The sequence below is a fragment of the Gymnodraco acuticeps genome, unplaced genomic scaffold, assembly GCF_902827175.1.
Source record: "Gymnodraco acuticeps unplaced genomic scaffold, fGymAcu1.1, whole genome shotgun sequence".
Lineage (NCBI taxonomy): Eukaryota > Metazoa > Chordata > Actinopteri > Perciformes > Bathydraconidae > Gymnodraco > Gymnodraco acuticeps.
In genome coordinates, this window is record NW_022991603.1 from 1,009,582 (window position 1) to 1,131,968 (window position 122,387).

General features: G+C 41.5%; 3 protein-coding genes across 5 annotated transcripts in view; 2 read left to right on the forward strand and 1 right to left on the reverse strand.

The window, feature by feature from the left end:
- man1a2 (mannosidase, alpha, class 1A, member 2) overlaps nt 1-24,466 on the forward strand; it is a 139,158-nt gene extending 114,692 nt beyond the window's left edge. Inside the window, exons 11-14 of the mRNA XM_034198005.1 lie at nt 815-1,034; nt 2,892-3,064; nt 16,075-16,190; nt 19,766-24,466. Of these exons, the coding sequence (XP_034053896.1) occupies nt 815-1,034; nt 2,892-3,064; nt 16,075-16,190; nt 19,766-19,901 (645 nt within the window). The 3' untranslated portion in view covers nt 19,902-24,466. The remainder of the gene's footprint in view (nt 1-814; nt 1,035-2,891; nt 3,065-16,074; nt 16,191-19,765) is intronic.
- Nucleotides 24,467-62,636: 38,170 nt separating this feature from the next.
- Nucleotides 62,637-69,133, forward strand: tent5c (terminal nucleotidyltransferase 5C). Its single transcript, XM_034198010.1, has 2 exons — nt 62,637-62,768; nt 64,161-69,133. Exon 2 carries the CDS (start codon nt 64,183-64,185, stop codon nt 65,332-65,334), a length of 1,152 nt encoding a protein of 383 aa, XP_034053901.1. The 5' UTR covers nt 62,637-62,768; nt 64,161-64,182; the 3' UTR covers nt 65,335-69,133.
- A 15,715-nt stretch (nt 69,134-84,848) lies between these two features.
- LOC117533977 (ganglioside-induced differentiation-associated protein 2-like) lies at nt 84,849-120,929 on the reverse strand. 3 transcript variants are annotated; one of them, XR_004567138.1, is made up of 12 exons: nt 120,701-120,921; nt 119,564-119,652; nt 116,535-116,611; nt 114,733-114,893; nt 110,802-110,952; nt 110,540-110,616; nt 108,977-109,053; nt 108,458-108,597; nt 98,634-98,688; nt 93,574-93,717; nt 87,085-87,232; nt 84,849-87,050 (listed from the first exon to the last, which is right to left on the reverse strand). XR_004567138.1 is itself a non-coding variant. In XM_034198007.1 (11 exons), exons 3-11 carry the CDS (start codon nt 116,582-116,584, stop codon nt 87,191-87,193), a joined length of 894 nt encoding a protein of 297 aa, XP_034053898.1. In that variant the 5' UTR covers nt 116,585-116,611; nt 119,564-119,652; nt 120,701-120,929; the 3' UTR covers nt 84,849-87,190. The 3 variants fall into 3 exon arrangements, 2 of the variants coding, with proteins under 2 accessions (XP_034053898.1, XP_034053897.1); XM_034198007.1 differs by having other exon boundaries at nt 84,849-87,232; nt 110,802-110,949; nt 120,701-120,929; XM_034198006.1 differs by having other exon boundaries at nt 84,849-87,232.
- Nucleotides 120,930-122,387: the final 1,458 nt, after the last annotated feature.

Here is a 122,387-nt window from a genome sequence, read left to right on the forward strand (position 1 = left end):
TCCGATAGATCGGCCGCCGGTCATTATCGGCCGATATTCACTCTTAATAGTTTGATCGGTGCTCTCTATAAAGGCCGATCAGGAGAGCTGGATCTGATCGATATGGACATAAACGCGAGTGAAGTGTAACCGGACCCGAGAGAGAGATCAGATCAGCTGCTGAGTCTGACCGAGACACGCAGCTCTGCATGATCACCTGAAGCCCCGCCTCTGTTTAGCTGCATGAGAAACTGACGGGCTGTCAGGAGAGAGAGGGAGGGAGAGGGGAAAAGAGATGATCCGTTTCTCCCGTGTTATTATTCAAAGTTAATGTAAACTTTTGAATAATGTACGTTATCTACTACAAGTAGTTTGTTTGAATGTAATAATTATGTTGTTTGTTGTTGGTGGAATAATTTATTGAAAAATGAATCTGAATTTTTCGATCTGTTACGATTATAGACTGAAGCAATATAAAAATGAGCCCCGTGAACTGAGTTTTAAACTGAAGCATATCTGCTCATAGTCCGGTAATTACCTGCTAACGGAAACTCTGCTACATAACTCTTATTATTATTATTGAAATATGACCGGTAATTTTCAAATGTGTCCGGTAAAATAAATTCTGCCCGGACATTTGACCGGCGAGAAAAAATCCTAGCGGAAACCCTGGTTTATACATATTTGTATTCTGGATGGTGGGAAACGGTATTTCTATCTCTCTGTCTGTACACACAAACTGAAAGATTGACAATAAAGTTGACTTTGACTAAAATCCACACTCTAACTGCATAACTCTCCTTCTATCTCGTTCACATACACTCTTTTCCTGTAGGCTATCGAGCGGCACCTGATACGCAAATCCAACGGCGGTCTGACGTTTATCGGCGAGTGGAAGAACGGCCACCTGGAGAGGAAGATGGGGCACCTGGCGTGCTTCGCCGGCGGCATGTTTGCTTTGGGCGCCGACGGCTCGCCTGACGATAAAGCCGGACACTACCTGCAGCTCGGAGCCGAGATCGCTCACACCTGCCACGAGTCCTACGACCGGACAGGTGAGGAGGAACACACACGTACTCTTAATATGAATAAAACTGCCATGTCAGCAAAGTAAAGATTTGTGTCTAGAGCAGTGTTTCTCAAACTCTTTCATACCAAGGACCACTTAACTAATAAAATAACACTCGCGCACCACCTAACTCCACAAATATCCAAAAACACATAGTTTTTCTAGAACAGATTACAAATCGCCTGAAAATGGTACAAACAGGTGGCAACATGTGTGACAAAGGTGTTGATCTGGGCTATATCATGCAATCGATCTGAAACTTAAGCTCGCTCCATTGCGGAGATATTCCTGCGAGAGTGCGGAAAACTTAAATGTATTTTACCAATATACTCACGGACCACTAGGGGGCGCCAGTGGTCCGCGGACCACACTTTGAGATGCACTGGTCAAGAGCAGTGTTTCTCAAACTTTTTCATACCAAGAACCACTTAACCAATAAAAAAACACTCGCGGACCACCTAACTCCACAAATATCCAAAAACACATCGTTTTTCTAGAACAGATTACAAATCGCCTGAAACTGGTGCAAAGAAGTGGCAACATGTGTGACGAAGGTGTTGCGCTGGGCTATACTGTATGATGCATTTGAAAGTAAAACTTAAGCTCGCTCCATTGCGGAAATATTCGCGCGAGAGTGCGGAAAACTTAAATTAATTAATTCATTTCAAATGTGAAATTTTACCAATATACTCACGGACCACTATGGGGCACTCACGGACCACCAGTGGTCCGCGGACCACACTTTGAGAAGCACTGGTCTAGAGGGATAGATTGGTGCAGGGATGACGCATTATTGTAGGTGGCCCTAAAGTTAGCATCAAGGGCTCCTTCGACGTAAAGCCAATTGGATTTCTTCATTGAGTTTGGATTATTGCAGATAATATACGTGTCAAATGCACTTATATGATACTTGAGTGTTTTGTTCAGCAGAATAATCTCCACATATTAAAACCAGTTTTAAGTGGTTTAAACATTCACAACTAGGGTATTTACTAATGTGTTCATGTCGTGGAACAAACAGTGAGAATCGCGTCAGCTTGTATAAAAAATTGACCTTATTTCAGACACCTAACCATAAAGTAATTCTTATAAATGTTGACTTTGTAACAAGGGAAGCCTTAAGTAGTAAAATGCTTACTCATTTCTGGGTTTAAGACTCATTCCTGCTTCACTCTATACAGGATGTCAGAAATAACCTTTAATAATAACCAGGAGAATTAATGACAGTGTTTTTTCTTCAGCTTAAGCCGTTATTATTACCAGACAAGACTTTCCTTTTCACTTGATTTATTTAGTCTAATAAAACAACACAAAAGTGATCAATAGAGCAGCTGCAGCGATATCTAGGATCACAAACAATGAAACTACCTAAAGCACGATACATCCCTACTGCTGTTATTTTTTCAGTGTAGGTAGATTAGTCAAGATTTTTTAAGAAGATATTGGATGTTTTCCTGATAATCCTCTCAAAGACCTTCCTGTCATCACCTTCTTCTCAGTAATTGTTCACAGCCGTAATGCCCATCACACTTCATTGCCAGAAAAGTCTTTGCTTGTAAAAATATGGAAATCCAGTAAACCCAATGGGTGGGAGGAGGCAATTACCTTATTACACAAACACACACACACACACACACACACACACACACACACACACACACACACAGAGGCACTAATTCATATCAGAAAAAGATAATGTTTATCTCCTCTCCCTCAATTTCCTTCTTAATTTCTCCTATATTTTTGTTCCTTCTGTTCTTTGCTTCTTTCCTTGTTTCAATTCTTGTTTGCCTCTCCTTATCAACGTCAATTCCCTTTACTCTTTTCCTTTTCTCCCCTCTAGTGTTGAAGCTGGGCCCGGAGGCCTTTAAGTTCGACAGCGGCCTGGAGGCGGTGGCCGTGCGGCAGAATGAGAAATACTACATCCTGCGGCCGGAGGTCATCGAGACGTACTGGTACATGTGGAGGTTCACCCACGATCCCAAATATCGCCAGTGGGGCTGGGAGGCAGCGCAGGTAAACAACAAACAAGTGTTTCAAATCTAGAGCTACTAAGTCGTGATTTAGCTCGACATTTTAACATCTGAATGTATATATTAAATTCCATAAGCGTTTCGTGTGGCTTTGCACAATGTGACTTAGCAGGAAGGATCTGCTGAGACATCTGTTGGATTTGCTTTGCAGAACAAAACAAGAATAGTTTTAAGACTCCCAGAAGAAAAGGAGCTTAAGCTCTCAGAGGCGTTGGTATTGTTAAATGGAGTACAGCCAGGAAAACGGGAAAGTCTGATGGAGACGTTCACAACACGAATCATAAGCTCTGCTCGAATGCACTGCTCTCAAAAACACGGCATCACAGAGAGAGCAACATTTAGTTCAGGGAGAAGGTGCTTAATGATGGTACAAAATCAACCTGAAGTGAGCAATGAATCACAGCAGGGTGCATGAGTCCTGCTAAATGGCAGCTTTAATACAAAGAAATCAAGGCAGTTTAAATGTCTTACATCTCACTATAAAAACCTGAAATCTTGCCCTGTATTATATCTAGTCAGAATATGTCTTGCTTGCTATAAGACATAATAACTTCAGAAGTAACAAAGCAGTGAGATATCAGGTCTTGTTTTTAGACAATGCATCGTCTTGGTGAGTCAAATAATCTGATTTTCAGCTGTATCTCAGATTACATTTATTTCTTTTTTCATTTCTTATTGGAAAATCTTACTTGGCAGATTATTGTACTTATTTCAAGTGAAAACTTATTTTTAAATAGTTTTTGGAGCAGCATTTTTTTCCAGTGCTTTAATTGAACCGTGTTGTCAAATAAAATGTGATGATTCCTAAATCCACTTTCTCCAGCTCCAGTTAATCAACAGCACGTTCTTACTTATCAAAAGCAGCTTCCACAGGGCTGCCAACTTTTCAATTCAGTTTGGAGTGAGATAGTCAAACTACTTCAGAGTCAACAAGGTCAGGATCATCCTGAGCAGGATTACATAGAAAATGGAAGACATGTATTCACTTGATATATGAGAGTTTGAAAGCGAGGACATTTTAATGTGTTACAACATCATTTCAACTGACTTTCCCCCGCAACGTGCAGTTAACTCCTTTATTTATACATATTTCAAAAGGGCAAGGAAACATTTAGAGCAGCCTCCTCGTAAATCTAATAAGGAAACGGTTTTATCAAATCAGGACGACTCTGCTGAAGTTTTATTTGGTATATAACATTTGATAAATGATGGCCTCTCTTTTTCTTCGTTCTTTTTGGCCACTCCAGCTACCGGTACCTTAACAGAATGAATAGAAGGGCCTCAGATCAAAGCATTGGCTTGCTCACTTTAACAGTATTTGACAGTGTTTTTATTACTCTCTGCTTCTCTGTGTCCTTTAACTCTGCACTTCCTCATTATGCGCTGTAATGTTATAACTTATAAAGTCTCTGTGTTTGGTGTGAGCGCTTGTGAAATGTATGTATGGCTGCCAAAGCCCTGCATTCAGTAAACATATCATTCTTAACATGAGGTCCGAAAGCAGAGTGTGTGTGTGTGCTGATGACTAACAGAAGATGAAGTAATGAGTAAAGCTTTGGCTGATCTTGGAGGCACTTAGACATATGAGAACATCCACTTTGCTTTGTGGCATGAACTAATGTATTAAAAGCAAAGTCACAGATGAAATTAAATATTATCAGAAGGCAGCACAGGTCCCTGCTCTCAGACTTCTGTGAGAAACATTACACCCTTACTTTAACCCTCCTGTTGTCTTCGGGTCAAATCTGACCGATGTACTACTTTCATCAATCATAACTTTTTTTGTTTTACATTTGATTGCATTCAGGCTTTATGATATGCTTCACAGTAGACATTTGAACATATACAATTGCTGATCACCACTTTCATTAATTTTGGATGATTTAGTCAACTTTGTAACACCCATGGTGTTCCCGGTCAAAAATGACTGCCATAAAGAAAAGGAATTAGTAACCATCCGGATCAGATAAAACACACACACACACACACACACACACACACAGAACAATTATGGCGCATTTCCACTGCAGCGGGTAGCCCCGTTTAAGCGTCCTTAACCGTCCTCAAGCGGCCAGGCCAGTTTTTGGTGGCCTTTCCATATAGCGTAGCACCGGCTAGCAGGTACTTTTTCCCTCTTTTTCCGGCCCCATAAAATCGTGGTTCTATCAGGCCAGGGCTGAACTAGTGACGTCAACACTCTCGACTGCTGATTGGTCAGAGAGAATCGTCACAAGATCGCGCGCGAGATCATCCCTAGCATCGCATATATATCTAGAAGCAAGCTTGCAGCATTTTTATACACAACATTTTTAAATGAATCGCTTCCACATCGCTTCCACATCCTCCATCGTTGTGTGTGTTTTGTGAGTTGTGTCGCATTGAAGATGACGCCACTGCAGTTTTACCTAGCGTCACTCCGCCCAAAAAGCCGATCGCCCGGCCTACACTGCGTTGCTACGCCAGTTTCTAAACTGTAATGGAAATGCGCCACGGCCTCGGACGGCCAGCGAGGCAGCCGAGGCCTGAGCGAGGATGCTTAGGGACGCTTAAACGGGGCTACCCCGCTGCAGTGGAAATGTGCCATTAGACACATTTCCCGCTCTTATGTGCCCCTCCCCCCACATGAATCACACCTGGCTCACGCAATACATGTTCAGTGTCTATTCTTTGTATATTTACTGCAGATGTTCATGTATACCAGTAGTCTGATACAATATGTACAGTTCGAAAGGGTGTTAAATGAAATTTGGTGATGATTAATGGTTTTTGTGTTAATGTAATAGCAGTTAAAACAGGACCGGTCAAATTTGACCGTGAACACCAAAGTAAGGGGGGGGGGGGGGAACGAAGACAATAGGAGGGTTAATATCTTCGTAGATGTCAAATAGTTACCCTTTCTTTATGTAATGCCTGTGGCTTGAGATTGGTAAAATTCCAAGCTCTTAAATATATGTATTTTTGGAACCGTTTTTTGTTCACTGGAAAGTGAAGGTATTTAAACACTCATGCACAGTTTTTTCAGACTTTGCATGAGTGCTCGCTCCATTTGTCTCTGAACCAGCATCTTAGTTCAAAGGTTTTCCACCATGAACAAATTATTAAATGAAAAATAAGGCTGAATGATTACTTATTCTGCCCCTGCTGAAATGTAGAAGTGAATTCTAGCTTGGCAGATAGCTAACAGTGGCCGTTTCTCAATCTCGAGGATACTGGCTTCCAAGCCAATATTTCAAGGATGCTACGTCATCGAGTGCCACCGAAGGACTGTTCCAATCTCCAGCATACTTGGAATTCCAAGGCCGCGTCCTTGGTTTGGGGGACATTTCAAGGCTGCACATGGGTAGACTTCGCGTCCTTAAAATCCCCACAATGCTTTGCATACGGACCAATTCCAAAAACCCTTGCGGAGAATGGCTGAACCGACGCAGCACACATTTAAATGTAAGTATGTAGTGGCGTAGAACACGTGTTGGTAAATATGTTACATTTGTTATCAGCAAAAATGTGTTCCGTGAAAGTAAAGCAAGTTCATAATTAGATAGACATCGTGAGCTATTTATTTTCGGTACAGTTTATGTTGAAACCGTGGCACACTTGTTAGCCTGTTCCATTCTTCTTCGTTTTCCGAAGCCGTGGCTTGGAAGCATACTTGCTTCGTTTCTGAAGGAAGTGACTTGGAAGTACGCTACTACCAAGCCAGTATCCTCGCGATTGAGAAACACCCAGTGTCTTCAGTGAACACCCAGATTTATAACTTGCAGCAAAGCATGTTGTAAAAAACCTTCTTCTTGTGTCCGTGTTGGAAACAGGTGAAAGTGAGCAGGTGTTATTAGTTAAGTATTCTTCTCCTTTGTGCATTAATAAGAACACCTCTGTGAAAGTAGAACAGAAATGAGATCCTCTCTATCCTCTCCCTCCTGACAGAGGATCAAAGAGCTCATCTTCCATACAGCATCGACGTGTCTCCACCGGCCTGCTCTTCAGATATTATATTTTATTCTTCTCACCCACTCTACTCTTATTTTTCTCCTGCCAATCTTCTTGTCACCTATTTTCTTCCATGTTGAAGCGTGAAACCATCTCCCTTTGTTTTCCTGAGTGGGAGTAAGTGCGCTCACACATTTCCAAAGTGTGTTCATGACGTGTGTTTGCACTGAGCGTGAGTGACACTAAGGAGAGCTGCTGCTGAAGGGCTCGTCTTTGCCTCTCTTGCATTATTTAATATCGCTTCTATACATGCATAGTAATATGGATGAAAGACCCTATATGTTGTTTTGATCGGTTTAGCATATTTAACATTCAGAAGTGTCAAAGTTTAAGAAAAGTTGTGCTGCTAACGTAGAGAAAATGATTGACAAAGTGGTTTTTCATCAATTGTAGGTGAAAAGTCAAAGAAAAATCAACCCCTTTAGTTTGCTGCAGATATGAGATGCTGCCAGTTGTAATTTAATTGTTGTTAAATAAGTAAAATACAGAACAAATAATACTTTTACTAAATGTTGCTATGCATCATTTCAGATTGACCTGCTTTACAGCTTGCTTTTTGCTGAATATAGATAATAATAATAATACATTTTATTTTTAGGCGCCTTTCATGACACCCAAGGACACCGTACGATTTGTTAAAAAAAAAAACGCTAATAGGCAACAGAACATGATAAAAACACAAACAGGAAATCATGGAGGAGACAGTCAAGTGGACACAAAAGAAACATATAATGGGGAGCACTACAGTGAGTAAGCAGATTTGAACAGGTGGGTTTTTAATTGGGATTTGAATATGGTGATTCTGTGTGACTGTCGGATGTGCGGGGGGAGGGAGTTCCAGAGTCTGGGAGCAGTGCAGCTAAAAGCCCGAGCACCCATGGTGACGAGGCGTGGGGTGGGGACGGTCAGCAGACCAGCAGAGGAGGAGCGGAGTGAGCGAGAGGGGGTGTACTCCTGAAGAAGGTCAGCCAGATAGGGGGGGGCCAGGTTATGTAGGGCTTTGTAAGTGAGCAGTAGGTTTTTGATACGGGATTGAACAGGGAGCCAGTGGAGTTGGATGAGGATGGGGGAGATGTGTTCGGAGGCCTTGGTGCCGGTGATGATCCGGGCTGCGGAGTTCTGTATGATTTGTAGTTTATTGATGAGCTTGGTGGGAATGCCTGAGAGGATGGCGTTACAGTAGTCGATGCGGGACGTGACAAATGCATAGATGTGCTAGCATTAGCTCACACTGGCACTGATTTTCTTCCCAGCATGAAGGTCACTTCTTGCTGTAATTTAAAAATCCTGTGCCGTAGGGGTGTAACGGTATCCGTATTCGTCCCGACTTTTTTTTGCTTTTCCTTGTTGTACCGAACCGTGACCCCCAAACCGAGGTCTGAACCGAACCGTGACTTCTGTGAACCGTTACACCCCTATGTGCCGTTATTGTTTTGGTAATCCACCATTTTGTGTTTTCAGGACTTTCAGCATTAAAGGGTCGTTACTTGTCATTAAACAACACAGGGTTGCACAACCAAACCGTTTCTAGCTAAATCCAGAGAGAAAATGACAAAACAAAAACAGGATGTGCACTGGGAAGATAAAGTGTCAAGCATATTGAACATACAAATATGACTGTTGTACAGTTACTGATAGAAAACCACATGTTTAACCATTTCATAATAGAAAGATACCAGTTTGCGCACACTACACCCTGAAAGCCTGCCTAGTCTGAGTATTACCTTCGGATTTGGGCCATCTTAGACACTCCTTTCATACCTATGCTTTCTGTTTTGTTTCCCTCTCTCTTTTTCTCCATCCATCTATAAAAAATGTTTTCCTTTTCTGTTCTGTATGTCTCTTCATGTTTCTTTCACACACACATACGCACTCTGTATCTTTCTCACACACAATCTGAGGCTCTACATGCTCACACGAGGCTCAGCATCCTCCTCTTCCATTGGTCTCTATATCCGCAACACACACACACTCTCCTCACAAACACCTGCGATGCCCCAAAGCTCACCCTTCCCCCCAACGCCTACACACACTCTCACACACTCTCTGTACTCCAGCTGCATCCATCTGCTACACTAAACCTGGTTTTGTCACGCTTCCTCTTTTCACTGCAGCCATTACCTCTGGTTGGCCTTTTCTACCTGTGTACAGTATGTTTGTGCACATGTCATGTGTGTGTTTATTGTTGGTGCATGCATGTTAGTGTGTGAAGGTGAAACCTAGCTGCTATGATGTAATGTGAGAGGAGTCCTCAACTAGAAGCTGCAGACACACTGCCCCTCACCCCTCCTGCAGTAGCCTTTTTTATTCAGATAATTAAATTAGTGTGTGTGTGTGTGTGTGTGTGTGGGTGTGTGTGTGTGTGTGTGTGTGTGTGTGTGTGTGTGTGTGTGGTGTGTGTGTGTGTGTGTGTGTGTGTGTGTGTGTGTGTGTGTGTGTGTGTGTGTGTGTGTGTGTGTGTGTGTGTGTGTGTGTGTGTGTGTGTGTGTGTGTGTGTGTGTGTGTGTGTGTGTGTGTGTGTGTGTGTGTGTGTGTGTGTGTGTGACACTGAGAGACAAGGACAGAGATCATTCTTTCAATCTCATTACACGTTAGTAGTGAAAGTCAATAAGGTATAAGCAGGAGTGTAATGCTGCCAACATTGTTACGGTGGCACCAATTTCACTGTAACAAGTCCTCATTGCAAATCAATAGAGCACACAGGTAATGGGGAACAGTCGGTTTCACCAGCTGGAACATCGCTGCCTTTTCGATGAGCCTTAGCTGAATCGTGTGTGTGTGGAGGGGAGGGGAGGGGAGAGAGGAGGGGAGGGGAGAAGCTCCTGCTCACAGATTAGACTTGTTTTCACCACTTTTACTCCACTCAGGGCAAAATAGGGCTCAACATGTCGTCGATAGGGCATCAGGAGCTCGGTGGTGCACAGCGCTGTTATATGTGGGGACATTTTCTCATTTATGTTCTTGCCCACTGATATGTCACACTTTTGGGGAAATAAACAGCACAGTTACTGAAGTGTGATCTGATTTATAACCTGGAAAAAACGGTTTGGTTATCTGAAGTGACAGAAAATCAGCACACTCAGCTTCGATGAGTAGGTGGGTGCTAAATCCTGAAAAATACAAATCATCAGCACCACAGTTATCACATGTATTAATCTTGTATTTGAAGTGCGGATATTAGAATGAAAAATCAACAGAAATAAATAAGGAAATATAGATATTTTTTGAATATGTAATATATTTTAGGAATCAATATCTCGAGTGATTACAATGGATGATTACATTTGTTTGCCTTTTGCCAATATTGTGCTCGCTGCAATTTAAATATTGCTCTAGTTCATCTATATTACAATTTCTACAACATGCAGAAGACTTGCTATCATCCTGTTGGTTATTCTTAATGTTTTTATGAGTTGCAGTGAAGAAACAGCGAGCATTAAACCGTTGAAATGAACGAGGCTCTGCTGTTATCTGACTGGCTGGCTTTCCTCCATGTTTGCTGTTTTTGTTGTCGTCAAAACATCTGTTACATCTGTCGCATGGAGGATCGGAGATAAAGCCTGGAAAGCCACAGTGAATAAAGCAGAGAGGGGATTTAGAGCCCAATTCAAAGCACCTAAAGTGGCTTACATGTGTCCCGGAGAGACCGGTCACCATGTGTCTTTTTGTTGGGATTTAAAGACAATCCAAAACAACATCTGACATCTAAATAAATCTGATTCAATCTGACTGTGGCTTAAAGTCCACTAATACACAGATTACATGTTGTTTTCTCAGCTAGTAAAAACTAAAGACATGTTTAGAAATCAAATCTCTGAGTGCAAGTACTGAGACAATGACATGCAGTTTAGCATCTAACCCAGGGGTGTCAAACTCAATGTCATCGCGGGCCACATTAGAATTATGGTTGCACTCAAAGGGCCGGTGGTAACTTTAAGACTATATAAATATACATAGATAAATATACATAATATATATAAAATAATGTATTATTTAACAATATTTCTTCTGCATTGGATTATTATCGGATAGGGTAATAACTTCATAATTACGCCTGAAAGCATAAGTCTAGTAAGTAATTGCAAGTCTCTTCAGTGCGCATCTCACAAAATGAGATGCATTGTGGGACATGTAGTTTATGGGCAACGTGCTCCTGTAAAGCGGCATGTGACCTTACAATAAACGTATTATATTATTTGCAAGCTCTTGTGGGCCACATCAAATGAAGTGGCGGGCCGGATTTGGCCCCCGGTCCTTGAGTTTGACTCACCTGATCTAACCTGAGCAGCGGTAAAATGTATATTGACATTTGTAAAAGAATAAATAGTGAGATATGAACGTGATATGCAGAAACGTAAATATGACATTATGGAGTAAGTGTATATGTATATAATAGGGTAGATATGAATATGGTGTAACTCTTTCAGAATCAAAATATTTGTTAGTTTACCCTGGTTTAAATTGAGTTTCATGACAGATCCTAAATAAATAATATATGTGTATAAACCTAAGAATTTAATATAAAATTGTGCAATAATAAAAAATACAATTAAAAGAAATTAAGATATTTATGTAGACAAAAGAGATTCAAGGAAAATGTCCATTTACAGGTAAAGTAAAATAGGGAAAAAGTATTTATTAAAAACTTAAAGGTCCCCTATTATACATCAATATATTACAGGTCTCAGATATATACAGAACCTGTCTCTGATTGGATGAAACACCAAACAGATCATTGCAGCATTACCCATAATCCCCTCTGTTTCAGCCCTGTTTCCAAAGTGCTGATTCTCTGTCTGTTACTTTAGATGAAAATAAGGAGCCCCTCCCCACGCCCCTCTGAGAGACATTTGGTTACAAAGAACTCAATGGTGCTCTAGGAGGAGATTCAGGTGATAAGGGGGGGGGGGGGGGGTTACCTTGGTTCCTGATTGGCTAATGGTTACACAAGACAAAACATCGTAATGACATCATAAAGTGGCCAAAATCTGATCAGCTCATTTTCAGACAGGTTTTTATAGAAATGGATCAAAAAGAGAGAGAATATTTGTTCCTGAAACTTTCAGAGTCTCTTTCCACAGAGGGGACACATGTTGATGTAGAAGAGACATGAAGAAGAGGGGACACATGTTGATATAGAAGAGACATGAAGAAGAGGGGACACATGTTGATGTAGAAGAGACATGAAGAAGAGGGGACACATGTTGATGTAGAAGAGACATGAAGAAGAGGAGACACATGTTGATGTAGAAGAGACATGAAGAAGAGGGGACACGTGTTGATGTAGAAGAGACATGAAGAAGAGGGGACACATGTTGATGTAGAAGAGACATGAAGAAGAGGGGACACATGTTGATGTAGAAGAGACATGAAGAAGAGGGGACACATGTTGATGTAGAAGAGACATGAAGAAGAGGGGACACATGTTGATGTAGAAGAGACATGAAGAAGAGGGGACACATGTTGATGTAGAAGAGACATGAAGAAGAGGGGACACATGTTGATGTAGAAGAGACATGAAGAAGAGGGGACACATGTTGATGTAGAAGAGACATGAAGAAGAGGGGACACATGTTGATGTAGAAGAGACATGAAGAAGAGGGGACACATGTTGATGTAGAATAGACATGAAGAAGAGGGGACAAATTTGATGTGAAGAGACATGAGAGAGGGGACACCATGTTGATGTAGAAGAGACATGAAAAGAGGGGACACATGTTGATGTAGAAGAGACATGAAGAAGAGGGGACACATGGTTGATGTAGAAGAGACATGCAAGAAGAGGGGACACATGTTGATGTAGAAGAGACATGAAGAAGAGGGGACACATGTTGATGTAGAAGAGGGGACACATGTTATTAGAAGAGACGAAGAAGAGGGGACACATGTTGATGTAGAAGAGACATGAAGAAGAGGGGACACATGTTGATGTAGAAGAGACATGAAGAAGAGGGGACCACATGTTGATGTAGAAGAGACATGAAGAAGAGGGGACACATGTTGATGTAGAAGAGACATGAAGAAGAGGGGACACATGTTGATGTAGAAGAGACATGAAGAAGAGGGGGACACATGTTGATGTAGAAGAGACATGAAGAAGAGGGGACACATGTTGATGTAGAAGAGACCTGAAGAAGAGGGGGACACATGTTGATGTAGAAGAGACATGAAGAAGAGGGGGACACATGTTGATGTAGGAAGAGACATGAAGAAGAGGGGACACATGTTGATGTAGAAGGACGAAGAGCCATGAAGAAAGAGGGGACACATGTTGATGTAGAAGAGACATGAAGAAGAGGGGACACATGTTGATGTAGAAGAGACATGAAGAAGAGGGGACACATGTTGATGTAGAAGAGACATGAAGAAGAGGGGACACATGTTGATGTAGAAGAGACATGAAGAGAGGGACACATGTTGATGTAGAAGAGACATGAAGAAGGAGGGGACACATGTTTGATGTGGAAAGAGACATGAGAAGGAGGGACACCATGTATGATAGTAGAAGAGACATGAAGAAGAGGAAGAGGGGACACTGTTGATGTAGAAGAGACATGAAGAAGAGGGGACACATGTTGATGTAGAAGAGACATGAAGAAGAGGGGACAACATGTTGATGTAAGAAGAGACATGAAAGAAGAGGGGACACATGTTGATGTAGAAGAGACATGAAGAAGAGGGGACACATGTTGATGTAGAAGAGACATGAAGAGGCGATGTAGAAGAGACATGAAGAGAGGGGACACATGTTGATGTAGAAGGAGACATGAAGAGAGGGGACACATGTTGATGTGGAAGAGACATGAAAGAAGAGGGGGACACATGTTGATGTAGAAGAGACATAAGAAAGAGGGGACACATGTTGATTAGAAGAGACATTGAAGGAAGAGGGGACACATGTTGATGTAGAAGAGACATGAAGAAGAGGGGACCACATGTTGATGTAGAAGAGACATGAAGAAGAGGGACACATGTTTGATGTGAAGAGACATGAAGAAGTGGGGACCACATGTTGATGTGGAAGAGACATGAAGCAAGATGGGGACACATGTTGATGTAGAAGAGACATGAAGAAGAGGGGACACATGTTGATGTGGAAGAGACATGAAGAAGAGGGGACACATGTTGATGTGGAAGAGACATGAAGAAGAGGGGACACATGTTGATGTGGAAGAGACATGAAGAAGAGGGGACACATGTTGATGTAGAAGAGACATGAAGAAGAGGGGACACATGTTGATGTAGAAGAGGACATGAAGAAGAGGGGACACATGTTTGATGTGGAAGAGACATGAAGAAGAGGGGAACATGTTGATGTGGAAGAGACATGAAGAAGAGGGGACACATGTTGATGTAGAAGAGACATGAAGAAGAGGGGACACATGTTGATGTAGAAGAGACATGAAGAAGAGGGGACACATGTTGATGTGGAAGAGACATGAAGAAGAGGATTTTGCATAATAGGTGACCTTTAAGAAACAAGAAAATAAAAAGTTAAATGTCTAAAAAATAAAAAGTTAAATAGAATAGGATACAAAATATATTTTAACAAGTTCAAGTAATAAATGTCCAATAAAAGATCAAATGAAAAATATTAACAAATATTAACATAAATTGGAGAACAATTTAATAAAATAAATGTATACAAATATTAAATAATCTTTAATAAGTTAAAGCAAAAATGTCCAATAAACAAGCATTAAATTAAATAGGATAAATATTCCTTTTAACATAAGAAGGTACAAATATAAACATAGCTCGGGTAAATACAGTATGGACCGTAATAAAAGGAGATTGTGAAATGACCCCAAATTAAACTTCTACTCACTCAGATGCAGCATTACTTCATGATTCGTGTTGAAGATTGAAAAAATGACCTTTTATAGAGTAACATGTATATAGACATTGTTATTGATTGGGATAAACCCCTTGAGATGCACCATCTCGTTTTCAAGGGGGTCCCGACAACAGCAACAACTTACAGACATACATAAACAAAAAGACAAAATGCAAAACATGACACACAAGACAAACCACATAGTCTGTGAAGTGAAATTCAAGCAATGCATACAATCATTACAATTTGAGACAGTCGATCAAATCAGTTTCATCAATATCAGTTATAACCAGTACAGACCAGTTGAAGGTGAGATGATAACGCATGTTTAAATAAACCCAATGATGCAAGAGATCTAATAGCAGCAGGTAAAGTATTCCAGTCAGTTGGGGCTTTGAACATGAACGCTCTTCTGCCAATACATTTCTTTGCAGAGGGGACAGAGAAATAAATCTGAACAGAATGTCTAACTTGATGAATTGGTGAGTAGGGTACAAAATACTGCTTTAAATAAGGGGGATAGTTAAGATACATGCATTTAGATATCAGCTGAAGCCAATGCGTGTGTCTTCTTACATTTAAAGAAGGCCATTTAAGTTGGTTATACATTGTGCAGTGATGTGTACGAAAAGGACAACCAAGAACAAATCTGCATAGTCTGTTGTAGGCTATGTTGAGTGGAGCAAGATCTGATGTATGTGCATTTTGGTAGACAACATCACAATAGTCCATAATCGGAAGAATAAGTTGAGAAGCAATTCTCAACATTTCACATGTAAATGCAGGGTTGTGATAATCTTCTTTTCCTCCAGCTGTTTCCTGTATGGCTCCCCAGGACTCGCTCTAATCTGTCACAAGCAAAGAAATTGATTAAAGCATGCATTAGTAAGCTTATTAAACATTCTCTCTTTACCCCCTCCCTTCCACACCGTCTCTCCCCCTTTCCTTTCACTTCTCCTTATTTGTCTTTATCCATGTAATCATTTGTTTTACCTTCATTTCTCTCCTTTTATGTATTTCTGTTTATTTCTACATCACTATTCTTCTTCTTCCTCTTTCTTCATTCCCTTTCTCTCCATATGTGTTGCCTTTATTCCTATCTTCCTTCTTCCTCCCCTTTCCTTCTTCATCTCCTCTTCCCTCCTTCCCTCCCTCCTTGTCTCCTCCAGGCCATTGATAAGTACTGCAGGGTGAGTGGAGGTTTCTCCGGGGTGAAGGACGTCTACTCCTCCAACCCGACCTACGACGACGTGCAGCAGAGCTTCTTCCTGGCCGAGACGCTAAAGTAAGAGTAAAGCAAACTCTTAATAACACTTAATGATTCATTAACCTGATCTATGAATCATCTGTACTTGTTATAATTAATTAATCACTTTTGTTTGGTGGAGAATGCAATGATTTAGTGCTGACTGAAAGGGCCTGTCAGCTAAATAAGTGATTGCTTCATTACTTGCTAATTTTCTTTATTTAAATAAAAAATCTAATAGGCTGAATTGTTTTGCAAAGATAAAAGCAGCAGCATGTCACTCATAGATGTTCAACAAAAAATATGTTTTACTTAAAGACAGACCCAAAACCCCGGTTTATTTGAAAGGTTTTAAAGTGATAATGATAACTGATGATACCAGAGTGCGTTTTAAAACTAACCCACCACTCGTTTAGCAGCTGCTTTATCAGAAACTCAACAGAAGAGCAGTCGATGCATCTCTTTACAGCACAGCCAAATATATTTAAGATGTTTTAGCAAAGATATAATAATAATCCATAGTATTTATGTTTGCGCTTTTCCTAGTGCTCAAAGTGCTTTACATGCAGGGTTCTTACGGTCATTAAAAACCTGGAAAAGTCATGGAAATTCAAAATGCCAATTCCAGGTCCTGGAAAAGTTCTGGAAAACAATATTTTTCCCAAATGTTTGGAAAAGTCATGGAAATGTAACTAAAGTTGCATCAAATATAATTTATATTTTATCTAATTGCCAAAATAGTAATACTATAATGATAATCAATACTGTATCGTAATGGAACGTAAAATGGCGTTTAACTGACGAGGTGTTTTGCTGGTGAGAGATTTGAGTGGCTTCAGCCTGTCGGAGCTAGTAAGCCTACTATTTGATTTGTTTTAGATAGGCACAACATGTTTCATATGCAGACCTGTTCCATGTTAAAATAAACCATTTTCAGTGGTACGCTGAGAAAGAGTTATTTCTTTGGTCATGGAAAATTAGGTAAAGGTGGTGAAAAAGTGTATGAACCCTGTACATTACATATTACATATATTAGACATGTAATAGACTGAATACTGTGGACAACAGCCACAGGAGCACTTTAGGGTGAAGTGTCTTGTTGACATCCGCACTCTTAAAACCGATATCAGTTAAGAATTTGTGTTTACCTCAAAGTTAGAGGTTTTAGTTTTGTCTAATCTCAATGTGGCTGCTCCTTCTTATTCCATTACTGCTGTTCCTACAATATATTTAAAAAAGGCTGAATATGTGCTTACCACAGGGCTAGTAAAAGCATTATGTTATGGTCAATACAATTGTTGCATATCAGCATTACTCGAACAGGAGTTAACCCACTGGTATCTGCTGTTATTTCTATTCCATGTATTGCTTTGTTGTTTTAAGTGCTGACGAATGGCTACTCTGATGCATCATTATCAGCATCCCTGATGGAGAGGAGCTCTAAAAGCAGACCCTTCAATGTGGCTCTGCCTCCCCCTACTGGTGGATCTTTGAGTGTTGGTTCATTCAGGACAGACATCAGCTGTTACTAGTTACTTTACAGATTAGGAGTATTAGCTAAAACTAAATATAATCAACTAATAAATAAACATCTAATAATTGGTAAAGAAAGCCAGCAGCAGGATAGCTCATTGTAATTACCTCCATCTTTCCAGCTGAGATGAACACAATAATGCATCATTGATTATAATCCTGTAGTTGCATATATGTTATTCTGAAATGGGCCATAAAGCATACTTTTACTTTTGTTACTATAAGTATATTTTGATGCCAATACTTTTGAACTTTTACTTAAAACGATTTTGAATGCAAGACTTGTACTTGTCACAGAGTATTTGTTCACTTTGGTATTGCTACCATGAGTACTTCTTCCACCACTGGTTGTTACTGTCAATCAATTTGTGTGGCAAAGATGATCATAAAACAGAGCAAACTGGGCTGCTCCGTAAGTCTCCGTTTGCTACTAATCAGCCCTTTAAACCTAAACTCTGAAACAAAAATCACCAAACACCAGGAGAATATGTCTTCTGTGTATAAGTCGTTAAAGGTCGCCCGCCACACTGGCTGCTAACTCCCTGAGATGATGACATTTGGATGCTTCGATGTTCTGCAGCCTTTGGAGTCTTTCTGCTCTCAGTCTTTGTCCACTGGCTGCCGGCCAATCACATCAAAGCTCTACAGCAGCAGGCTCCTCCTGATTGGCTGCCAGCCACACTGATCTGCACAAAGATGTAGCATCCAGACACCTGTCGAGTGAAACTTAATTACTTCAGCACTGTGTGTGTTTGTCAGATGACTTTGAATGTTAATCAGGTTTCCTAAATAATTCAAATTAAGGATAAGAAACCTCATATCTACAGTATATGAATATAACTGCGAAATATTTCAATTTGCAGAAACATCAAATCCCGCCTTTTGTCACAATAGTCCAGACATAAGAATGGTACTGTATGGGCATTCAAATTAGATGCAAATGTAAAGATTATGATGCGGATATATTAACGTTTTGTGTAGCTTCTAGGTCCATATGGCGACGAACAACATGTCACACAGTGTAAAAGAGGATCCATGGACTACAACTGCGATCTTAATGAGATCAAGAGCCACCACCCAACCTTTTACACTAAATTGTAACACTATAAATCTGTAGCTGAAATTCTTGTCGCACACAAATCTACTTGGTAAAAAGTTTTGTTTTGAGTGAAAATACCCCATCAAATGTACATATTCCCTCAGTTAAAGTTGTGTACCGTCCAACACCTTCTAAAAGTCCCTTCAGCTTTAATTAAAAAAACATTTTTAAAGGGAAATACCCAGATAGAGCAGTGTGACCAATCGGACACAAACTGCTTTCAAACCACATGTCTGAAAAAGGAAATAAATATTAAAGAAATAAAGTAAACCAATAGAAGTAGAATATAGAAGCAATTTCAGATTAAAACTACCCGAGCTTTAACAGCAATAACTAAATACACCATTCATATTAATACATATTTAGCTACAAAGTCAGGATTATGTGCTGCTTGTACTTAAACCAACATTGTTTGCTCTACTTTAAAGGTCACATATTATGCAAAATCCATGTGTCCCCTCTGTGGAAAGAGACTCTGAAAGTTTCAGGAACAAAGATTCTCTCTTTTTGTCCTGATCCATTTCTATAAAACCTGTCTGAAAATGAGCTGATCAGATTCTGGCCACTTTATGATGTCATAACGATGTTTTGGCTTGTGTAACCATTAGCCAATCAGCAACCAAGGTAGACCCCCCCCCACCTTATCACCTGAATCTCCTCCTAGAGCACCATTGTGTTCTTTCTAACCAGATATCTCTCAGAGGGGCGTGGGGAGGGGCTCCTTATTTTCATCTAAAGTAACAGACAGAGAATCAGCACTTTTGAAACAGGGCTGAAACAGAGGGGGTTATGGGTAATGCTGCAATGATCTGTTTGGTGTTTGGAGCCAAACACTTCAGAGACATGTTTTGTATATATCTGAGACCTGTTATATATTGATGAGAAACAGTATAATAGGGGACCTTTAACAAATCTGCAGTGATTTAATTTCCTTTTTCTTCTACTTCCTCCCCTTCCTAACCCCCCCCCCCCCCCCCCTCAGGTATCTGTACCTGCTGTTCTCCAGCGACGACCTGATGCCCTTTGACAGTTGGGTTTTCAACACGGAGGCTCACCCGCTGCCTGTGCTCCACCTGGGGAACATCACCCTGCCTGGCAGCGAGCCGTCTCAGCAGTAAACAGGAAGTGCTGTTCTCCTCCACAGCAGCAGGGGGCGCCACCTGTCTGAACGACAAACAACCCACCAACACTGGACAAAGTTACATTCGGCTCCACAGACTCTCTACTGCTTCTGGACTGCAGACATCAACCAGAGGAATGATGGAGAGCCTCCCGAGGGGACGTAGAGACCCTCTCTCTTCTTCTATGTTTTACTCTTTGACTCTCTCTGTCTTCTCTGAAAGACGGCGTTTTTTGCTGCTCAGCCTCGCGACTGGCTTGAACTGACTCTGAACGACCGAGCTATAATTAAGGCTCGATTTGTTTGTTTTTTTGTTATTATTTGTAGTGAACAAACTCTACTCCCATACAGACTCAAGCTGAGGCATTATGGGTTTTCTGTGAAGGATTACAGTCAGTTTGACACTGTACTGATGGAAGTGGGTGTTTGTTTTTCTTCCAGACTGACTGACTTGAGGACTTTACAGGGTCTGTTGATGTGTTTTTTAGTTTGGACTCATGGGGACACAGGGTTGAATGAAAGCCCTTCGCTTCTCCCTGAACCCTCCTCTTACTCCACTTCCTGTTTAAACTTAATCTGATGGACTTTGACATGGAACTATTCGCAGCTCGTCACATCATCAGTGCGAGGGCGGGTTGTGTCTCCTCCTCCTCCTCCTCCTCTTCCTCCTTTTACTCCTCTAACCCTCCTTTTTTCAGAACAGTGGACCATTGTACATGAACAGTAACTCCACCTGGACAGCAGCAGCTTCTCCATCTTCTCTCTACACACCTCGACATCTTTCCAGTTCCTCTCCCAGATATAAACGTCACCGAGTGCTGCTACATTTCTTCATTTTCCGCCACCTTTCTCTGATCATCTGATTCATAGTTCCTGTCCATTTATCGCCTCAATTTGTTCTCTTGTTTCTCGCCTTCTCATAACACATTTTTGAGTGTCTGTGTGTGTGTGTGGGTAAGATAACCTCTGCTGTAAATCATTGATTCGTGCACTTTGTATGGGAAGACTATGAAGAAGAGGGGAAATAGAAGTGTAGCACTGAAAGAGCTGAATATAGGCTCCCTGCTGATCTCCCAGCATGCAACAGTCGCTCCGTATATCACGTAAATTGTATGAACTATACCGTTCTCAACCACTTATTTTTTACATTCCTGCTTTAATTGTCTCTTCGTTTCTCAATCCTTCTCTTCTCTTGTCCATTGTAACCTTCATTCTCCTTAACTAAAACAAAACATATAAACTCTTGAAGATTTGTTTCTGACGTTTTCCAGAAAAGAGGTAAGGCTCATTTTAAAACATTCATTTAACAATGTCCAAGTTTTTGGATAATCTCTAAATCACAGTTTGAGCTTTTGAGAAATATATATCACCTGTTAAATGTACATTATAAAGCTGCAAGCATGTCCCCTTTGGGTTTAATGTTCAGTAAACAATCATGACGAATAACTACTGTACAGATTCAAGTCACCTTTTTTCGTCCCCATTATCATATCTTCAAAAAAAAGTTAAAATCTTCACATCTGGCTCGCTTATCTCTCCCGACACATAACTCTCTCTGTTTCGTCTGAAACTGTGCGAGGGATTTACTGCTTTGCTCAGATAATAGATAATACAGTCTGTTACTAAATATTACATTCGAGAACAACCAAAACAACTCTGGAAGAGAGTGACAGATCTGTTGAATGCTGATTTTCAATGTGTGCATAAAGCAGTTATACGCCTCTTTAAAAACACACAGGTGAATTTCATGCTAAGAAACAACTAGGGCTGTACCCGAATATCTGATTATTCGTTCGTTGGAGTACTATTCGGGTTTCAATTTCGTTATTCGGATATTCGTTTTTGTTTTTTTTATTTATTGAAAACTCCAATATCAACGTAAGAGCTCTTCGGGGGGTGCTAACACTTAACCATAAACTTTATAGTTTACTTTCTCCGTCTTTATATGTAGATATGACTTTTCTCCGTTAATTTCCGTCACGTTGTTTCCATAGCAACAATAATTTCCTGTCAACAGCGCTAACTCTCCTTCAAAATAAAAGCATGTCCATACAAAATAGGAATCCAAGCCAAATTACACTTAAGACATATACAACTGCAACGAAAGTAACAAACACAATGCGATATCCTTTTCAATTTCAAAGAACACAAATTGGGTTACATTAACAAATAACTATAACACAACAATACTGTAGAATAACAAAATGAATGCCGTGAATACACCGAAATACATGTGTTGAAGCGCAGGGACCGAATATTCGCTGCTGATTACTACCGCATATCCGGAGCCCGAAAAATGGTATTCGGGACAGCCCTAGAAACAACACTGACTGAAAACCTAAAGTGCTGCTGCAGAAAACCAAACAATCGTATAACTGTTCATATAATATATATGGAAAATGTTGCAATTTCAAAATTAAAGAAAGACCATTTCAACCTCTATAATCTGCGACTCAAGTGGAAATATTTTGCACAAGACTTATTTTTCAAGATAAGAAATATGATGTTTTAATGAAGGCTATATTTCTTACAATGTGACAGCAGCAGCTGCTATAACCATGGCAACAATTATATCTGAACCACAAGAAATGCTACCAGGAGGAAGAGAAATGGCAGCAGAGAGGAGGAGATGGAGATGTTGAGTGACTCAGTATTCAGCTTAAATCATCCAATGTTGAAACATGTTCATTTTGAAGGTCAACATTTCAGTCAAACCTCCCAAATCTTCATCCTCCATCTACAAAATGCTCAAATTTTGTTTTTCGAATTAACGTTTTTTTTTTCTGATCCACTTGCCATGTTTGTTTTTACAAAGAGTGTGTGTGTGTGTGTGTGTGTGTGTGTGTGTGTGTGTGTGTGTGTGTGTGTGTGTGTGTGTGTGTGTGTGTGTGTGTGTGTGTGTGTGTGTGTGTGTGTGTGTGTGTGTGTGTGTGTGTGTGTGTGTGTGTGTGTGTGTGTGTGTGTGTGTGTGTGTGTGTGAGCTCATTAATACGGTTGTGTGACGTGAATCTGCAATGTGTCCAAACTCTACGTATCAACTGACTGGTTTAGAAACAGAGAAAGAAAGTAATGGGAATACGACTACTAAAGAAGAGTTTTGGGAAGTTTGATCCGAAGAGTAGGAATTGCACTAAACCAGGATGATTTTGTGTGTGTGTTATTGTGCGTCTGATTCTTTTCAAGCCTTATTTTCAAATGTGTGTCGCCTTGGCCAATACGGTGCTCTTTCTTTTCCTTTGCTTTGAGTTTTTTTTAATACATGATGTAGTGTAGATAGATGCAGAACTGTGATGGAGTAAAAACGAAGTTGACGCATCAAAGAAAAAAAGAAAACGATTTTAAATGTTGTTTACCGCAGAGTCACATGACTAAAGGTTCTCAAACTGCTGATTTACTTTCAGCTTTCTAAACTCCCCTCCTGACAAAGGTAGCTGTCAATAAAGTATAATTGTGTGAATGAAAACAATATGGTTACAACAAAGATGGAAAGGTTTAATTTGAGTGATTGATTAATAGCCAGCATTTTCCTATTTCCCTTTGCCTCTAAATGCTTCAAGAAGATTAACAAAGCGGTTGGTTTTAGTCTTTTCATGTGTTTGGATGATATAGATTTAAAACAGCAAATATAATACAAAATATCAACAAGTAACATAATCATCAACCATCTCTGTCCTGATTTGACAGGCAGGTCGAGGAAGACGTTACAGATATTTTAGGAGAATGTCTCAATATTAAAATGCTTTTAGGATTTAAGGCCAAGCAACTTTAACCAAACTTCTTGCCAACGTTCAAGACAATGTTACACTTACGGCCCGTCCACACTACAGCTTCAAAAAAAGCTTGGAGCTGGGCGTGTCTGAAGCTCGACCAACAACCAATCACATGAATCTCCCGCCCCTGACACACAAGCAGCGGTTTGATTGGCTAGAGCTTGTACTGGCATATGATTTGATTGGCTGACGCTTCCGCCGAAAGCTTCAGAAGCTTCAAAAGTTGAACATTGCTCAACTTTTGCAGCCTGCAACGTCAGGAAAGCTGCGCTCTGCTTCCCACAATGCAGTTCGGCAAAAAGTGACGTCACCCCATTCAAAGTGAATGGGCAGAAGCGTTGGAAACCACTTTTGAAGCTGTAGTCTGGACGGGCCGTTAGTTTATATGTAATTAATCCACTTCCACAACAACAGCAGTCACCCTTGTTATTTTATTTAACGTTTTATGGAACTTCATCGATCAGTGTACATACAGGATATTTCTCTGCACATTCAACATGTTCCTCCCCCCTGCTCCCTCCTCTCTCTCCGGTGGGGGTCCATTAATGCAGTACAGTCATGGCTCTCAGTATCCTCATCTTCATCACCTTCATCTGACGGGGTGGGGGGTAAAGCCCGGGCAGAAACCTGGGCACTCGCTGGGAGTGAAACGATGATTTTGAAAAATGTTGTGTTCTGTATTTGTATTTTTACTGAACTAAAAAAAAAACTATTAAAGTATCTGTACATATGTTTAAAACTGAGACACAAATTCAATAAAGATGTTATGAAAAGTGATCAGACACAAAGAGTACATTCTGTGTTTTTACTGTGAAACAAACTCTTATTTCCTCATATTTTCTCTTTACTATTCTATTCTTTAAGTTCCAGCCATGAGGTTCCCGGAGTATTGGTCCAACACTTTGTTCCAGTCTGAAATATTTCAACAAATATTGAAGAGTTTCTATGAAATATTGTGTAAAAACTCACGTGTAATAATCTGATGACTTTTCTTTTTATTCAGTTTTTGCTTTTATCTATTGATTCATTTTGTACTTTGTTCAAAACACCAAAACGTTTTTTATATAGAGTACAAAATGAGACTTAGCTTATGACTTTAAACCAAATGACCTTTCTTTTGTAAGTGAGGAAAAAAGCAGGTAAAAAACAGAGACAAAATAATACTTATACTATGAACAATACATTCAATTCATAGATGGTACTCAAAGACACTTTACATGCTAAAATGCATTAAAACAGCATTTCACACCAAGTGAAATTATGTAGAAGATAGATTACAGTTCATGTGAATAATAATCATGTTAAAGGAATATAGAAAATACTATGAAATGTACATTAAAGCTGTCTGCGAGACCGTATGACACAAAGGGGTTTTCAGTACAGCATGTTCTCAAAATATCAGTAAAATACTTCCCCTTCCTCCGGTTCATCATAAACCCAGAACTAATGAGTTTCCCATCAGCCTCAGCCCTCAGCTGTATGATGAAGATGATGGTGGATGGACAGAATAAAGAGTGAACACGTTAAACATCTGCTCATCATCAGTGTGTTGCTATGCTAACATTTAGCTCAGAGAAAACCCTCACAGCTGCTTCATCACTGTGTGTATTTCTGTATGAACTTGTCTCTTTTATTTTAAATCATAAGTTGTGTGATCGGCTGACAGCAGCAGCTCATCTCGATCAAATTAAATATATTTGACAATTAGAGCCTCTTCATTTAAAGGGGCCCTGCTATTCTCCTTTTCAGGTTCATATTTGTATTTAGTGTCTACTGTGACGTGTTTACATGCTTTAAAGGTCACCTATTATGCAAAATCCACTTCTCCATGTCTCTTCTACATCAACATGTGTCCCCCTCTTCTTCATGTCTCTTCTACATCAACATGTGTCCCCTCTTCTTCATGTCTCTTCTACATCAACATGTGTCCCCTCTTCTTCATGTCTCTTCTACATCAACATGTGTCCCCTCTTCTTCACGTCTCTTCTACATCAACATGTGTCCCCTCTTCTTCATGTCTCTTCTACATCAACACGTGTCCCCTCTTCTTCATGTCTCTTCTACATCAACCCGTGTCCCCTCTTCTTCATGTCTCTTCTACATCAACATGTGTCCCCTCTTCTTCATGTCTCTTCTACATCAACATGTGTCCCCTCTTCTTCATGTCTCTTCTACATCAACATGTGTCCCCTCTTCTTCATGTCTCTTCTACATCAACATGTGTCCCCTCTTCTTCATGTCTCTTCTACATCAACATGTGTCCCCTCTTCTTCACGTCTCTTCTACATCAACATGTGTCCCCTCTTCTCCATGTCTCTTCTACATCAACATGTGTCCCCTCTTCTTCATGTCTCTTCTACATCAACATGTGTCCCCTCTGTGGAAAGAGATTCTGAAAGTTTCAGGAACAAAGATTCTCTCTCTTTTTGTCCTGATCCATTTCTATAAAAACCTGTCTGAAAATGAGCTGATCAGATTTTGGCCACTTTATGATGTCATAACGATTTGTTGGCTTGTGTAACCATTAGCCAATCGGCAACCAAGGTAACCCCGCCCCCCCCCCCTTATCACCTGAATCTCCTCCTAGAGCACCATTGTGTTCTTGTTATCTCTCAGAGGGGCGTGGGGAGGGGCTCCATATTTTCATCTAAAGTAACAGACAGAGAATCAGCACTTTTGAAACAGGGCTGAAACAGAGGGGATTGTGGGTAATGCTGCCATGATCTGTTTGGTGTTTGGAGCCAAACACTTCAGAGACATGTTTTGTATATATCTGAGACTTATAATATATTGATGGATAACAAATAAGGGACCTTTAATGTTCAAACATATCTTTATTTGTCTCACACTGCCTGTGCTGCAGCACCTCTTTTCACCCTCTGTCTGAAACCAGAGTTTTCATGCTTTAATGTTCAGAAATGTTTTGGGTATTTTTCAGCAGTCATTTTTTTAATCAGGCCGTTTAAGTTGCTGCTTAGTGGCTCTTTTTTCATAGGTTTATTTTCATGTTAATGGCCTGCAAAGCTTTCTCTCACACAATGATGATACTTGATTGTTGAGTCTGAGTGTTAGTAAGGAGTTACCTTGGCTAAACAACGGCTCCTGAAAAAAAATACCTACATGCTAACCACGTAAACACCTTTATTAAACACTGCCACTCCCTTTATATGTTTAAACTTGTGTAAAAAACAACTGTGGTTACAACTGCGGTCAAATCGCTAAAGGATGCTGGCAGAGAGACACCCAACAATTTGAACAAAACACACACACAGAGACTTCCTTCAAGTCGGCAGCTTACACACTTAAAAGCATTATCAGACAGTATTTCTTCCACCGATCATCTCTATTCCAATACAGCAGTATCATTGTTTTTCCCTTACAGGAGGAACCAAATGTTTTATTTGACTTATTCTATCAGAGCCTTCGGCGAGGTCTAAACTGAGTTATTGCTCAAAACAATCTCCACAACATTATAAAAGTCAAAGCACAGAAGTACAAAAACATCTGTATTTTATGTCCGACAGACGATGGTCACGGTCTAGAAATCTTGTTGTTTTTATTTGGGAATGAGGCTTCAACACTTCCTTCTGATACATTAAAATAAGTCCCGGCTGATTTGATTGACATCTGTTTACAGTTGAGCCTAAAAAATAAAGAAGGCTGATTTATTAAAAACCTGATAGCTAATATTTAACTTGGACTCCAGTGACGGTCTTTAAACTTGTTGTGTGTTTGTTTTCTGTTTTGAGATTTATACTTCTGTGTTTTGAGTTGAGGTCACTTTTGGCTTTGGGTTTAGAAAAGTTTTTTCTTTTTGTGTGTTTTTCTGAGGCAGACAGAGGGAGAGTGAACATCTGCTTCCTGTTGCAAAGATCACTGTGTGTGGAAAGCTGTAATTAATTACACATCACATCACGTCAATGATAAGTTTAACATTTTATGCTTATGCACTACTGTAAATATTTCTCATTAGGTCAGTCTGTGAAGAGTTGTAATGTTTGTTTTTCAGTGTCAGCGCAGCAGGTTGAGTAGTAAAGGGGATAAAGATAACCAAAAATTACTTATAATTGACAATAATACATCTCAAAGAGGCCCTGCTATGCTTTTGGGGCTTTTCCCTTTCCTGTAGAGTGTTATAGAGGTTTATGTAAATAATCTACAAATGCAAAAAATCCCAAAGTTAAGCACAAGATACACATATGAACCTGAAAATGAACATATAAGAGCTCCTTAAAGTGTCTTAGAGCAGTGGTTCTCAACTGGTGGGTCGCGACCCAAAAGTGAGTCGCAGATGTGTGAGGGAAGAAAAAATATATATAATTTTTTTTTTTTTTTGTGGAAAAAACTTTTATTTTGAAGGCCCGATTTTCTAACGCTGTGCATGCAGTCGGCGTTGGACTGGAAGTAACGGAGACCATAAACGGTTTTGAAAACTTCTGTAACATCTTTGCTGATATTTTTTCGAGTCTTCTGGCCAATCAGAATCAAGATTGTTGCCGGAAGTCCCCACGGAGAATAACTTTGTTTAACTATTCTTTATACATCCATGTGTACAACTTCAGATCAAAATGAACACATAATGAAATATGACCCCCGGTTTGATGATTGACAGGTCACAGAACAATGGGGGCTGTCTACCCTTACCCACAATTTAAAGTAATTCACACAGACTATCTCCTCTTTGCTCTTCTCTCTGTGAGGAGCAGCAAGTTCAGCTGTCAGAACAAAGTGAAACACAAAACAATGGCATAAAATATTATTAATATGTCGGGTAGTAATAGATTTATTTATTTTCTTCTCAGAGTGTAGGCTACCAGAATGCGTAGTTTATATGTTAGTATTTCAAAAAATCTCCTGGGGGAGAATCCCCCCTCTGCGGTTGGGTTTTCAGCATGTGTGCCTTTTTATGTTACACAGTTCAGCTATGATTCCATCATTTCATTAAACCTTTTTTAAAGCATACTTTAGTTCTGTGAAGGGATATAAGGGATATATGCACTGTACTTCACTTTAATTCATATTGTATGCTGAAAAGCGTATATATATTACAGCACGATTTTTTGTTGAATAGATTTGAGTGGTTCAAAATGTTGGGTCGCGATCTATTGACTAAGGAAAAAGGTGGGTCCCGAGGCCTGACCAGTTGAGAACCACTGTCTTAGAGTAGGCCTACGTAGAAATTCGCTATATAGATTGAATCTATTATAAATAATGGTATTGTTATAATGAAAATACTATTTATATGGGTTTTGGGTTTCTGACTGAAACTGTGTTTGTGGGGTTTGAGTTAAAATGAGATTGTTGAAAGTTGTCAGAAAAAATACTTATTTAATGAATTCACAATAACAGCTGTCATGCACCCTTACGTTTTGTCTCTACAAGTATTTCATGCTGTTGACTTCATGCCACTGCTGCTGCAAAAGAATTATATAACGTAATGTAGCCTAGAAAGACAAAGTGCTGTATGTCCAACCCAGTCTCATGGCATTTCGTGTTCACCAACACAATTTTTAATCTATTGATTCGTGTTCACCAACACGATTTTCCCCTTTTTTTCGTGTTGCACAGCACGATTTTAAAAGCAATGTATATCTACTGGTAATGTGTTTCGTGCCTGCAGCACTTCTTTTTCTCCGGTCGGGTCGTGGAAGACCGGAAGCTGTGTGGTTCATAAAAACATGTTCTTACTCAATATCAAGCCACAATTATTGCTTTTATTTTAAATCGTATAATTTCGGACTTTTGTTTCCGTCTGTGAGGAAAATAAATGGGGCTCAGAGCCTCAGGATACTGAAATCTGTATTTTTAAATCTTTTTTTCCTTCTAATTTGTTATTCTTTTCAAAATAACACACTGTTATTTACTCACCAATAACACACAATTATCCTTGCTTTTATTTATTGGTTTAATTCCATAATCTCTGGCTTTTTTGGCGTCCGTCAGGAACTGAATTTCAAAATAAAAATAACCGAAAACAGACGTCGGCATTTCGAGCGATTACCCAAGATCCTCAGCTATGGTTTAAGCTCGCTTATTGGATGTTTTAGCCGCAATGCATGCTGGGATTTGGTGTTTATATGATGTGAAATCCGGAAAACATTTTAAAAGAATAAAATAATACTTAATTCCGAATGATCTTGCTTTTCTCTTTGAAAGTCATCACATAACGGCATTGTAATACACGGTTCGGCTGCATTACATATTACAGATCTGCCGTAGTTCTTTATTTATAGAGCCCTGATGAGAAGACCTTTGGAAAAACTGGAGAAATGCCGCCGAAACTGAATACTTGACGTGGATCATAAATATATCAACAATTAAACAACATCTTCAATTTCTCTTCACACAATACGTCTCCTTGCAGTATCAACACTAATTCGGCTGACTTTTACATTTGATCCAATTCAAAGATAGGTTACATTTACACCATAACGGTGCACAGCTGATATAAATGGACTTGTAGTTTTTAAAGATATTACTGATTTTCTTTGAATATAAGAATGTAAATACTGAGTCTGAAATAGTATAGCAATATGCTGTAAAATGATGTGAAAGCATGAATAAAACTACACATCTTCAGATGTTGTACGAAAACATAAGTGTCCTACACTAATAATACAAAGTCATTATGGCTGTGTGAACCTTGTGTGCACCGCCTAGTGGTTAAAGCACGTTATTGAATTATTGTTTTTATGTGTTATATTTGATAAAAAAAATATTAAGAGTAGGCCTACATACTTTCCTAGGGGGAAAGTAGAAGGTCTGTGATAGAAATATAGAATATAAAAAATCAAGAAGATACTATCAGTGATCTCTACAATAAAACAGTTTAGTGCAGGATGTACACATATATTAATAGGAGGAGGTGCAAAAGAGAAAAACGAATGAACCTTTATTTAAACATTAAATAATACTTTAGATTAAGGTCTTCTTTTAAATAAGAAAAACACTTTGGGGGTATCTATCTACAGATAAATATTAAGCCTGACAAAGTACTTAACATAATTGCTTTCCTGCAATGTTAACTATGTTGAAGCACTTATTTTAACTGATATTATACATATGAATTATACTCTTATGTATGTAGATAGTATAAGAATATGACAGTTTAATGGTGGAGGTACACACATATTGATAGATGTCTTGTAATGCACTGTTGAGGAACCTGTGACCTAAGATTTTCATTCATTGCATACACCGTAGTTGTGTATATGATTATGTCAATACACCTTTAAAAATCTTGAAAGGGATGTGCAAAATAGCCATTATATACAGTCTTTAATTAACTCTTAGTAGAGAATAACGAGTAATGAATATACTTTATTACTCGTTTCCATTAATGTCAATTAAAGATAAATGTTTAGTCTTCTCAAGCACCAACTATCAAATATCTCTCTTGACAATCACCTTACCTGAATTTTACTGTAACTAAAGTCTGATTTAAGGGTTGTTTATATTTCACATCATTAATCAGAATCTGCAAAGTAACTCAAATAAATGCAGTGGAGTAAAAATACCAGGTAACCTCTGAATTGTAGTGGAGTAGAATTACAAAGTAACAATGAGCTGCGTGGGTATACGCTGCGCATTATGGACACAAGTGATTTTCACCCATTTATTAATTATATGTTTTATATTTACCAATGTGTTTAATACTGGCAACTTCTAATTGTGGGAAAAACGAAAACGTTCAGTAGAGATGTCCCATAGAACATTTTGCGAAACACAATAGCCAGCGTGTAGTTCTGGGGGGGGGCGTTCGATTCCAGTTTTGGATAGTCTGGCATGGTTTCGTTCCATTTCAAACAGCTGTTTGACGCTCGTTGTAACCTGCCACTCCAACATCCAATCCCAGAGTTTGAAGATTAATCACGGGGACTGTAGTCCTAAACGATAGCTGGGGATTATGGGTAGTGTAGTGTCTTCGGCCATCCTAAACTCAGAAATGTTGAGAGGGGTCTGCCTGCAGACCTCCACTCTCAGGACAGTTCCGGTGCAGACCTCCACTCTCAGGACACCTCCACTCTCAGGACAGGAAGTGCACGCTAAGAATTCCAAAATAAAATCACCACTATCAGTACAGTGCCACTTTCCAAACAGGAAATGCACGCAAATACAAAATAAAATCGTACTGACACTTATTATCTATATATATCATAGATATATATAGATATATATTCATTTATATATAAATACGACATCTTGTATTTTAGTTACACCCGCTAGACAACAGTGGAAGGTTCGAGAAATAACTGTGTTTGCCGGGTGCACCGCGGCGGAGGTGGGGAGGTTCCAGCTGGGAACCTCCACCCCGCTGCGGGACCCGTGGGACCCCTGAACGGTGCGTCTTGGTCACGCTTCATATCGGCCGGCTCGGGAAGGAAGAGACACGCAGAGTGGGGGAAGTCCCCCACCCCAACGCAGCACACCCTCCCGGCCATCAGAGTCGAACCCGCAGTTCGGAGGAACCGACCGCCAGAGCACCGGCACTAGGCCGGGCCGGCGTGGAGGCCCTCTGACAGTGGGTCGCGTTTGCCATTCGATCAGTGAGAGGAGAGGAGAAAAATGCATAAAAAATTGTCAAAAAAGACTCGCTGTTTGATGGCTTGATAGCCCACTCCCCCTCCACACTCGTTGCTTTGGAACAGCCCTCAATATGGCGGACCCTCCGCGTGAACGCGCAAACGGAGGGGTAGGGTGTAGGGGGGGTTTGGGAATGGGCCTATGAGAGTTGCTCAATGGCGCATGATGACAAAATGGCCCAACTTTTGAGAGAGCGAAACGTCACAGATTACCCGGCATGCCTGAGAAGTACCCGTATGTGCACTCATAGAGCATGCGCAACTTTAACCACGCCGCCCAAAAGGCTCGTTCACATTAGCACGTGAATTTGCGTACACGTTACAGCACCGCGCGTTCATGACAGCATGGTACTGGATTTATATTAACGAGGCGGCAGTTAGCGGCTAGCTAGTAAATTATGCTAAATTACACATCAATCGTTATGTACTTTTATATTACGCTGACATCAGGATCTAGTGATATCCAAGCAACAGAGCTTCATTTAGCATGATACTTGTGTGGGTTGTACATGAAACCACTTGGTGATTATATAAAAATGTATATGTTGAACTTGAAGCCTGTTATGATCAATTGTGAGTTAAAACTTTATCTAAAAAGTAAAGCTGATGATGGATTACTGTGGTGGAGTTAAAATAACAATAGCCTATTTCTTTTTGAAATGTGATGGAGTAAAAGGATAGTAACTGTGATTATTCATGTTAAGTAGCCCACAAGTAACTAAAACAATTGCAAGTGCAATAAGAAGCTACAGGAACGTTAATCTACGTCGGTAATATTAACTTTATTTAATACAAGATTTACGGTACAAGATTTACATCATACAGCCCAGTATAATATTTTACAAATGATGAATTACAGCAAACGTGCAATATATCCATTATTACAGCTCCGTGGGATGGCAGTAAGGCGATATGGTCCGTTGTTATTGTGCATCCATGGGTAAAGAGAAACTCATGTAGTGCTGAACACGTAACATGAACGTGCCGGGCGGCGCGGTCCCGTGGGTTAGATGCACGTTCATAATGCAGAGGGAAATAACTCTCAGAATAACGTTATTAGCACATTTTTACAACTTGAGGAACGAATTTTTTTAATAAGGCTATACAAGTGTTCATACTGGGTTGTTTATTTAGTTTTTAAAAAAATATCCAACGAGTTACAGACCACTCTTTCCCCATGTAAGTCAATGGGAAAAAGTGTTTCCGGGCCCAGCAACCTAAAGGAAGTGTAGTACCGCCGTTTGACCAGCACGAATATTCTCATCAGACTCCAGCGCACTTCCTGGGGGCTTGGCAGGCTCCCATGGAAATGTTGACAATCGCAATGATGCTCGAAATGTCCCTTACAGGCCTACGTCTGTTTCCGGTTATTTTTATTTTGAAATTCAGTTCCTGACGGACGCCAAAAAAGCCCGAGATTATGGAATTAAACCAATAAATAAAAGCAAGGATAACTGTGTGTTATTGGTGAGTAAATAACAGTGTGTTATTTTGAAAATAATAACAAATTAGAAGGAAAAAGATATTTAAAAAATACAGATTTCAGTATCCTGAGGCTCTGAGCCCCATTTATTTTCCTCACAGATGGAAACAAAAGTCCGAAATTATACGATTTAAAATAAAAGCAATAATTGTGGCTTGATATTGATAAGAAAATCAGTAATATCTTTAAAAACTACAAGTCCATTTATATCAGCTGTGCACCGTTATGGTGTAAATGTAACCTATCTTTGAATTGGATCAAATGTAAAAGTCAGCCGAATTAGTGTTGATACTGCAAGGAGACGTATTGTGTGAAGAGAAATTGAAGATGTTGTTTAATTGTTGATATATTTATGATCCACGTCAAGTATTCAGTTTCGGCGGCATTTCTCCAGTTTTTCCAAAGGTCTTCTCATCAGGGCTCTATAAATAAAGAACTACGGCAGATCTGTAATATGTAATGCAGCCGAACCGTGTATTACAATGCCGTTATGTGATGACTTTCAAAGAGAAAAGCAAGATCATTCGGAATTAAGTATTATTTTATTCTTTTAAAATGTTTTCCGGATTTCACATCATATAAACACCAAATCCCAGCATGCATTGCGGCTAAAACATCCAATAAGCGAGCTTAAACCATAGCTGAGGATCTTGGGTAATCGCTCGAAATGCCGACGTCTGTTTTCGGTTATTTTTATTTTGAAATTCAGTTCCTGACGGACGCCAAAAAAGCCAGAGATTATGGAATTAAACCAATAAATAAAAGCAAGGATAATTGTGTGTTATTGGTGAGTAAATAACAGTGTGTTATTTTGAAAAGAATAACAAATTAGAAGGAAAAAAAGATTTAAAAATACAGATTTCAGTATCCTGAGGCTCTGAGCCCCATTTATTTTCCTCACAGACGGAAACAAAAGTCCGAAATTATACGATTTAAAATAAAAGCAATAATTGTGGCTTGATATTGAGTAAGAACATGTTTTTATGAACCACACAGCTTCCGGTCTTCCACGACCCGACCGGAGAAAAAGACGTGCTGCAGGCACGAAACACATTACCAGTAGAAATACATTGCTTTTAAAATCGTGCTGTGCAACACGAAAAAAAGGGGAAAATCGTGTTGGTGAACAAGAATCAATAGATTAAAAAATCGTGTTGGTGAACACGAAATGCCGTGAGACTGGGTTGGTATGTCAGCAGTGCTATGAGTTTGTTGAACGTTTCTGTAAAAGTCCCTACTGTTGTATTTAGGGAAACACTTCTTGCCACAAAGCTTACGTTGTAGCACCACTTAGCAGAGTGTAACACTTACATCACAACCAAAATAAAAACACCACAACATTTACATCGGGACATTTCCAAAACTGTCCCCCTTTGAGATGTCACCAGTATTTCCTCATCCTTTCCTAATAATAAGCTTCCCTTTATTTATCCCCTAAATGATCCGTGATATTAATAACTCAAACTGTGTTTTTATTTTCACAGACATGTTTGCGATCATGCCTCCGTGTCCTCTCTGTTCCTCGCATGTCATCTCAACACGTGTTCGCTCTGTGAGGCAGGTTTCCAGACATTTGACAGCTGCTCTGTATATAAAAATACTCAAAGTCTTGTTTTATTTGGCCCTACAGCAGCTCACAGTGAATGGGTTCAGTATGTTGGAACACAAAGGAGAGAGGTTAAATAATCCTGGACCAGCTGAACAGTTCACATGAAGCAGAACAGGAACACAATGACCAGCAGCTCTGAAAGTGAAGAGGGAGCAGTGTTGGGACTAACGCGTTGGCAGTAACTAGTACTCTAACGCATTACTTTTTTAATTCAGTAACGCAGTTACCGTTACTACATGGTGCGTTACTCCGTTAGTTTTTTTATATAGTCAACAGCCAGGCGAACAGAGATGAGAACTGTACTTGAGTAAATGTACTTAGATACTTCCTGTGTCACATGCGGAGACGGGCTGTGGGCGTGTTTGTGTTGTTTACTAACAAGACTATCATGGCGGCGGCGGAGCTCAAGTCTAGTTTCTCCACCTGGAGATATTCTCACTATTTCACTTTTGTCGAGCACAAAGAAAAGAACATTTTAGTTAAATGTAAGTTGTGTCTTGGCGGGTCAAAGATCCTATCGACTGCCCAAACCAGTCATTCAAATCTCTTAAAACATCTGCAAAAACAACATGCTGGGACGAAGCTAGTAGCTAAGACCACAGAGACTCAGCCGACGCCACTCCACCTCCACCTAAGCAACAGCGGCTGGATTTTAACCAAGGGACTGCTAGCCAGGGAAAAGTCGATAAAGCCATTGCACGGTATTAGGCCATAAGGTGAACCCTGTTATCGTTTCATCCCGCTCCACAGAAGTGGAACTACACAATCTTTAGTTCATAAAAAAGAACGAGTCATGCTTATCCACCAAAAAAAAGTTCGTCGCTAAAATTCCTGTCAATTCTTCTAGGCACGTAATTATTGGCTGAACTAGTCCCTTCAAAGCGTAATAATATCTTGGTCAAAAGTAGTGCCACGGTCCGTCACGTGATCGTGCTACACCAATTGGGTAGCTGCATATACCGGTATCAACAAACAGATTTGGAAAAAATGGCGACCGCCATGGTTTCATCAAGTAGCGGGGACGAGGAAAACGCACCAGAAAGTCTCAAAAAGTCAAAATTATCAACACACAAACATTGTTACATGCATATCACGTCTGTGAAGCACGAAAAGGTTGATTATGTTACCAATACAAGATGGAATACGTACAGGACAAGCTTACAACGGTGGCATTGATTTTGAAGTTACAAATACAATATTATCATATTACAATAATAATAATTATAATAATATAATATATATATATTATATATATCTATAATAATAATCTATATATATCTATAATAATAATCTATAATAATAATAATAATAATGTAATTCATCAAATTATTATATAATGAATGAGTAAATAAATGAATCAATGGTCCTTGGTATAAGTACTGCATTTTATTGATCTAAATTACTTAACGTAACAAGTTAACCTTCTTCTTGGACGCAGCTATGTATGAAATCAAGTCATGTTTATTTTAAGAGTGCATTTAACGTGTACAGGGTAACAATAACAACAGACAGACAGACAAAAAGTCCTCAGTCTAATGGAATAATCCACGAGCTCAGCCAATGAACCTAGCGATGCGAACACGGTAGTCCAGGAATGTTGTTGTAGCTGGAGTTGGCTGATAAACGCTGCTAGCCAATGTTGATTCGATGGTCAACTCTGTTCCCAGATAGTAAAACCTCTCACAAATACCGCGTATATAACGCAAATACCTCGGATTTAGTGATGTATTAAGACATATGACAAAACATGACATAAAACAAGCATACAGCACTGTTTAGAATCCATTTGGTCTGGTTTAGCGTAACCATGGAGTCGGCCATCTATCACTTCTGTTGACAATATGCAGCTACCCAATTGGTGTAGCACGATCACGTGACGAACCGTGGCAATACTTTTGACCAAGATATTATTACGCTTTGAAGGGACTAGTTCAGCCAATAATTACGTGCCTAGAAGAATTGACAGGAATTTTAGCGACGAACTTTTCTTTGGTGGATAAGCATGACTCGTTCTTTTTTATGAACTAAAGATTATGTAGTTCCACTTCTGTGGAGCGGGATTTCTTTTCTAAAGGACTTTTCGAGGTTCACCTTGCGGCCTATATGTTGTAGAACACATGCAGGCTATTGCTACATTGGAGTCACCCGCTTTCAGGGAGCTAGTTAGCATGATAGCATGTCCGGGCGGCACACGGCATATGGGACGGAAAACTTTTTCCAACTACCTGGAGAAAGAATATACAAAAATGGAAAGCCAGCTAATATCGATGCAATCCAGATTGCATATAATGCATGTCAAGTTGATCAACAGATTGTATTATTCTCCAATGCAATAACAGTACTGAAATTAAGGCTAGAAGGGCATTAATGGGAGACATTTGTCAAGTAACGAAAACGTTACTGTGCACAGTAACGCATTACTTTTGGGTGTAAGTAACTGAGTTACTTTTGACATGAAGTAACTAGTAATGGTAACTAGTTACTGGTTTTCAGTAACTAGCACAACACTGAGAGGGAGTGATGTGGCGACGAGTCTCCCAGAGAAGTCTGGATCAAAATGTGATACTGTGGTGACACGTTATTGGACATAATTCACCTTGCTTATTGTGTTGCCACACGGACCCTTTAGTGGGGAACACCTGTAGCTTTAGCTGCCATTCCTGCTAGCTCATCATGGCAGAGCAGTGCATGTGTTAACCTCTCTGAAGTAATGGATAATAAAGATTGGAACTCCATTCTTAATACACCGCCTCCGACTCTCTTTTCACGGCACTACACTGGTGACCCTGACTTTTCCGAGAAAGTTTCCGGAAAATTAACGAACATGGCTGAGCGCGATGTTTTCATAAAGCTGCCGGAATTCTGGGAGCACACCGCGGAGGCATGGTTCGCACACGTGGAGGCACATTTCGCCTGCCGACAGGTCCGTGACGGGGACCTAAAATACTACCATGTGGTAGCAGCGCTGGGGAGCTCCACGTCATCCAGGTTGGTGGGATTCATCGCAGCCCCCCCACATCATGGCAAATATGAGGCGATTAAGGCCCTTCTCCTTAAGACATTTAGCTTATCTGCTAAGGAGAGGGCCCGCCAGATACTTGACATTCAAGGCCTAGGAGACAGCAAGCCATCCCAGCTAATGGAGAAAATGCTAAATCTGCTAGGGGGGGAAGATCCCCGTATTTTATTCACGGAGATTTTCCTGCGTCACTTGCCTCCCCGGGTACAGACGGCGCTGGCCAACACGCCTGTCACGGAGCCCCGTGCTTTGGCTGAGGAAGCGGATCGTTTTTTCCTGGCTACGCAACAGCCCGGGGCAGAGACGTTAGCCGCGGCGCTCAGCGGCCCACCGGCAGTCAAGAAAGCGTGGCGGAGGCCGGACACGGCTGTGGCTAGCCGGCGTGGAGACACCGGAGAGTGCGTTTACCACGCACGTTTCGGGACAAGGGCGAAGAGATGCATCGCTCCGTGCAGCTACAAACCCCCGGGAAACGGAGGGGCCGGCGCTCAGTAGTGGCTCTGAGCGTCGGCGGCACGTGCAGGCTCCTCTTCGTCAGCGACAGCGTTTCGGGGAGCCTGTTTCTGTGTGACACGGGCGCTCAACGGAGCGTAGTTCCAGCGTCGAGTGAAGACGTCGCCCGTGGGGGGCACGGACCGCGATTGACGACGGCTAACGGCAGTCCCATTTGCACGTACGGCGTGAGGCCTATGTGTTTGTGCATCGGAGGACAGCGTTTCAGCTGGGATTTTGTGACAGCGGACATTTCTTTTCCCCTCCTCGGAGCGGATTTTTTGTGTGCTCATGGACTCTTAGTGGACGTTAAGAATAGGCGTTTGGTTGATGCCTTAACGTTTTCTTCCCTCGTGTGCACACTTGGCAGCGCAGCGTACGACGGGCTGTCAGGCTCGCTGTCAGGTGCAGACACGTTTCTCAGACTGTTGGCCGAGTTTCCAGACCTGTCGCTACCCACCTTCTCTGCGCTTACCACTAAGCATGGCGTGGAACACCACGTCACTACCGGGGGGCCTCCTGTCTACGCCAGGGCCCGGCGGTTGAACCCTTCTAAGCTGGCTGTAGCGAGGGCGGAGTTCACAACCATGGAGCGCCTGGGCATTGTCCGCCGCTCCGACAGTCCTTGGGCTTCCCCCCTGCACGTCGTTCCCAAATCGAACGGCGGGTTCCGCCCGTGCGGGGATTACCGCCGACTCAACGACGCCACTACGCCTGACCGCTATCCGGTGCCGCACATTCAGGACTTTTCGGCGCATCTGGCCGGTACGGGGGTGTTTTCCAAGGTGGACCTGGTGCGTGGATACCACCAGGTGCCCATGCACCCCCTGGACATTCCCAAGGGAGCAGTGATAACGCCTTTTGGACTTTTGAGTTCCTGCGGATGCCTTTTGGACTCAAGAATGCCGCTCAGACGTTCCAGCGCCTGATGGATTCGGTGCTGCGGGACCTGCCGTTTGTGTTTGTTTACCTCGACGACATACTCGTCGCCAGCGCTTCAGTGCAGGAGCACCTGTCCCACCTCCGAGCCCTTTTCACACGGCTCAACGAACACGGATTAATCATCAATCCTGCAAAGTGCCAGTTCGGGGTGTCGGACATCGATTTCCTGGGGCACCGCGTCACCAAGGGCGGTGCGACACCTCTGCCAGCGAAGGTGGAGGCTGTTGCGGCGTTTCCTTGCCCGCTCACAGCCCGGTCGCTCCGTGAGTTTCTGGGGATGGTGACTTTCTACCACCGTTTCATCGCCCGGGCCGCACACATCATGCGGCCGCTGTATGAAGCGTTGAAAGGCAAGACCCCCGTCCAGGAGATCGACTGGACAGCAGAGGCGGACGGCGCTTTTGCTGAGGTCAAGACCGCGTTGGCTCAGGCGGCTTTGCTGGCACACCCATCATCTACGGCTCCCATCTCCATCACCACGGACGCGTCAGACTACGCGGTTGGCGCAGTGCACGAGCAGTGGGTGGAGGGCGCTTGGCAGCCGCTCGCCTTTTTCAGCCGCCAGCTGACGCCTAGAGAACGCAAATACAGCGCCTTTGACCGGGAGCTCCTCGGACTTTATTTGGCCGTGCGGCACTTCCGTTTCATGCTGGAAGGCCGTGAATTTACGGCGTTTGTCGACCACAAGCCGCTCACCTTTGCCATGTCAAAAGTGGCGGAGCCTTGGTCGGCACGTCAGCAGCGGCAGCTGTCCTACATATCGGAGTTCACTACGGACATTAAGCACGTGGCTGGCAAGTCGAACCTGGTTGCTGATTGCCTCTCCAGGGTCGTCATCGGTGCCGTCCAGTTGGGCCTGGACTATACTCGCATGGCGGCAGACCAGGTCACAGATCCCGGCGTCCAGGCCCTGAAGGTGGAGAGCGCGGGGCTGCGCTTGGAGGACGTGGTGTTCGGCGACGCGGGCATTACTCTCCTGTGTGACGTCTCTACGGGCCTGGCGCGGCCTGTCGTCCCTGCCAGCTGGAGGCGTCCTGTGTTCGAGGCTGTGCACGGCCTGTCACACCCCGGCGTTAAACCTTCGGTCCGTTTGGTAGCGGCGAAGTTCGTTTGGCAAGGACTGAAAAGGGACGTTAGGACTTGGGCCAGGGAGTGCGTGGCTTGTCAACGCGCTAAGGTGCACCGCCACACGAAGGCCCCGTTGGAGCGTTTCCTGGTGCCTGAGAGGAGGTTTGATCACGTCAACATTGACCTGGTTGGTCCGTTGCCTTCCTCTCAGGGGTTTTCCTACCTCCTCACCATGGTGGACAGGACGACCCGTTGGCCGGAGGCGGTTCCGCTCGTTTCGACATCAGCCGCAGACGTTGCCCGGGCCTTCATTGCAACGTGGGTGTGTCGTTTTGGCACCCCGTCAGACATTTCCTCAGACAGGGGCTCTCAGTTCACGTCCGAGCTCTGGAACGCTGTGGCAGGCGGTTTGGGGGTTAAGCTGCACAGGACTACCGCTTACCACCCTCAGGCTAACGGTCTCTGCGAGCGCTTTCATCGCTCCATGAAGGCGGCCCTCAAGGCCGGCCTTACGGGCGGTAACTGGGTCGACAAGCTGCCCTGGGTGATGCTGGGCCTGAGGACCGCACCTAAGGAAGATCTGCAGTGTTCTACAGCGGAGATGGTCTACGGTCAGCCGCTGAGAGTTCCGGGGGATTTCCTCCCAAATGCATCGGCTCCCTGGTCGGCGTCGGCCCAGCGGGCTTTCCTGCGTGACGCCGCTGAGGCCTTTGTTCCGATCCCTACTACTCAGCACGGTACTCAGGTGTCCCAGGTTCCCGCAGAGCTCCGCTCGGCGGAGCACGTGTTCATCCGGCACGATGCGCACAGAGGCCCCCTGCAGCCCCCTTATGATGGGCCTTTCCGGGTCTTGGAGCACGGGGACAAGCACCTGGTGGTCGACCTGGGTGGCAAGGCCGAGCACGTCTCGGTGGACCGGGTGAAGGCTGCTCACCTGGACTTGGACCAGCCTGTGGTGCTGGCTCGACCTCCGCGACGGGGCCGCCCCCCGGCCTCGTCCCCTGTCACGGATTTAAGACCTGTTGTCCCGGTCCCTCCCCTTCCGGGGGCCGCACAGGCGGGAGTCACTTTTCCGACTCCCGTGCTCAGGAGTCGTGGGGGTCGGCGTGTCGTTCCTCCCCGCCATGCTGATTTTGTTTATGTGTGAATTCTGGGGGGGCTTGTGTGGTGACACGTTATTGGACATAATTCACCTTGCTTATTGTGTTGCCACACGGACCCTTTAGTGGGGAACACCTGTAGCTTTAGCTGCCATTCCTGCTAGCTCATCATGGCAGAGCAGTGCATGTGTTAACCTCTCTGAAAGTAATGGATAATAAAGATTGGAACTCCATTCTTAATACACCGCCTCCGACTCTCTTTTCACGGCACTACAATACCGTAGTTGATTACCACTGGTTTAAAGAGGACTGTATAATGCTTATTTTCAGGTTCATATTAGTATTTTGTTCCTCTACTGTGACTTGTCTCCATAGTGATGTCTCTATGTTAAAGTTTGACACACTACAGGAAAGGTAAAACCCGAATAACATATTATAGGCTATATTATTAGCATTAGCATATTAGGACCTCTTTAATCCTGTCACATGTGATCTGTTACTCCCGAAGCCTGTTGTGCACATGAATAATTCTTTGGGAAGCGACTGAAGTGCAACATGAATCACCTTTAAGGACAGGAGGAGAGACGAAGAAACTGCTGACTGGAGCACAGATAAATCGCAGCCTCCTCTCAGTCATGCAGCCCCTCAGCTTCGATCCTGTGATAATGAGCATATGGTGGAGGCGGGGGAAAGTAATGTGCCCTCCGATAACACACAAGTGAATGATGCCAGAGGAAGCGCCGGGCTTTTAACTGTCCGCCTGTGAGTCATCAGAAATTATTAGCACATGTTTTCATCTGCAGACGTGGTGGAAGCTTTTATGGCACTCGTGTGTGTTTGTTTGCATGTGTGCAATACAGGAACATGTAAATGAATTGTGTGTGTGTGTCTCAGTGTGTGTTCGATGTGTGTCTCAGACAGTGTGTGTTCAATGTGTGTCTCAGTGTGTGTTCAATGTGTTAATGGCCTACCCATCCGTGGCCTGCACACACTGAGTCACTTCTCAGATGGCACGGTGCCTGAGAGAGGCAGGTGGCAGAGCTCCAGCCACACACACACACACACACACACACACACACACCCACACACACACACACACACACACACACACACACACGGTGCAGGTAGATTGCGCCACGCACTGCTGTTGTTCATCCCTAAACAACAGCATCATGATAGCACTCAGAGATTCTTTATTCAGTGTGTGTGTGTTTGCCAGAGGTCGCACTTCCATACATACTGGATATTTTTCACAGCCAGGAAACAGATGGCTTGGCACAAACAGCTTAAATAACAACACCTCACACACACTGAACAATATGATGTCCTGTCAACAAAGGGAAACACAGCCTGTTGCTTCACTGATGTCATATGAAGAGGTGTTGTGTGTGTTTTGGTGTAAGAAGATCCCAAAACACTTGTTTCTTATATGTGTCCGGTGTGCAAAGAACAAGGTGCCTTGTCTGCCTTGTTCTTCTTCTGTATTGATTTTCGTTGCAATACGTGTCCCTCATAGATGCTTACCCTTACACAACAAATACATCCTGATTAAATGATGAAAATGTTGTGTGAAGACTTTTCACCTATTTTCACAACAAATTGCAAAGAAACTGCGATAAACTTCCACACACACACACACACACACACTGTTGGCATTCTACTTAGCCTTTTATGGTAGTATACCATTAGAAGCTCAAATGTGTGACGAGATGTGAGATTTCATTGGATTCAACAGGCATTTTGACATCATGTAAATCAGGGGTGTCAAACTCAATTTCATCACGGGCCACATTCGCATAAAGGTTGCAGTCAAAGGGCCGGTTGTAACGATATAAATATATAATATAAATGTAAAATAATGTATTATATTACATTATTGCCTCTGAATTGGATTATTATCGGATAGGATAATAACTTAGTAATTAACTACGTCTGAAAGCAGAAGTCCAGGGCAAATAATTGCAAGTCTCTTCAGTGCGCATGTCACAAAACGAGATGCATTGTGGGACATGTAGTTTATGGGCAACCTGCTTCTGTAAAGTGGCAAGTAACCGGTATAATAAACTTATTATATTCTTTGCAAGCTCTTGCAGGGCCGGATTTGGCCCCCGGGCCTTGAGTTTGACACCCCTGATGTAAATGGACAAAGCTGACTGTGATTGGCTAATTGGTCTCAATTCCTAACTCTCTATAATCCATGGTGGTTTATTTTGGCAGGTATGTCCTCCTCTCCTATCAGGACACATCTCTCTCCCACTCTGAATCTTTATGACACAGCTAATGCTATTTATACTTGTACTGGTAATATTAGCACTAATCCAACGACCTGAAGTAGTAGTAGGACTTTTACTGCCACATATACTATTTCAGGATGAGTGATATTATTAGATTCAGCGTCTGGCAACCATGCAGTACTCCGTCAGCTCTACTTAACAAACACTTAGATCTGAAAAAAATAATCCCATTCATCAATCCCTTTGTTTTTGGGGTTAAAGCAGTGGTGGAATAAAACTAAGTACATTTACTCATACTGTTTTGACATGGTACTACATGGCTTGAGTATTTCCCTTTTATGCTACTATATCCTCCTGGGACCCGAGGAAAAAAAGTGTCTTCCAATTTCCTTTTTTTTGTGATTTCCTACCTATTTAGGGTTAAAAAAACATCTTCCAATTTAGACTTTTTTTATTTTAAAATGTTACAGTATGTCCACTGTAGAGGACGTCGGGACCATATTAGTTTGAAAAGACAGCCAAAATTAACAGATGGACTATGTAACGTATTATGGTTATAGAGGGATATTAATACAATAATACATTCACCTTTATTTAAAACATGAATAAGTAATTGATCTGAACATTGCTGTTTATTTGGTCAATACAAAACTAGCTGGTGAATCTTTCCAGATCTTCAAAGACTTTGTAGTCAATGTAGTGGGAAAGTACCTCATTGACTCCAGATAGCACGGGCTGTAGGGTCATCTTGACTAGTTTTATGGATGTGGTCTCCATTTGACCTGCTCATAGAAACAAAGCTTGCATTCCTGAGGCAATTCTCATTTGTCATGCCTCCACTTAAAATAAAAACAACAATAAGACATACGTGCTACTCTTGGCCCACAGAGGGCCATGTCTTTCCAGCTCGTCCCTATCTGTCTCTATGTATCTATCTGCGCTCATGGAGCCTCCTGCATCTTCCCCCCCCCCCCTTCTTCTTGACCCTCTTCTATCCCAGGTGTAAAATCCTCACCTCTCTCATCATCTGAGAGCTCAACATCTTAATCTCCCTGAACTTTCTGGTACAGAAAACGTCTGCTTCAGTTCCGTCTCCTGCAACAATATTGAGTCATTAAGTCCATGAAGATAGTCCTGACGTCCACTAGAATGGACATTTATAAAAGGCCTGTTATTTGAAAACTGGAATTATTTAATTGCTTTCAGAACTAATTATATAGTTCCTCACATGTTAATAAACAAGAACATATTTGATTTTCATGGTAAAAATTACAATTATTCAACAATATTTGACTTCTCCTCCTGCTTCTATAACATTTTGTTTTTCGTATGCCAGCCATTTTGGATGAAAAGAAAGGAACTTCCCAGCATGCAATTATAACCAATGACATATTACTGGAAAGACCAGGATGTCCTCTGTGCAGTACATCAGGGATTGATAGAGTAGCTCAAAAGAGTAAAAGGAGATGCATGTTAACAAAATGTCCACTACAGTGGACATTTTCAATGGGCTGGGTCCCAGGAGGATATACTTACTACTCAAATACATCCAGAGGCAAATGTGTGTGTCAATCTGCAGCTAGTCAGTTTAGTACGTTTAAACTACCACAGCATCCTTAAAGGTGGGGTAGGTAATTCACTTCAGAAATACTTGTTGTTATATTCCATGGAATGCTCTTAACATCCCGATAACAATGAATATATTAAATGCTTTGACAATAAATACATACAAAAATGTCATCTGTGGAAGCCGTGGCGCTGTAAAAAGCACGACCAATCATCTGAGCCGGCCCGGCTAAAGTAACTGGATGGCCTACCTGCCTGTCAGCCTTCCATCTGTGCACAAACTTATCTCGTGCCCTCATTGGTCATGTGCGCGTTCGTGTGTGTTGGAGGAGGGGCTCTGTAAGGAAGTCTGAAGCAGGAAGAAGCAGATTTTTTCCTGCTGTGTATTTTCAAATTCTAGCGCACTCGTGCTGGTTTCTCCAAAATTACATACCCCACCTTTAAGTAACATTTTCAATGCAATACTTTTACTTTAAAGGTCCCATGTCATGGCCCTTTCTACTGATCATATTTCCATTGTTGAGGTCTACTAGAATAGATTTATATTGTGCATTTTTCCAAACTCACATTGGTTTCTCAAACAGCATCTCTGTATAATATGTGTATTCACTCTGTCCTAAACGGCTTGTTGGAGCTCCTGCTGAGGGGTGTGATGCCTTCCAGTCGCTTTGCAAATCAGAGGAATTCAAAGCTTGCTTTTGAAGCTTTAACACCTAACAGCTGAATTGCTGCTATTGTTCACATACTTCAGTCTGAGTCTTTTAACCCTTAGATGCACGAGTGACTGGACCCTACACTCTTCCATAATGGGTCAAAAATGACCCGTATTAGAATAATATGTGTTTTTATGCCCTTTTTGTTATTTTGGTTAAGAAAAATCACTTATTTTTGACCCACTTATGGAAAACTACAATTTCTTAAAATGTATAACATTTAAATTTAAAATGTGAATGGCATGATATCCAAAACATGTTTTTTGAGGAATAGCTGGAATATGAAATGATAACAAAATGTAATTACAAAGATACTTCAAGAAAACCACCTCACCGGGTCAAAAAAGACCCAATAATGCATCTAAGGGGTAATGATTTTCAAAATGCATTAAAAATGGAAATCTTAAAGTAACATATTTTAGACAGCTGCGTGCTTTATAGTTTGAGTAAGGTCATCTCCTGTTCGTACATATCGCTGCCTCCGTGCAGTGCACAAAGTCTGGTCAATAAATAAATTGTTTGCTCAGTCCAGAGAAACTCCCTCTAGAGAGAACACAGATGTTAGCCTTTGCAGACCATTTACATGCACATAAAGCTATACAACACACTACTGGAAATTAAGGGAAACCCCCCAAGAAGCATAAATGTAAACTGTATTACATCTAAATGTATATTAGTATGTATTATTTAAGCCCAATGAAAGCACATGAAACCCTCCCACTGTTTTGGAATGCCATTTTCCTAATGTCTTTCAGTTTTGTAAAGCACTTTGAATTGTTGTGTTGAACTATATAAATAAACTTGCCTTGCCTTGAACATAAATCAATAAAACCTCTACATTTCTCCAAGACATAATCGTGAACTCGCGGCTAACTACTAAATTATGTTATTTGAGATTGTTTTGTAAACTTAGGATAACAAAGTGAATTTAGGGGTTTATCAGAAGTGTTTTGGCTGTTTTTGGACTTGAAGTGCTGCAATACATTTTATAAACAGACTGTGTTTCCCGCATGACAAAAACACTGTAAGTAAAAGCACTTATCATATTGCACTGCTGTTTGTTTATTCTGCAGAACCGTCACACTGATTGTGTAAATCAGTGTTAACGGTTATGTTTTGGTTAAGAAATCATTTAGAAAAATGGTGTAGTGAATGAACCCAAATGTGTGTCAGTGTGTTTGTGTGTATGACGGGTTATTTACACACACTCTGCCACTCCTCACCCTTACACGTGGTGCAAGTCGGATTCTGTGAAAGTTGCTTCTGCTTTTCGCGCCCACTCGGTTCAGTTTGGGTTCAGAGGTCAAAGGTTGAATTTGTGTAATGACAGCTGGCAGCGTGCTATCACAACATCTGGCCTCAGCTCTGTGTGAACCAGCGCTAAAATGACAAGAAAAGCAGAAAGAAAAGCTAACCTTAACGCATCTGTTAGTAAAGCAACTTGTAGACCATTTAACTGTAATGTGTTTGTATTTGTTTCATGTTTATTTCTTTATATGCAACAAATACAATATTTCATAGTGTTCGTGAGTATGTTTATATCTACAATACAACCCATGTTTTATTCTTAAATACTGAAATTGAGATTTTGTGGCTGATACCAACATGTAGGTTAAATAATCTGCTAATAATAATATATTATCAGATTTTCTTTAATACATATACACATAAATTCAACCAGTGGCGGTTCTAGAACATTTTACATGGGGTGGCAAAGGGGGGGCAAGAGGTCATGCCAGGGTGGCATGGGAGGGCGGACAGTACGTGGTATTTTATACTGTATAACCTATTTATTGTTAAATCATGCCCTAACACAAGTGTTCTTAATGCACAAGAGAAACAAGGTGTTCAGACAAACAAACTAAAATATAATGTAAAAAATACTCATGATACCCTAGAATTATGTTTACTTTAAGTACAGTAAAAGTACTTAGTTATAATTAAGTACACAAATGACATCACCCATCTCTTCAGAGAGCTAAAGGTGACCTGTGCAATTTCAATAAATATTTGTCAATACTAAGAGCTGCTAGATTGTGCTGCTGTAATGGTATATGCAAGGAGAATAAGAACATACCATGTGGTCCAGCTGGGGTCTCCTCTGCCTCCTGATCCCTGCCTCTGTCCCTCTTCCTGACACTTCATATTTATTCCTCACATACATTTCTTCTTCTTCGCTAATGTCTTCATCTCCTCCTGGCTTCCTCCTGCTCTAACCCTCCTGGTCTCTTCATCTCTCTTTTCCTTTTCCTCTTTCTGTTCGTCCATCTCAGATATGTCTTTTTGTTGTTGTTGAATCACTCCAGCTACTCTGTCCTGCAGAGTAGGCAACTTGTGAAAAGCGCTGGTACAAATACGTGTATAACTTTACACGTTAGGGCCAGATAATAAGTAGCATAATACATATTAAATCAGAAAGTATTTATCAAACGCACACAGGCAGCTGTGTTTAGACCCAGTTTGACGGTTTGAAGGATGTATCATAGTTTAATTGATCTGGCCTCATTGCTGTGATGTGTAATTTACGTGGATTTAATAGTACCGCAGTTTAGCAAATAAAAGTGGTCGATCTCCCAGCTAGCGCTGTCTGAGTAGTATTTTGTAACGTGACCCCTGCTGAAAAACACAGCTTAAACCAATTTAGCTGGTCAGGCTGGTTGTTGACCAGCCTGACCAGCTAAACCAGCTAAACCAGCCATCCTGGCCAGCTAAAGAAAACAGCATAGACCAGCATAGTATGCTGGTCTATGCTGGGCTGGTCACCAGCATCCATCTATCACCAGTTTATGTTTAATAATAGTATTAAATATACCATGCTGGAAGCTTACCAGGATGCCAAGTGACCAGCATACATTGTTTAAATACTGGTATGATTATTTAAACCAGAGAACGTAAATATGTTACAAAGATTCATTGTGTCATGTATTTTGGTATCTACCAAAATAAAGACATAGTGTTCATAACAGTATTTTAATTGAATAAATAGCAATAAATAACTGGTTAATATAATAAAATATACAGTAACAATACAATAATTATACAAATAACAACCAACCTGCAAATCAACCTACACATCAAAATAAATATATAGGTGTATTTGATTTAAAATAAAAGTAATAAATATAATTAAATATTTAAATGGTAACAAAAACAGTAACACTATGTATGATATGAAAAAGGCAACAAAGAAAGTGTTTTTTGTTTTTCCTTGTTCATGTCCATAATGTTTCCCATTGTGTAGCGTCCAGCCTTTCCCAATCTGGTCTGCATTTCTGTCTGTTGAAGCCACTCCTTGAAGCAAACTGAAAATAAATGTACAGATATAAGTACACTGTAAAAAGAAAACTTGACATTTACGTTAAAATTTGGGCTGTTGTGGTTGCCAGAACTGGACCGTTAAAGTATGGTCAAATACATTACAAATGACAGTTGGTTGGCATAGACGTTACAGTCAACAATTGCGTATTGGTAAATTACAATGACAAAAACAAATAGAGCTAGTGTTCACGGTGCAGCTGTATTATCTGGGGAATAGAAGAATCGGATCAGGGTTCGGTATTCGGCAGACAATCGATATCAAATGAATCGGATCATTATTAGCATCAGCACTTGATCACTTTTGTCGACTTGCAGCCTAAATACAAAGATAACTCCACTCCTCTCCTAACGCTGCTTACCTAATAAGCCTTGGTAGAACTAGTGTCCAAGTCATAGGGTCCAGAACTGACTGAAGACATGTGGAACAGAGTCATGGGGTCCAGGACTGACTGAAGACATGTGGAACAGAGTCATAGGGTCCAGGACTGACTGAAGACATGTGGAACAGAGTCATAGGGTCCAGTACTGACTGAAGACATGTGGAACCAGGGTCGGCGTCATGGGGGGTCATTCGCGGGCCATGCCCCCCCAAATGAGTCACTGTGCCCCCCCAACGCAGGGTGGGCAAGCCTTGCCACTTTGCCGTTTAAAAAAAAAAAATCATATAAGTGAAAACGTTTCCACTAAAGGTTTTTTGTGTGAAATACGTCAGAAATAAATAATACAAATATGAAACACAGCCTGAGGTGTGCTCACTGCTGCTCTCTGATTGGTGTGTTGCTTGACCAATGACCCCCCGACTTTTTTGTTGTTATCATTACGTGGCTGTGTGTTTAGATGAAAGCCCAGTGGCAATCTGTTAATCTGTTACACTGATTATACAGTAAAGCCATCGAAAATAATATGATATACAGTACAGTACAAGTAGCCTACTTCTGGGTCTCTGTGTTTCATTCAAGCTCGGCTCTCTGTGTGTGTGGCACGAGCGCATTTTGTGAGTGCGCGAGCGGTAACGTGGAATGTTATTGTTAGCATCTGGTTAGCTAGCTATGCTAACGGATATAAAGGGCTGTTTCTACACCAAGGTGGAGGAGAGTCCTCTCCTGTCAGACTGAGAGGATCTTATAACGTCAGCTCAATGAGGTAAGGACTCTCTCAGTATTTAGATAGTTAACGTTAGTGTAGGTTATCTCAGTGGGTCTCAAACGGTTTGGTCACCATTTATGTAAACAAGTATTTGCGAGGAATAGGCTACCTTTATATGATCATATAGTTATTTAAGAGAATAAATGAAAAACGGGTATGAAATACTATAGGACACAAGAATACAGTTTAAAAGGGGAGTGATTAGTAAAATATCCATAAAGAAAAAGTAAATCTGTGTACAGTTCTGTTTCATATGGATGTTGAGAGATGTAGGCTATCCATAGATCTCTTCATTTTGCTCTCAAAGTGCACCAGATTGATGCATTTAACTTCAATATTTTAAAAATAATCTTCCCGGGGGAGCATGCCCCCAGACCCTCCTAGAGGAGCTTAGGTCCACCCCCACCTAAAACATGTTCACATGGATAGGATACTAAATACATTCGCACACTTTTATATGGTGGCCTATGTCCATATGTTTCTGTTTTGGTGGTCGTGCCACAACCGTGCATGTATGCACAAGTTATAGGTGCGCTATAAAATAGCACTACACCCCTGCAATGTGTGTGAAAGACAACAGACTTTACAGCATGTTTTTTTAAATTGAAGTTGCGTTGGTGTTTGTGTGTTGGTTGTTGACGGCAGTGTGTGCCCCCCCTTGGTAAATGATTGCCCCCCCATTTGATTTGTTCTAGAGCCGACCCTGTGTGGAACAGAGTCATAGGGTCCAGGACTGACTGAAGACATGTGGAACAGAGTCATGGGGTCCAGGACTGACTGAAGACATGTGGAACAGAGTCATAGGGTCCAGGACTGACTGAAGACATGTGGAACAGAGTCATGGGGTCCAGGACTGACTGAAGACATGTGGAACAGAGTCATAGGGTCCAGGACTGACTGAAGACATGTGGAACAGAGTCATGGGGTCCAGGACTGACTGAAGACATGTGGAACAGAGTCATGGTGTCCAGGACTGACTGAAGACATGTGGAACAGAGTCATATGGTCCAGGACTGACTGAAGACATGTGGAACCATGCCCGGTGCCGTGGGAGGGCCAGGGAGGGCCAGGCCCTCCCATTTGACATTCTTGCCCTCCCCCAATAAACACGATTTTTATTATTTATAAAAATTTAAAAATATATTTTTTAATTTTTTTTGTTATAAATAAACTGTGAACTTTTATGCTACGATGTATGTGATGTCAGATAGTAACTAAAACAAAAAAATCGCAGGCTACGTCAAATAAATTCATGTGTCTGTTGTGATTTGTGATTCGTCCACATTTAGACCAATCACAGCGTCACACTCTGCCGCCTATTCTGGATTTGTTTATTGTTTATTGTGCATTCTGTAGACTCCCATTTAAATTTGAATTACACAATGGACATCAGAAATTGGCTCAAAAGGTCTAAGGATTAAAACGAAATAGCGATGAAAGAACTGCAGCCGATACAGCTGCTGGCGACCCTGCACCTGCCGTTGCAGCAGCACGTCTTAATGTCACAAGCTTGACCTCGGCAAAACCCGGGGCTGAGTTAGCGAGCCCAAGCCTTGACTCATCAAGGCGGCCGCCACCAACGCTGTCCTCCGAGGTACAGCTCCATGTGCCCCTACCATCACCACCTGCGTTGCCACACCCTGTACCACACCCGCCAGCATCCTCCTCCTCCTCCGTGCCGGTGCCTCCACTACAGACGCTACCTTGCAGCACATCAACAGCTACTATTGGGCCAGCAACTGCTCAAAGACCAACAGCCCCAGATGATCTTGGGGTTAATAAACCCAACCAGGTGAAACTGGATCGTTATCCAGGGAGATTGTTTTCAGGAAAGAAGCGCACTTTTGCCGCTGCATGGTACAACAACAGACCATGGCTTGAAGATTCGTTAAAAGCAGACGCAGCCTTTTGTTTCCGCTGTAGACAGTTTAAAGTAAATACGTCTTCATCTGATGCGGCTTTTACTGTCAAAGGTTTTTGCGACTGGAAACACGCATTACAGACTGATAAAGGACTGCTAAGGCATGCCGCATCAAAAGAACACATTTCATGTGAGCGTTTGTGTAGAGAGACAGATCCGCGAGGACACAAATAAGGAAATTAGAACTTTGGTGCGCACAGATCAGCTGGCACGGAGCCGTTATTACGTGTCAGCTGTCGTTGATATTATAGCTTTTTTAGCTGTCAACCAACTCCCTCTCAGAGGTGACCACGATTCACTCCACAGCATGTCCGAGTCAGGCAGTGGGCTCTTCCTATCGCTGCAGTATACGCTGCACAAAGATGCAGAGTTGGCCAAAATAATGGAAAGCATTCCCCACACCGCAACATACACCACAAAATGCCACAATAGAGCTAACAGCAGTTCATCCTCTCCGTCTCTACTATTTATCTCCGAGTGCAACGATGAGGAAGCTGCCATCCTTAACCAGTGTGCCTTGCTCGTGATTTACCAGTGTTTGTGCTGCCACGCACACAATGTTTCAAAAGTAGTTTATTTGTGTATGTATTTGCGATAAGTGTGCGTCTTTGCGCAATGCTGTTGGCCTTGCTGTTTGATATTGTGCCGCAGGCCCGCAGCACGTGACGGTGTTGTGTGCCCTCCCATGAAAATCATATGCCTTCCCTTTAGATTTGTTCTGGCGCCGGGTCTGTGTGGAACAGAGTCATAGGGTCCAGGACTGACCGAAGACATGTGGATCAGAGTCATAGGGTCCAGGACTGACTGAAGACATGTGGAACAGAGTCATGGGGTCCAGGACTGACTGAAGACATGTGGAACAGAGTCATAGGGTCCAGGACTGACTGAAGACATGTGGAACAGAGTCATAGGGTCCAGGACTGACTGAAGACATGTGGAACAGAGTGATAGGGTCCAGGACTGACTGAAGACATGTGGAAGAGAGTCATAGGGTCCAGGACTGACTGAAGACATGTGGAACAGTCATGGGGTCCAGGACTGACTGAAGACATGTGGAACAGAGTCATAGGGTCCAGGACTGACTGAAGACATGTGGAACAGAGTCATGGGGTCCAGGACTGACTGAAGACATGTGGAACAGAGTCATAGGGTCCAGGACTGACTGAAGACATGTGGAACAGTCATGGGGTCCAGGACTGACTGAAGACATGTGGAACAGAGTCATAGGGTCCAGGACTGACTGAAGACATGTGGAACAGAGTCATGGGGTCCAGGACTGACTGAAGACATGTCGAACAGAGTCATAGGGTCCAGGACTGACTGAAGACATGTGGAACAGAGTCATAGGGTCCAGGACTGACTGAAGACATGTGGAACAGAGTGATAGGGTCCAGGACTGACTGAAGACATGTGGAAGAGAGTCATAGGGTCCAGGACTGACTGAAGACATGTGGAACAGTCATGGAGTCCAGGACTGACTGAAGACATGTGGAACAGAGTCATAGGGTCCAGGACTGACTGAAGACATGTGGAACAGAGTCATGGGGTCCAGGACTGACTGAAGACATGTGGAACAGAGTCATAGGGTCCAGGACTGACTGAAGACATGTGGAACAGAGTCATGGGGTCCAGGACTGACTGAAGACATGTGGAACAGAGTCATGGGGTCCAGGACTGACTGAAGACATGTGGAACAGAGTCATAGGGTCCAGGACTGACCGAAGACATGTGGATCAGAGTCATAGGGTCCAGGACTGACTGAAGACATGTGGAACAGAGTCATGGGGTCCAGGACTGACTGAAGACATGTCGAACAGAGTCATAGGGTCCAGGACTGACTGAAGACATGTGGAACAGAGTCATAGGGTCCAGGACTGACTGAAGACATGTGGAACAGAGTGATAGGGTCCAGGACTGACTGAAGACATGTGGAAGAGAGTCATAGGGTCCAGGACTGACTGAAGACATGTGGAACAGTCATGGGGTCCAGGACTGACTGAAGACATGTGGAACAGAGTCATAGGGTCCAGGACTGACTGAAGACATGTGGAACAGAGTCATGGGGTCCAGGACTGACTGAAGACATGTGGAACAGAGTCATAGGGTCCAGGACTGACTGAAGACATGTGGAACAGTCATGGGGTCCAGGACTGACTGAAGACATGTGGAACAGAGTCATAGGGTCCAGGACTGACTGAAGACATGTGGAACAGAGTCATGGGGTCCAGGACTGACTGAAGACATGTCGAACAGAGGCATAGGGTCCAGGACTGACTGAAGACATGTGGAACAGAGTCATAGGGTCCAGGACTGACTGAAGACATGTGGAACAGAGTGATAGGGTCCAGGACTGACTGAAGACATGTGGAAGAGAGTCATAGGGTCCAGGACTGACTGAAGACATGTGGAACAGTCATGGGGTCCAGGACTGACTGAAGACATGTGGAACAGAGTCATAGGGTCCAGGACTGACTGAAGACATGTGGAACAGAGTCATGGGGTCCAGGACTGACTGAAGACATGTGGAACAGAGTCATAGGGTCCAGGACTGACTGAAGACATGTGGAACAGAGTCATGGGGTCCAGGACTGACTGAAGACATGTGGAACAGAGTCATGGGGTCCAGGACTGACTGAAGACATGTGGAACAGAGTCATAGGGTCCAGGACTGACCGAAGACATGTGGAACAGAGTCATAGGGTCCAGGACTGACTGAAGACATGTGGAACAGAGTCATGGGGTCCAGGACTGACTGAAGACATGTGGAACAGAGTCATAGGGTCCAGGACTGACTGAAGACATGTGGAACAGAGTCATAGGGTCCAGGACTGACTGAAGACATGTGGAACAGAGTGATAGGGTCCAGGACTGACTGAAGACATGTGGAACAGAGTCATAGGGTCCAGGACTGACTGAAGACATGTGGAACAGTCATGGGGTCCAGGACTGACTGAAGACATGTGGAACAGTCATGGGGTCCAGGACTGACTGAAGACATGTGGAACAGAGTCATAGGGTCCAGGACTGACTGAAGACATGTGGAACAGAGTCATGGGGTCCAGGACTGACTGAAGACATGTGGAACAGAGTCATAGGGTCCAGGACTGACTGAAGACATGTGGAACAGAGTCATGGGGTCCAGGACTGACTGAAGACATGTGGAACAGAGTCATAGGGTCCAGGACTGACTGAAGACATGTGGAATAGAGTCATAGGGTCCAGGACTGACTGAAGACATGTGGAACAGAGTCATGGGGTCCAGGACTGACTGAAGACATGTGGAACAGAGTCATAGGGTCCAGGACTGACTGAAGACATGTGGAACAGAGTCATGGGGTCCAGGACTGACTGAAGACATGTGGAACAGAGTCATAGGGTCCAGGACTGACTGAAGACATGTGGAACAGAGTCATGGGGTCCAGGACTGACTGAAGACATGTGGAACAGAGTCATGGGGTCCAGGACTGACTGAAGACATGTGGAACAGAGTCATAGGGTCCAGGACTGACCGAAGACATGTGGAACAGAGTCATAGGGTCCAGGACTGACTGAAGACATGTGGAACAGAGTCATGGGGTCCAGGACTGACTGAAGACATGTGGAACAGAGTCATAGGGTCCAGGACTGACTGAAGACATGTGGAACAGAGTCATAGGGTCCAGGACTGACTGAAGACATGTGGAACAGAGTGATAGGGTCCAGGACTGACTGAAGACATGTGGAACAGAGTCATAGGGTCCAGGACTGACTGAAGACATGTGGAACAGTCATGGGGTCCAGGACTGACTGAAGACATGTGGAACAGAGTCATAGGGTCCAGGACTGACTGAAGACATGTGGAACAGAGTCATGGGGTCCAGGACTGACTGAAGACATGTGGAACAGAGTCATAGGGTCCAGGACTGACTGAAGACATGTGGAACAGAGTCATAGGGTCCAGGACTGACTGAAGACATGTGGAACAGAGTCATAGGGTCCAGGACTGACTGAAGACATGTGGAACAGAGTCATGGGGTCCAGGACTGACTGAAGACATGTGGAACAGAGTCATAGGGTCGAGGACTGACTGAAGACATGTGGAACAGAGTCATAGGGTCCAGGACTGACTGAAGACATGTGGAACAGAGTCATGGGGTCCAGGACTGACTGAAGACATGTGGAACAGAGTCATGGGGTCCAGGACTGACTGAAGACATGTGGAACAGAGGACAGTCATGGTTCCATGTACAGGGAACTGGAACTTTGAACAGGTGTTTTCATCTTTTCTGTCTGAAGATTCACAAGTTCTTGATCAGGTGTTTGATGTGGGCTAGCATGATCCTTTCTGCTATTAATAATAGTGATGATGGTAACGACAATGATATTAGTATAACTATTTATATAGCACTTACACAATTGCAAAGTGATTCTCACAACAAAAATAAAGAACAAGACAATACCAACAATAAAAAAACAAATGATTATAGAAATGTTAAGATACAAAGAAATTATAAACATTCTGAGAGGCCGACTACAAAAGGTAGACTCAATGGCTCTTCATGACATCAATGAGCAGTCCCAATAAATGCTGTGGTATAAAAATAAATAGAATAGGTCCAGATTTCTTCTATTTTGTGTTGGATGATTTGTTTTATTGATTGCTGATGGATGTTAAGATGTGTTTTACAATTATAACAAAAAGATTATTGTAATTGGAATAAAAAAGATTGCAAATCATAGTTTTAATAAAATCACTAGCAATATAGGATTTATTCAACAGCAGTAAAGCATTAAGTTGCTAAAGTATCGTACCGGGGCCGTCCCTGGCCAACATGAGGGGGGGGGGGGGGTGCTAGTGGAGCCTCGCAGCGGCGAAACCGTGCCGCGCCACACTAATTGCACCGCATAAGCGCATTTTCGGCTCAGTTGAGGCACCCTCCACAAGATGAGGCCCCCTCCGCTAAGGTGAGGCGGCTGAGGCCCCACGCAGTCTGCATGATCGGCCTGTAGGGAGGGACGGCCCTGTAACGTACACTGAACTGTAAAACAACTTACCACTATTTAGGAAAGACTGGGGTTGACTAGTAGGACAGCAAATGGGGAGGAGGTCTATGTCATGTACATCCATAGATGTTACACCTGAAAGAAAGATAAGGAAATAAGAAAATACAGGAGGACAAACATCTAAAAGACCAAATCATGTCAAGATGGTGGTGGTGGGGTTATGGTATGGGCAGGCGTATGTTATGGACGACGAACACAGGCCACTCGATTCACAACATTACCCTAACCCTAACCCTAACCCTGATAGTGAGAAGAAGTGCTCACTATCACAGATTTTTTCAGATTTGTGAACAATATTTGAGAGAAATGGTTATTTTGTGTATATAGAAAATGTTTTAGATCTTTGAGTTCATCTCATGAAAAATGGGAGCAAAAACAAAAGTGTTGCGTTTATATTTTTGTTCAGTGTACATGCTGGGCTATGCTGGTTTAGCTGGCCAGGCTGGACAAGCTGGCCAGGCTGGTCTTGCTGGTTCAAGATCAGCCTGGCCAGCTAAACCAGCATAGCCCAGCATTGTCCAGCCTGGATGTCATCAGGGCCGTTTCTTCCTGTAGGCCAGTGGTTCTCAACCTTTTTCTGCCATTCCCCACCAGCTAAAACCAGCTAAAACCAGCAACCATCTTAAGCTGGTCTATGCTGTTTTTTTCAGCAGGTACGTCCCAAACAGCGACCGTCTGTTAAACGCTATCGATTGGCCATCACAGCAGCGTTTTATTAATATTTTTGTTTCAAGCTCTCGTCTTTAGTCAAAACAAAACGAAGGGGAAATGCTCCCAGGGGAAGCTGATCCACCCTCAGGTGCTGGGAGCCTGGGACAGCTCGCTCCCTCTCTGCAGCTGTGTGAGCCGTTGTCTGTGTGAACGCCACTCCGCAGTTTAATGCAGGGCCGTAGCTGCGTTTTTTACAGGCCTAAGATAATATTTAAAATGATTCACTTTTAATTAATGTACTGCTTGTTTCGTTGCTTGAGAAGCTTGTGGACATAGTTTAGGTTTGTTTCTACAAGTACAGTTTACAGAATTCAACATATTGTAGGGATTCCTTACTAGAGTTTTGACCCAGATGTAAGCCAGATTTAAAATTGGCCAAACATATCGACCCTGAGGATTTGGTGGTCAGACATTTTCTGTTTTCATCTTTTTCCTACTTTATGTAATGATATGCAGCTTTTCTTTGTTTTAAATACGTGTAAACTGAGAATCTTCAATTTATGGACGACTGAAGATGTCATTGTAGGAAGTCTTTGTGATTTTTTGAGAAATGTAAGGAGTATTTCATGAGAAAAGTATTTATTGTTTGCCTCATAGTTCATTTTACCGCAAATCTAACTTTTCAGTTGGGAAAGGCCTGTGATTGGAGAGATTGATCTTTAAAAAACGTCTCATCCTCCTGTATCACAAAGAGTTACTGCCATAAAGTAAACCCCCTTCCTCTTGAGCTGAGACTTTCTTTAATGAGAACACTTGCATGCATATTCAATAACCCTTTTTGTTTCTATATCAGTTTGTCACATTGGCAGAATAAGCACTGCAGTGCTTATTCTGTATGTTCCCTCAGTGCATTTCAGTTTAAAGAAAGTATGACGCAGAGACACATAGAAAGGGAATCCACCCGCCTGCTATGTTGGTTTTACTATCAAATCTGTTGCTGACTCACTGACACAGATGTACTACCCACTCCCCCCCAACATCCACACACACACACACACACACACACACACACTCACACACACACACACACACACACACACACACACACACACACACACACACACACACACACACACACACACACACACACACGCACACACACACCATGTATACATCACTTCAGGGGACATTACATTGACTTACATGCATTTCCTGGAGACTTATCCTAACCTTAACCATAACCAACACATGCCTAACCCTTACCCTTAACCTTAACCTTACCCTTACCCCTAATCCTAAACCTAACCAAGTCTTCACCCTAAAATGAATGATTCCCCTCATGGGGACCTCCAATGTGTCCCCATAAGGGAGGCGAGTCCCCACACGTGACTGTGTAAACAGATTTAGGTCCCCACAAGTATAGTAATGCTACCACACATACCACACACACACACACACACACACACACACACACACACACACACACACACACACACACACACACACACAGAGAAAGGGATAAATGTCTTTTGCGAGAATCTGCATCACGCATCACTTCCTTGTAACCCCCAACTCTCCCTTTCACTGACACATATTGATTGGTATGTGTGTGTGTGTGTGTGTGTGTGTGTGTGTGTGTGTGTGTGTGTGTGGGTGTGTGTGTGTGTGTGTGTGTGTGTGTGTTTCCAGTCAAGCAGGAAACTCAATTCAGCATTTGCAGCCAGTCACATAAGATAAGATAAGATAAGATAAAATAGGACTTTATTCATCCCGAAGGAAATTGTTGTGGCAGAGTTACACAAATACAATAAACACAGCAGCACAATAATAATAAAACTGTACACTAACAGTGCAGTATAGCTTTATAAAAGATGCTGACCCTCACCATCAAAACTAAACCTGCTTGAGATGATGCTCAACGGATTTGTAACTCTGTTCGTTAGGGGGCAAATTAACCAAATGTATACACACACTGCAGGAATAAAGAACCAGCTGATCCTCTGCAAATGTTTTCCAATTATTTGTCCAAAATAACACACAATGTGTGTGTGCAATCTCTGTGCAAGGTCTACACAGGAATGTTTGAATATGTGCCTGAAGACAATAGTGGAGAATATTTGCAATACACAGATTTGCAGCCAAATGTATATTGTGATGTGACTTGTCCACTTGTCATGCGAAGGGGAGGGTCAGGATATCTAGAAATATACATATATATATTTATATATATATATGTATTTATACATATATATATATACATATTTGCACACATATTTTTATATACTTTTGTTTTGGATTCGGGATTGTGGGAAACGGTATTTCGATCTCTCTGTCTGTACACACAAACTGGAAGATTGACAATGAAGTTGACTTTGACTTTGAAACTGGGTCACACACTTGAATAGGGGAGTACATTTGGATAAAAGTGCTTAATTTAAATGTCCATGTCTTATGATGTTCACTGCTGTGATTAATTACTTTGGTAAATCTGAACTTAAAACACAAATAATAACAATGACTTACCTGAATTAAAACAGTGATAAATCAGCTACTTCAAGGTGACTACAATATGTTTTATATAGCATGTGCATTGCTTTACTGAAACAATACCCCACAAAACTGCACTACAGAAAATCGGAACTTTCCCTTTAAGCCGTCATCATCAAGTTTCCTGTTTCAAAAATAAAACCCCAATCTCAGATTGTGGCAGGAGCATCCTGTGGTTTATACCTTTGTTTTATTTTCCAAAGAATCACCACACATGCTTGTGGTTTCCCTGCGTCATTCAGAATAATGTCTGGTGCAGGGAGGGAGAAACTATTTGTTATGTCACAGGGGGGCTCTCCAATGCAGCTGTGCTGTTTGTCAATGCTGGTTAAATGAGTGTGTGCAATCTCTGAGCAAGATCTACACAGTAATGTTTGTATGTGTTCCCTGGAAATTAGGTATAGAGATCTGAGGGAGGGTCCCACCTGTTAGTGTGGCCTTCACCTAACATATGGGACTGAATTATTTTTAGTGACGTAAAAAGACTAGTCAGATTTCTTTTTCCTCAGCTTTTCAGCAACAGCTGGTTGTTTCTTGAGAAAACATACTATGTTATATAATATTGGGTATATGTGTTTATATTAATATATATGTATTTGTATGTGTATTTTTTATTTTGGTTATTTTTTTCTATTTTAATTAATAAAAACGTTTGAATAAGTGTGTAGACTTGACAAAATGTATATATGAATTCAGGAAAATAAATTAAAAAGATATGTTTTACTTGTAGGCTATTAGTTATAATAAACAATAGAACAAATTATTCAATAACGAGATTATTACAACATATTTTAATTTGTAATATTCATGTGTGTGTGTGTGTGTGTGTGTGTGCGTGTGTGTGTGTGTGTGTGTGTGTGTGTGTGTGTGTGTGTGTGTGTGTGTGTGTGTGTGTGTGTGTGTGTGTGTGTGTGTGTGTGTGTGTGTGTGTGTGTGTGTGTGTGTGTGTGTGAAAGGTACCACACATAATCAATAAGTTTACAATAATTCAAGGCTTTATATTATGCAGTATTTGTCTTGGGTTAACTTCTGTGTGTGGGAGTGTTTTTCAAATCGTTATTCATATACAAATAATAACAGAGTAGAATGTAATATTATTTAAAGTTAAAATAGACCAGTGTAATTGTCAACAAAAACAGCTGATTTTCAAATGAAACGTCAGAGAACGCCGGCTGAATGGAGACGACCCTGGTTACTTGGCAACGCAAAAACCTTGTCGACCAATCAGATGCTTCGTTCGGCGCATTGCTACAATCAAACTCAACGATTTCACGCCTGTGTGACTTGCTGATGATGAGAGTTGGACTATTCTTTGGGTAAATATACAAACATGTGTGTTTTATGTTAAATTTAAAACATATAAGTTATAGCATATTACATTTACTATTTTAATAGTGAACTTTTAATTTGTAAAAGTCACGCTACATATAAATAGAGGGGACTGTGTTATGCTACGGCGGTGCATTTGTTTCAGTGGGTCGTGCTTCGGCTTTATAAAGCGGGCGTGTCTTACTGCAGATGGTTCAAATAGAGACTGTTCTGCAGCACCGCCGCATGTGTTTGTCTCCCAGCAAGTGGATTATGAGGAGGTGTCTGCACGAAATCCAAGTTAACATCTTCTTTTTCTGACCGAGTGCTTTTCAGAGGACGCTTTTGAAAATGTATGTACTACTTTTACAGTTCATTTGTGTGATTATGTCCAGAAAGAAGCCATGTTTTAACTCCACATGTTAGGATAGACATGTGACATGACATTCGCTTTTTAAAAGTGTAACCAGTCGTAGGCATTATTCGAAACGTGATGTTAGTTGGGATATTTTAACGTATTAAGTACTTTTTTTTAGTTTTCTTCATTATTCCAGTGCTTATGTTAAACGTGACTTTGCTAGATTCTCAGATTCGTCGCCATATGTTTTCATATTGAGTCAAACTTCACTCGTCCTACTTATCGTTATGGCAAAAAGAGTTACCGTTAGTTTAAAACACATTCATGGTTTAAAAAGTGACTGTAGCGGACAGCCGTTAGCAACCATGGAAACGTTAGCGGTTTACGTAAAACTGAAATGCTGCACTCGTCACGGCCCAATTGATAAATCAGCTGGAACAAATTATGATGTTTTTGACAACGTGTGACACGATTACTGGTATATTGGACAGTGCTGTATTTTTAACACTTGAATAAGAGTTAAACCTGTAGTAACATTCACAAGCTACCCTGCAGTATACAAAGTGATTAAAACTAGCTCCACGTTTCCCAGCTTTGATAAACGCATAAATGCATCCATAATTATAATCAAAACAGGTGAGTCCTTTTATGCTAATGCCTTAATACTTTTACTTGAGTAACATTTTGAGAGCATGACTTTTACTTGTAACTGAGTGTTCCTTCACTCTGATACTTTTTTGTTAAGTACACGATCTGAGTACTTCTCCCATCTCTGTTATTGGGGTTGTTATTTTTTGAAAACCCTGGCTTTAGTTGTCTATTTACTTTAAATCTAGTTGGTGTGTTTGTCTCTCGGCAGTTCTGGAATAAAAGCCAGGCTCGCGGTGTTCTAGAAGCCTCACGCGCTCAGTCCTCCAGTGTGTGTGTGTCAGAGTGAGCGAGCAGGTTGTCTCGTGCTCACATTCAGCTGTGCTCGTGCTGAATGGGTCATGATGCTGCTACTGTTTAGTGACAATAATTCAACAGTGAAGCCGGAAGTTATATTTTGATTTATTCACTTATTGTTTAATGTATACAGCATTCTTTATATACATTTTAATTGAAGTAGTTTGATCTATTCTAGCGTGTATTTATATTGTATGCATGTAGATGTATATATTTCTACTGTGGAATAATATTTACGGTTTTTATTACTTGTATTTTTTTGTAATGTCTGCTGTAGGTGAACAACATGCTTCACTAAAATACATAAATGTATCGATTATATATTTAATACATTTCCCATGTTCAAAGAAAATGATTTTAGAATAGTGATTGTGTATTTTGCTTGGTTTATGTCCTGTTTAAAAGTCACAACTAACATCTGTTTTCTCTCCTGCCTCCCCAGTTAATCTGAACTTTGTGAGAAGATGGATAACAAGGAGGAATCAAAGAGTTGTTCCGTCAGTGTGCTGACCTGGGAGCAGGTGAGCCGGCTGAATGAAGTTCTGACGGAGGTTGTGCCCGTCCACGGACGGGGGAACTTCCCCACCCTCGAAGTGCGGCTGAAGGACATCGTGGCCCGGGTGCGCTCCCGCCTGGAGCTCAGGGGCATCCGAGTGAAGGACGTCCGGCTCAACGGCTCCACAGCCAGCCACGTGCTGGTGCAGGATGTTGGCTGGAGCTACAAGGACCTGGACGTTATCTTCAGGGTGGACATGCCGCACGAGTCAGAGTACAGGCTCATTAAGGACGTGGTGCTGGGAACCCTGCTGGACTTTCTGCCTGAGGGTGTAAACAAGGAGAAAATCACATCCATGACTCTCAAAGAGGCTTACGTGCAGAAGCTGGTGAAAGTCAACACAGAGCAGGACCGCTGGAGTCTGATCTCCCTTTCCAACAACAACGGGCGCAATGTGGAGCTGAAGTTTGTAGACTCGATACGCCGGCAGTTTGAGTTCAGTGTGGACTCCTTTCAGATCGTGCTGGACTCCATGCTCTCCTACTACGAGCTGGCACAGACGCCCATGTCTCAGGCTTTCCACCCCACAGTGAGCGGGGAGAGTGTGTACGGGGACTTCAGCCTGGCGCTGGGCCACCTGCGGGACAAACTCATCGCCACCAAGCGGCCCGAGGAGATCCGCGGCGGCGGCCTGCTGAAATACTGCAATCTGCTGGTGAGGGACTTCCGTCCTGCCAGCGAGGAGGAGTTCAAGGCCCTGGAGCGCTACATGTGCTCCCGCTTCTTCATTGACTTCCCTGACATTGGTGAGCAGCAGCGCAAGGTGGAGGCCTACCTGCAGAGCCACTTTGTGGGCGAGGAGAAGAGCAAGTACGACTACCTCATGATCCTGCGGCGCGTCGTCAACGAGAGCACGGTGTGCCTCATGGGGCACGAGCGGAGGCAGACGCTGCACCTCATCTCGCTGATGGCCTTCAGAGTGCTGGCTGAGCAGAACGCTATCCCTGACGCGTCCTGCGTCACCTGCTACTATCAGCCGGCGCCCTACGTCCGAGACCACAACTTCAGCAACTACTATGTGGCTAACCAGAACATTCCAACATGGCTGCCATGTAACTGACATAAAGTGGACGGACGTAAAAGAGGGAGACAAGAGAAGGACTTAAAAAAACCGAAAAAAAAATATTGAGGCAATAAATACAAAGTTCCTCTCAAGGCACAATTATATTTAAGTGGACAGGTGTTTGCTTTGTTTTTGGAATACTTTCTCATTCCTCATCTTCAGAGTTGTCTAGGTCATTGAATAGAAAGTGATATTTTTAAGTGTTTAGACTTTCTTTTTTTCTTTTTTCATGTTTTGTGCCTTAACCTCCAGATGTACGCCCCAATCATTTAAGTATTGGCTATGTTTTTGAAAAAGGGATGAAAATGATGTTATAGCCTAAAATGTATTTTTCTCCTGTGATTTAGTAAAACAAATGATACAAATGTGAAAGGCAGAAAAAAATGTAAAATATTTAAAAATAGTATTATTGGGGTAGGGGATATATATATATATATATATATATATATATATATATATATAATAGGTGACGAGCCCCAAAAAAATCAGAGCACCAGTGTTATAAATATGTTTGATTCACTGGGGAGGGGAAAAAAGGTGTTACACTAATAACTTTGTTCACATCAGATATGAAGAGGGAAGCGAGCGGAGTCCATTTATTTTTAATTCATTTAGACATGTAAATATCTCTTGCATACATTTGTAGTCTCCCTGATACGCCGACAGTGCCTGTGATTTGTAAACAGTGCAGGAGATGCAAAAAAAATGTGTATATTTTTATTTTCCACTGTGAATTTCAGTGTAGGACGAGCTCCACTCCTCCCCCCCCCGTATCCAGTTTACTCAGACCTGTACTTTGCAGTCGAGACGGGCTCCGAGTGGGACAGCTCGGGCCTCAGAAAGATGGCTCCTGTGTGTCTGAGGAGTTTATGTTCCTCTGTGTTTTTAAGTCTCTTCCAAAGCCTCACCAGTGACCTCCAGATGTCAGTCTTATGGCCATTGTGGGAAGCTCTCTGACGGGAGGCCGGCCTCGCTGCCTGGAGCGAGGCCGGCTGGGAGACCCTTCCCTAAAAAGGAGCAGCACATGGCGTCCCTCAAAACCATCGCAGGCTCGACCGCGAACCTGAAACGGGATCCTCCTCTGACGCAGCTCACTGACTGGCTCTCAAACTATAATTATCCTCTTTTTCTTTTTTCCCCTGGGGGTGATATCTTCGGTGCTCTGCCACCTTACATGTGTGGGGCGCTGAGTCACTTCCTGTCCTCTCTTTACCACGCAGTGTTTGAACCCCTTTTGTGGTCATGGGAGCGCAGAGTGCAGCCGGTATGTCGAGAGAGAAATGCTCACGTCTGCCAGTGGGATTCCTCTCCCCTTTGGGAGTTTGAGGAATCCTGGAAGCTACTACCGGCCCCCCCCTCCCTGACAAATGTGACGGAGGTGCAGGTCCTCAAACTTATGAATTACTATTTCTAGCCAAGCTTGTTATAGACGGTTAATTATGAGCTCTTGCGGTGCGGCTAGCAGATTAGCTGTAACTTTCACATGTGGTATCTCCTCTTCACTTTCCTGCTACTACAGCATCCAGGCTGGAGCGAGGGAGAGCTGCTGCTCTTATGTAAGAGACAGCTGCTGTTTCCCAGAAGCTCCCCTCCTGCCTTTCTGCTGCTCGTTCCACAGATAACCAGCAGCGCCTCTTATCTGGCTGGCGCACGACTCCTGGCCGGTGAGATGAATTGTTGAGAGGGCGGTCAGCTCGCCCCCCCCCCCCCCCCCTCAGGTCACAACCCGGGTCAGGGCACGCTCTGCTGCTGAACTTTGGTAGGTGACCTGCCATAGTCTTTTTTAACAACAAGTCAGGGGCCACACATTGTCCGAGTTACAACCAGCAACTGCAGCGCTCAAGTGCCTTTGAGTCTTTGGAGAGTGAGTTAGGTTATTTGTAAGGAGGGAAAGCATTGTTCTAAGCCGTGTGCGATGTGGAGGATCCACGACAACATCTTTGATTACAAGAGATTACATCCTATTCCAGTTGGGACATTAATTATGGGTTGAGTTTTTGTTGTTTCAGTCCCAAACCATTATCTTCCTTGAAAGCCATCCGTCTAGTCATTCCTGTCAGTGTTTCTCTGTCTTTCCTACCAGTGTGGGCCTTGTTGTCACTGGCAGCCATGTTGACCTCAGTCGTGCCTGAATGCCTTTTTTTTAAATCAAATGTTTTGATTTTCCAAACGGGCATTATATTTCTACACCCTGCCGATCAACTGTAGCTCCACCGGCCCTGATGCAACTTGTCTTGTGTTCCTATCCAAACCAGAGCAATACCTGAAGTGCACTGAGCCAGACTTTTGGCCCAGCAGCTGGAGGTCCCCCAGCAGAGACCCTCACTGACAGAAGCACTTTATAGAGGCCTTGTTTTACTCCAGCCACCGGAGAGGAATGTAAATAAGCTAATGTGGTGGATTTGCTGGATGGAGTTGAGCTGGTTCTCAGGGACATATCATGTGTTTTTGAGGGCTTTGTTTTGTCCCTTTTTATTTTGGAAGGGTGAATAGGTTTCATCTGCCTTACATATTGAGGCATCCCCTTCTAACACTTAATGCGTGTCTTCTTCTCTGTGATAATTGTGCCAGCAAGTTAGAGTAGATCATGCCTGAAAGTTGAGGTAGCAGACTTTAGCGTTCAGCGTTGGCTTTTGTTCTTATCTCTCAGCGGGTCGTCGCCTCTTTGTTTAGTGCCAACAGCTGGATTCATCACCACACTCTTAACATAATCTGTGACTTGTTTCAAAGCCAAAAAACATTGATTTGGTGCTTTAAAAAACCCCGTCTTTGCATCACGTAATCTCAATCATTCCCCAGTTTGTGTATCCCCTCTGAGAGATGATAGATTAAAGCTCGGAGCCACACGCGGCAGGTTAAAGTCTGTCTGAGCGACGAGTGGTCCCTTTTTGGGGGCTTTTTGTTGACATCGCTCACTATAATCAGTTTGAGCGATGTCAAAGAAAATGCAACGTGCGTTTTCTAGACAATCGATGGTGAACGCAGCCTGGAATGTAAATACTCGTGCGTTTTTCTGATGACTAAAAAATGTGTGCCTGTTTAATGAAAGCTTTACCTTCCCCCCCCTCCCCCACTAGAGGAGAGCGGGGGTGCAGCAGCTCGCGTTGAATCATTTCCTTCATCAGGGTGGATGTGTCTGTGTGTGAACTTTTTGTCAAGGACGATGTGGAGAAAAAAGAGGGTGGATTATTTCCCCCTTTTTTTGTTCGCACACCTTCTATTTTCTGCTGTAAACTACGTATGAATCCTCTGCCTCCCCCCCCCCCCCCCGCCTCTGATTGTCCCACTTGTTTGGGGCTTTGTTTATTAGTACAGCGTGTATTTATTTATTACGCCTGTCGATGTGTTTTTTGCGCTGGGGGGTGCAGAGAAAGCTGTGGGTTGTATGTGTAGTGGTTCTGTGTGTCTAAAGTCTTACACCATAGGAATGTGATGGAGACTTTCTTACACTTCCTTTATGAAGTGTTGTGAATATTACTGCAGCAGATTTGTGTTTACGTTAATGCGTGGAGGTGTGTGTGTGTGCTTGTCTGCATGTGTGTATGAAGAAGTAGCTATAAAAGTAAAAAAAAAAAAAAGTGGGAAGAAATTTGTCGCACTATATATTTTTGAAATAGTTAATGCAAAAGAGCTTTTGTCAGCTTCGTGATTGTGACGACGAGTTGATGGTTACAACCATTATACTATTTCATTTTTCAGGACTTTTACCTCACTTCAGTTTTTCCTTTTGAATGGAAATGTACATCAGGAAATGTGTTTGAAGAGGAAATGATGAATAAAAGAGTATTAAATGCAATTTCTGCTTCAGCTGTTTCTGTCCAAATCTCGCCTGTCAAGCTGTGTCTTACATTTCAATGGATTTTATGTTAAAAAATACTTCCGGGTAATACTGCATTTTCTGTTAACTTAAAACCCTAACATTTCAATTTCAAAGTCAGAATAAAATATGTATAGTTTAAACTGTAAACTTATGACACAATCTTTCTTTTTTTGGTGTTTTTATTTTGTCAACAAAAGTATTACTTAAATGAAGTTGTGTAGGTCGTATTCAAATCATTGAGTAAAAGTACTGATACTACACTATAAAAGTACTCCAATACAAGTAAAAGTCCTGCACTGAGAATTGTATCAGGAAAATGTCTTTCAAGTATTGAAAGTAAAAGTACTCTTTACAAAAAAATACTAATTAAGATTTTTTTGTTTTTAAATGACTTTGTTTTTAGTGTTTTCTCCAGAATAGCCATGTTCTTGTGCGATATTTAGTATTTGGATTACAGTTTTTTTCCGAAAATATACCACAAGAAAAAACATTTGTCACATGTGCCCGAAAACTAGAAAAAGAAAAACCCACTTTATAACACTTCCACAATAGGAAATCAGTCATGTACAAACTCAGTAGATAAACACGGTACATCAACGCGACAGTTAAATGGCTCATCCATAAAACAACCCTATTACTTTACCTTAGTTCAAAGTCATATTAATCTTTGAATGCACTTACAGAAAGTGGCCGTGTTTCTATAGCTTTAGTTTTACCATCCTTCCTTTATTCAGTGGAGATGAATTCAACCAGAGATGTTTCCTGTCTTCATCCCGGGGTTAGTGGGAACCTCCATCATCTCTGCTTCCAGACAGTTGAATGGTGTTTCTGCTGATCTGAGTTCAGTGGAAAACACTTTTTATCGGGTAATAAACCCTGGCCATTGCTTTAGTGTACAGGAGTACCTCTGAGCATCAAAGCGTGTATGACCCTCCATGACTGACCACACGAGAGCAGGGGGTTTAACCTGCATGTTACTGTACATGTCCTCTTTCTGTTTGCTGCTCCTCCTCCTCTGATGCCTGCTATAGGAGCTGCATTTCATGTCATTCCCCCCCCCCCCCCCTCCACGAGCCTTGAGTCACTTCCATTCATAAAACACTTTGACTTGTATCTGAGCGATGACTCATTCAAGGTGAAGCAGTAAAGTGCTCCGACCTCACCGACATCTTTTTTTCCATTTGCCTCCGTCCACATGCTAATGCTTCTTTACGGACCGAATTAACCTTTATTTTTTATAAATGCCTCACTTCCTGCTCCTCGTCCTCTGTGGTTTAATATGAGTAATACTGCAAAAATCCTACATGATTACCATTATCTTCCATCCTCTATGGATAAGAACAGATGTAGGTAATCCTTTAAATGCAGGGTGACTTAAAACATATGCAATAATAATGGATTACATTTTAAATTGACCCCAACAATAACTAAGTTGGCATGTATGAACCAACGTTAATATGTTGCATTCAAAATAATAATACATAGCCCCTATTATATGTATGTTCTGTAAAGTGATTCAGTAGTTTATTTATTTTCATTTAATCGTTTATTTGGGACATTGGGCATTGGGACAATGCACAGTAATGAACACTTAAAACATTCAAATGTGTCAAGCGTAACAGTGCCAGATTTAGCTTTGAGCTAATTTCCATCCGCAGTCGCTCACATAAAACATTGAAGAAGTTTACATTTTACAAACATAGCAAAAACAAAATACATGATATGCAAAAGGTGCAAAAGAGCAAGAGCAGCATACACAAGTATTTATGACATGGTAATACAATGTAGCAGCAACAACATATCAAGTGCAAGAGAAGATACAAGTGCTACCTAAAGTGCAAGAGGAGATGCCCCTGTGTTAAAGTGCATTTAGCGGTGATTATTGTCAACCATTCTTTGAGTTGACCTTTGAAGCTATTGAGAGTGGGACAACCCCGTATCTCAGTTTGGAGGCTATTCCACAATGAGCTGCCTTTAACGGAGAGGACATTTTGTCCAAAAGTGGTCCGTCTGCGGTGGACCTCACAGTCTCCTCTGGTTTCTGACCTAGTGCAGCGTCCAGTGTGTTTTTGTGGATGAATTCCCCTAAGGGAGGGGGGGGGGGCAGTCCAGGTAAACATTTATAAATAAAGCACATACTTTTAAAAGACTTAAAATTGTCAAAGCTCAATAAATTGTGTTTTTCAAGGATGGTGCAGTGGTGGTATGAATGTGGCTTTCTGTCAAACACCTTGATAGCTCTCTTGTACAGCTGTTCTATGGGTTTCAGGTTTGTGGCACAAGCAAACGACCAGTTTGTCAAACAGTATTCAATGCTGGATAGAATCATACAGTGGAGGTCTGACTTTGCAGCATTGACAGTTAAGAAAGATTTGTTTAACATTTTGCAAGTTGAATTTAATAGTAATGGATACTTTCTTGATATGTTTCTTAAAAGCCAAGTTTGAGTCCAGTATGACTCCAAGATACTTGAAGTGGGGGACAAGTTCTATTTCTGCTCCGTTTAAAAACACGTTGGATCCTTCGATTTTGACTGGTCGTTTACTGAACATCATGCATACTGTTTTTTTACATTGAACTGTTATCAACGTTGTGTTCATTTGGCCAGTTTATACTTGCTAATAAGTAATCAAAGTTAGTAGGGTTAGGGTTGCAAAGCAGCAGCTGGCGAGCCACACCTCTCATCTACAGTAAAGCACATGTTTTTTATGAAACTAACACTCAGAGCCACATCGAATAACTTTTTCTTTAAATCAGTTGCAGGGGAACAGAGGCCACACAGAGAGCATCAAGCCGGATTCCCTACAGTATTCTCAGTTTGGTGCACAATGTGTGTGTAAAAGTGAAACGTTTCCCACTTTCATTTGATGAACAAAATAATGAAAATGAGATCATATTCAGAAGGTTGAATCCTATCTGTTATCTCAAACTATCTTGTTCGTCTCTGTGGATGATTCTTTAACCATCACTTGTGTGAGGTTGACACGAAAGCAAACAGTTTGTGATAAATGATCCGGTACCACTTTACAATGAGACTACGTGATGTGTTTTACACTTTACAATAAGGCTCCCTTTTGGCAGTTATAAATGTTAGTAACTCGTAAATAAATGGTCATAAGAGATGCCAAGAAACATCAAGATGGAAGGGGGGGAATCAACTCAGTGAACAACACATACCAAGGATGCTGGCTGATGAAGAAGACGAAGTAAGCTAGGTAGCCAATATAAGGCTTAGTCATCTTGCCAAATAGTGAGCCTGTGTTGATGTATGGAAACTATGTTAGAACTGGTTTATAAATGGCTCTTAATGATTAATAAAGTGTTTCCAACCTAGTTAATAACCTAATTATAAATATATTATATATATTTATGAATCCTTTATAGTCTTATTGTAAAGTGTTACCGATTATCCTTATGTTTGTACTCAACACATTTCCATTTCCTTTTATTGAGCCGTCACCTTTTCTAAGTCACAGTAACGCCCTTCGTTTCCTGAGTTTCAGACACAGTGAAGTGATAACTGTGTATTGAGAGAGTTTCAGGGCCTTTACAAAACCACACAGCCCCCACCCTTTGCACATGAACACTCTCACACACTCTCACACACTCTCAAACACAACCCCCCCCCCCAGCAGAGTTCGGCCAGGTCAAACAATGCATGATTTCTCGAAAAACACTGATACAAGTATGCGGGGGAGAGTGAGACAATGGAGACTAGAGAGAGTGTGTGTGTGTGTGTGTGTGTGTGTGTGTGTGTGTGTGTGTGTGTGTGTGTGTGTGTGTGTGTGTGTGTGTGTGTGTGTGTGTGTGTGTGTGTGTGTGTGTGTGTGTGTGTGTGTGTGTGTGTGTGTGTGTGGGGTGAGATACCATTCTATGGTTCACATACCTGCCACTGGTCTCCAATAGCTGCACGAATATGTTCTTCTGTTCTCAGTTTTCATTGTTAAATTGTAGTTATTTTTGCTTTTATCACTTTTTTGAATTGTCTGATGTCGAATTCTCGATTATAGCTCAATAAATGCAGAAGTGGAGAGTACATAATGACAAGTGATCATGTGTTCAGTACGTTTTAAACCCAAGAGAGAGAGAAACACAGGGATTTTAGCCTTTGCAGACCATTCACATGCACACAAAGCTATAGAACACACTACAGGAAAGGGAAAACCCCAAAAAGCATAAAAGGGCCTCTTTAAATCCTGTTTCATTTCCAGGTGACAGGATGCATGTTGGGAAAATGATTACAAATTCCCATTGAAGTTTTAAAATGAATAATCATTTCTTCCGTATCTGAAAGATCCAATGCAAAGACAGCAGCAATATTTACAGAGGAGTTGGTTTATTTTTCAGTTTCACAACGCCCACTGCTGTTGTATCGTAGAACAAAGTTAGCTTCATGATGTATTACCAGAACTGATCCAGTAATCATCAATATAACTGAAACTTTAGTGAGAAACAGTTTGGGGTATTTCTCCATGTTCAGTCATTTTTGTGTGTTAAAAATATGCTCTCTGTTCCTTCCTGTTTGTGGGGTCCTGGGGCTTCAGGGCGGATTCCTTAAATAGTGATCCAGTATCCAGAGGAGAGCTCATCAGCAGCCATGTGCACCGTCCAGGAGTAATGAGCTGAGATAGCATCTGGTTCCTGGGCTGATGGTTTTGCTGATTATGTGTTTTATTTGTTGTGAGAGTGTGTTGGTGTATTTCAGACTGCTGCTGCTGAGTGTTGGTAAGTATCACTAAGTACTTTTTGGAGGTAAATGTACGTCACGTATTTCCTTTTTTTGCTACCTTCCACTATAGGGTAACATTACTGTTGTCCCCGATCCAGCTGTGCTTTAAAAGACCTTTACCAATATTGTAGCTTTTTACTCTACAACATGTATTTGATCACTTAGTTACTTTGCAATATAAACCTGTGATGCCAAAAGATCATGAAACTCTTTACTAAAGAGGCCCTATTGCGCTTTTTGGGGTTTTCCCCTACCTGTAGTGTGTTGTATAGGTTTGTGTGCATGTAAATGGTCTCCAGAGGGAGTTTCCCCTGCCTGAAACACCTTCATTGGACCCCTTTGTTTACTTCTGAAACATAGTGACATCACTATCTAACACTTGCGCTTGGTACCGTCTTTTATTTGGACTTACAAGCAGGTGATTCAGTAACTCTTTATCTCAAATTTCACTGCTTCATTCATGCATGAGACGCTCCAAGCTGAAACTCATATTCAAAACACCAGTCCGGAGGTCTGAGACTGAGACTCTGAGAGGTGTCTGAGTTTCTCTGCATGAGAGCCAAGGAGCCAAGTGTTTACTTTATAGCTGTGCTGTATTCTTTTCTATGTGAATTTACTGTCATGTGGTCTATTTTACGAACATGGTTTTAGCTAGGCGGTTAGGGGAGATTAAAAGATTCAAGGTTCAAGGCTTTTATTGTCATGTGTGCATAGCTACAGTAGTTATGTCGATGAAAATCTTAGGTCCCAGGCTCCTCCAACAGTGCAACACAATAGAACAGATTCAATAGTGCCAGTAAATACAAATACAATAGAATAGAAGTAGTGGCATAAGCTTGATTGATTGAAGTCTAGTGGAGCCAAAACACATTATGAAGCCTAACGTTCACTCTGAAAAAGTTCGTTTTAAAGAGTTGTCTCACTTTGAAATGACATTTATCACAATGTAGGTCACGTTCTACAAAGAGTTGTTGCAAAAAGTCTGTGGAATCTCAAATATTACGGCCACATGTGGCAAACAATCTTCCACAAGCTGTTGTCGCAAAGTTGGAAGCTCAAAAATATTAATAATATAAGATTTATATCAATTGGAGCAGCCTCAGAAGAAAACAGCATATGAACAGGGGTGTGGAAAAACCAATAAAAACTGTCTTGAAAGATGAATTTGCAGTTAAATGTTAATGTAACCCTTGTTGAAAGATCAAAGTCACTCTTTTAAGACCACTTGACTTATTTATCACTTCACCGTGTTACTTTGCATGAAAACACCAATGTCTCTTCATTAAATGTCCGAGGGTTTAAAAGCAACCTTGCAAGCTGAAGTCCATCATCGTGTCAGACTGCCTGGACTTTCACCTGTGAAGGAAGCAAATGACCATAAACAAAGAAACGGTGTGAGAAGTTGAACAGCTCGTGTAAACTCTCCTCTCTTCTCAGGAATAAAGCAAGCTGCGCAAACATCCGATCATGCAAAGCTGGAGAGGAGTGATGGACGGGGGGGGGGGGGGGGGACTGTGGCTGAAACAGAGAAAGACAGATTTAAGAAAGAAGAGTCAGCAGGTTTTCATGTACCTCGTCATGCACCGATGGCTTGTTTCCCAGAAAGACTTAAAGACGCCATCAATCTATGTGAAACTGTCAGGTTGTAAAGGCCGGTATCTTATCACCAGATTTAGGTGACATGACATTCAAGCATCCGTCTGACTGTGTCCGTGTCCTGTACATTTAGTGAGCGTTTGGTGGCTATAAGTTTACTCTGTTCTTTCTTTTACTCCACTCTGACATGCTGTTCCTATTATACTCCTATCAGATGAAGCCCAGGGTGTGTGATCCGCTTCCAGGCCTTTCTCCGTCACAGCACGTCACTCTCACTGCTCTCAGAGTGAAGAACACAGGTCAGATAAGGTCATGTTATTAAAACATCCTGCTATATTATGTATAATACAACGTTTATTTGAAACCTTTAACATCTTTTTTTACCAAACAAAATGCATTGTCTCTTGAAATTCAAACAATGCAATAAGTGAAGATTTGAGTGAAGTAAAGGGTGCAATATATCCTGATGAAATGTCTGGGAACTATAAGTACATGGAAGAATAAGATGGAAAGTACATGTGCCTGAAAAATGAACTGTAGATGAGTAAATGTGTGGATGAAAACCCAGACGTAGAAATGATTGATGTCCTCTTGTTAGTATTTTCATTACAGTTTCGTCTGCCAAGCTCCGGCTCAGGGACAGACAGGACATATAAAACTGACTTTAAAAACGGAGTTTCTCTCTCACTGAAAACAAAACTGCACTATGACGAAGAAGAGCAAGTCTCTCTGTGTGTGAGTTTCTTTCACACACACACACACACACACACACACACACACACACACACACACCACACACACACACACACACACACACACACACACACACACACACACACACACACACACACACACACACACACACACACACACACACACACACCACACACACATACCGTGTATACATCACTTCAGGGGACATTACATTGACTTACATGCATTTCCTGGAGACTTATCCTAACCTTAACCATAACCAACACATGCCTAACCCTTACCCTTACCCTTACCCTTAACCTTACCATTACCCTTAACCTAACCCTTACCTTACCCTAACCCTAACCAAGTCTTCACCCTAAAATTAATGATTCCCCTCATGGGGACCTCCAATTTGTCCCCATAAGGGAGGCGAGTCCCCACACGTGACTGTGTAAACAGATTTAGGTCCCCACACGTATAGTAATGCTTGGCCACACACACACACACACACACACACACACACACACACACACACACACACACACACACACACACACACACACACACACACACACACACACACACACACACACACACTCTTGTCTTTCTTTGCTCTATGTTGTAGTTTTCAAACACTGCATGTGTTATACACTAAAGTCAAACCTGTCGAAGCTGAGTTGTGTTCTTAGGAAGTTGGACGTTCCAGAAATAACTGATAGAAAACTGAACTGAACTCGTACAAATTAGATTTTGTTCACGAGTGTAATCTTACTGCATTACATCCTCCATCTCTTTACATAGCTCATATTATTTGAAGGCGTGTATCTGCCACATTGAGCAGAGGAAGTCTAGATGAGAGCGCAGATGGAGGCTCAGTTTTCTTTCTCACACACTTTGTTCCTGCCAAGCTGTGACCTCTGAGCTGAGGGCAGCCACGAGCATGCAAACACACCCAGCAAAAACATATGAAGAAATAAATGTTAAGTACTGAACTCTTTATAAAATAAAAGTTAGCTGCTGCTGGAGTTTTCCAGAAGACGTTTTGCATGTTTCAGTAATGTACCAACAGATGTCCTAACAGCTGTCAAAGGCAAAACACCTGCTTGGACGTAAAGCTCCCAGGGAAAATGTAACTGCGGGTTTTACTTTAATCTATAATAACATATCACGATATTTACAGAAAGCACTTCTTCTCAAAATGTATGACACACAATTTGGAGACAGATTCAATATAAAGAATGACATCAGAGGTCACGCTTTCCTAACTTGTAGTCCCTATTAGTGTCAATAACCCTGGATACTACATTTCCCATGATGCAACTGGATCTTCCTTTACCCCTTTTCAGCAATGTAAAAACTCATGTCTTTCAAAGGTTGAGGGATCAGCTGACAACATTTAATCAAGCGCTGTAAAAATGTACCTGTTCTGTACTTGGATATTTCCATTAATGCTTCTTTTGTTGCTTCTCCAACACATTTTAAACTGTGTTTCATGATACACTAAAACACTCTTTTTGGCATTCAAAAGATATAGTATGTTGATAAGCCATTTCCACCCAAACTTTGACACAGCAGTAAAATCCAGTTTACACATTTTTACTTTCATGTATTTGTATTATAATCTTCAAATGACACCGTTGTCTGTTTTTACAGACTCTGTATTGTTCCTAATTTATCGAAGTAAGCCTGCTCAGAGAAAACTAGTTTTTTAAGTCTTAGTACTTATGTCAAGAAAGCATATTCTATTAGTGTTTTAAGGCTATTTCTGATATGTTGACGCTGCCTAAATGATTTATTTAATGTATTGAATTATCCCAGGAATAGCAAAGGCATTATATTTCCCACAAACACACACCAGGAGTCTGAACATGCCTCAGTGTCTCAGCTGGTATATCAACTCAGCACAGATGTCCTGGTGGAGTTTATTTAATCTGTACAGAGGCTAATCTGCACCGCTGATAGTGTCGCTGCGTCTGTGCTGCGTTCAGATACAACATGCCTGAGTGTCCGCAGTGATGTGGACACAGTCAGCGTGTTCATTAAACACAACACGTCTTAAAACGAGAATCAGTGGTGGGGGAAACATTCAGGTCTTTACAGAAAGAAAACAATCTGAAATATGTTATTGATCTCTGCGGGGACAGGTTTTTTTTTTTTTTTTAAACATTAGTTCCCTTTTAGAATGAAATAAATATATAGAGGAGTTAAACTGTGGACATTGTACCTCGAGGTTATTCCTGGTTTAGTTTATGTTTCAGTATTTGTAAGTGACTGAAAGAATAATGCTTTTATTTTACTTTTTAATGGTTATTTCATTTTTATTTATTTGTGTAAGAAGGAGCAGGTAAAATAAGATGTTCTTCTCCCTGCTCCTTTCCAGCTTGCGCTATAAAAAACCAACAACCAGTAAGTGTTAATGTTTTTTAAAGTTGTACATGTTTTGTTTTAAAATAACCGCCATGTGTGGAATACACAAATACAATAAAAAATAAAATACAAGTATGTATATTTCAATAAATACAATAGTTAAGTAGTACACTATCAAAATATACCTTGACTCCATAAAGCATACTCATGAAAATATAGCATTAAAAGTTAAAGTATGCAAAACACCCCCTGACACTGAGACGTTGTACATGTTGTTATTTTTCTTCTTTACTTGCTTGTAAAGCGCTTTGAGCACCAAGATAAGTGCTATATAAATGACATGTATTATTATTATTATTACATACAGTTTGCCCCCTCCACACAGCCCTCGTCCCCCTGGTGGTCAGACCCTCCTCACTTTCCTGAGGTAGACTCAGGACGTGTGTTCAGTTCTAATCAAACAAACACAGCTCACTTTGAAACTCTGCTAGGTCTCCAGACTGATGTAAGACAGACACATACACACACACACACACACACACACACACACACACACCACACACACACACACACACGCACACACAAGTTGAAGTGCTGAGTGGAGGTGTGTGTGTGTGTGTGTGTGGGGGGCTGCGTTAAATAAATGTAAAATCAGACCTGAGGCCCTGGAGGACGCTGCTGCTGACCGTAACACCTGGCGCCAGCTGTGCCGGGATGGGACCCAAATGCTGGAGGAGGAAAGGACAGCCAGGAGACAGGAGAGGAGACTCAGGAGGAACACGCCTACAGTTGCCGTTGCTACTGCCACCACATACACTTGTCCTACCTGCAATAGGATTTGTGGGTCCAGGATAGGGCTATTCAGCCACCAAAGAACTCACTGATAGAAGTGGACGTCATCATCGGATTCGATAGACAACCATAAGCAAGCAAGTGTGTGTGGGGGGGGGGGGGGGGGGGGGGTGTTTGGTGCTATTTATCACTACATTACCTCCTTTCTGTCTGGGAATGCAGCCAGCGTATACAGTGTATATCGCTTCACGGAGTTTTGGTCTAGACTGAAATATTTTTAAACCTTTTGGATGGATTGTCGTGACATTTGGAACATACCTTCCTGTTCCCTGAAGGATGAATTCTGAGTTTCACTAAACTCTCTCAAACTCAAGGTCCACGGAAACAAATCCTCAAACTTTTACCCACCCTCATATTTGTGAAACAGGGTGCATGAGTTTAGCTAAATAGCAACGTTTGTTTGTCATTTTAAGGTTTAATTAAGTTTTATGAGTTGACATGCAAACTTATGACTTCGGTGAATCGCCCATATTATGCTTTGTGGGGTTTTCCCTCTCCTAGTGTGTTGTATAGGTTTTACTGCATGTAAATGGTCTACAAAGGCTACAATCCCCCCCCCCCCCCCCCCCTTTCATGAAAACCGAAAACGTTTATTTACTTTGACCTTCATCCTCTGTTGAAATCTGCTTTTCATTTCATGTTTGCTGTTTTGTTCATTAGTCATTAGTTCTTAAATAAATGTGTGAGCCTTCTGTCGTTTGTTAGTCCTGCAGACGACTCCCTCTGGTTTACATCCTTTCACAAGCTAATTCAAACTCAAAGGAGCTTTATCGGCATCAACGTTTCAAGAACAATGTTGTGTCAAAATATTTAGACATTACACAATAACAATCTACGGAGCCCTGGAGGGTTCATAGAGAGAAAAATAAATAAAACGTGGCCACGTTTTACTTTCTCGTTCGAACGAGATACCTTCTCGTGCGAACGCTTTAGTAACTCATGCGCACGAGTTACTAAAGCGTGCGCACGAGTTACTAAAGCGTGCGCACGAGTTAATAAAGCGTGGCCTCGTTTTGTGTGTGTGTGGGCATTTGTTTATGATAGTATCGTTCGTTCCGGTGCACTCCGGCAGGACTATAGCACATCGAGATTAAGATTAAACGAATTTATTTCACTTGGGAATACACTTAACTTTGGGGAACCAGATTTGTGTAAAGTAGCCTACTGTTCGTGGTAATTTGAAAACAAATGCCGGTGGTGTCGGACACAAACACACACAAACACACCGAACACGCACACACAGAGCGGAGCTGAGCACACGCACACGCACACGCACACACACACACACACACACACACACACACACACACACACACACACACACACACACACACACACACACACACACACACACACACACACACACACACACACACACACACACACATCATGCGCCCCGGTGACAGGACATCTCCTTCATAAAGCGAGGGGGGAATACTCTGGTAGTTCGATGTGTGTATAGGTGTGTGTGGTTAAGCGTAGCAGCCTCGATCTCTATTCAGCGGTTCTAATGAAGGGAAACGCAGTGAAGTAAACAGTAAAAGGCACAGCTCTTTGCAGCTGGTGCTGCTCTTCTCAGATTCTGCTGAGTTACACGTTACTGCCTCCAGTGCCCTGTACGACGAAGCCAGTTCAACAGACCCTGGATATGTTTGATTTACCCGGTTAAACTAACCCTAACAAACGCGATGTCGCTAAGCGGTCCTACGAAGCTGGTTATCAACTCAGCAAATCAACCAGGGGTTCTCTGTCCGGCTGAGAGCGCGTTCATGTGAAAGCGACGGGGTTACCAACATTTGACCAATCACAAACATGGAGACGCGTGCTGACAGCGCAGCGTCATACTTCATGAATGAATAGTGTAAATAGCAAATCCTGCTTGTAGTTCAGGCCACTGGTGATCACAGAGATTTCATAAAGTGAAGGAGGTTTTCCTTCTATAAAACAGCTGTGGGCAGCAGACACTGTGAGTCACGGACAGGAATCCCTCAATTTAAATAAAACGAGGCCACGCTTTATTAACTCGTGCGAACGAGAAAGTAAAACGTGGGCCCGTTTTATTTATTTTTCTCTCAATGAACCCTCCAGGGCTCCGTAACAATCAAATTAACATGAACATAATATTAACATTGATTTATACACGTGTGTTTGGGTGGGGGTGTAAAGCTGTACCGAATAAAGTGTGTCTTACAATCAAAGTTTCTATAAGCCTTGGGTGTTTGGTGTTATATTTGAGGACGTCGTCACCCTTTTATAGACTTTAAAACATATTTTAAAATAAATATCTTATCCTTTTTTATAGTGTGCATGTTTGTTGCTAGCTTAGCTTAGCATAATTGCTGTAAACATTGGGAAACTGCTAGCATGGATCTTTCCAAAGATAACAGGGATCTTTAAGGCTCACAAATGAACAGTTTATGTGTTTAATAATTACAAAACCCCAACGGCGAAAAGGCGGGTTATGGTTTTAGCGAGGGTTATGTCAGATTATTTTTGAGCTCTGAGCATTCGGCCGCCAACCAGCAGACTTCAGGAAGTCACTGTGCCTGGCTAAGAAATAAAAACCTCCGACATCAAAAGTCTAATTGACACTTTTAGGTGTTTTTCTCAATCATTTAATGATCTAGATGTGCTAAGTGGACTTGAGCCTGTTTATCTTCCTAATATTGGGCAGCAGCAATGTCATACACAAACTGTATGTTCCAAGTGTGTATTTATCTGTTTGCAGAGGTGGGTGAAGTACTGCGTTACTGTATTTAAGTACATTTGTCTGGTATCAGTACTTTACTCCACTACTTATTTTTCTGACGACTTTTTACTTTTACTTCTTACATTTTGAACACAAATAGCCTACCTGTACTTTCTACTTCTTACATTTTCAAAACAGGCTGGTTCCTTTAGTCTGAATGTGTGTTTGGTGCGTGATAATTATTATTTAGAGTCATTGCGTGCCTATTGATTTGAACACGATCCGTGTATCCATCATTTCCTGGTCTTCTCTAAAGAAGAGGGACCAATGGAAACGTTGCCGTTGTTCAGCATGGAAACATTCATTAGCTAACAATGACATTATTGTTCTATTAATATAAAGGGAGGTCAGGTACTCTTTAAAACAGCTGCTAGTTATGGGTACTTTCTACTGAAGTACATTTCAAAGCCCATACTTCTTTACACTTTACTTGAGTAAAGAGGTCAGTACTTCTACTTTTACTAGAGTATTTTTAAACACGAGTATCTGTAGGCTATACTTCTACTTGAGTAAAGGATGTGTGTACTTTGGCTGTATTTTTCAGATCAGAAAATACATCTCCAACCCTTCAAGAGTTCAATTTGAGCAAAAAGGGACCTGATCGTTTCCTGTGTTTTGTTGCTCCTTTGTGTTTTGACCAGATGATCCCTGCTGTCACGGAGGAGGTCCATGAAAGATGGATTTTCTCCTGCACTCACTGCAGCTTTTTGTTGATGTTTTCATTTACTGAACAGACAGCAGCGTCCTCGCCCCCTGCTCGGCACTTTAATCCAGGTAGAACGAATAGAGGGATTAGAAAAGATGAGACATGATGGAAGAGGGTCACAGCGTTCGGCAGGATGTTGTCAGGTGGAGAGAGGTGAAAGGAGGAAAGCTTTAATCAGAACAGCCTCTTCTTCTCTTCCTGGAACATGACGCTGATTTCTGCGGAGGGAAGGTGAGACCGAAAAAAACCCTCTGAGTGCAACACCTGCTGTTTATCCTCCTGTTTCAGCCACTCTGTGTCTCCAGCTCTGCTGCGTTGTTCATGGTACACACAGCCTCATAAAAGGTACATCTGAGCTATTCTATGGTAAAGTGTGACATTAAATTGTCATATAAAGTGATAGTGTAATGTTATAATAAATATGTCAAAGAATAGTATGCCTTAAAGGTTATCAAAATATCCTAGTATGGTAAAAGATATAAAACAATGATGAAATAGGTCAGAGTAAGGTATGTGAAGAAGTCACACAAAAGGCCAGATTAAAGTTTGTCATTGAAACATTTCATAGAATTTCATAAATTCTCATAGTATAGTATATATTGTAGAAAATAAGTCATAGTAAGTTATGTGAAAATTCTAGTTTCCAGATGTTTCGACACTGCATCTCTTTGGCTTGTATCTGTACTCTGCAATCACAATAAAGTTTAATTTAAAGAGAAAATGCTCCAATGAGCCGTTTAACTTGAGGTGTGCATTATGTTGAGAATACAGGTAGTTTTTAACCCTCTAAATAGTGCACCAACTTGCCAGTCAAAATAAAAAAGTAAACCCTCAGATTTCAACAGTAAGTTAAAGGTCACCTATTATGCAAAATCCACCTTTTCATGTCTTTTATACATCAACATGTTTCAGGAACAAAGATTCTCTTACTTTTTGTCCTGATCCATTTATATAAAAACTGTCTGAAAATGCACTGACCAGATTTTGGCCACTTTATTTATCAAGGTTTTTGACAGAAAGCCAAATTCATACCACAATTTTAAGTCTTTTAAAAGTATGTGTTTTTTTATAAATGTTTACCGTCCCCCCCCCCCGTCCCTTAGGGGAATTCATCCACAAAAACACACTGGACGCTGCACTAGATCAGAAACCAGAGGAGACTGTGAAGTCCACCGCAGACGGACCACTTTTGGACAAAATGTCCTCTCCATTAAAGGCAGCTCTTTCTGGAATAGCCTCCCAACTGAGATACGGGATTGTCCCACTCTCAATAGCTTCAAAGGTCACCTCAAAGAATGGTTGAGAAACAAACAGATGTGCAATCACCGCTACATGCACTTTAACACAGGGGCATCTCCTCTTGCACTTTATATGTTGTAGCTGCTACATTGTACTGCCATGTGGTTAATGCTTGTTTGTGCTGCTCTTGCCCTTTCTGCATATCATGTATTTATTTTTGCTATAAATGTCATGTTCGTAAATGTTGTATGTGAGGGACTACGGATGGGAATTAGCTAAAAGCTCAAATCCGGCATATTTACATTTTGAAGCCTTAATTATTAAAAATGTTCATCATGTGCATTGTCCCTCTTCAAATAAACGATTAAATGATGTCATAACGATTGTTTGGCTTGTGTAACCATTAGCCAATCAGCAACAAGGTAACCCCCCCCCCTTATCACCTGAATCTCCTCCTAGAGCACCATTGTGTTCTTTGTAACCAAATCTCTCTCAGAGGGGCGTGGGGAGTGGCCCCTTATTTTCATCTAAAGTAACAGACAGAGAATCAGCACTTTTGAAACAGGGCTGAAACAGAGGGGATTATGGGTAATGCTGCAATGATCTGTTTGGTGTTTGGAGCCAAACACTTCAGAGACATGTTCTGTATATATCTGAGAGCTGTTATATATTGAAAAAAAAACATGGATTTTGCCTCAAATAAACAAACTATTTGCTCCAAGAACAAAAAGAGACTTCACATAAACTGAGAAACAGATTTACAGAAGAAAAAAGTAATTTTAATAAGTGTGTATATGCATATATATTAAAAAAATCAGCATTGTACAGTAAATCTGTTATCCAACCCCATCCGATCACTTTGAAATCATAAAATATATATATATATATATACATTTGCAGGAAGTCAAAGATTGGCTCAACATTTAATAACATCTGAAATAATCACAGTTCACTGGTTGTCTTTGTAACTGAAAGTCCAGAGTTGTATTTAGGACCTTTTTCACAACTCATTGTCAAATCCAGTCTTTAAATCTTTATCGTTGTAAAAGCACGAGGTGAGAACAATCACTTTACGTGGATTCATCTCACCTCCCTATCATGTATTATAGAAAAACAAGATTTAAAGTTGATTAATGTTTTCTAAATCTACTTCATTCTCTTTACAGAAGAAGGACACCATCTGAAATGTCTCCTCGCTGGATGATGAGTCTTTAAAAATCCAACAACATGTGAATTGAAATCTAAGAAGCCTTTTCCGTAGGGATAATGTCTGTGACTTGTGTCATGATGATTGAGGGACTGAATGAGAGATTCCTCCCAACAGAGAAACACACATTTGTTGTGATAGTGTTCAATCTTTGGGTGGCAGACAGCCGGGGTTCGCTTCGGTATGACCGATTCAACATTTAGACACTTAGAGGAATGTTTAAAAAGTTCAGTTGATTTGCAATGATGAGGTAAACCCACCAGTCCCATCACAAACTACATGTGCTTTGTGAGAACACCAAGTGAAAAAGAGACACATTTATAAAAACATAATCAGTTTAAATCCTATTCTGCTTATTACAGGTTCATATTTGTACTGTGTGCCTCTGTGATGTTTACACGCTTTAATGTTTCAAAAGGTCTTTTTTTGTACCTCTTTTCACCCTCCGTCTGAAACCAGAGCCCAGTCTGCTCTGATTGGTTAGCTGGATGGCTCTGTTGTGATTGTGAAAACCCTTTGAATGCACAAAAACAAATATAACACCCTACAGGAAGGGCAAACCCCCACAAGAGCAAAATAGGACCCCTTTAAAACACAGGCATAAACAAATGTGAAACTCCATTGACAAGAAGAGGAGACAAATCAGTACCCTTTAAAAGTGAACATCAGAGGAAGCCGAGCAGATGAGATTAGCCAGCGTTTCAGAAAGGAATAACATTGTGGGGCAAAAACATGAGACAATTGTTTGAGAACACAAAGTTGTAATAAAGTGAACGATACGATACGTTCCCAGAGACCCTGGTGATTAATCATAATTTTGTGCAAACCAAAAGTCCAAAAAGTGTTCAAAATGTGCCGATCCAAAACAAAAAAAAAGCAGCATGATATTTGAGAAACTGAAAGAAATCATTGACGATCCGTTGATTGAGCATTCGATTCATTGTTTCAGTGCTACGTTTAGAAACCTTAGTGACAAAAAGGTGGGTAAACCAAGTGCCTTCAAGACACACCATAACGTGGGAAATTACAAACTTCCTGCAAGAAAACATGTCTGGATTTGAAGCGTTTGGTGATATTTAGAGAAAGAGTTGGAAGGGAAGAGGGATACCACGTTCCTATTTGTGCATTAACATAGAAGGTAAGAACCTATCAGCTCCTTCAAAGCTCACAAACGTACAGCTTGTTTGTTTAATTCGTACAAACTAAATGTAAGACGTTTTTTCATTTATTTGTATTTATTTAGCAAACAACTATGAGAGTGTTGTCGACCGTCTTATTTAATGAAAGGCAAGTAAGCCAATAGGTAATGTAGAGTATTCCTTTGAGTTGCTATTTGCTGTGATATAAAGTTGATTTGATGTGACCTAGCTGAGCTTCAATAGACAGAGAGTTTCTCTCCTCTGGGTTTTTACTGATTGTGACTGCAGGACAACGCAGAGGTGGTTTTTAACAACGGTGTTTTCCAGCTTCAGCCTGAGAGAAACTGGAGGAGACGATGTGGAAATCCAGACCGACGTCATCTCACTGCAGCATTTGAAAAAGTCTGATACGACCGCGCGATGGAAAACGCTTTGAGGCTTCACATGATACTTCATATTGCGGGAAGTTTGAGCAAAAAGCAGTCTTGGTGTAAGGCATAATCCAGAAACCAGATCCACGAATAGTCTGTGTAGAGAGAGAGAGACCGCTCCGCCGACCACAGGCTTCTAAATCTGTCCTTTTGGCAGAAAAGGAGAGTTTCCCAACAAAGGGTCAGAGCCTTCAGAGGGTCAGAGCCTTCAGAGGGTCAGAGCCTTCAGGAGGTCAAGAGTTCAGACCACACCGTGAACCTGAAGGTTTCCACTTTACGAACTGAAAACGTGTCGTTACCGGAGGGTCGAATCGATCCCCTGTCACAGACTGGAGGAGTGGGAGGGGTGGTACGGTCCGTTCACCTGAGAGAGAGGAGAGAGAGAGAGAGAGAGAGAGAGAGAGAGAGAGAGAGTTAATACAGAGTTATTTAAATGGTAAAACCCACAAATGGTCAATATGGAGAATAGAATATATCTTTATTTGTCATCATACAAAGTACAACATATATTGCATATTTACACAATTTTGGTGTTCTAATAGATAGTGAGGTGGGCTGATGATCGGAAAGGTTGCGAGTTCAAATCCCGCCTGGAACACTACTACTAGTATGCCCTTGATTAAGACACTTAGTCCTCAGCTACTCCAGGGAGAATGTCCCTGTAATTGGTCATTGTAAGTCGCTTTGGAATAAGGCGTCTGCTAAATGCCTAAATTATAAATTCTATTTTTGGGAGAATAAACCCCACAGATCCTCAACTCCGGTGTGTCTCACTCTTTAACAACGCAACGCAGAGCAACAAGAACTTTGTCTACAGCAGCCATGAACTCGCATGCATCTTCTTATTTGAGGGGGGGTGGATGCGAGGGCCACCCAAATAGGCACCATTGGCTTTTCTTGCCGGGGGGGGAACACTGTAGCCATAAGTATGTCTAAATAGTAGTGCTTGAGGTAGAACTGTTTCAATATTATTTGTGGGAACAGATTAATAATCCATGTGTAAATGTGTATTCTGTAAAGGTTCAAATAACATCCACAAATAGAAAAAAGATTTGTAAACTCCCCAAAAACTGTTGCAAATATAAAATGGATCTGAAAATATACAAAAAAATTCCACAAAACTAAAACTGTGAATACATTAAATAGAATTACAAGTAAAAAATATGTATGAATATCTTTCAAACGTTTTCACTTTTGATCAGCTTTTGTAGATCAAGCTTATATTAGTGGTTGTGAGCATTTTAATTTGTCACACTGATGACATGATTTCCACATTTATAAGTAGGAGCATGCAGTCTGTGTACAATATTGGAAACTGAACTTGTTAAATGAAGCTCCTCTGTTACCAATTGCAGCAATAACGTAACATTTTATTGCATGCCTTTTAATGTTGTCTTTATATAAATATATTTGGGTGTGTCAGGTCGAATAAGGTCGACATTTGAGAAACTCCTCTCCTTATTGTGGCGTGTGACAGAAAACGGCAGATGCCTCAGCAAGTAGTGGCATCTATGGCAGATGCCGGAAGTACTTGCCACTGCCTACAGATGCCACGAAATGAGCCAGGCCCTACTGCAGAAAACAGTGACTGAGACCGAGTGGTGCAGAGGGACACATCCTTATTGAAAGTGTTGAAAGGAAGGAATTTCCTCAAGTTTTTGGCAGAAAACCCAGCGGTTTATCATGAGAGGACACAAAATGTCTCCTTTTCAGGGGCGGTTCTAGGGGGGGGGGGGCAGTGCCCCCCTAACACTGACCTCTGACCCCCCTGTGGCCCCCCTAACAATGAAAAGGTTTTTTTATTAAATGTATATTTTCTGGTACTCGGTTTCCCAAAAAACGCAGGATTTTGTTGCTGTAATGTGAGATTGTGCAGACACCCTTATGTAAAGTAGAGATGTAACTGTTCATTGCCTTTATTTTTATATAAATATGGTGTTAGTGCAAACATTGCACTATAACTTAAGCTGAAGCTAACAGTAATAACTATAAGATCTATCTGAAATAAATAAGTGTACTGAAACAAATACCAATAACTGGATTGCATTGTTTTCTTATGCGCAATTACTTCATACTGTCTAGTTCTCTTTTTCGTCCTGCATTTATTGTGCCCCCCTCAGAAAATAACTGGCCCCCCAGTGGCCCCCCCCAGTCAAATTGGTCTAGAACCACCACTGCTCCTGTTCCCCGTGCAAATTAACTTCCTCTTCACCGTCAGAACCCTGATGCTGTGCCAAGGCAGACGCCAGAGAAATGCTCCACGAGAAACAGTTCTATCGAACTAACGGAGCGAGAGCTGGGCGGGTTTTTCTCTCCGAGGAAACAAAGAGCTCCTCAGTGAAGTGGAGCGGGTTGTTTCTGTACTTCATGTTCAGGGCAGCTCTCCAGGTAAACTATACTTAGCTCACCTGTTGCTCTCTCACGCTGCTTATCGGTGTCACTGATAGAGTGTTATATCAGATAGAGTGTTATATCATCGTGAAATACCATGGGACACGGTGTGTGTGTGTGTGTGTGTGTGTGTGTGTGTGTGTGTGTGTGTGTGTGTGGTGTGTGTGTGTGTGTGTGTGTTGGAGAGTGACCGGTAATACACTTTGTCCTAAAAATACATGTTCTTTCCGCTCTTTAAGAAGTTTTTATCCTGCATGAATGATTGTTTTTAGGTACAACAAAACATGGACATATCCTCACCTGTTTTCTTTATATAGCTTTATTGTTAACAGTTATTTATTATTATTATCAGGGATCTTATTATTAAACAGAAGACCTTTGAAACACAAATGCATAATCAAATTAAGATTTTTTTTTTAATCAAACCTGATGATGAATTTAAATCACATTAAAAGTCATTCTAAAAAGTGCTTTTCTCAGGAGATTGTAGAGACGAAAATCAGAGGAAAATGTCACTGCTAGCCTGTAAATATGTCTTTTCGGTTTCGTGCAAATCAGGCAGTGGATTGTTAGCTGCCTGCTGCAACCAAAACACATCATGTGAAGTAAACAGTTAAGAGTGACAGAAACAAAATGAGCTCCACTCACTACAAAGCTCTGGAAAGCCAATATAAATAAAAATATTCTTCTAATTCTTATTGTCTCCGGTGAATAATGATCTGTGCTCACAGCTTGTATATGAAGTGGTGTCTGTTTCTCGTACACTTTTAGCGAACAAAAGGAATCGTTGCTTGGCAGAAACGTAATTCAACCCAGCAGAGCAAACTATTTCTGAGTAACAGAAACACACTCGAGTGTTGAGAGGAACTTTATTGCCCCGTTCCCTTTCTGGCTGCAGGCCTGAAAAACAGGGAAATGCTCCGGACTAAAGCCTTCAGGGAGGCCGGCGCTTTATGTTCACTTTCTCTCCGTTTATTTCCCGGCAGGAGACTGAGAACGACCCAGAGCCGTGGAGGACAACTAAGCAGTGAGAATGATTAAAGACTGATCGGTGTAACAAATAAAGTAGCATGTCACCTTGTTCCTACTTCCCGTAACAGATAAATGTTCATAATATATTGTGAAATAATCTATTATTAAACCCCTAAAATGTGCAGTCGGTAAGCATTAGGATTCCATCCATCCATCTTCTCCCGCTTATCCGTGGTCGGGTCGCGGGGGTAGCAGTTCCAGCAGAGAGCCCCAAACTTTCTTTTCCCTGGCGACATCAACCAGCTCTGACTGGGGGATCCCAAGGCGCTCCCAGGCCAGCGAAGAGATATAATCCCTCCACCTGGTCCTAGGTCTACCCCTTGGTCTCTTCCCAGCTGGACGTGCCTGGAACACCTCCCTAGGGAGGCGCCCAGGTGGCATCCTAACTAGGTGCCCGAACCACCTCAACTGGCTCCTTTCGACGCGAAGGAGGAGCGGCTCAACTCCGAGTCCCTCCCTGATGACCGAACTTCTCACCTTATCCCTAAGGGAGACACCAGCCACCCTGCGGAGAAAACCCATCTCGGCCGCTTGTATCCGCATTAGGATTGTCTTGTTGAATTCGACTTAAGTACGTGATTAAATGTACTTAGTTACCACTGTTTATATATTTAATCTTATACTTAAATAATAACCAAACTAAGACCCATCTATTTATTTTTATTTTATTCATTGTTATTTTATAATTGTATTCTTGTTTTATTGACTTGTTAGTATTAAGTGTTATTTTACTGATGTAATATTTAAAAGTTATGTGTGAATCTGTTTATTAACTTGGAAGTGGAGTTGTTTTGTGTTTTTTGAAGCAGTTTGTGTTAGCTTATGTGTACGTAAAGTGCTATTTAAATAAAGTTTTGATTCGATCAACCAACAATAAGTACATATACAACTGCAAAGTCAAAATATATAGAATCAGAAACTCAGATCGCCAATCACAGATCACGACGTATAAAAACATGATCACAAAAACATTTTAAAAAGTTTTAAAAAGGTCACTCTTACCAGGCGTATTTAAGAACAGAGTGACTTCCTCTCGCAGCCCTAAAGCCTCGTTAGATCAAAGCTTTTGATACTTATGACTTCATTCAATTATCTTCACATCAGACCCTATATTTCAAAGGGGAACTCAACACAGAGCATCCTGGGAAATCTCACTTTATATGAGTTTGTTGCTGATTTATAGGTTTCATTTCCTAAAATGTACACACACACAACAAACAGGTCATCAGCTGATTGTTCCTCCATTATTCTCTGGATCACATCAGCAGTAAGGAAGGCATCAGATGACCGAAAGAGATGAAGGAGAGCTGATTAATAGAGCTGGGAATACAACACACTAGGGTGTAAAGTTCAAGCTCTTCATTGTTTAGGATTTGGCTGACAAGGACGAGGGGAAGTCTGCAGGAGTGTTCTGTTTCCAACACAGTAAGACGGAGAGCGGATAAAGCATGTTTTGACTCCTGCTAATTCTAAAGACTGATTGGAAACACAAAGAGAGAGCTGCACACAGATAGACTAATAAAAGGAAGTAAAAGTTACGAGTAAAAGGAAGTTGTTCACCGACACCAAGGGTGTTTCTCAATCTCGAGTACGCTTGCTTGGTAGCATGTCTTCCGAGTCACTTGCTTCAGAAGCGAGGCAAGAATACTTCCTGGCATTCGGAAACGAAGAGTGGAACAGGCGAGCAAGTTTTGCAAAATTCCACAAAACTAAAAGCTGTGAATACATTAAATAGAATTACAAGTAAAAATATTTATGAATATCTTTCAAGCGTTTTCACTTTTGATCAGCTTTTGTAGATCAAGCTTATATTAGTGGTTGTGAGCATTTGAATTTGTCACACTGATGACATGATTTCCACATTTATAAGTAGGAGCATGCAGTCTGTGTACAATATTGGAAACTGAGCTTGTTAAGGCTGGCGTCACACTGTCCTGAAATGTTCACCAGATAGACACACGAATATGGAATTGTGAATTTTGCACAAAGAAGGCCCCGAACTTGGTCAATAGCCAAGCAATAGCCAAAGCAAGTACGATGGCACCCGAACCACACACTCCGTCATGTTGTTGCTATGGAAACAACATGAGAGGCCCCACCTTACATTTGCCGCCACAGATTTTGGGAAATTGGTCCGTGCGCAAAGCATTGTGGGGATTTTAAGACCGGAGTCTACACATGTGCAGGCTCGAAATGTCTCCAAACGAAGTACGCCGGGGTCGGTAGAATTCCAAGTATGCTGGACATTGGAACAGTCCTTCGGCGGCACTCGACGTAGTATGCTTGAAATAGTGGCTCTGGAGCAGCTTTCCTCGACATTGAGAAACACCCCAAGTCTTGGAAACCAGAGCTCTTTAAAAGCGGAAATATGCATATTTTTCAAGTCAAAGACAGGAGAGCAAACCAGGAAAACGTTTCTTACAAATGCAAGATGTATTCCAGATATTTTTCCAGATACAAAGCTCAATTGCATGCTTCAACACCTTTTGGAAAGGACTTGGAGTTTTCTAATGATTTCATAAAGTAGTTTAGACTACAGTCATAGAAAATAGTGAGAGGGTTACAGATCAGGTGTTTCAAAGTCTGAGACTGAGCCTTAAAAAAACCTTCAAAAAGGCTTCTCATTAACCTCCTAAGTTTACCTTCTTTGTTTTTCGCGTAGTTCCTTGATCATGCTTATGTTATCTGATCTTAAATATTTACACTTGAGCTGAAATAGACTAATATTGCCTTTGGACAAAACTTCATACATGATAATACATTTGTTCCCAAGGCATTCATTATACCGATATTTCCAACAAAATAACACGGTTTTTAACACGGGAAAACCCACAGAAATAGGCGATCCTTTCCCATCGCTAAAGACCAGTGTGCCTTTTTAGTCTGGTGTGTTTTTTTGTTTCTATCTTTGGTCTGGTTGCTTTGAAAGAGAGAATATTGATTGTGAGTGTTGTCCAGAAACGGACATGAATATTAATTGTCCAAACCCCTGTTTATATCATTAATTATATATATATATATTCCTCTGCGATGCACGTCACATATCATTTGCACAGGAAAAAGGCAGAAAGTTAAAGAGCCGGGTGTCGTGTTTCCATCACACCTTCAACCTGTTCTATGTGAGCTTCTTCTGTTATTTAATGTCATATTTTAGCGCTCCTTAAAGTGTCTGAAAACCTCTGTTATAGAATACGTGTCAACGACATCTCTGTGTGCATCTGTGTGTGCATTATTGATGAAAGTGTGTGTGTGTGTGTGTGTTTGTGCGTGTGCGCTGCCTACCCGTGCGTCATAGTCCAGGACGAAGGGAGGGATGTCGATCTGCTCCGGTTTGATGCAGGTGAAGAGCTGCTGCAAGGTGTCTAGGTAGCGAACTTTGTCCTTCAGCCCCGACACGCTGAAGGTGGTGAAGAACCACGTGGAGACCTGGGGAAAAAGACGGAAGAGGCATGAAATACGAAGGGGACATTTCATGCGTCACAGATGCCATATGTTCTTGATTTACCAAGAAACTAATCTTGCTTAAAAGGTCCCCTAATCTACTGTTTTTCATCAATATATTACAGGTCTCAGATATATACAAAACATGTCTCTGAAGTGTTTGGCTCGAAATACCAAACAGATCATTGTAGCATCCCATAATCCCCTCTGTTTCAGCCCTGATTCTCTTGCCCCTTTCACACCAAGACTTTTCCCGTTCTAGCTCCGTGCTAGAGCTTTTCTGGTTCGGATCCGGTTCTTCGGTTCAGCTCCCGCTCTGTTCACACCGCTCAGAGCCCGACTGGTGCTGCGTCATTGCGTCATCGTTTGCGTCATGACGTAACCGTTTGCGTGCCTGCTTCATAAAGCCAAACCGATTGTATTGAAGCGCTACTCGTTTTGGTTTTGCTCTGTCGAAACGAAATGGAAGAAATGGGACGACTTTACTACCCACTTTACAGTCGTTACATGCTACATTCAAAAGTTCTTTACAATCATCATCATCATCAACGACGATTCGGTAGGAGAAAGAAGGTAAATATACGTCCTATTCGATGGCGTTAGAGCTAGCTGTTGTTCGCCTCTGCATGCGCCAAGCTCAAAATACCCAGCTTTGCAGCATTAATTACTATGGTATAACATTAAAACTGATTCTCAATGTTATTTCCACAGATCATGTTGCAGCTGGCGGAAAGGCGGATGTCGCGTGTTATTTGGACAGAGCCCAGATCCGACGTAAGCGTGACGTATGCGGTGCTTGCTTTCTAGACCGACAACTTTTTGGTGCTTGAAACAAACCGGATTCCGGAGCTTAGAGGCGGCTCCGCTGCGGTGTGAACAGGAAAAACCGGTGCTTTTCAAGCTCCAGCTCCGAACCGGCCCTGGAACCGCGTTGGTGTGAAAGGGGCAACAGTCTGTTACTTTAGATGAAAATAAGGAGCCACTCCCCACGCCCCTCTGAGAGAGATTTGGTTAGAAAGAACACAATGGTGCTCTAGGAGGAGATTCAGGTGATACGGTGGGGGGGGGTTACCTTGGTTGCTGATTGGCTAATGGTTACACAAGACAAAACATCGTTATGACATCATAAAGGGGCCAAAATCTGATCAGTTCATTTTCAGACAGGTTTTTATTAATGATGTCAAAATTATCGCGGTAATTAATTTTTTTAATGAATTGCATTAAAATATTTGCGCATTTAACGCATGTGCAGAATGGCCCGCCCCATACATCCCACCAGTGGCAGTGGCTGGGTTAGGCTACACCCATACCAAGAAATGGCTTAGCCCCACCATGAAAAATGATGTTAAAGTAATCAAAATAAAGTCCGCCAACTCGCGGAGTAAATTGCACAGACAGCAGTTAATAAGATTGATTTCAGTAGCCACTTGTCTGGAAATACCGAAGACCAGAAACGGTTTTGAAAACTTTTGTCACGTAGTGATCATCTTCTCAATAGAACATCTTTGATAATGTCTTCTGGCCAATCAGAATCAAGATAACGGCGTGGTGTTGTTGCAGGAAGTCCCGACGGAGAATACTTTTGCTGTAGTACAGGGGTGCACTAACTGGTACGCAGGTTATGTGCGTAATCTGAAATGCGTACCGTCCGTCACTTGTGTCACAAAGCGCCACAAAGCGCATTTAGGTACCGATATACTTGTGAAGCTTTTCCAGAAGGCGGTTAGATCACCGGACGACAGAGTCGGTCTCCGTGGGCACAGACAGGCTGCTGTTAACGTCGGTCTGTACAACGGAATTGTGCCAAAACTACGCCAACCGGCTGCGGAGGGAGACTCCCCCCCTTCACTGGAGAACTGCGCTAAAACAGCTGATCACAACGTTCACACTCTGTGGTCATGAAGTACTCCACTAGCGCGCCCCCCCCCCCCGTCGACTTTCCTGAAGTACTCCTCCGTTGATAGAAATCAACACGTAATGAATTAAGACCCCACGGTTTGATGATTGATAGGTGCTCTCTTTCATTTTGACACACAGAAAAATGTTACAATAAACATGTTAAATGGATATATCCGCCTTCTTTCATTTATCTTTCCATTCCCACAACAATATACATAAAAAAATGACATATTTTGGACATAGTTCGAATGGTGATTAATCATGATTAATTAATTTGTAAACTGTGATTAATCTGATTAAAAATTGTAATCGTTTGACAGCCCTAGTTTTTATAGAAATGGATCAGGACAAAAAGAGAGAGAATCTTTTTTCTTGAAACTTTCAGAATCTCTTTCCACAGAGGGGACACATGTTGATGTAGAAGAGACATGAAGAAGAGGGGACACATGTTGATGTAGAAGAGACATGAAGAAGAGGGGACACATGGTGATGTAGAAGAGACATGAAGAAGAGGGGACACATGGTGATGTAGAAGAGACATGAAGAAGAGGGGACACATGTTGATGTAGAAGAGACATGAAGAAGAGGGGACACATGGTGATGTAGAAGAGACATGAAGAAGAGGGGACACATGTTGATGTAGAAGAGACATGAAGAAGAGGGGACACATGTTGATGTAGAAGAGACATGAAGAAGAGGGGACACATGGTGATGTAGAAGAGACATGAAGAAGAGGGGGACACATGTTGATGTAGAAGAGACATGAAGAAGGGGACACATGTTGATGTAGAAGAGACATGAAGAAGAGGGGACACATGTTGATGTAGAAGAGACATGAAGAAGAGGGGACACATGTTGATGTAGAAGAGACATGAAGAAGAGGGGACACATGTTGATGTAGAAGAGACATGAGAAGAGGGGACACATGTTGATGTAGAAGAGACATGAAGAAGAGGGGACACATGGTTGATGTAGAAGAGACATGAAGAAGAGGGGACACATGTTGATGTAGAAGAGACATGAAGAAGAGGGGACACATGTGATGTAGAAGAGACATGAAGAAGAGGGGACACATGGTGATGTAGAAGAGACATGAAGAAGAGGGGACACATGTTGATGTAGAAGAGACATGAAGAAGAGGGGACACATGTTGATGTAGAAGAGACATGAAGAAGAGGGGACACATGTTGATGTAGAAGAGACATGAAGAAGAGGGGACACATGTTGATGTAGAGGAGACATGAAGAAGAGGGGACACATGTTGATGTAGAAGAGACGTGAAGAAGAGGGGACACATGTTGATGTATAAAAGATGTGAACAAGTGGATTTTGCATAATAGGTGACCTTTAAGACAAAAACAAGAGTAGACAAGAGAAAAAAGACAAGAGAACATTTGAAAAGCCAACAACAGAACTAGATTAAGTTGAATGAACTTTTAATGATCCTAAAAGAGATGTTTAGCAAGTGCAGGAAAAAGTACAGCATTTCTTGTAAACGGCAAAAAAACGGAATAAACCAGGCGACTAAAGGAGCTCATATCTCCGCCAAGGCTTCACAATTATCTAAAAATCTCCATAAGAAAAATAATCATGTTTAATACGAGTAAAATATTTAGAGGTTATTATTTCTGGACCATGTTACGTTTCGGTGGACGTGCGGCGAATAATGATCCAGATTTTTGGAAGAACCTTTATCTTGGGAATGTTTGGGGTTAGTCCAACGACTAATTATTATAAATGTTCTTGGGAGGCAGACACATGAGCACAGAGTTATTTTAAATAATCATGTTGCTGGGTTAGTTTTAAAGGGTTGCTGTTTTTATGAAATTGCACAATGCTTTCACTGAAGGAGTCATGGCAGCAAAAGTTAGGTTATTTTAGTTTGAAGAGGCCCAATTATGCTTTTTTAAGTGTTTTCTCTTTCCTGTTGTGTTATAGGTTATTGTGAATGTAAATGGTCTGTAGAGGCTAACATTCCCTCCTGATTGAGCTTCTGTCTGATAAGCCTCCATTGGACTAATTTGTTTACTTCAGTAAAATAGTGACGTCACTAAGTAACACTCACGCTTCTATTGGCTAGCGCTCCAACACATTAATAATAATAATAATAATAAATTCAATTTAGTTAGTGCTTCTCATCTGCCAAGACAAATCCCGAAGCGCTTCACAACAGACGACACTGATAACATTGTACGTGATAGGCTAAGGGGCGGGACATCTCTTAGCGGTTGACCAATCACAACAGTGTCGGCCAGCTAACCAATCAGAGCAGACTGGGCTCTGGTTTCAGACAGAGGGTGAAAAGAGGGGCTGCAGCACAGGCAGTATGAGAAGAATAAAGAGCTTTTTGAACATTAAAGCATGGAGACATGTCACAGTAGAGCATAATGTCCTCTTTAAAGTCAACCAAATGTAAAAAGATTGATTAAAATGTGTTATAATAGTGAAAGGTTTTGCAAATCAGAGTAAAAAGCAATATAAGAAACTATTCTGACATTATGAGCCAAAACATATAGTGAATAATTCAGTTCAACTGAATGAAAATAAACAGAACAGCAATAACACTATCACCAACAATAATACTTTCAACACTACTAGTTTACTTTTAATATCTTGTACTGACACACAAATATATACAGTGATTGTATCCCAGTGTTTCCCCTAGGTTTACTGCTTTGGGGGGGTGCCGCCTGAGGGGGGGGGGGGAATTGGGATATATATTTTTTAAATCCTCTGGAGCAGAGAGAGGATCTGTGGACTATTGTTATTGATTAATGCATCCGTGTTTCTTAGGGTCAAAAACACTAAACTCACAACTTCAAATGTTTAGTTTATTTAAGAGCTCATGTTCAATGTGAAAAGTGACAGTCGAAATAGATTAGTTGCAATTTGGTGATATATATATATACAAAAAAAATAATACAACATTTTTTTTTGCTTTGGATAAAAGTGTCTAACTCATGACATGTAATAATAATAATCAACACATGACAGGACGTTACCTTAGAGCGAAATGTTGGATGTACAAAGTAGAAGGCCTTCAAATTCTTCTTAAACCTGCAAGGAAAATAAATGACAAAGACATTTTAAGAAGTGTATGAAATGCCTCAAGTTACCTTTTTCTGTTGATGGTTATAAAGTGTACAAAGTCAGAGGATTTGCTTGAATATGCAGGGAACATGTGTAGTGTCACTTTGTGGAGACTGCTTAAGGCCAATGTACTTGTCTACAGTGACGAATCCCGATGGACCGGTACTGAAGTGGGCCGGTCGGATAAGTCACTAGCACCCCCCCCGTTGACAATTCACTAGCGGTGCCGAGGTGGGCCGGTCGAGAGTCCCGGGCTGATTTATTCCCAGAGTGTGTGCACTGATCGGCGTGAGTAATATTGACTTTGAGTATATAGATAAAGCATTTCACCTTCATCTGTTCCCTACAAGACCCTGATCCTAAACAAATATTGCACCCTGACCATGATATATATTTACAGTTTCTATTTCCTTCATGCTATAGAGCTCCATTATTGTCCCAAAATCAAATATTTAATGCCCTGAAAATGCAATAGCGCTTATTTTGTCGCTAAATCATTAAATGTCCAGCTGCTACACTACATAATAATTAGAGCAACATATGGATATTCATCCCCTGCTGGAAATAGTCCTCCCAAAAAGCACAATATCCTAAAATGAAACTATATATCCGGGATCCGTTTTAAAAAATCCTTACAAAGTTGAATCAATGCTGTGTCACATCACTGTCATAGTAGCGCCAAATGGACCTTTATTTTTAATGAACATATTATCGATTAATAGAAAGACGAGAGCTTACAAGTGCAATGTCATATATAGAGAGGCGAAGTCCCGCCCTTCTACTTCCAACCCATGGGACCTTATTTCGGAAAAATTATGTATTGAAGTCAATGGGGAGAGAAAGATTATCTTTCGATCCCGTTTGAATTGTGCCATGAATTACACATATGATGTTTCTCAATCTTAAAAATCATTTCCATGTCAAAAAAGTCAGTTTGTCGTAAAACTGTTGAAATATAAGACTGTGAAAAATACGCAACTAGAAAGACTACAAATCCCAGAGTCGCGTAAGTGATGTCATTAACGTTACTACGGGAGGGACTTCGCCTCTCTATAGATATTTGTGAATATTTTAAAGGAAACTTTCAACATGAACATTCAACATTTTTTGGGAGGAGTACAGATAAAGCTGTTAGAGAGAGGAACACGTTTTAATACCCCAATGCCAGGTGTGATGCCATTTAAACATGACTTACTATTTAATGTCATCAGACCATTTAATAAATAGGCCCACTCTGCACTTAAATGCAACACAAGTCATTGAATCCAACAATTAGTTCACTGGGCAATCATTTAACCGACGGATGATGAATAGTTTTTTCAGCTGGATGGGTTATTCTGTAACCACAATAGCAGCGGTTCATCCAAAGTTAAATGTCTCAACAACTGTAGGATTGATGTTCAATACAATTTGTAAAGACGTTCATAGTCCCTCAAAGGACTCGCTGTAATTATTAGACTCTGACTCTTCCTCCGGTGCTGCCATGACATCAGGATGTGTCTACCTTTTATCGGCAATGTATTTGAGGTAATAAGCAATTAGTTTCCACAACATTACAATTATACAGACAACTTTGTACACACGATTTCAACTATTCAATTTAAATTCCCATTTTGGAATCACCAATGTATGTCTTTGTTTTCTGCAATTGTTTCAATAATCTTTGTTAGGCAGATATTTAATTTGATAGTGTTTGTTAATGCAGTCTCCACAGTACCAGTGTTGCAATCTTCAGATGTCAGACCCACATAAAAAGGATATTACAGATGTTTTCAATGACTTCTCTGAAATCATTGTATTACTTATAGTAGATAGCAACTTAGGAGAAAGGCTCAGAAACTGAGCAATGCATTTCTGTGGCAGTGGACCGTTTTCAACTCCATTTCAAACTATCCAAAGTTAGACTTAATTTTAAGGCCAAAATAGCCTGCAAAGGAAACTCATTTTAGTGACTTGTAACCATGATCTCATTCCCTGAGCTCATGGCCAGAGGAGAGTATTGGAATAGAGTGGTAAATGGAGAGCCTAACCTTCAGATAAACCTCTTTAAATCCAACCAAAACCAATCCAGTCTGTCGATCTCTCACACCATAACATCACTCATGAAAAGGAACCCCAAGACACTTGAATTTACTCAATTGGGATAGCAACTCAGTCTCAACCAGCATGAGGCATTCACCCTTTTTCTGGCAAGGTACCATGAACTTATCTTAGCCTTCACCCTCTGCTGCAAATCACTGCTGGAGGTATCGGTCCAATGAAGCAAGAAAACTACATGCTCGGCAAAAAGCAGAGGAGCAAAACCAGTAAAAGCCAGTGGGAAAAACACTCTCAGCTGTCTTGTTTAAAAGATGGGTGCCACTTTCTGCAAGTCTAGAGTCAGTGTCTGTTAAGTGGCAGCTGAAAAATCACCTCTTTATGACCAACAAACCCTGAAGTAACCTTAACTGGGATTACAAACCAAATATAAGCAGTTTGTATAGACTGGAAAGTCATCTGTAACATACTCAGCACTGGACGTGAAGACTTGGCAGTTAATTTCATGGCAGTGCTAGATATTAATACGCCACATTTGTGACAGTTTCATTGTAATCCCACACACACACGGTGGTGTGTGACTGTGGTGAGTGGTGTTTATTCATATAGCACAAAACAGTCGGCCAAAAGAAGGAGGAACTTGGTGTTTTCAGTTGAGACATTGACTCAGAAGGGAATCACGAGTACCAAACTATGACGTAGGGATTTCTACTCTGGACAAAAACAACAAAAATCAGTCAACTGGAGAAAGTAACCAACGTCTCCCCACTACGACGGACAGTTTTGGAAACCTTTGTGATCATGTTTGGCTTTCAGTCAGCTGGTTGAGTTGTCTGGAGCCAGCATGCATCTGCAGCAAATCAATAGTCAGATGAGTTGAACATGCGAGGGTCACCGAGTCCGTTCATGTGTTCATTCAACACTGCCTCCAGAAGTCAAAACAGCAGTAAATACTTGTGAAGTAACTAAGAATTTAGGCATGTTTAGAAACTGTCAGCCTTTTATAACATATATAAATAGTAAAGTTGTTAAAATGATATAACAAATACAGAGTGTCCAAGTGAGACAGAGTTTTATGCTTTAAGGTTCATTATATTTGACTGCTCAATGGTGAAATTGGCAGTAATTAGAAATAGAAACAGTCGTATTACTCAGCTGTGTAATGATGGATAGAAAGGACAATTCAGTTGTAAAAAATAAGCACAAACAGACTTAAAAACTATTCAAAAAAAAGAAACTATTATGCTTTTCTTCTTTCCTTACACTTAAAACGACAGTTACTGTATGTTTAACATTTAAGATTAGTATCTGACTCCCCCACAAGATAATACAATCTTAACATCATATGTCTTCCCCGCAGTGTTGCATGACACGGGATAAAATAAAAATAAATACATTTTCTTTCTGGTCCAGTTAAGTGACCATTGAGAAGGTCTCTTGGGGTCCTCTTTGTACTCATTAGCGGAGATGGCAAAAGTACACACATCCTTTACTCGAGTAGAAGTACAGATACTCATGTTTAAAAATACTCTGGTGAAAGTAGAAGTACTGACTAAACTTATTTTCTCAAGTAAAAGTAAAGAGGCTTTGAAATGTACTTCAGTAAAAAGTACCCATAACTACCAGCAGTTTTAAAGAGTACCTGACCTTCCTTTATATTAATAGAACAATAATGTCATTGTTAGCTAATGAATGTTTCCATGCTGAACAACGGCAACATGACAACGTTTTCATTGGTCCCTCTTCTTTAGAGAAGACCAGGAAATGATGGATACACGGATCGTGTTCAAATCAATAGGCACGCAATGACTCTAAAGAATAATGATCACGCACCAAACACACATTCAGACTAAAGTAACCAGCTGTTTGGAAACTGTAAGAAGTAGAAAGTTGTCAGAAAAATAAGTAGTGGAGTAAAGTACTGAAACCAGAAACATGTACTTAAGTACAGTAACAAAGTATTTGTACTCCACTACTTCCCACCTCTGCTCATTGGTTATATTTAAGAGTGTTAAACTGTGATGTGTGAGAGCAGAGTATCTGATACTTCCCTGATCCTCCTCCAACAGTGCTAACCCTGAACTAAACTTTGTTTCTACTGTAACGTTTTAAGAATAGCACAAGCACCATGCCTGTTAAGGCCAGCTTGTTAAAAGGGATTTAATGTGCACTTCACACAGGAACCTGTTTCTATTTAAACCTTCACACATCTGATGCTAACTTTTCTTAGAGGTATCTTTGTGTCTTCTGCCCTTTGAACTGTCTGTCTGTTAGGCCTTGTATAGCATTTTGTCTTTCAACAACCTTAAAGGTCCCCTATCATACTGTTTTCCATCAATATATTATAGCTCTCAGATATATACAGAACATGTATCTGAAGTGTTTGGCTCCAAACACCAAACAGATCATTGCAGCATTACCCATAATCCCCTCTGTTTCAGCCCTGTTTCAAAAGTGCTGATTCTCTGTCTGTTACTTTAGATGAAAAATAAGGAGCCCCTCCCCACGCCCCTCTGAGAGAGATTTGGTTACAAAGAACACAATAGGCGCTTTCACACTGCGGTACTTTTCCCACAAAGGTTCATGTGAACTATTTAGTTCTCATGAACTAAGTACAGTTCGCGTTCGCGTTCACACTGGAAAAAGTCCCTGGGGGAGGATTAGGCAAATGAAGCCGCTGACGTCACTTGTTCTTCTTCTGCTTTGGGCTTACTGGCAGGCCGCAAACCACTTCACGGCGTATGCCACCCGGAGTCCCCGGCCGGAAGTCCCCGGAGTTAGGGACTGGCTTCAGTAGAAGCTGCTGGGACTCCCAGCAGCTTCTTCTGAAGCCTTCCGAGTAAATCGCCAGAACGCCGACACCTCCTCATCTCCACCACTCCCATGTTTTATTTTGTGTTGCCATAAATTAGTCTCTCTGCGTTTCTGCGCTGGGCTAATGCTAATGCTAATAATGCTAATGCGAGGATAATAAAATGGCGGCTTCACAAAACTTTTTGGGAGTTTTACGGGGCGTGGTTTGCAATCCTTCCAGCCAATCAGAAATATAGCTCTTTTCTCACAAAAGAGCCGTTCGAAAGTCCCTGCTCTCTAGCAGGGACTTTCGAGGGGGTAAAAAGGTTCACATGAACTAATTTTAGTACCGGCTCTTTTTGGTGTGAACGCGATAAAAGAGTTCACATGAACTAAGTTCTCATGAACCTTTGTGGGAAAAGTACCGCAGTGTGAAAGCGCCTAATGGTGCTCTAGGAGGAGATTCAGGTGATAAAGGGGGGGGGGGGGGGGGGGGGGTAGGGCTGCACGATATATCGTGTCGTGACGATAATCGCGATATGCGCATGCTCTCATGTCAGGGGTACTTGGGTGAGTGACATGCAGGCTCTGCATGCACAGCAAACCACCAATCACAATCAAATCTCCAAAGCAAACGGACCCAGTGATTAAAGGTAAAAACACTGAATAAAGTAGTTTCATGTGTTTCTCCAGGGCAGTTCGGCGCTGCTAACCGAGCTAGCTCAGCTTGTTGCTCTGATAACTTAAGATCCAGACGTCCGTGACTACAATCCTTCATCCGGTTAAATATAGTTTTAAAAAATACCAATTGTATAGCATTAAAGTTCAAGAAAAAAAAACGGTCTTTTCTTCAATTCCTGTATGTTTTCATATCGCAGGGGAAAAAAATCGCAATGTCAGTTATTTCCAATATCGTGCAGCCCTAGGGGGGGGGGGGTTACCTTGGTTGCTGATTGGCTAATGGTTACACAAGCCAAAACATCGTTATGACATCATAAAGTGGCCAAAATCTGATCAGGTTTTTATAGAAATGGATCAGGACAAAAAGAGAGACTCTTTGTTCCTGAAACGTTCAGAGTCTCTTTCCACAGAGGGGACACATGGTGATGTAGAAAAGACGTGAACAAGTGGATTTTGCATAATAGGTGATCTTTAAAGCAAGTAGAAATATTGCTTTTTTTTTTATATATAGATGTCGTGTCGTCTGAACCCAATTAGGCTTTTGTTGCTGGCGATTTCTAACTTTTGAACGGCAGTTTGTGTTGCTCACTGAATCATGGAGAGCTACTGATGTCAGACATTTCAGAGGAAACGGGTGCCAGCCAGAATCCAATATCCAATTCAAAAGCTGCACACATTAAATAAGACATCTGGCTTTCAACACACCTAATTAAAGTCTAACAAGTCTCTCTTCTTATAACAAGTTCATATGAAATGCTAATATTTGCAGAGAGTTTGTGGAACTAACCTTGACATTAAAAGGTGATTAGCATTAAAGCTGCAGCTCTCTGTGAATCAGCAGCGTGTATCAAAGGAGTCATGGTTAACCTTTATGGCTGAATGTGGTTTCCTTTACTAAAGAAACAGGAAGCTGAATTCAGCGTCTTCATTCATATTTTACCATCTTTTCTTTGGCTTTCTAAGTTCTCTGCTGGGACTGAAGTAACACATGACTCCTTTTAGCCATCGGCTGACGAATGACTCCGGTAAAGTAAAGATCAAACATGAGGAATTAGGTTTTTAAATGTTAAAGTCCTAAGGGCGTAATTGACTGAATGTTCCAGACAGAAAAAGGTTTAGTAAAGGTGTGACGAAACATAATGAGTGGCCAGTCTCAGAGAGAAATGAAGAGAGAAACACGGGGGTTTAAAAGGTGCAAAATGACTGCATGGAGTTTCCCTCTCACACAGGAAGCTTGTTCGGTTGTGGTTTCCAGAGACCAGAAAGATACTATGACTAAAAAAGGTAAATCAAACAATTGAGCACCGGAGTTTCTTTTTAAGAATACAAAATGTTTAAATTGCAACTTGTCCATCAAAAAGTACATCTCCTTGTTTGAGTAAAGTCAGTTACAAGATCTTTTAGGAAATGTTTGAACTTATTTTTTCTTTTTAGTCGAATGAGTCCTGTACATTTTTGATCTTTTCCTAAAAACATATAGAGTTGAAAGCACCTTTGAGTCACATTATGTACCCAGCAGATCTTTATTTGTATGACTGTTCGGGTAATAACTCACTTTTGTTTCCTCTTCCAAATAACACCGACCTGGGGCTTTTCTTTTAGCCAGTCTTCTTACCTATCAGCATGTGTTTCCTGCCCATTATGACAAACAAGAATTACATCATTTGAAATACATGTTTTCTTAAATTCAGCCCAAGTCCATCACATACCTTTAAAGGTCCCACGTCATGGCCATTTCTACTGATCATAATTGCATTGTTGAGGTATACTAGAATAGATTTATAAGGTGCAATTTTCCAAACTCCAAAGATGTGTGTATTCACTCTGTCCTAAACGGCTTGTTAGAGCTCCGACCCCCCCCCTCCCTGTGAGCCCAGTGTGCTGTGATTGGTCGGGACGTTGCGAGGCTCGCTGCTCAGTGAGCTGGCTTACTGGTGTGGTTCCGAGTCGGCGATACAGCGCGAAACTCATCCTGAGCACACAAACACTCACAGCCGAAGTCAAAACAATAAGTGTGGCTTGATATTGAGAAAGAAAAGGTTTATAAACGCTGTGAGAATGGGTCTGCAGAGAGCATTTCTCCGCCATCCCAACTCGTCTATTACCAACCAGGGAGCTCTATGCAAGTCAATGGGACTCCCTGTTGGTTGAAAATGTACGCTAAAGACCCCCCACTGCGTTTGATAGTGACGGCAAGGGATCCTGGTGTGTGAGGAGCTCCGCGGATTGGTCCATATTGGTTCCGGGAACCGCATGACGTTACAGGTTCCCGGAAGAAACAAATGGAAAAAGAGAAATCCCCAACGAGGCGTTCTGGGGCAGCACAGACAGGTCTTCTCTGTGTTAGAGTTTTACTCGCTACAGGGTGCACTTTGAGGGTTTGTGACTCTGCAGACCGTTTACATGCAGAAAAACCTTCATAACACACAAGGGCACGGGAAAAGCATGACATGGGACCTTTAAACAATTATAGGACGTGTTGAAGAACATACTTTAAAGTAGATCATATAAAACATGTGGGCCAACTCTGATGACTGGGTAACTCTATAAACTATTCTTTATTTTATTATTTAGAGGATTTGTCTCCTCTTAAGCTTGATAAGTGAAACTCTCTGAAGGCTGCAAACAATTTGATGCCATTTTAAGCTGGCCTGGTTCTAATACAACATCTGACTAGAGTATGTAGTGTGTCGATGTGTGTCGATGTGTGTCGATGTGTTTGTGATAGTTAGCATAGTCTGTATCTGGAATAAAAAGAATACAAACAATCTTTGAAGTTCAGATGATTCAGGTCCAGGTCTGACTGCTGCGCTGCATCTGGCCGCTGTTGGACACAGCATGGCTGACAGATTGCCATCCATATGTTGATGTGAAGATAAGTAGGATTATTTTTCAAGTTTGCCTTAAACTATGTGACACTGGCTGTATCGTGTACTCATCTGGAATAAGATAGCTTGTCTGCATCTGATTTAGATCCTTTTAAAGACAGTACTTCTTTAGTTTTCTGGGTACTTTAAATTAGATTGCACCTTCCTGTTCACTTGTTTACTTTCCTGGCACTAGGTATATTTGGTTTTTGCACTTCATAAATTCATCTTTATTGTCTATATTTATACACATTTCTTTATTTCTACTTAATACTGAAACTCTGCAGAACACGTTCCCTCCGGACATTTCATCTCTAAATCTTATCACTTTTCTTCAGGAGTTTGTTTTTGGATCAGCTCCTGGAGACCCGTTCTTAAACAACTATAATGTCTAAAAGTGATTTAGTCAAGGGATTCCTATGAGCCGTCTACTCAAAGCAAGCTCAGTACAAACGTATTCTTTTAAAACGTTGAACCCTGTGATTGAGGCTGAGTCACAGCCGATACATCACCCCAAGAACACGCTCCAACTTTGCGTTTCCTGTTCCAAATATGGCCGCCAGATTTCCAAAACACGCAGTGAAACAAAAAGCGTTTCACAGTCCGTTTTGCTTTTCCAAAAGTATAAACAGTGTAACCTTGGCGGTGCGATGCTGCAGCAGGAACAATGTATCTGAACTTGAATGCAGAAGAAAGGAGGACAGAGTGAGCGCCAGAAGAAAGAGAAACCAGGGTCAAATAGCAGCCAAAGCCTCACAATACATTTATCATGAACGACTAAAAGCATGTTCTGCGATATTAAAGATTATTGCACCTGCCCAGACTTAATGTCGTATTCCAATAAGCAGACAATCGACAACAAAAAACGACGGAGAGCTTTCAGAGCCATCAGATTCTGTTCCATCTGTTTCTGAGAATTTCCTTATGACTTTTTAAAAGAAAACTCCTCAAGATTTATGTTTGATATGCAACTCTCTGGTAATTAAATACAGGAGATGTTGGCGCTGTCCTGCTGAGCAAATCACTGCAAACCCAGAAAATACAACACAGATCATTAAAGTCGAGGCGTTTTCTTATTCAACCATTGTGTGTAGCAGAGGGATGAGACAAACCTGAGAGACTGAAACAATGTCAGATTTAAATAGTTCTGTTTTCGACTTTAAAGTGATCATATTTAACACACATGTTGTGCTTTTGATCAAAGAGACCAAGTCAAATAACTGTAAAATATAAAAATATTAGTACAAAATGTTGCCCGTGTATTAAATGCTCGTGTTCATCTGACTTTTTGTCCCATTTACGAACTCATTTAGGAGTTGAAGCACAGTTGAACTTAGAGTTTAGAGTGTTATACTGACTTGGCGTCCACGATGTCGTACAGGTTCTTGAGGAACTCTGAGTCGAGGTGGTTGTGCTCTCCGGTCAGCGTGTGGAAGTAAACCATCACATACTCCTTCACTGTGATGTGGTCCATCACGTGGATGAAGTACAGCAGCGCCTGCACGCACAGTGAATCAGTTACAGTCTAATAAGGTGCAGTGGATTCTATACACGTCTATACATATTCTTTCACAGTTTTATATCAATATTAATTGTATAATGTACAATGTGTGTGTTAGAGTGTGTGTGTTTGATCTGTTGATATTGTGTGTGTCCTCAGGAGTAGACTTGTGTGGCAATAATATGATGTGAAATTTCCATATTTTTTGAATAATTGGTTTTTAGTTCAAGTAATACCATTGTTGGTAGATGGAGGTTAATGTATCATAACTGAAGTTTAGAAAAATATTTGTATTTGTAATCTACACACATTTGTGCACACAAAAGCAGATGCAGCTTGCACAGAACCATAAGCACATGTGAACACACACACACACCTTTTCGATGTCGATCAGAGTCACCGGGATGTTCCGTCCAACCAGAATCATCACCGTCCGGCCACACAAGTCCACCCCTGAGGAACACACACACACACACACACACACACACACACACACACACACACACACACACACACACACACACACACACACACACACACACACACACACACACACACACACACACACACACACACACACACACACACACACACACACACACACACACACACACACACACACACACACACACACACACACACACACACACACACACACACACACACACACACACACACACACACACACACTACATTTTGTCCAACCATCTGCCCAAAACAAAAACTTGTGTTGCACATTTCCTGATGTGTGTAAGACAAAATACAAAGTAACAATTAGTTGCAGCCTCTTTTCACTTTCCATGACGTGATGAAACAGTTCCTCGTGATCTCAGTTTGTGGTGTATTTCCTGATATTAGTAATATTATTAATGGTCAAATCCTTTCGACAGGCTGTAAAACTTCTGAGAAAAGAGCTTGGAGCTCACTCTGCCTCTCCAGCTCTTGGTTTCCTGCCTCTCCTCTCAAATGAAAGCCTGTCCCCTCGGGGAGACTGAGGGTCTGCAGCAGCCTGATCACATGTGTCTCTGATGAGGGCCTTGATGTTGTGTTAGAACTCTGTGGTGCATTTGAGTTTCTTCTGAGGGCTGTGTTTTGTTTAAACATTCATGTTATGTGTACTTCTGAGTCAGTGTGTTACTGTTTTTACCTCCACCAACAAGTTATTCTTCAGTTTGGTGTAATTGTGTTGCTTTGATTGTCTGAAAAGCATGATCGTTATGTTTTTTTGGATTTTTTTATAAATTGATTGCATCTGTTTCGTGCCATTTCAATAAGCTTAATTTTTACATGTGTAAGCAGTGACTAGGTTTTTTCAAATGTTAACGTAAATGAACCATCTAACTTAAAGATTTATATTTACTCTTTGTAAACTTTACCTTCCTCACCAAACAGCATCCTCGTAACACTTGTCTGAACTCTAGAGCTCTCTGGATCATTCATTTTATTTTTCTAAAGTATTGTTAAGATTTAACCAGATAAATATGGGATTATCAAGTTCATTTGGGGTTTGCACATGTCCCTGTTTTAAGAAAACTGGTTCCACAAGGTAATGCAAGTTTTAAAATGCCTTGTAACCAAAACAGATGGCGTTGGGGCAAAACTGTAATACAACACTGCCTCCTACTGGTAATGAGATGTAACTGCACCTGATAACAGCTGAGCAAAGGGAGATGTTGCATTTCATTCACTGGAATTAAATCTGGGATAATCGTACCTCACCAGTGTTGTGTTCAATGAGGTGGAAGAAAATCAAAACACCAACATGCACATGAACACACATGCAGGCAGTCTGGCACAAAACACACTTCTAAACATCTCCTTTTGCTTCTGTTTCGTTTTTTACAATTATATTTCACAGGTGACAGAATTACACGACAAAATGAAGGTTTCAATTCACAACTTTTCTCTCTCCCTGCCCCTCAAACATATGATCACATACCGGTTTGATATAAAGCTTTCAGAGCAGCGATGTCAGACAGATCCTCCGCTCTCGCCCGACACAGCCAGCGGTTGTAACTGCAGGTGAGGAAGACACGGAGAAGTGATCTTAATGTATTGTATAACATCACAAATGCTAGTTTTCGTGAGACACACAAACTGAACACAACTGAGACCTAAAGACACGCATGTTATTATATGAGATGTTGCGTTTTCGACCCAGTAGGTTCCAATTATTTAATAATTGTGTTTATGACTCTTACTTTCTCTGGTGCTGTTTCTGCAGGGCCACGTCCGACATCTGGCCCTGAAGGATCTGTTTCCTCTGTTTGTCCACGTCCCCCTCCATCCGGGCGAAAGCGTGAGTCCCCACCTGACCCAGATCTGAGTCCAGACTCTCCTCTTCCGAATCATCTGCACAAACAAGTAAAGAAAAAATGACAACAACAAGTCATGATGTAAGTGAAAGCTTACACAATGGCTTTGATCATATCAGAGGCTTATATTGCAGCATGATTCATAAAACACAAGGAACAAACACTCACACATATTAAACCCTGAGTTTCTCAGAACACCACCACTCAATTATCTTCATTTAATGTGAGGCTATTTACCCCAAAGAGATCTACTGTGTGCTTGAATTTGTGTTCAGTTGTAAAGCTGACTCATTCATTTATTTGGTTATACTTGCTTTGTCTGTATTACCTTTCATTCAGCTGATGCTTTTATCCAAAGGGTACAAACTCAAACAAATAGAGAATCCGGCAGGTCAAACTAGTGTACTACTGCACTTGCTTAAAAAAAGCCAGATGCTACATACAGAAGTGCAATTATATAATATTTGATTATGTGCCAAGCACAAATATGTTTTTTCTATGATCGTAACGTATCTGAAAGCATGACTGATGTATTTCCGTGTGTTTGTAAAAACGTTGAGGTCATAGACTCAAAGACTGTCTGTTTCTGCTTGTTTTTCTAAAACCACATGTAGTCATGCACATGTCCATGCATTTCATCTGCATCCAAACAGGCATGTGTGTCTGTCAGTGTGTTTACATCAGCCTGTTGTTGTTGTTGGGTTTGACTCACAGGCAGCTGCTTGCTTCGGATCGTCACCCCAAAACCACATCTCACCACATTTGAAGCAGACGTTCGCACTGGAGGTCTATGAAGGCAACAGGCTCCACGCCGACACCACAAATACCCACTAAAACCTGGCCTGGTGTTACATTTAAAACCCTTTTCACCCCAAAGAAACAACATTTTGACCGAGATCAAGAAAAAGCTGAGGTTGGTCAACTAAAGAGGTCATACAAAATACAGTTTATAAAAGTGCTTAAGACCGTAAAATGGGATTTGAACTGAAGGTGCCTATAGTAATAATGTTTTGTGTCTACCGTTTAGTTAAGCTAGATAAGTGATTTAAAAAGGAAAAACACCTCAAAAGGCTGCGAACAACAGCTCTAGCCTTACTACTTTTTTAAAGATTTTATTTACATATTTTACAAACAACTTTTCATAAAACATCATCAAAAACATCAACTGTCTTGTTTAAATCACCCTAAATGAGACTGAAAAGGACTCAGGTTTTAAACGCTCTGAAAGCAAAATCACAAAGTCTATTTTACTGACTTTATTTTTGTTTCATTTGTTCCTTTTACTTTGTCACTTTTCACTTTAAGCAGTTGGATGCTATATTCATTCACATATTTCCAGGCACTTTAATTAATTCCATATCCTCCACCAAACAAGACTCAAAGCTCACTTATTTGTTCACTTGGTTGAATCTGTTACCGTGTTTTTCTGTTTTCAGACAAACAAAATCACTGCTCTTGTTGCAGAATAAACAAAGAGCAGAAGGATAGAGACGCAGAACAAACACCTGATCCGTGTTAGTCAGGCCTGCTGGTCTCTTTGTAATATGCAGATGAGCCTCTGTGGAAAACCTGAAGGGCTCCAGATGTTTCACTGACCTCACAAAATAATGTACTGCTCTTTCATGTCCTTTGACTGAACTCTGACCAGTCTGTGATTCAAACACATTGTCCTTATCAGAACTGAATTCTTATCCAGATCTTAATATTTGGATTTTATTTTTGACTAATCGACTGTGACCTCATCCAATGTCCGGATGCCTAAATGGTCGACTGACTGTGCAGTTTATTGAAAGCTGACAAACTGACTTACAGTATGGTAAAAAAGGTAGATAGTTAAATAGTTGAATGACTGATTTTTTTTGGTTAATCCAAAACACTGGTTGCGTTCCAATAGTCCATTTAGCTTAGGAACCTTCCTAACGGAGTGAAATGACCCGGAAGTCCCTCAGTGGCAGCCATGATAAGTGCCGTTCCAATTCTCTAGATGAAAGGAAAGGAGGTTTCAAACTTCCTTTATAACCTCCTTTAGCTTAGGAACCACTGGACCTCCCTAACCGAAAGGAGAGGAGAAAATGCTGCCCCACAATGCATTGCAGCCGCAGCATTTGCCGTCACTCAACAGTCGGCCGTTCACGGAAACAACCGATTATGACCAAGAAATTATATCATGAAAGTTACGGTGCTTATTAAGCATTTTAAAACGTATGTGGTAAGTTGCCAAAGTGCTTTTTTCTGAACGTTCGTCAGTATTATAATCAAAAAGAGAAATATGAACGTTAGTTTTTTACTGAAATGATCAAATAAAGTCAACATTTCACAGTCTTTACTGAGCTGTGTGGGGTTTGTTCAACTTTTAAAAGATGTTTGAATGGTGATATACACAGTGATAGATGTTAAGGACTAACGTTTATAATAAATACATTTGTATTGATTTTAAGATCTTTAGTTCACCAATCATACGTATTGGGATCATTTGTATTAATGTGGACCGGAGGGCGATGGTGACGAGCATAAGTTTCACTTTCCTTTTTTATTTCAATTCCAACTTTGGTCATGAAGAATATGTTTCTCTGTTGTCCACGTTCATAAAGCATAACACAACAGCACCAGAGCACGGTGCAGAGACTCTAGATGAGTTTACAGTAGTCCCTCGTTCTTATTGAACATCCATGTTGTAGTCCGCTATAGAAAACTGTAGTTTCCATGGTTTCCCCACAGCAGCAGACGCACATTCATGACGTCCGCTGGCGCATCATAAACACGTCAGATAGTGAAAGTGCAGTCGGATTCTCTAAAGTACCGCGGTCTCTTCTCCTAAGTCCTTTTGAATTCTCCTATCCACTATCCCTTAACCCCGTGACGTTTCACTCAGAGGTCAAGGAATAGGAGATAGGAACTGATTTTTGGATTATCGGAACGCAACCACTGAGTCAACCCTGTGCTCATTTAAAAAAGGCACGGACACACCAGGCCGATTAGCGGCGTCGGTGAGCGTCAGGCCGACGATGAGCGTCGACACGCCCTACTCAGATTGGTGTGTCCCGCACCGTCGGGTCTTTTCAGCCGGGCCAAAGGCAGTCGGCAAAATAAATCACTCTGATTGGCTGTTCAGCTAGCGAATCAGTGCATGAGAAGCGAAACGGAAGTGAGGGACCCAAACAAACTATTAAGAAGGCAGATCTGAGATTTCATCGAACTCCAGCTCTCGACTCAGGTTCGGGAAAGCCCCGTGAGCTTCTCGCTGTAGAGTGAAAACAGAACGCACACGCTATTTGTTGTTTGTTTATATCAAGCAATCTGTTCTTCTTCTCTCGCAGTCCTGTCTTCCGGTTGTTGGCCCGATCTTTGAATGACGAATACACACTACCGCCCCGCCCTGCTGGTCAGGAGAGTTATTGCCACTCACGCATGCGCAGTTCGTAGTGTTTCTTGGACAGTCGGGGTCCGACAGTCGGGGTCTGTCTGTGTCAGTTCTTTGTTGTCTGATTGGTGTGTCCGGGCCCTTTAGGTTTATATTTGTATTTTGTGCATCTGTGACATGATTTTAATGTTCAAAAAAGCTCTCTATTTGTCTCATACTGCCTATTTTCACCCTCTGTCTGAAACCAGAGCCCAGTCTGCCTTCTGATTGGTTAGTGGCTGGCTCACCGGCTAATAATACGCTGTGCTCTATTCTGCCAACTCAATTTCTCTGACACAAGTGAGAACTTTGATTCCAAATTCAACATCAACCCTTGAATAAAAAAAAAGACGTCTCCTCTTACTCATGAGAGCCAATCACATTACGCGTCCTCTCTGATGAAGCATGTTTCTTTACCTTCCAGGGTGCCGGGTTTCTCTGCGATGCGGATCTGTCTCTCGGGGACGACGGGTTCCCCCTTAGAGTTGCCGATGTCAGCGGGGATGAGAGGAAGGCTGGCTCGCTCCTCTTCCTCAGAGCGAGGGAAAGTAAAGTGGCAGCAACTTCCTGAACACCGGCTAAAGAACACACAAACTATTAACAGAAATGCCCACAAAGATACACTTCATCTTCAGGACAAAGTCGTCCATGTTACCAGATGTATTCCTCATCCTCCTACAGCTCTGTATTTACAATTTTCACCTTCATCCTCCATGTTTGGACACATTTGTTACCTAACGTGGAAGATGGATCTCAATATCCAGGGATCTAGCTGTGGTTACGAGGTTCTGTGAGCCACCGTGTGAATATGGTATCGGCAAATCTACTACAGAACAAGGAAGACGGATCTTAAATAAGAGGAACATGTGGGTTCAGTTTCTCGTGAAACCCAGCATCCAACTCTCTGATCGAGCTTTGAGACAAATGAAAGGTGTCAGTATGCTTCCAGGGCCTGACAGATGATGGAAGAGTGTCTGAACCACCTCCTGCTACATTTTCTGTACCTCTCCAAAACCAGGCACTTTCAGCTCTTTCCATGTATGCAGGGATTGGCTAGGTGTTTAAAGCTGAGAATATCAAAAGGGTTTGAACTTCGAGCGCCCTGTTTCTATCACTCTTCATCTGGACGATGAGAAAAACAGCATGAATGCTTTAGAGCAGTGGTTCCCAACCTGGGGGGCGCGCCCCCCTTAGGGGGGCGCCAAAGATCGCAGGGGGGGGCGCCAGGCCTCAGATGATTTGAGGCCAAATATCATATTTATCGTATTTTTTTTACATATAATTGTAAAGCAATACATGATTGTCACTAAAAGCCTTGTCTCTACATTACAATAAAATATAAAAAATAATTGACTAATTAATTTTAATAAAAATTCAAGTTAGTATTAAAGGCATAAAAAGACAGAAATGTATAATTATTTCTTTAATATAAATGTTTATTCTGCCCATAAAGTGTCCAAACCAGGCTTGTCTGGATACTAAAACATAGTCATTGTCCATGCCGGTTTCAGTTGGATTATTTGTCACAGTTGCTCCGATCAGATCGGTCTCCTCCATTTTGTAGATTATTTACGACTTTTGAATCCACATAAACACATCGGCAACATCCGGCTTACTTTGAGCATGTGTTTTAAACAGTTTAATCCCTTTGTGAATTGTTTCCACTTGCGCCGTCCTTTCATTTTTTCATACAGCGGGAATCCAAATTAATTAATCCTGAGTCCAATAACCATCAAAGTCACTCCAATAGTGCTCCTTCATTACGCTTTCTTCCTCCTTTAACAAAATACTTCACATCATTTCTTTCAGCTTTTTATCCTCTGTAAGTGCGGCCATCAGCAACAGCTTTAAACATGGTTTGATGAGTAAGTTGGGCGATTGTACAAATATATCGGCTCCCTTTAATTGGCTTAGTACATTGCAAATTCATTTGGTGTTTTTGTTATATTTTTTTCCAACTTCATGGTCTGCATGTGAAGAATGATTGAGCAGCTGCTCAGCAGAGAGGGAGAGACAGAAAGGAACAAAAGCGTGTGGAGCCTCAATATTTTCACATTTATTTATTATGTATTATTATTTCGAGCTGGTGATTTCGTTTGGGTGGAATTGTATTTATTTCTGTTGAGGTTGAATGGATATGTTCCACTTCTTAGTTCCCCCATTTTGTGATTATTGTGGTTGTGTTTAGGGAATTGGTGGCAAAGTAAAGTCACCTTACCCTCCTCTGTGTCTGACACTGCGAACACCACCGCCTCCAGTCTGTTCCCATGATTCTCCAGGAACCTGCGCACAGTTCCTACACCACACACACACACACACACACACACACACACAACACACACACACACCACACACAACACACCACACACACACACACACACACACACACACACACACACACACACACACACACAACACACACACACACACACACCACACACACACACACACACACACACACACACACACACACACACACACACACACAACACACACACACACACCACACACACACACACACACACACACACACCACACACACACACACACACACCACACACACACACACACACCACACACACACCACACACACACACACACACACACACACACACACACACACACACCACCACACACCACACCACATAAATACGATTGTAGGACACTTGAATCTAGATCTACTATCCACAACTATAAAATGTCTAAAATGTATCTTGGTCACAAGTTCCAAATGTCTCCGAATGGCAGGTTTCTAAACATATTTTTCAATATTTTTTGCACTTTTAGTGGTATTAAGTATTAGCGTAACGCGACACCTTGACCTTTCTGTTAAGACAATACATCAAGAAAATACATAATTTAGACAGTATATTCATTCATCAAATACATCATAACCCATCAATAGACCAGCAAAAACTTTTAAAACTGTCCAAAATAATACCACATATAATTTGTTTGTAGTATTTGCTAAACTCCAGTCTTGCAGTGCGTCCTCTCATCAATGTTCAGTTTAAGGTAATTGGACCTGTAATGAGTAGGTTTGCTGTAACATGGATGTTTAAGATGTTTCCTTTATCACATGATCATGTTATCATGTGATATTCGCTCTTCTTTTTCTGACTCACCTGTACTCACCGCTGGGGTCACCAGACCCTCCTTCCACCAACACACTAACCTCCTTTTCCCCTCTCTCTCCAAGTGAGGTTCTTACCCTCATTACCTCTGCCCGCCCTACCACCTGTCCTCTGGACCCTATCCCTTCAAACCTCCTTCAGACTATCGCTCCTGATATTCTACGGTTTCTCACCCATTCATCAACACTTCTCTAACTTCTGGTCACTTTCCAAACAGTCTCAAGGAGGCAAGAGTAAACCCTCTCCTAAAGAAACCCACTCTCAACCCGTCTGATGTTATAAACTACAGGCCTGTCTCTCTACTCCCGTTCCTGTCTAAAACACTTGAACGCGCTGTCTTTAAAACAACTCTCCTGTTATCTCCATCAGAACAACCTTCTGGATCCGCACCAGTCTGGTTTCAAGGCAAGGTCACCTCCACAGAAAACTGCTCTCATTGCTGTCACGGAGGAACTGCACACTGCCAAAACTGCAACCCTCTCCTCTGTCATCATCCTGTTGGACCTGTCTGCTGCATTCAACACGGTGAATCATCAGATCCTCCTTCGCACTCTCCAAAAACTTGGAGTTTCAGGCTCTGCACTTTCCCTCCTCACCTCATACCTGAAAGACCGTACCTACAGGGTGACTTGGAGAGGGTCTGAGTCCGACCCTTGTCAAATTAACTACAGGGGTCCCTCAGGGGCTCTGTTCTTGGTCCCCTCCTCTTCTCCCTGTACACAAACTCGCTCGGATCAGTCATAGCCCGCATGGTTTTTCATACCACTGCTACGCTGACGACACCCAATTAATTTCTGTCCTTTCCCCGCTCAGAGACCCAGGTCGTCGCACGCAATCTCTGCTTGTCTAGCTGACATCTCTCAGTGGATGTCTGCTCACCACCTCAAGCTCAACCTTGACAAGACTGAGCTGCTCTTCCTTCCGGGAAAAGATTGTCCCACTCTTGACCTAGCAATCAACATCGGCACCCTCAGTTGTTTCCCCGACTCAGACTGCAAGGAATCTGGGTGTGACCCTAGATAACAACCTGTCCTTCACTGCAAACATCGCTGCTACAACCCGTACTGCAGATACACGCTTTTACAACATCAGGAAGATAGAACGTCCCCAGCTGACCCAGAAAGCGACGCAGGTTCTGGTCCAGGCTCTCGTCATCTCACGCCTAGACTACTGCAACTCCCTCCTGGCTGGTCTACCTGCATGTTGCCATCCGACCTCTGCAGCTCATCCAGAATGCAGCGGCTCGTCTGGTCTTCAACCTTCCTAAATTTTCCCACCACCACTCCGCTCCTCTCGCTCCCTTCACTGGCTTCCAGTAACTGCTAGAATCCACTTCAAGACACTGGTACTTGCTTACCATGCTGCGAATGGATCTGGCCCTCGTACATCCAGGACATGGTTAAACCGTACACCCCAGCGCGTGCACTACGCTCTGCATCAGCCAAACGATCTCCGCTTGCGCCCTCGCTGCGAGGGGGACCCAAGTTCCCATCGGCAAAAACACGTGGGTTTGCTATCCTGGCTCCAGGATGGTGGAATGAGCTCCCCATTGACATCAGGACGGCAGATAGCTGCACATCTTCCGGCGGCAAACTGAAAACTCATCTCTTTCGACTCCACTTCGAGCGATAGAACTATTAACGAAGCACTTTATATTAATAAAGGACTGCTTACCTAAAGCCAGTTGGAGTAGCACTTGAAATGTTTTTGCTCTATGAAGCCTGATGTACTTATATGATTCTGTTTTCTTCAAGTTGTATTTTGTTGGTCGAACGCACTTATTGTAAGTCGCTTTGTATAAAAGCGTCAGCTAAATGCAATGTAATGTAATGTCAGGCATCATGTGTGCTTAAAGTGAACACCTCTTTAAGGTTGACATAAAGAATTGCAGTGTGTGTTATAATGAAATATGTGTGTGTCTGCCTGTATAATTAGTTGACCTCATTTTGGAGTCCTATGTGTCTTTGGAGGAGCGAGGTTAAGGTTTCGAAGAAGATTATCTGTGAGTAAGTGGGTCAAAAAAATACAGTGATAATGTCTCTTTTTTAACCACGAGATTTGTGTATCTCTCTGTGCCTAACTGGTGAAAAGCTGTGTGTGTGTGTGTGTCTTACTGAAAGCGATGTGTGTAGCGTCCTCCAGTGGGTAACCTCTTTTGGTCGTTGTCACCACACAGAAACCAACAGATGCCATCGACTGCTCTCTGAAGGCGACAACAAAAATAAGAACAACTTCACTTACTGTTCACCACATTGACAGTACGCACCAGGGACTGGGTCAATGGTTTCTCTCTCCACACACACACACACACACACACACACACACACACACACACACACACACACACACACACACACACAACACACACACCACAACACACACACACACACCACACACACACCACACACACACACACACCCACACACACACACACAACACCACACACACACCACACACACACACCACACACCACACACACACACACACACACACACACACACACACACACACACACACCACACCACACACACACACACCAACACACACCACACACACACACACCACACACACACACACACACACCACACACACACCACACACACACACACACACACACTGATAAAAGCACTTCTCCTTTCTCACAAATAATTTGTTAATAGAAGACCATTATCAGGCATTTTGAGGGTCAACATATTTTGTTGTTATTAAATAAAACATTTAACATTAAAGACTTTTTTTCTCCTTTCACAATTCTCAAAACCCATTGATGCAAATATGTAAACTACATTCAGAGCTGACGTATCAAACAAAAAGCCTTAATCATGAAAAACGTCCAACTTCAGAAGCTTTAATTGTATTCTTTACTTCTAAATCACTGCCTATTACACTGCAACAGCTTGAATGAGTTAATATATTTAGCTTAATTTTATTATCCACTCAAAGACAGATGCAACATTCCTATTTCAACTTTTTGAGTTGTTTATTCCTGCTGTCTTTCAAATGAATGTATTTTCGAAAAACTGTGAAGCTGTGTGTCTTTCAATCACATTATTGTTTAGTTGCACCCGTCAGGAACCAATATTGTTTATAAAACGAAATCATAGCGGATGGGAATCAATTCAAATCTAAAAATGTTGTCAACAACTTAAATTGATTTCGTATCATTTCTGTATCACGTTGCTTTGAACCCAGTTGAAAGGGAGCTTATACATGACTCTGATTCATGAACACTGGTCTCAGACGGTTCTTACGCAGCCAGCTGCAGCGTGTTCCTGTAGCAGCTGTACAGAGAGCTCTCCGCCGCCGTCCTGTACTTGGATTTATATTTTGGTCCCACCGTGTGGACGATGTACCGCGCCGCCAGGTTAAAGCCTTTAGTCAGCTTCGCCTCGCCGGTCCGACATCCTGCTCACAAACATGCATGCAAAAGTGTTGGTAAAATACTGAATGTACTCTTCCAGTATCAGAGTAGCACATGATAACAAAGGTATTCCAACTGTAGCTGTGTACATGACAGGATGTCTGATTACCTAGAAGAGCATCAGGACTGTTTTAGGCATATGATAGCTATGTGATTAACATGATGATTCAGCCTCTATGGAGATAGACATACGACAAGCATGCTCATTTCTGACGTGGAGCTAATCTGAACTAAACATTGAAGACTGCTTTCTATTCCTCCATCTTGTGACTGTGTAACTCCCTCTCTTGGATATCAGCACTGCTCAGGAACTAGTTGATGCTCTGTATGTGATGACTACTTCCATTCTTGAGAGGATCAGAAACACATGGATCCTGATTATTGAAGCTCAAGCCGGTGACAAGTGAGATTTTTCTAACAAAAAGAAATCAATGAATGAATGCAGATAAAACTAATTTATAATCACTTTAGTATGAAGCTGATTTAGGTAGAAAGTCTTACAAATCAAAATGTTTATTATTTTCTTATTCACTTACAAGTTCATGTGTGGATGTTCAACTTTTAAAAAGGTTAAAGTTATTCAAATTGCAAGAACATATTTGTTATCGAGCCACGGAGAGATCTTTTTAGTTTTGAAAGCTACATTTAGGAGATATTTGGCTCTTTCATTACATTGCATTACATTGCATTTAGCTGACGCTTTTGTCCAAAGCGACTTACAATAAGTACATTCGACCAGGAAGACACAACCTTGAAGAAAACAGAATCATATAAGTACATCAGGTTTCATAGAGCCAAACATTTCAAGTGCTACTCAACTGGCTTTAGATAAGCCAGTCCTTTATTAGTATAATACTTCACTTTCCAGTGAAATAACACAATCCTATTGGTGTGACTTTTAAGGATTTTATCAGTACTAAGTAGATCAGATTAAAGTTGTTCACAGTGAATCCTGGACATTATCTACAGTTAGAGTTGTTTTTGGAAATGTGATTATGTAACTTTGAATGCTTTGGCCAACAGAAACAGAACTGCTTTCACATATTTGTATTTGTTTGGTAGCAGAAACTTTAAAACATCTCATAACCTCGAGCACATATATATACAGTATACATGTAATTTAAATTAACAGAATGTAAGTGATGACTGTAAATATGTATTTTCAATATAAAACCAGGCGGCTTAAATAAAAAGCTTATATCAAGACAATACGTATCTCTGTTTTTAGACACATGTCTCAATTTGTGATCTGAGAGCTTCACTCTGTATTTCTTTATTTTACGTCACATATTTCATCGCACGTTTTTGCTTTAACTTCTTATGTTTATAGACATATTTAGAAGTATTTTATTTATCATTTGTTAATAAAATAAATCCAAGTATTGTGATTTTGATTGATTCTGATTTACGAGAGCGTCTGTGGAGCATTTCTCAAAGATGGTATTTTGTAGCGATAACAGATTTCATTATTTAAACTAAATTCAGCTGAACATCATGTGCCTGGTTGTGTCTCCAGT

Coding starts and splice junctions, on each gene's coding strand:
- tent5c (XM_034198010.1), top strand. CDS start 64,183: ATGGATAACAAGGAGGAATCAAAGAGTTGTTCCGTCAGTGTGCTGACC.
- LOC117533977 (XM_034198006.1), bottom strand. CDS start 116,584: ATGGGAACAGACTGGAGGCGGTGGTGTTCGCAGTGTCAGACACAGAGG. Junction 110,617..110,801: donor CAGAAACAGCACCAGAGAAA/GTAAGAGTCATA, acceptor CCTCACCTGCAG/TTACAACCGCTGGCTGTGTC. Junction 108,598..108,976: donor CTCTGATCGACATCGAAAAG/GTGTGTGTGTGT, acceptor CTGTGCGTGCAG/GCGCTGCTGTACTTCATCCA.